This window comes from Opisthocomus hoazin, chromosome 22, assembly GCF_030867145.1.
Source record: "Opisthocomus hoazin isolate bOpiHoa1 chromosome 22, bOpiHoa1.hap1, whole genome shotgun sequence".
NCBI lineage: Eukaryota > Metazoa > Chordata > Aves > Opisthocomiformes > Opisthocomidae > Opisthocomus > Opisthocomus hoazin.
The window spans coordinates 2,206,977-2,328,872 of record NC_134435.1 but is presented as its reverse complement, the minus strand read 5'-3'; the positions used below and the strand labels follow the sequence as shown (position 1 = coordinate 2,328,872).

General features: G+C 49.4%; 3 protein-coding genes across 9 annotated transcripts; 1 reads left to right on the top strand and 2 right to left on the bottom strand.

The window, feature by feature from the left end:
• Positions 1–258: 258 nt before the first annotated feature.
• MEIKIN (meiotic kinetochore factor) lies at positions 259–11,915 on the bottom strand. Of its 2 annotated transcripts, XM_075441746.1 has the most exons (13): positions 11,750–11,915; positions 10,169–10,256; positions 9,881–9,959; positions 8,795–8,855; positions 7,975–8,118; positions 7,430–7,549; positions 7,150–7,189; positions 5,842–5,903; positions 4,961–5,055; positions 4,441–4,620; positions 3,112–3,261; positions 2,712–2,835; positions 259–1,232 (listed from the first exon to the last, which is right to left on the bottom strand). In XM_075441746.1, the coding sequence occupies exons 1-13, from the start codon at positions 11,913–11,915 to the stop codon at positions 1,186–1,188; spliced, it is 1,356 nt and encodes a 451-aa protein (XP_075297861.1). In that variant the 3' UTR covers positions 259–1,185. The 2 variants fall into 2 exon arrangements, with proteins under 2 accessions (XP_075297861.1, XP_075297862.1); XM_075441747.1 differs by lacking the exon at positions 3,112–3,261.
• A 1,715-nt stretch (positions 11,916–13,630) lies between these two features.
• Positions 13,631–82,252, bottom strand: ACSL6 (acyl-CoA synthetase long chain family member 6). Of its 6 annotated transcripts, none has more exons than XM_075441493.1 (21): positions 82,230–82,252; positions 49,737–49,957; positions 48,439–48,553; positions 41,713–41,777; positions 41,225–41,326; positions 40,981–41,080; positions 40,213–40,391; positions 39,554–39,586; positions 38,522–38,573; positions 33,891–33,964; positions 30,974–31,051; positions 28,595–28,729; positions 27,307–27,441; positions 25,552–25,647; positions 24,682–24,754; positions 23,747–23,835; positions 23,059–23,175; positions 22,667–22,810; positions 21,536–21,637; positions 20,803–20,874; positions 13,631–18,585 (listed from the first exon to the last, which is right to left on the bottom strand). In XM_075441493.1, exons 2-21 carry the CDS (start codon positions 49,929–49,931, stop codon positions 18,445–18,447), a joined length of 2,097 nt encoding a protein of 698 aa, XP_075297608.1. In that variant the 5' UTR covers positions 49,932–49,957; positions 82,230–82,252; the 3' UTR covers positions 13,631–18,444. The 6 variants fall into 6 exon arrangements, with proteins under 6 accessions (XP_075297608.1, XP_075297603.1, XP_075297604.1 ...); XM_075441488.1 differs by lacking the exon at positions 82,230–82,252 and adding an exon at positions 78,864–78,960 and having other exon boundaries at positions 30,839–31,051; XM_075441489.1 differs by lacking the exon at positions 82,230–82,252 and adding an exon at positions 78,864–78,960.
• Positions 82,253–118,402: 36,150 nt separating this feature from the next.
• On the top strand, positions 118,403–121,379 carry LOC104327509 (uncharacterized). Its single transcript, XM_009932417.2, has 4 exons — positions 118,403–118,597; positions 118,684–118,713; positions 119,454–119,582; positions 121,068–121,379. The coding sequence occupies exons 1-4, from the start codon at positions 118,445–118,447 to the stop codon at positions 121,266–121,268; spliced, it is 513 nt and encodes a 170-aa protein (XP_009930719.2). The 5' UTR covers positions 118,403–118,444; the 3' UTR covers positions 121,269–121,379.
• Positions 121,380–121,896: the final 517 nt, after the last annotated feature.

Below are 121,896 nucleotides of genomic sequence, written 5' to 3'. Positions count from 1 at the left end.
CATGCTCTTTTTGGAAATACAGAACTGCTTTCCAGGGCATGAATATTCTGGGGGATAATACTGAGAAAAACTCAAGAGTTTAAGAGGCTTGGAAAGCCATACTATCATTTTAAAACATTGAAAAACTTCCTTTTTGTCTACAGAAGAGTCTGAGTAAGGGGTGCTGTAGTGAGAACACTGTAGGGATCCAAATTACTTTGGCCTGCAGTGAATGCAAGTGCAGAAAAACTGTGCTCCTGTCAGTGTTTTCTGAGGCATTCAACATTTATGGATCAACAACACAAGCAGAACTGGAAGCCCTGCAAATCTAACCAATTTTCCACATAGTAAGAGCAGTAACCTGAAAATCCAGAACACCATTATCCAGCTCTTGAGACAGTTCAGCTATAAAAGAGTCTTTTTCCACCCTTGTACTCATGTCAGGCACCTATGTCCTCTGCACAAGTCTGAAGCCACTAGAAAAAATGACAACTGAGGTGACATTGTAAAATAACTGAGATGAAAGGGAAAGGACTCTGAGGTGACAGTGGCGGTGCAGTGGATGTGCCTAGAATGGTGATAGCGCTGATCATGAAAAGCTAGCTGTCCTGCAGTGATGGCAGGGCGAAGGCCACTTATATTCATGTTTAGAAAACAACTTACAGCAGAACACAGAGTCCTGTACCTCCAAAGTTCCACAGACCCAAGCATTCAGGTAGTTTAATGGTAGCGTACTATTGACTTCTGAGAGTACACGAATGCTTTACCTACCCATTTTCAGGACATGCAGTTACCTTTATAAACAGCATTAACTCAAGCAAAGGTCACATCTTTAGATGCTGGTGCTACTAGAGAAATCTAAAAATCTTTGCACAGCAAGAGCCAAAAGAGCCAAAAGTAATTCCATTAACACGATTTGGTCTGCTGTTCTTTTGAATATCAACATGAACTGGAGAATCATCTTTATGAAGTCCTTGCAGAACAATACCCAGAATAAGATCAAGTTGCTTTCACAAAATAATTTAATATTAAGTACATGAGTAAAGTATTTACAAGCTTAATGCAAAGCATTATACTAAATTTCAAAGAATGTACATGCCAAAAAAATACGGCCATTAATTACTGATTAGTAGTTCTGTTTCATCTCCCTGCCACAGCAGCAAGACAGTTATTTCTTCTGTTGACTCCTGCTGAAACCCAGAAACCTTATCTGCGTTTACAGTAGATCCAGTTTTTGGTACTTGTAATAGTATCTGGGGAAAAAAGGGATAAGTTAAATACTATCAGTAAAGTGGCACATTCTCAAGTGTAAGAGAAAGCTCATTTATCTGACAAGCTGTTTAGATGCTCAGCAGGTATCTATGCTATCAGTTGTTTGGAGAAATCCGAATCTTGTAGGTCAACTGCTAGTGAGAACAGAACAATAGCTTTGCGTGTATGTACATTCCTAAGGAAAAAGAACATCAGTGGAAAGACTACTTGAGCAGAGGTGAAAACATCCAGCATAAACCCCCACCACCACCACCTTTAGGTAGTCTAATTCCTGATTCCCAGGCTCCTCTAGAAGAGCAGTAACAAAACCAAACTGCTGTTCTGACATCACCACGTTCTGATTTCCGAGATCCACTTGCCTACCCAGGACAACCTATGTTCTGTATTGCCACAGTGCTCTTGGGCACGTGACTTAACATCCTTGTCATCCTTGTTCTTTGAGCCGTACAGAAGCATCAGATGATTGTCACACGCACACTTAAAAGCACCTCCCTGCATTCTAGATGCTGTATATACTCATCTGTAATAAGGCAGGAGAGTATTTGGACCTAGGAGACTGCAGTTCTATTGGAAATTTGTATATACTCAGTATCTCTTAAAGTTACTATGCTTATGCAGTACCTTTGTACTAAATTAAAAGAGCATAAATTACAAATATAACTTGCAGACAACTTCCAGACAATGTCTGTAAAGAACCACTTCAAACTTAGGAAGACGTATGCCATCCAGTGGCACACCGAGAAACTTCAACAGATGGGAAAGGGAGGGGGTTTTACCTCTACGGCAGTGATGACAGAGTTTTGTACACAGTTCTCATTTTTGTTTAAAAAAAATCTAGGGAGTTAGAAGAAAGGAGCTTCCCCTATGTTAAGGGTATCAGGAGAAAAGAACTAAAACTTTTAGAGAGAAACTAAAAATCTTTAAAGAAAAAGATACCCTATTACTTGAACTACTTTCAGGGGGAAAAAATATTGGATGCTAAAGAGCTCAGTTTAGCTGAGCAAGATACAAAACACACCAATGGCCAAAAGCTGAAGTCAGACATATTAATCCTAAAATAAGGCACAGGATAATAATTTACTAAAAAAGCTGGTATCTTTTCCAGGGAGTCTCCATACCAGCAGCGAAGCTCAAAGTTGTGTTTAGGCATACTGTGAAGAGGTGCAGGTATTCCCAGAGCTACCTAGTAGCACCTTCTGGCCATAATGATCTAGCCTATGAAATGGCTAGATTGTATTAATTCCTGTCCTACAGGTCCTGGAGGAGAAAACGTTTGTGTAGTTTGTTAGTGAAGTACTGTTGCACAACAATACTGTTAAGTCAGAAATTTGAAGTTTCCAGCGTGTTTTACTCTTTAGCCTTGTGATTTTCCCAAATATTCAGACTTCAAAAAAAAACCCTTTAAACAGTCAAACAGCCAGTTTCCATCCACACAGTGAACCAATTCCATATTCTGTTACCTTCAGGCACTCCTTCGGGAAGGCAGAAGGCTTTTGTGCTAACTGGCACTTGGTGAAGCCTGGCAGGCCTCTGGCAGGGTGAAGTCCTCACAATGGAGCAGATTTCTTGTCTGCCACACAGAGGCTGAAAAGATTAATGACATTTCACTCACACAACTGTTTCCATTAGAGAAATATTCTTCTAGCAAAATTAGAGATGACATGCAGATTTAAAGGGAGATCATTAGAAAACATTTAAGACTACTTGTGTACACTTAATATGCTACCAGAAAGGGTGACAGAAAGCTTTAAAGCTTAAACGTTCTCCTCAGCTGTCTGTAATACTGTAAGGCTTAAATATGTAGGACATTACATACTAGCATGCCAAAACTGGATTTAAAGAGTGCAATAAAATTAGGACCTTAAAAATATTCTTTTCTTCCAGACTTTGAGGAATAATTTCTGAGCTCAGAGATGCAGGAACAATTTCTTCTGAATTTACGTACGGACCTGTGGTATTCAGGAACAGGTCTTCCCCAGGTGAGGCTTTGCACACTGGTGACAAGCTAAGCTACAGCTCCGTCAAAATACAAAACATACAGCAGTAACTGCCCGATTAAATAACAGACAACAATTCAAATTGGCCAACACTTGTTGGCTCATGCAAAAGATGTTCTATTGCTTCAAAAATATGATTTGGGACTCCAGTGATCCCCGTCTTCAGCCCCCAACAAGACACTGATGTTCTCTGTTTGTTAATCTAATACGCATAGACTCAAGTATGCCTGCAACAATATGTTGAGTTTTACAACACTAGGAAAGCCCAGCATGTTTTCCTGCCAAATAATCCGATGCAGAATTAAGGAGTCTTTCTACTGTAACAGTTTTCCTTTTTCTAAAAAAAAAAAAAAAAGTACAGTTTGCCGATTTGGTTGGGAGCTATGACATGGAAGTGACAGAGACGTCACTTCTAGTCCTGCAGAGGGAAGTGGTAGCACTGCATTACCTTCCCTGACAAAGAATTCAAACTGGCATTTAAATATCCTTTGTTTGTACCAGAGGGGTAACGCAACTAAGGCTGCTAGGTGCTAGTTTTACATTAGGAGATCTTGCAAAAACGCAAACCAGATATCTAGGGTTTGTGTTGCAGTTTAACTGTCCAACTGATCGAATTTAACATGCAGTTTGTTGTGCAATTTGTATTGTAGCATAAGTATAGCCAGAACTGGACTGTGCCATGAAGAACGATTTGTTTGGGTTTAATAAGTAAAAAGAAAACGTTATCAGGATAGACATTCACATCTAGCGCTGCAGGCTGAGCGTAACCAGGATTTTTTGGGGCTTTATTTTCCTCCGTGATCAGCATGGTGGAACTCATTTGCTAAACAAAAACAGAGAAGAATTCAGTACCAGCTTCCAATTATTTGCTCTTTATTATCAGTCCTGCAGTATTCCCCTAGTACACAATACTATTTATAACAACTCCTTTTAGAATTACTAATAGTTCTTAGGGTTTAACTACTGAATTCCTGTCATTCACTTTTTTTTTTTTTGGACTTCTGCTCTCCAAAATTAGGAATCAGTTTACTGCAGCACAGAACACCCACGTTTCAGGTGCCCTTCACAACTAGGGGATAAAGCACTTCCTACCACTTCTCGTATTTAATTGTAACTTTTGTCATGATTCAAAGCTCTCGCTTCACTTTTCTGCCATTGCTAATTGCCAGCAGGTCACAATGGGAATACTTACCACCCCAGCATCTGTCCAGCCAGAAGGCAGTACTTCTGCTGTCAGCCCCACTGATGTGGCCGAAGCATTTCCTGGGGCATTAAGCTGACTGAATGATGATGTCCCTTCTTCTGAGTGGTTAGACTTTTTTTCTTTTTTCTTTAACTTCGGCCTTTTGGGTTTAGCAGTCCGACTGGCAGGCTAACGGGTGAAACAGTGACATTTAGCGTTATACAGTGAATCTCTATAGTGTGATAAGCACTAAGAGCCCCACTGTCACACTCCAGCTCTACACAACTGATTTGGTACCACTGACACAGTCAGTCTGAAAAACAGTGAGCTCGGGGGGCACCCGTGACTGTTACTGCTACTCAGAGGCAGAGGGCAAGCCACGTCTTCACACTCTGCCATTGTCTGCAGGCACCCTGAAAGTGTGAACCTGAGAGGGAACTGCCACGCTTCTAGGTGGAGTCTTCCACCTGTACAAGGATGAGCAAGCCATCTATGTTACAACCTAGCTGATTTATTAAGGATCTTTCACCTCTCTTGCCGGTCTTAACGGTGAGGAACAGCGCATACCACTTTTCAGGTCTGGAGTTCTCTCTCTTGCAGCTGTAATTTTACAGACTTTTTTTCCTGTGACAAATTTCCAACAAATTAATTAACTTTGAGACAAAGACCACAGCTACTCTCCAACCCATGTCTTACGGAATGGTTTTTCATTCCAAAGCCACCCATGTAAACACCACTTCCTCCCTTCAGTATAATCCTCATCTCCCTCTCCCCACCAACAGGGCAGCTTTACTCCTCTCCCCTTCCCTGAGGAAACGAGGTTGCTAATTAATCTTATGTTCACCTGGCTATTTACTTCTAGACACACATGCTGTGGCAGCAGAAGAACTGCATAATCACAGCAGTCTTTGCCAGTGGCAACTTCTGCTGCTATTAGAATCCAAACTAAGCAAGGGAAAAACTATGTGGTACCCAGGCCACAGCCAGAATTATAGCAGTCACAGCTCAGAACTGCAGTTATGCGAGGGACTCCTAATAGTATTTGTGAAGCTGATATGACATAAGTTCAAGTAAGGAGCATGACACAAACAGTTCTGCTCCTGGATAAGTTAAATAAGAAATGCTAATTTTCATTGCATCACAGGTGATTAAATGGAAAAATGCAGGGTTTGGGGTTTTGATTTTTTTTTTTTTTTGTTATTCTCCTAACATGTTCATTCAAACCAAGTCTTATTTACAGGGAAGATTTTCAATTCACACTCTCCCTTCTAGACACAACTGAGCTTAGTCCATGCCAGGGGGACAAATGACCCAATAGAAGCCTGGTTCTAATATTTTGCCATTATTTAAGTTTGGGTAGAATATTCTGTTCTCTCACAGCTAGTACAACTGCTTCAGGTCATAATTTACCTGCCAGAGTAGTCGAAACACTTAATGCTGAAGAACTGCAATTGCAATCTGATGGTCTCTTTCTAGGAGAGGAGGAAAAAAAGTGAGCAACTACTCTGAATGAATGTGAACATTCATCAAAAACACCAATGTACATGGAATCAGAGGAAAATATAGACTGAGGGAAAAGAGATAAAGCTTATTTTTAAAAATGTTGCTACTGAATTACTTCATCAGACTTTACAGTTATTTGACAGTTTATCATCAAGTCACAGCTCATTCTGAAGATAGGTGCAATTTAAGACCTACAGAAGACATTCAGTTAGGCACTCAGCACTAAAGCATACTACAACAGAACACATTTAAGGCGAAAGCAGGGAAACATTAGGTTCACAGGAAAATTCAAATTAAATTGTGTAGAGATCTAACACAGCAAGACTGGTATAAATGAGTTATGAATGGAAACGTCTGCACGTAAGCTTGGAAACAGCAGCACGAGGTTAAAAGGAAGGATACTGTTCCTGGGAAAACACTCGTGTTACTCAGATTTTAATGTCAAGACCTGAAGGCAGCACTGTGACAAGGCCAAGTGTAGGAGACCCTTCGTTGTGGTAAAACCACGGCACAGATGACTCGTCAACAGGAAACCTGGCATCCTAACAGCAGGAGGGTGGCAAGAGGGCTGCAGCTATCACATACACCATCCCACTTCCCGGCTGACATGTATTCCAAGTAAGAAAAAACTAACAAGTCCCGGGCCAGGCTGCTGTCCGTTATGAAGGCTGAAGTCAGCAAGATTCTGAAGCAAAGGAGCGCCCCATAACAGCTGATCATTCCTAAAGAACATAGATCTGCCCCAAACCTGATTTTGTCCTAGGCGAGTACAGAATGCCAGAGACTCAACAAGGACTTGACAGCAAGTAGCCTTCACACTCTGCACTGCACGGGCAGTCCTGGCCAGACCACCTGGGCACGCACATCTTGCTGCCCGTGACTGACTGGAATATGACAGAGTAAGTGCAATTGCATAAAAGCAGCTTATTTAGGGATTTTGTAAATAAATGTCATCTTACCCTTCCATGAAATCCTTCACTGAGTTTTCTTACATTGATTTCCCTACAGCTGCAAGACCAAAACAGAAGTCTATAAGGCAAACTCTTACCTGACAATACACCAACTTCAAAGTTAGTGAGGACACAGGTAGTTGAAACTCAACAGAAGTGTTTGCAGGATCAGAGGCTTATTCATACTGGCCTTTCTTTTAAATATCATTCAAAAGAGAAAAACCTGAACATTTAGGTGCATCAAAGAGTCTGCTTTGCAGATTACCTTCCAGTGTATTGGTCTTTAAAATCCTCCAGTACAGGTTCTAAAAAACATAAAAGAAAACTTTGAAAGAAAAAGCTAAGCAGATCAGACAATGTTTTAGTGCACACTAAATTATAAAGTAAAATACTACAAGGAAACACAGACCACTAACAGGGAGCTGTTCGCCATTATGCAGACATGCCTTAAATGAAGTCATCATTACATATCTTACACAGGTTTCCTGCACTAGAGTGAAATCTGTTTATGTGCATGTTCTGAAGTATTGTAGAAAAAGAATTACCTAATATTGCCGAAAGGTTTGAGATCTGTGGTATCTTATCTATGGTCACTGCTTTGCTGGAGTCCAGGAGGGTAGAGTTCTTGTACTTGCCAGAGTCCTCACAGTAAAAGTTACTTCTTCCTGGACATAAAAGATGTAAGCGCAAGCTTCTCATGATGAAATTCATTGAGTTATTAAATTTGTGATCAAACTGAAAGTAATCACATTTTCAAGACAGGAAATTTAAAGCAAAGTGAAAGCATTGTCTTGGCTCAAACAGCTGCAGAAAAGTTTGGGAGAATTTGACTCCAAGCAGATTTGTTGGTCATCCCTAGTAAACAGCTTGTGTCAACAGGGAACACCACAGGATGATTCAAGTTACACCAGGACCTGATTCACACTGGATTCAAGGACCAGATATACAGACCCCACATTAAGCACAGGTTGGCTTACAGCAAAGATCCGACCTGGTGAGTTGCACCAAGAGAGGCCACCAGTCTTTCTACTGTAAACAGTCCCCCCACATTTTCTACATCAAATAAAGCTAAAAAAACCATAAGTCTCACCTGAACAATCATCTCTAAAAGTTTCAGGGGATGGGCAACTGTTCAGGCTTTCACTAGCACCTGTGTTATAATCTGCAGTTGAATCTACATCTAAACACTCCAGAAGAAAGGTTGAAACACCTGTGGGAAGAGTCATTCCTGTACCTAGAGAAAGAGACAAAAAAGGCAGCTACAAAAAAAAGGTATCATCTTGTACAAATCATCTGGATTTCCTTATCTAAGTTTTATTCCTGTGATGGACTAAATATTGTCAAGTCAGTATCTTATACTGATTCATAATACAGTTAAAGAAACAGATATGCAAAGGGCATCCTGAAGCCCACTTCACCCTACCAGAAGCTAACAGAAGACACTTTCCTTGCCCAGGGCTCACTAGAAATACCTGAAGCATTTAGCCTCTTGTAAGGTAATTCTTACACAGGTTTGCTTTCAGAAGGACAAACTATTCAGGCACAAGCTTTTAAAAATGCAGGTTTGAGTAAATTGAAGAACTCACGCCAACAAGTAGTTCTGCCAATGATAAAACCAAGATCATGTAGTTTTTAAACAGGCTGGGCTCAAGACTGCATCAGGTCTTGTAGGTCTCCTGTCCTGTCTGTGGTGCCTACAATCAATTCATGTGAACCAGGCCACAGGCTGGAATAAGAGGCAGCAGTCTCAAAACCTAATATCTGTTCTAATATTCTAATATCACACAGTCAGAACCGGTACAAGAACAGCACACCAGTACTTTTACAGAAATAACTGAAATTATATAATGAATTTTACATTTAGCTTTATACAGATATAAAAATATACTAAGTATTGCTATTATACTCACTCGAAGTCACTTCAGCACTTTTAAAACTTTCTTTACTTTCAAAGTTGATTATCAGGGATTCCTAAAATTAAATGACCAATACAAACAACCTCAGAAAACTGGATGCAGACAAAGAAATGCAATTAAATGTATTCCTATATTATGCTCAGAAACTTACTGTCTGGTACTTCCCCACTTAAACTTGCTATTCACAGTGTAATTTTTACCAGGGGTTTTCATGCATCATTAACACATCTGCAAGCTGAATTATAGTCCTAAAATTCATAATGAATACCCAATCATTTGATCCTACAATGTTTGCCAGACGAGACTTCCACTGAAGTCATACTGACATTAACTGAAGTTATGCATAAGATAGCAGTGGAGTAATGAATTTCCCCATCTTTTGATTTTTTTTTTTGTTTAATTTTTTTTGAGAGGCCCAAATCATGCTGCTCACTTTCAGAATCCTAGACCATTTATATAAATACAAACAACTACATTGTGTACACAACATATTCCATGAAACTAACTCTTTGCAGGAAATGTAAATAAATGGTGGGCTTTAACTAAGAGCTAACATATTTAAGAAAAATAGTTTCACAACAACCGCTTGAGCCCTTTGCTGTAGCAGATTTCAGTTCAAACACACCTGGTGAACTATTTTCTTGCCACTGCAGTACTAGCTGTCCTGCAACACTTCCATCCAGTCATCTCCAAACACTTTGTTCCAGCTTTCCTAACGTGAGGAAGAGCGCAACAGTGACTTGCCAATGGCCCGTGTCTGAACAAGCAGCAAGCACTTGCCTGGAATCATGCTCTAACAAGATATCTTCCACACACCATAATTGCTACGGCCTTTCCTCATTAAGGATAATTAGTATTGATGTTTTCCCATGCTACCAATAGCTCCAACAGCTTTGATTCTGGCCAACAATATGGAAAAACGTCACCAAAATACAGGGCCAAGTTCAGCCTGAAAAATGTGTGCGCACACACACCTCACAGGAAATTCTACTGGATTAGAAAAAGAGTTTAACATGTCACACTTCTTTGATTTATCCTCCATAAATTACTAGTAGATAAAGAGCAAGACAGCATTCTCACCTTCAGCGGCACAGTGCTTTCTTCTATTCTCTCCTCTTCTTTTTCCAGGTCCAATGTTTCTTTGGCATTCACTTGATTGCTGCAGTTGAACAACACAGCCAAGCTCAATACACAGAGCTACACTGTTCTAGAGGAAGGCGACAAAAACTACAAAATGTCTTTATGAGGTGCCAAAAACAGTCTGACAACCATCAGTTTACTGAGAATTCAGACTGTGTATCTCAGAGACAGCTCACGCACGCAAAACAATATAAATGATCAGCCCGCGTTGAACGAGTTCTAACAGACCTTTGGCTGCATGATTGGCTCACTTCGGTAACTTCAAGATTTTCCTTAATTTTTGGTAGGGTTTTCACACTGGACTTTCCCTTCAGGCCTAGAGAATAACAAGTACTTAGTTCAGTAATTTTAGTTTTAATAATAAAATTTAGATTGCTATTCCTAAGAGGGCACCTTTAGCTGTTCCCCCTCTTCCATGCCCATAACCATTTTTTACCCTGCTATCACAAACATGGTGAAGTCTGAATCGGCTTTATTATTTTCACCCAAGCATTTTTTTCAGCAGTGTATCAAGACAAAAAAAAAAGCACACTTCAGGAAGTATTTCAGGTATTTTAGAAACCTGTTGATTAAAAGAAAGAAAAACCCACCTTGGAAGTGGGTGGACCCAGTACGTAGGTAGACCTTTACCTAGGTTCAAAGTAGCTTGACTCCAAATCAGTTTTAAATGGAGTTTATTAGGAGTATCATAAGAATTTCTACATAAACTGGTCCTCAGTGTATATAATCCCAAAGGCCACAATTACTTCAGAACCAGCAAATTTCAGAGACATATTTTCTTCTCCTAAACCCAGCTGTGCAAGGTATTTAGCTTTGTGTTCTGTTTTCAGTCACCAGGAGCTAGAAACACCCGGCCCTTCCAGAAGGACACTTTTCTGACAGCAGGTTCAAACAGGCCCACGCCACGAACTGGGTCTGCAGTACCGCAAGCCCTTCAGCTGGAACTCCCGGGAGCTCAGGACAGGACACCGTCCGAGCAGGACATGTTCCAGGATCATCCCTTTCCCTCTTTCTTCCGAGCACATCAAAGGATGACAAGCAAACAGACCTCAAGGCTGCTAGCAAGCGGTACGCAAGGCTGTCAAACACCGAGGAGAGCGTGAGCCAGCAGAGCCGGATCGAGACAGAAACTAACGTTCCTCGTACCCCGTAACAGCAATTTTAAGTCTCATCCTTAAATTATCAAGACCAGCGTGGGCCCGAGACATCCCACACTGGCCTTCCCCATTCACCTTCCCAAGTCACACTGTCCCTGCCAGCCCTCAGGCGAAACCCACGCCTTCCCCTCAGACCCCACGCTCTCCTTTGCGGTCTCCAATTCGCAGCTCCAGAGCCGCTGCACCGTGTTCAGCAGAGGGGCTGCTCCTTCCGAGGAGCCGTCAGCAGTTCTCTAAAGCATCCTCCCAAAGCTAGGCAAGGGTTTTGCCTTGCCATTTCTGAGGGAAATTATTAGATGGGGGGGGGGGGGGGGGTACCTTACTAAAGGAAAAACCCTTTTTATTCCTAACTACCAGCTAAAGCAGAGGAAGCAGCCCCGTTCCCAGGCCGGCTGCCCGCATCCCCACGCCGTGAGGCACACGGCCGCTCCCCAGCCTCAGAAGGCGAGGAACGCGGCCCGGCTGCGGGGGGGACGGCGAGGCCGCCCCGCGGGGAAGAACCTGCCCCGGCGGGAGGCCTCCCCCGGCCGGTCCCCCCGCCCGCTCCTCAGCCTACACCGACCCGCGGCACAGCCCGCTCTCCCCGCCCGCCTCCGCCGCCACTCGGCCTCCCGCCCGCTCCCGCCGGCCCCGCGGGCGGCCAGGCGCTTACTGGGGCCCGCGCTCCCGAAGAGCCGCCGCCGGCAGGGCTGCGCGGCCCCGGCCCGGCTGCCGGCTCTGCCCGGGGGAGCGGCCGCGCCGGGCAGCGGGGACGGGCAGCGCTTCTTCCGCGGTGCCCTCCCGCCGCGGACAGCGCTCGGCCAGCGGGGCCGCTCCATGGCGGGTCGCCTCCCCTCGGGGCCGGCAGCTGGGCTGGGGCTGCCCGCAGCCAGCATCGCCTCACGCCCGGCCCGCCCGCTCTTAGCCCCAACGGCCGGCCCCGCGCCTCCAGCCCGCATGCGCGGGCGCGCTGAGGCGGGGGTGCGCGCTGCGGGCCCGGCCCTGCCTGAGGGGGGCGCGGCGGGAGAAGTTTGGTTTCACAGAATCGCAGAATCCCAGCATGGCAGGGGTTGGCAGGGACCTCTGTGGGTCACCCAGCCCAACCTCCTGCCCAAGCAGGGTCACCCAGAGCAGGCTGCACAGCACCGTGTCCAGGCGGGGCTGGAATATCTCCAGAGAAGGAGACTCCACAGCCTCCCTGGGCAGCCTGGGCCAGGGCTCCGTCACCCTCAGAGGGAAGAAGTTCTTCCTCGGGTTCAGCTGGAGCTTCCTCTGCTTCAGTTTGTGCCCGTTGCCCCTTGTCCTGTCGCTGGGCACCACTGGAAAGAGCTTGGCCCCGTCCTCCTGACCCCCACCCTGCAGATATTTGTAATCATTTCTAAGGTCCCCTCGCAGCCTAAGGTTTGCTGGGTGCCTTGTCAGTGTGGGTCTGCCCTGAGGCATGTGGAGCTAAATGGAGGTCGAGGGCAGTTGTGGACGCAGTGGGGAGCAACGGGGAGCGAGGAGCGGGCGGCCACGGGCCGAGGAAGCCTGGCAGAAGATGCCTGGCGGCGCCCGCCTCGTCGGACCGAGCCCCGCGCGTCGTTTTCCGATGCAGAATTCGGGTTTATCGTTGCCCCAGAGTTCTGCTGCCTGGTCCCGCTGCTGCTGGCGCCTGCCGGGGTGCACTGGGTGCTGCTGCTCCCGGTGCTGTCCTCGCCCAGAGACGCAGCCTTGGGTTCATAATGGTGCAGTGGAGATGGTGTGGGTTGCGTTGCTTTTGCTGGCCAGGCTGTTACCTGATATGGAAAATAACACCCAGAGCACACGCAGGACGCTTAGAGAGGAGACGTTCTACTCTGCTCGGGGTGCGAGGGGGGACAGCCCCGTAAATCAAGCACGAGCGCATATTTCTACAATTAAAAATGTTAGAAAAATGCCAGTACCACCCACCTAAGTCAGGCTGGCTGGTTCCCTTCTCGCCTCGGGTTGCAGATGCAGTGCTCCTCAGATTCCCCTGGCACGCTGGGTGGGGAAGCGCCTTTCCCCAGGCCGGGGTCTCTGGCTCGGGGGGTGATTTTCAGTATTCCAACCAGGGTAGTTCCACTCGGGATACACGAATGCGCAGTTCTGCTGCCAAGTTCGAGGCGTACGTGGAGCATTCTGATTAACCGCCCTTCCCAAGGTCCAGCTGCGCCAGCACGTCCTTGGTCAAAGCTACCAAGAGTTTGTTCTGATCAGAGATGATTCGGCGTCCTCCGCCATCTCCTCGCTTGAACAAGTCTGTAGCCATCGGGTGTTCCGTGTCTGCAACGCTGGCTGCTGCTGAGATCCTTCTTCATGAGTTAGTAACTATCCCTACATTATAACCTTATTCTTAACGGTTAGTTCGCCTTATTAAAATATATCCAGATGTTAGTCCCCAAGGTAGCAAGGCCCGATGGCTCAGCTTAGGCTCGCAGAGCGGAGGAATCTCGTTGCTTCGTTAACATGAAAAATTTGAGATGATTCTTTGGCGTTACTGGGTTTCGAAGTGAAGGGGGAGATGCAAGTGCACGCAAAAACTGGAATAGACTGAGCGCTTTTAGACTTTATTGTTTTAGACACATAGTCTGAAAAAATACTATGCATTCCCAGCTGTCAATTCATATTAAACAAGCACATACATTTGGTTATATTATTATTGATTTAAAATAAAAAAGGAAACTATTGCAGAAAGACTGCGGCATCTTCAGAGAACTCTGCAACAATTTTTTCATAGAAGAGTGCTAAAATCAGTCTCAGGTTCCAATATTCCTTTGGTCATTATTTTATTTTACGTTTTTGTGGTTTTTTGTACACCACATTTAGTGTAGGCACGCATTCTGAATGACTGCATGCCGATTGTGAGGACAGAGTGCTGGAGTAACAACAGGTTTTATAAAAAAGCTTTTATTGTTTGTCAGTCCACGAGAAAATCTTACGAGCAGTTTCGAGAAATGTGACAATTTAATTCTTTACAAAAAGTTTCCATAGATGACTTTTTGATATACATGCTAATATACCAAAACTGAAAAATTTATAATTACAGTTTAGATTTTTTTTTTACACAAATGTATATGTTACATTGCAACCCCTTCACTGTCAGTTGAAAGCAGAATAGGCAACACTTACGGAAACGCCTCACTTGTTCGCTGCTTGTACTTTGCTAAAATACGTAACAAAAAGCTGAAATGAAGTGCAGGGCTTAAAGGGGCTCTAGATGCCTCGGAAAACATTTTATTGTGGAACAATTGCAGGGATCTAAAACTGTTTCCCTCCTGGACGACAAGCCTCCGAAAAGCGTAGCCTCTGCTTCCTCACTTCACAGGAGTAAAGACGGCGTAGAAACCACCGAATGTGCAAAGTCCCGAAGAATGTTAATGCCAAGAAGAAACAAGGATCTCATTCTGTTACATGTTTTTTTCTCCCCACAGACAAAACCAAAGAGAGCTAAAGATACAAAAAGAATGCAGACAGAATTGCCTCTAAATAAAATGCTTTTCCCATTTTTCTGTAAGGCATCGAGAGGTCTTTAAGTAATCTGTTACCATGCAAAAATAGTATATTCTTTCACAGTTTACATTCATCTTGTAGCAGTTTATTTACATATAGATCACCACTTGTGCTTTTAACACATGGAAAATTAAAAAAAAAAAAAAATCTAAGTTAATTCATTTAATTCCAGAAGATTAAGTCAGGTTATTTTCTGTTATATGCAAGAACTTCGTATTCATGGCAAAAATGACATTGGACTTCACTGATGCTGATCTATACTTACTAACAGTGAGGACAGCTTGCAGAAGAGTACTTTTATCAATAAGCAACTCACCACCTCTCTCACTTGATGTGCCTCAACCACTGTAACCTGTGAACGTGCCCTCCAGGCCAGGCTGATGCTGGGTTCCCTGCCCGCGTGGGGTCAGGGCTGGCTGGTGTGGTGTCTGCTCAGACTGCTGCGTGCCTGTGACCGTTTCCGTTGCAGAACGGTGTTTTCTTTGTGCAATCTATCGAGCCAAGAACGTACGAAACACGTCACTAAGCAACATTCTCTTCTTGAAAAAGATGTGATTTATTCTGGTTTTTCTGTGCGCGCACTGGAGACAGCCTCCCGGTGATTTCAGAGGCGCAGCACCGGGCCCAGGCAGAAGCTCCCGTGCTGAAGAAGTCCGAGAACAGAGCTCAGCCCCGAGCACGCCAGCTGTGGGGTGAGCCTCGGGGGGGAGGGCGCAGAGCTGCTGCTGCGGCACCAAGCACCGGCCCCGTGGCGGGGGCCAGCGCCGAGCAGCACCGGTCCCACGAGCTGCGCTCCTTTCAGTGGGCTTCCCGTGTCGTTTCATTAATTTATGGCAGAATGAACCCCCAGATGACAGCAGTTTGTTAGAGCCAGTCACCCTGAAGCCAGCAAGAATAGAGCGGTTTACAGAGATGGGTAACTTGCATTGCCAGTTACACAATGGCACTTGGCTCTCAACTCTTTCAATATGATGAATATTGGAAATTAATTCTGTAAGTAGTTATCTTGAGGGGGAAAAAAAAAGTGGTTATTGGACAGCCCTGGGGATTTTTCCTTGGTGGTCACAAGAAGCATTTCAGTTTAAGAAAGCTCAAAGCAAAACAGATATTCCTGGAATTTGAAGAGAAGCATGTTTGTGCCTAGCTCATGTCTTACGCATGTGTTCTTTTCCAGCTTTAATCTCTTACAGCATTGTTATGATTATGGCGAGAGAGCGACCTGCAGAGGAAAATCTGATTACACAAGAAAGTATTAAAGAGAGCTCTCAGTTTATTTATACAGTTTTTCACAAGTTCTGAAAGTATCCACCCTTTTGGTGTGACAACACAATATCTCCCAAATTTTGCGTCGTCCTACTGTGGCCAAGTCTGTATTTTTTCATTCTTGTTAGTTTGGTGTTCTTATCTTTGGCTCTAGCGCATCTGAAATTTTGCATCAAATACCAAAAGAAGAATACAGATATATTATTCAGCATTATATACTTGAAAATAACAGCCATCTAAGCCATGAATAAGCTCATACTGGGATCTTCTATACCTATACAAAGTCAGAGTTTAGCTATCTAGAACAGTCTGGTAAGCTGAAATCATCTTAGGAGAAAAGTAAATTAAGTTCATGTGGTAGATAAATGTCAGTGGAAAATAGCTTTTCTGTACTCACTTAGATAACTTAGTTATTTTTTTTTAATTTAAAAGCACGTCGCATTAAAGCAGGGAATTGTACTAGCTCTTCCTTGCTTTGAAGCGTGTGTGTGTAACGACTGTCTTTTGGCTGATACAGAAAGGAGATGAACTAGGCTGTGCAGAGATGAAAATCCTTTATGGCTTGACCTAAAGAGCCGGGTTTTATCCAGTAATTCCTGTCCTCTGCAGAGGTGGCAGGCGCGGGTTCCCCGGGGCAGCTGTTGCTGTGTACGTTGGTGAGAGGGGAACGCGCAATACCACGGATCGCAGCAGCGGTGTTGCTGATTTGGTTCGGACTGATCGGAGTCATTGCACAGGAATCAGATGAGGAACTGGGCGCAAGAGGGGATTCAGACAAATCCTTCCACACTCGATCAATCAAATCGCCATGGTCTTTATGTTAGCTGATACGGTTCCCTTGGTATCGTTTTGTTCTGAAACTTCTGCAATAAATCCATCTTCCTGTAACACGAACTCACTAATTCGGTTTATTCCATTTTGAAGCATTCAGTGGAATTTCAGAAGGAAAAGAAGAGATTACTTAGATCAAAATTTTAAACTCTTAGCTTCAAAAGTCTACAGTGGATTCCAGTTTAAGAGAGAAAGTAAGTGTGCTTTCACCATCCTAGCAAAGACCACCTGGCAGGCACAGCTCCATGCTAGTATGTGCTGGTGCAACAACAGCAGCTAGTAACGTCCACAAATGTGTTTAGGACCCTGTTGAGCAGAAGGAAGCCACCAGCAGTCCAGGAATCCAAGCAACCTGACGTTACAGTTCTCTCATTGTTTCGCACCGTGCTTTGATCGGGAGAGAGCTCTAGAGTCTGTTCCTCTTCCACGTGGGACTTCATCCCCCTGCTAATGGCTGGAGCTGGTTGTGAAATCCCAGGTTTCACCCAGGCACCTCGCTGCTTGCTCCAGAGAGGCCACTGGAAGTGGCGACGGGGGGAGCTGAGCCTCCCAGGCGTCTGCACGCAGAGATGTTTTCTCAGCAGGCCCTTTCTGCAGCCACGTCCGACGTTTTGCCGTACCACGGCACCTTCCAGCAGCACTGGCTAACTCAGCCTCGCGCCCATCCCTGGAGGCCTTTCGGAGCAGCACTTGTTCCTCCTCCACGGCCAGCCGGAGGATGCCCTCCACTCTGCGTCTCAGCCTGGCCTTTCTCCCAGACCCATTCGTTCTGCTAAAATCAAATCGCAGCTTATGCCTGGTGCGCCGTTTCTGTAGCACTGTTTCTGAAAGGGAGTCAGTCCCGCTGGGCTGCGCAGTGTTAGCAGCATGTAAAGTAATCAGTTAGGAGCTGGGAGCATCCGGGTTAACATGAACCCCCCCCGAAAGCCGCCACAGAGCCAGCGATGCTTTTGCAGCCGTCTCAGGGTGAGTAGTTCAGCTGTCCGTCAGCGTGCTGCGCTAATGCAAAAGCAGCAGGCCGTGTATAAATGGAGTTCGGATGAAAAGGAGATGGAGGGAATTCTATCCTATCACTTCCTAACCCGTTCTTTTAATTTCAAGGTAATATTAATCCGCTAGATGTAATATACTAACAGGTCTGTTAAGTACAAATAGCGGGAGATTCGTTCCTACTTCTGTTCTGGTTGTTAGTTAGGTCATTAATGGCTAAATCAGATCGATGTAATTTATGTTCTGGAAAATATAAAAACTATCACTTAATATATAAACCAATATCCAGCTTGAAGTTCCAGGTCAGGGAAGAGAAGACTTTCACCATCAATCACTGATTGTTTGAGGTAGACCACATTACTGAATTATCCACAATTTTAGTTTCTAACGTGTTAGGTTATATACAATCAAATAGCAACAGACATACCTGAAATTTTCCCTATTGTAATTAGAAATGGTTGTAGTTATTAATAAGGTATTTTTCAATAATTTACTTCGTTGTAGATTGGAATTTCTGTATATTTTCTGGTAATTTAGCATATTTCTTAGTAGTACCCTACTGTGTACATAAAGTAAAAAATAAATTGCATCACACCTCATGGAAAAAAGAAGGAAAATTACAGTTAGTGGCGAAATCCTAGAAGAATGAAAGGCTCAGATGTCAGATTCAGATGCTTATCCATTTCAGTTGTGTCACTCTGGCTCTGTACTTTTGAGTATTATTCTAATATTGCTACGAAGTCCGTTATTCAGAAGATTCCTCCCGTGGTTTCAGATGGAGATGCTTGAATATAGCTCTTCTATTTGTTTTTTGAAGTAATCTCTAAGTTCCGGTCTCTTAGCCTTTAACGTTGGTGTCAACAAACCGTTTTGTACTGAGAACATATCAGAGTGAATGTAAATGGCTTTCACCTAAAATAAAAAAAGGGATACATTTGTAGAAAATATCACAGGCATCGCACCGAATAAGCGGAACTTGTTCCGCCAGCCTTGCTGCGGTTACCTCTGGCTGTGCCTGGAGCCCAGGGGACCCTTCTGCCGGGTCGGTCCCCAGGATTTTGCTCACCAAAGGACATTTGGTGTCCTCCAAGGTGACACTAAATCCCTCCACCACCCCTCACCGCTCCCTGCTCTCCTGCTTGTTTTCCCGCGTCCGCGCTGAGCCGGCAGCCAGCCAGCATGGAAGGGAGCTCCCCGAGGGAATGAGCAGATAAACCTTGGTACGGAACCAAGGCCAGGATGCAGCAAGGCAGAGTGCGAGGGACGGCATCGCCATATGGGATGCTGCAACCGCAGAGCTTCACGCGGCTGAACGGCTGCGGAAGAGAGGGGAAGGAGGGAGGGCAGGGAGTCACGCTGAGAAATATCAGCTGAACGGAACTGCAGAAGAAAGCAAGCGGCACCAGTTTGGTCTTGCAAAATTATCGTGGAGCTTTGCGGGCACAGAGAGCGTACATGATGATCGTCTTTAAAGCAGGAGAATTGATGGTGGTTTACTAGCTAATTAAAACGATCTAAAATCATTCATCCTAGGCAAAGGGGATTTCACAAGGCTGCCCTTGTTAGCAGCAGCGTCTCTGAGCACAGCAGGGAGCCTGGCAGCGCAGATGGGAGCGAGCTTTTCCTTCCAGTGCGTTTATGGGAGGGCTGGTGTGGGAGAAAGCAGAAAACGGCTGCGTGACTGGTCATAGTCCCCCGATTTCAGACAAGATTCCCCAGCCATCTGCTGCTTTTGTCATTCCCCAAACCAGAGTGGGTAGCGTTTGGTTAGGCTGGGAGCTGCAGGAATCTAGACTGAGAATCGATGTTTAAATTCCCATTAGGTGTGTGATTCATTTTTCCCCCGTAAGCATTGGGGTCCGGTTCCTCCCCCAGTGATTTCCTTCACAAAATCAGTGGTCGTGCTATTTAATGCTCCCCTGCTCGCTGCACCGGCTTGCAGAGCCAGCACCCGGGGAGCTGTTGGTTAGAGAAGCCGGCGGTGTCATTCCCAAGCCAGAGGGCAAGGACGGGGAGGAGAAAGAGCAGCTCTGCCGCGTGAGGGGGGTCCCAACCCACGAGAGCGGTACCCGGAATATCTGGCTCAAAGTTCGGTTTCAAGATTACGTGTTGCAACAGAAATGTTAATTTTGAAGCCCCTCAGTTTTGAAACATGAAACGTTTCTTTTTAACTGTTAGAAAGACGCCAAGGCTTTCCTCACTACTTTGTTGTTTATTAATTGCAAAATGCTGGTAGAATAGATTGCTTGAGGATATTTCACACCGTGAAGAATACGGCAGGAACAAAACAGACTTATTACCACATACAGTTCTCTGCATTGCAAACCGTGCTTTCTATTGAATTTCATTTTTAAATTAATTTCTTTTTACTATCATTTCATTTGCATATGTAACTGAGAAATGAAGAACAAGAAGTTTATGTTTGATGGTGCTTCAGCTTCACTCCGATATGGTGAATTACTCAGAATTACCACCCAGAAACAGTCTAAACAAAAGCAAAAGGGCCCTTCCTAGTTATATATAATGATTAAGATGCTCATTATTTTAACAGAAATAAGGATTTTAAAATGCAGTGGATTTTTTACTGTGTTTTTAATGCTGTAATCAATGGTTGATTTCAGATCCCTCCTTTTGAAGTGTTTACAGCTCTGTTGCAGAAATATTTACACAAGCTCCAGGAAAGAAATAGTGCACAGGCTGAAAATAAATAAACCCATAGCATTTCCTAGGTCAGTTATAAGAACGGTAATTAGCGACCCAGTTTCCTAACAGTGCTTTCAGTGGCAGAAGCAGCAGAGTCCTGCAGAGTCCTATGGGTATTTATCTTGAGCCCTGGTTGTCAGACTGGAGACATCATCCATGTCCTCGGATTAGATTTTTACCTCTGCACTCAAAATTTTCATTAAATTTAATTCAAATTTCAAGCATGAGTGGAAGGCAGAATCACAGTGTATTTTTCAAAGGAACAAATACAAGTTGCCAGCAGTAAAGCTCGCCCTCAGAAAACATTGTGTGCAGCCGCAGCAAGGGTGTAGTAACAGAACAAACGCTGACACATCCCCGTTCGACACCAATGGACAAACTGCCTGTCTGGCCACACTGAATAGTGTATCAAGTGTTTGATTTTACCTGCTCAAAGGAATGAAGTCCGCTCTCCTTTCCTAACCGCACCATGTCTTCCATTATCGCTTGCTGCAGTTCCTGGGTGAAAACACATAAATCACTCATGAAAGATCAGAGTCAGCCTTCCGTGCAATTCATGTCATTGCTCATCAGGAAAACCTGTTTCTGAGCAAAGCTGAAGTGCCTTACTGATTGATAACACACAATTAGAAAATATTCTATTAAAGGAATGTGCAAACATTAAACCTAAGCACGGTGATGTTAACTCTTTCCTCGGTATGATAAGGACGGACGTATTTTCAAACATCCAGGACATAGATGCGTAACTCTGCAATCCTGCAGCCATCTGCCAGGCTCAGAATCGTTCCCCGTGGACACCAGTGGGATGACTGGGCGGCATCAGCGGTCATTATGTGATCCAACTCAGCTACTCGGAGTTAGAGAGCGTGTGTAAATAAGGCTGGGATCCTTACTGAAGACATCTAAACAAACACAACCTCTCCTACTGCCATGCCGTTGTTCTCTGCAAGACAGACAGCCCCCCCCCCCCCCGCAACCCGCCCCAAGCCGGGGCTTGCAGAGGTCTGTACCATCAGCCAGCACACGCCCCTGTGTCCAGGCCAACCCTGCTTCATTTTCAGTGAGGAAATAATAACTCTTGTCACTGAGATCGTTAATAATAGACACCTACGTTATGCTACAGTGAAAAAGCGTCCGTACTGCAGGTAGAAAGACAAACCTTATTCTTACAGAGCTCTGCATACGTCCCGTCAAACCCTCTTTTCTTCGCCCAGCCTGGCATGACTTCGGAGTCGGGCACCACAATTCCCACCAGAAAGGCCTGCAGGCGAAGGAGAAGGAGAGCTGCAGGCAGAAGCTGAGCAACATTTAAGGCCCAGCGTTGGAGTGGATACGTAAACCGGCTGAATCTGCTACATGTTTGTCACTTCTTGTTTCATTATGTCAAGAATATGCTAGCGTGTCACAGTGACATATATTTTGTTGTCTGTGCCTTCTCCTCAGATAAAAGGAGGCTGTTCCTGCCTCCAACAGCTGTGGCTGTTCCTGCGTTTGCCAGCAATTTTAACACCTTCGGTTGGGTCTGTGGACCCAATTTTAGTGAATTACTATTTAGCTTGTTAGTATTTACAGCGGCGTAGTAAAATAATTTATCAGCAACTCTGACTGTTCTGCAGATCTGCGTGAAAGGACCTTAATTGGTCCTTTGGACATTAATTAAATTACTTGGACATTTTGAAATGGGTATCACATTAATTCAAATGAACACCAGCAGGATGCCTGGACATCAGCTGCCAGTGGGTCCGAGTGGTTCAACATTTCCTTCTTCCCAGTGGAAGGAAGGACATTAATTAAATTACTTAATTGGACATTAATTAAATTACTTAAAATTTTCACAGGCAGAAGTCAGAGCCAAACATAGCTCATATCATGCAAACATCGGTGCCGAGGGAAGCCTCATGACCGATGAATGTAGAGGGATGAATTGCAATTCAGAAGCTCTACGTGTTTGTATAGATAAGGGAATAAACGGGACAAGATTGGTCAAAATGGGTCGTGAAGGAGCGGTGGCTTTGCCTTCGTCTGGCGTGCGGCAGGAAACATGGCAAAGCAGAGCATCAGAGACCCGAAGGGTGACGCTGAAGCAAAACTAAAGGCTTGATCTCTGGCCGCAACATCCTCCAAGGCGCTGAGGGTCCCACCAGCAGCGCAGCTCCGGCGGGGCTGGCAGCCGCCCCAGCAGGGTGGAAACGCGGCGTGACCCACTCACGCCTTCCCCTCGGTCACGCCCAGCCCTCTGTCTGCTGCTTACAAAGAATAAAGCAAGATTTTGTGAATATTTAGTTTTTACCTGCAGGCTGTCTCCATGGACGTAGACCTGGGCAACAGGGTCGCTGCGGATGTAGATATTCTCAATCTTCTCTGGTGCAATATATTCTCCCTGAGCAAGTTTAAATATATGCTTTTTCCGATCAATGATTTTAAGAGTCCCATTCTGTTAGGAGAAACAAAGGAGAGTTCCCAGAGAAGTTATTTCACCATAGAGACTCAGTAAGCAGTCTGCTTTCAACAGAGCTCTTTAAATTGCTAGAAAATGCTTCAAGGACACGTTGATCTTGTTTTGCAACATATAAACTCAATCCCTTCTAAGATAGATCTGCTTGGAAATTTAAGTTCAGTACTTGAAAATTTACATGGGGCAGTACAAGTGATGTGAGAAGCAAGCATCCGACCGGTACGCACAGGTAGCCACTTCCCGATGTCTCCAGTGTGAAGCCAGCCCTCCTGGTCCAGCGCTTCGGTTGTCTTCTCTTCATCTTTCAGATAACCTTTGAAGACGTTTGGTCCTTTCACACAGATCTGCAGAACAGACAGAGTTGCTGATAAATTATTTTACTACGCCGCTGTAAACACTAACAAGCTAAATAGTAATTCACTAGAATTGAAATATTTCAAGCGTTAACTTAATGACTGTGCTCCATGGAACTCAAATATATTGTATTATACAATTACCTATGGAGTTTTTTCAAACTAATGGAAGTATGAAGTAGGGAATGCAAAACTGATTTGTGTGAAGTTATTTTGCATTCAGCTTGCAGTTAAAAAAAGTTATTTCAATAAGTTTAATTTCTGTGCAAGAGAGAAATAACAACTCTGTAGAAATCACAGCAATTCAGCTCTTCTTAGCTAACCTAATTAATTCAGTCTTAGCTTTTAAAGTAATCAGGCATGGCATTGGCTGCAAGTACTGCCACAGCCCCTTTTTAATTAACGCTTTGCTGCTCTACTGCTGAATTGGCGTTTTCCTTTCCCAATTGTGTATGCAGCACATCTGCGGTCATGCGCCTTACAAAGGTAAAATGCTTCTGTAACTACAGCTTAACACAGAGCCAGCTAGTGAGAGTTTGATATAAAAAGTGTGAGTTGCTACCTCTCCCTCTCCTTTGGAAGCAAAATAATTCAGCTCTTCCACATCCTTCAATCTGATTAAGTTACAGGGCAAAGGGGCTCCGACATGACCTGGAAATCAAAGTTATAAAGTCACTCGTCGTCTCTCCTCTGAACAAGAACTTGCATTCAGGGGGCCCTGGGCAGCGAGCCCCAGGACACACCGGCGAGGGGCTGCTCTGGGTTTGAAGGAAACCAACGAGATGGGCACTTGTGCTGGGAGGAGCAAGCAACTGCTCTTCTCCAGCCACAGAAAATCTGCACTGGGAAGAAGGAAATGTTGAACCGCCCGGACCCATTAGCAGCCGATCACCAGGCATCCTGCTGGTGTTCATTTGAATTAATGTGATACCCATTTCAAAACATTTTTATAAATACCGATGAATTATACTGAGAAGAAATTAAACCACAGTACTTGCATGTACTATGTGAATCCCACTTAGTGAGCATTTTTTTATCTTTGTCAAGATTCAAAAATCTTGAAAGCCTGAAAAACATAAAGTATCGAGCATCTTTTTCTCACACGTAGTGATGGGTCTGTCATTGAAGCTTGAGTTTGCTCCCTAAGTACAGGAATGTATTAATCTTTTCTTTGTGCCAGCATTTCATTATAACAAACGTTCTTTTAAATTCACCTCCAGCGCTCTAGAGAGGAGTCCCAGCCCGGGAGCGCGGAGACGAGAGTGTCGCAAATAACAGCTGGAGGGGCAATTCCAGATCTCCCCAGGGAAACGCGCCCAACATCTGATCCCTCTGTATTCATCCTGGACTAGAGGTACGTTCAAGAACATTACAGTCGCGGAAAACTATTCACACAGTGGTGAATGTTGCGTAACAACCTGTGATGGTCCAGTCCAGGATTTTCTAAAGAAATGTGCATTTCTTTTCTTTATGGAAATGGTGGAAGAAAATCGTTACCTGATGTCCAGTCGCCTGGGGTTGTAAAGGTGCATCCAGCTGTGCACTCTGTTTGGCCATAACCTTCGTAGACCTGAGAAAGAAATGGGTGCCTTTAAAGCGGTGTGTAGGATTTCACTGTTACAGAATAAAATCTAAGAATTGCCCGCTGTCGCACAGCCCCGGGAGCTGATCCTGCCAGCTGCGACGCGCCGGCGCACAGGGGACCCTTCTCCTGGCTCGTGCTGGGTACAAAATGTGATTCACACGACTATGAACTACCATGGCTCGGTAGAGCTGGGAATAGCGAGGAGACAGGTTCAGCTCTTAGCTTTTGAGTCAAGAAGTGTGTCACTCACAAGAGGAATTTATTAGTTGGGAAAAAATGTGGGTTTGTGGAATATTTTGAAAATAAACCTTTTAATTTTTTATTTCCCACCTAATTTTAGGCTCTTGAATGAGGCCTTTTGGTTGCCCTGGGCTTCCTAGTCAAAGAGAAATAACACAGTGGAGATCTAAATTGGGTTAGGTGGCCATCTGGAGATTACCGTTGCCCATTTATACATAGACTAAAACTTGTGTAATGAAGTTCCCAGCACATGCACGAGCGCATTTAATTGCACCCACTCAGTTAACTGCTGAGAGACGGGCGGGATGAGCCTATGCTGCTCCCTCCCCAGGTCCCCTGGTCGTCGCCCCACGGCCGTGGACGCAGAGCTCTGGGGACAGCGGGCGCTGCGTCCACCCCGAGCCCTGCAGCGGCTGCTGGGGCGACGCCGGTGACGCTGTCCTGGCTGCAGCTCCGAGCTCCTCGCCCATCTGCGCCCTCAAAAGCAGCGCATTCCCTAGCTGGCAGCGGACGAACCCCTCCGAGCAGCCGCGCGAGCCCACCTGACATCCGAGGGCTGCGCGGAGGAAGCCCAGCACGGTCGGGGACGCAGGCGCGGCGCCCGTTACTATCATCCGAACGCACCCGCCGAGGCTCGCCTGTTCGGGAGCGGGAGGTAGCGAGAGAAAGCAGCACAGATTACTACAGATAGCAAAACCAGCAGCGTCCCTGAGTATCGCTCACACGGAGCTTGCACAAAATGCTCACTCTGGAATAGATGCAGCTGTGCTATGGAAAGATGAGCTGGCGCTGGATCTTTCCTTAGGGCTGAAAAGCCAGCTGAACCTTAAAAGCAGTATCTGTCCCCCAGCAGGCAGATATACAGCCCCGAGAAAAAAGTGCAGGGAGCACATCTGGCTCTGGGGAGCTGCTGGGTAAAAATCAGACTCTTCCCCCCTCCGCTTTTGTTTGCCCCTCGTCGTTTCGAATGAGCTGGCTCCCAAGCCATCTGAAATAACGCTGTCCCTTTTTTAAGGCAGACGACCTCCGAGTATTTCTGGAGGGTATTACATCAATTCCTGTGTCACATTTGACTTCTTTTTCCCCTTCTTCATTTCCTTTTTCTTATTCCAAAAGTGAAAAGGAAACCCAGCACAAAAGAAGACAACTCCTGCCTGAGCCCGCCGGTCTCGCCAGCTCCTGAGTCACCACGCAGCCCGGGTTGTCTCCTGTCTGCGCGCCGTCAGCAGCCTGGAACTCTGCCGCCTTTGCGCGCTGGGGACAGCTAATCCCCAGACGGACAGTACAGTCAGTCTCTTTAGTTAAAAAGAAAGCAGCATGTCTCCAGACAAGTGATCCAATTAAAAAAACGAAGTAATCGGAGCCTCCTGGAGTAGAACATAGCCCAAAAAACCTGCTTGAAAGCCAATTTAATCTTTGTTGTTTTTTTTTTTTTACTGAGATGTGTGGCACACAGCACAGCATTCTGATTTCTTTCGCCTCTTGTTAAACCATGATTTACAGATCCACTTTTCTCTACACCCTTATTTTTGTTTTTCAAGGAAAAAAAAGCGGGTTTGAATATGCCCAACTGAAGCCCGACCCTAAAGCCAATCGTATCCATAGAGAATTTGCAGAAAGCTTTGGAGCAACATCTCTTTGCTCAGCTACTCCTCTCTTCCTGACTTTTCATCCCCAGTGGGAGGAGACAGGAGTGGGTTTGATGCAGTCCTCTCCCCTGCAGGAACCATCTACCCGTGGGACACGTGCCTGGTCCCCATGAGGCAGAGCACCCCGGGACCGGAGGAGGTGGCAGCAGCCCCGGTGTCGGAGGCTGCGATCCTGCTCCTGGGCAGCTTCATCTCCACGCTGCGTCGTGCCCCTCCTTGGTGCCCATCTCACGGCTTGTAGCCGAGAGCCGCGGAAACCAGGTGCCGTTCTGCACAGAGGGGATTTCTCGGTGCTGCGGAAGGAGGGATGTGGCAAAGGCCGTCTCAGTCTGCCTTGTGTTTCTCCCTTCCCCTCTGGGAAACTATCCCTAACAGAACGGGAATTTTGGCATCTTATGCATGGTGTTTAAAAATAAATACATAAATAAAACTAAGCGTGGCAAAAGTTAATGCGAAAGTTAGTGGAACAACAAACTGTGCTCCATGTCCTTTTTCTGTGCGGTTTTTCAGTCTGCCGGTCGCTAGTGAGTAGCAGTCGCCTGCAGTTCAGCACCGGGCAAGCAGACCACACTGACCTCAAGGAAAACCAGGCATTGCTGGGAGACACGACAGTCCTTTGACTTTGGACTCACTTCTGAAGTTGCTTACCTGTATTTTATTAAAGAAAAGTTTATCCCACAAACTGTCATTTCTAATGATCCCGTTTCGAACTTCAGCCTTTTTCCTCTTCGCGGCGAATTCCAGCGCCCAGCGCTTGAGGGACGTGTCTGCCTGGCTGAAGATCTGCGGGAGAGCGGCGTGGCCGGCGGCGCGGCGCCGGGAGGGAGAACACGTCAGCGGCTCTGCTTGCGCTGCCAGCTCTGCAGCTCGGCCCGTGCCGGGCGGCTGGGGTGACGTTAGCAGCACCCTCAAATAAGTCTACACGAGGGCTTTGTTAGTGGGGAGGGGGGGGGAAAGGAGTGGTTTGTTTTACTCCGTTCACTATTGTACCTGCTGTTCCTTTGGGGGAAAAAGAGAGAAAATGATAGGGTAGGCTTTGGCTGGGTTTACATGACTGCTATTTCTCTGTGATCTCTGTGATAGGATTGAGTGAAATCATGCAATCTGAGCAACCAGGAGCAAGCAACTGGAATGCCAGAGCTGGCGTCAGCGCTGGCTGATGAGGAGGGCACGGGGGCTGTGTTTGCCAAAGCTTAATCAGACACCTGCATGAGCTATAGCTCTACCACCGAGAAACTCCCAGTGTCCGCCCCTCTAATGAGGCACCAGAACCCGCGATCCCACAGTCCTGACCTTGGGAAAAATTAAACCGGTAGCTTGTGCTTAAGCCCATCTCTAGAGGATAAGTCTTCTGAGGAAGAAATATTCCCAGCTGGTCAAACAGATTTAACATGATGACCAGACATGCCTGTCGTCAGTCCCTTTCAAGACCATCTCTTAGTTTTAAAGATTTCCAGGTCCAAAAGCCGTTTGGATCTAGAAATCACATTTACACCGCCTGAATCCTTATGGTCTTTTTGCAGCTCCTGATTTTGAGCTGTCATTGCCACCGGAAAGAGAGATTCAAGTTCCAAAACTGGTTGTAGGGCACAAAAAGTCCTAGAGCATCCAGGTTTGACTGGCATTTCTGTGATGAAAAATATCCATCATCTCTGGAAATGTCACTGGTAACCTCAGTGAGAAGAGGGTGGGAGGCTGATACAGAGGGATTCCATGTGAACATGCAACAGCCGTGTCGGCAGTCTGTGTAGGTCAACAGAATACGGACTCACAAATCAGAGCAGCTCTATCAGTTACACAGGGTAAGAAAGTGTTTGCAGGAAGGCAGAAACAGTATAACCTGCTTGGGAAATCGCCGTGACCGGGGGAATGCTTTCACATAAGCACTAAAAGGCCATAAACTTTATCATTACAGAAGGAGCACAGCGGAACTCACCTTGTCGTACATCCTGTTCAGCAGCCGCGGCACGACGGGGAAGATGGTTGGACGCAGGGCTTTCATGTCGTCGGACAAGAGACGGATATCTCCTTGGAAGAACCCGATTCGCCCTCCGTGGCAGTACACGACGGACTGGTGGGAAGGAAAACGAACACGTGTAACCCCTTTGCCTTGAATTCCCATGGCAGAGCATCCCTCCCAAGCGCCAGAGTGCCTTTCCTGAAATTCTACTCTCAGTAAGACAAAAACAGGGCTTTAGAAGTAAATACAAATACAATTTTGTAAATTTTGCACTGAGTAGAAATAACCAGATAGTTCTGGGCACTTTTTCAGTGCTGGCAACGCAGCATCCACCAAATTGGCCCCTGTTTCGGGAAAAGCGAGGAGCCAAAGCTTTTAGCAGGGGTTGCCCTTCGTCCCCTGCGCGCGGGGATGGAGAAGTCTGAGTTACGGTCAGATCCTGGATCTGAACTTCTCCCCTGAAGCCCAGACCTACCATAGCAGCTCACAGCGTGAGGACCTACTGTCGATAAAGAAAGGCGTATTAAGAAACATTGTAAAACATACTGAGCGGCAGCCGACTTTAGGTGTTAATACTTTAGTTTTGTTTAAATACAACAATATAGACTACGTTAGCAGTACAGCGCCTGATCCTGTATCCCAGAAATAGAAGCCCACTTCAGAAAAGGTGCTTTACTTGTATGGAAACTACAGATCCAGAAGTTTTGTGTTTGGAAAGAAAACAGGCCACTTCGATCCGAACAGAGCTGGGCACGCGGGATGGGGCAGGGCAGGCTGCCTGCGGTGAGCCAGCTGACTCTGAGACCGCAGGAATTTTATACGTGCAATGTGGGTTTAACAAACATCACACTGCCAAATCTGTGTTCTACGCTGCACGTGAACACAAATTAAAACAAAAAAAAAGAAAAAAGGAAAATATAATCAGTGTGCTTACTGGGAATTATAAATGACTTCTAGAAATTTTGAGCTTTGAAGCATGTATCTGTTTAATTTTAACTGTAAGTTCCAGGAACTAATAACGTTGGCTAAAACTAGGGAAGCTGACACATTGCTCGCTGTTCAGAATGCTTTTGAAAATGACTTTTTACCCCTTTTGAAAAAAATCTTTATGAGCTTTTTTAGCAGGGAGGATAAACCTGACTCTCCTTGGGAGGCCTGCCCCTTTCAATATGGCAACATCCTGTGAAATCAGGTTGTTTCAAATGTTTCTAATTTTCTTTTCCCCCCATCAGATAGCTTTTTAATAATATATTCTTGCTGGCTGGCAGAGCAGTTTGCCCGAATAGTGGTGGCATACTGCCCAGCTTGCCTTCTAAAATTAGACTTACAGGTGAAGATGGGCTGGGCTGTAATTCTCCAAATCTTTCATGGACTTTCACTTCCAATTTGCAAGTTGTTTTTAACAGGGCAGAACATATTATTTCTGGCACAGATGTTACTAAGAAGTGGGAGGCTTATATTCGGATGCTTGTCTGACTCAAAAAGTATGCTTGCAGCCCGAAACAGTCCTCCCTGAGAAAGTGCAGAGCTGCAGCTGGACCCAGACCCAGCCTGCAGACACTGGAGCAGTTCTTAGTTGGCAGCTTCTCAGGCTGGGAGAAACGATGCGATCGTCCCTTCCGACTCGCCTGCCGCACCGACTGCGGCACAGGTCATCACCCGTCTTTTGCCACAAGGATGGGACAAGTCAGCTCTGCGGGCTGTTGGCCTTTATTGCCAGGGGACACCGGATTCCCGTTGCAGCGCGCCGCGCGCTGCCCTGCCAGGAGGATCACGCGTGTCGCACCGCGGTCTCAGCTTCCTCTTTCTCAGCGTCTGCAAGTTTTTTTGCAGGTCTGGTGATTTACGCCATGAAAAGATTTTAGCTGATGTAGAAATGGCACAAAGTGACTTTTGCTCCCGTGCTGCCTGCCCCGAGAGTGGTTTGAAAAGCTGCCCCCAGAATCGTGCGGGTAGCAGCTTCTGCTCGTTGACGAAGGGCTGTTTTCCAATCTCGAGCCACCGGCGTGAGCTGGAGAGCTTGGGAAGCTCTCCTGGAATCTCAGCCGTGTCTCCGAGGCCAGAGGCCGGGCCCTGGTGTAATGCACGTGGCACTTCTGGAGTACAAGCTTTTTTAGTGCTACAAGGTATCGCTGGTTATTTAGTATTTTATTCATTTTATATATATATATTTTTTTTTGGCGTGGAAAAAGGTGATTTCCACTGACACTAGGACCTTACCTGTACCATTCTCTCAAACATGTGTGCTAAAGGCAAATAGGAAATGTGTACATCCTCACAAGTAGGAGACCACTGACTCTGGAAGAAAGCAGAAGGAGCCCCACGAGGCCTCGTCAGTTCGGGCAGGTTTCTTACCTGTATAACTCTTTCAAACATGTGAGCCAGAGGCAGGAAGGAGATGAGCACATCGTCCTGTCTCGGAAAGATCACTTTCTGCAGGTGAAGGGCATGGGAGACAGAAAGGAAAGAAACACTGACAGGAAGACAACAAGAAAGTCATAAAACGGTAAAAAGAAAAACGGCACCAGAGGAGCAAAGGGGTACAGATTGTCGAGAGAGGGAGGGAGCAGCGTACGAAGGGAAGCGTTAAGCCACAGCGCCAGTGAAGCTCGGTTAGCAGGAGGAGTAAAGAGCACGGAGATGTACACAGAGGGCAACGGAGAGGTCTCCCCACGGCAGAAGGCGTCTCGGACCCACACAGCTCGCGCTGGAAACAGAGGCTCACCCTGACAGAGCACCCGATTTTTATGGACCGCTTTCTACCGTGAGGTGCCGAGCCCACGATTTGCGCTCGCGGCTGCGTGCAGACCCGGAGGATCCTGGTGCAAACCCGCACGCCACGGAGCCCACCAGGGATGCACAGCGTTACTAGAGTCAAAGCTGCAGATTTTCTCCTTTTCCTTAGGTTATTCATTGATTTGAATCAGAATATGTTGGAAAAATCAACGGGTTTTTTCAGCTGCAAAAATTAATGATTTCTGTTAGCGTTTCTCATAATTTTGAAGTGATTAAAATGTGATTTTAGGGGTGTGATCACTGCCCCACAGGCAGACGCAGAGGGGAAAAAGAAGGCTGGTCAAATTAAGCGCAAAAGAAAAATGACCAAAGTCTTCGGTTTGCCAAGGTTTGAACTCTGCCTCGCAGGCTGGAATAAACGAAGGCCCTGAGACCCTCACCCGGCCCATGGCCCAGACGAAAAGTAACCTTGCTACCCCTGCGTTTCCAAGGGCAAGCCTTCCCACAGTATTGAAAGCTGATTACCCAATAACTTGCACCGAAGCCGGTGGTTAGTGGAAAATGGGTATAAAGTCTATTAGCTTGCAGTATTAGCAGTTTATACCCACTTTGCACCTCCACGGCTGTGGCAGAATCGATAGTCCGTGACCTGGGACACGGCGCTGGGTGCAGGCACCGGAGTTTCTTCCTCGGGGAATATTTTATTGGCGTGAACTGCGGGCAAGTCAGACTGGGGTATGCCCTCCCCACCATTACCTAGTGAAGTCAGACACGGTTGACCACGTGGGCGTTTTCAGCATCCCGTTTCGTATTATTTTATGTGTCAGTCTGAATTAAGCTATTCAGGCCTGCAGAGCTATTTATACATTATTTCAAATTGGCTTCATTTTCTGCAAGCGCAGTAACATAAGACCATTAGTGTCGCTAGCTATGCTGCTTTTTGTTTGCACAGCTTTACGTGCCCAAACAGTAAATGATTTGGTTTTAATCGGATCAAAATGATGACATTGAATGGTATTTCACAGTTGGCACACTTGTCCAGTTAAATGTAAAAATGAAAACAGCTTCTTGGCATTTGAGAACACCCTTATAATAAAGCTCTAGGTTCACTTCAAAAAATGTTCCGTTTTTAAAAATCACTGAACTAAGCAAAACTGGCACAAGGGTATATAAACAGCAAATCCACAGTACTTTGCAGCTTTAGGTATTTTCATTTTCTTCATTGATACTACTTTCAAGTATTTTGCACTTTGCTAGATTTCATTACTGTGGTCAGACATCGCCTGGATCGTGTCGGCTGGCTACGGGCATTTACGCTCTCACCACCAGCACTCTGGTGACTGAAGCTATGGAGTTTACACCAGACTTCCTCTCAGTCTGATACCTTCGAGATCAATCAGAGTCCCATTGCCATCAGCGAGCACTAAATCCGTTTCTCTGGGCCACTCCTGGAAGATGCCAAGTTCCCTCCGCTCCCTCTGAATTAGTCCTCTTCCAAAATAAATGTTCCTGCCCTTTGAAACTCCGACCTCGCTACCCATCAGCTTCCCCCTGTGCATCTCGCTGCCTCGGAACCCAGCGACAGCCCCGCGCTGCGCAGCCCGAGGGCAAGCTCCGCATCGACATTTCCTGCTGCCGATTGCTGGAGCCCCAACCCTGCGAACCCTCGAACACGGGGGTTCAGTGGGAGCTCTCACATCACGCACCCAAATTTCTTTACAACGGTGGCCTGGAAATCTCAGAAAGTTCAAGGATTAAGATAAGAAGACTGCAGTATTTTCAGCACCAGCAGTAAGACTGGCAAGGGATAGAAGGTAACAAACTGTCCATCCCGTGTGTACATCGCTACCTTGTAGAACTGCCTGTTTACTACAAAAATATAGACTCTTTATATTTGCAAGGTGCAAGCTGCGTAAAATCCTTACTATGTTGTGCTAAAGCAGTTCTGCTTCCTATATCGTTTCCAAACACAAGTTTACACATTGCATAAAACATCTGATACGAGTACTTGGCCAGTGCTGTGCTTTTTTAAAAATATGTAGAACAGAAACCGAGATATACTTTAATATCAATGAAATTAACTGTTCTAATAAAAAACATTTATGTTCTTATGTATAGATATATAGATATACACACTTCATACGCAGAGATCTTTCAAATAAATGAGGGCCGTGTGTGGGCACAGTGGGACACAAAGAGCGCAAGCGGACCCTGTAGTCTTTTTTCAAGCATCAGTTGCAACTGTGCAGGGCTCGTTTGCTCTCCTAATTCTTCAAAAGGAGTGAACTAACAGGAGCCAACGTTGCTCCTCAGAAGCACTTTGTGCCCTACGGAGCTGGGGAGCCAGTGCTGGGAAGGGGGTTTAATGCCCTCCAGTGCTGGAAGCTCAGACCTGCTCCCATTTCCACCAATTTGGCCCTCTGAGCAAGAGAAACGTCACCTCTTATCTGCAGGAGCACATTTCCAGCCCGTGCAGGGACACAGCTTAACCCACACACTCTGCACATGGCAACATTTTCTAGATCAGGGTATTCACCTCCGTCACTTTCAAAAAGCCTGAAAAATCAGCAACCACGTTCCCGTGAGTCAGCATCGCACCTTTGGGGTTTCCTGAAAGGAAACAAAGAGTGAGATTAAAAGATGAGCCAGTAGGCAATTCCCAAAAGCTTAAGAAAAAAACAAAACAAGAATTGGTTAAAATATTACGTTCTCTTTTTGAATTTTAAAACTTATGTAATTTTTGCAGTCATTTCCATGCAGTAACATGCACCAAGAGCACTTATTGCAATCCTCAAAATTTAATAAAATGATACTGTAAGCATGGTAGAACACACATATTTCTGTTGGAGACTCTAAACAATAGATTTCCAGGAACACTCAGCTGGAGCCACGTGATGAGCACGGCCATCAGACCTGCCTGGCTGTCCCCAGCCTCTCCAGGCAGGGCTGATTTTGTACAGATTTTGGCTAAGAATGATCAAGAACATCAACAAACCCCATTTCAAAGGCTGTTAAGCTCTTCCTTAACCAGCGCACTGGATAACCTGAACAATGCAGAAAACAGCTAATTCCTGGTAAAAATTCGGCTACAAGCAGACCCTACGAGAGCGCAGTTACGGGGAGTGATGAACATGGTGGGCAGCAGAGCGGAGGTGTCCTGGAGCCGGGGAAGCCTCGGTGCATCCCCCGCTGCCAGGCACCGCGCCTGCAGCCTTGCATCCGTGGGCAGCTCCACACCTGCGGTAGCTGCTTTTTCACCCTCTTTTCTTTTTTGTGGTTGGACCTGATGATCTTAGAGATCTTTTCCAACCTTAGGGATTCTATGATTCTCTCCTGAGCTGAGAATCCTCCTTCGCACCGTAACACAGTTGTTGGATTTTGCATCTGTTTGTACACCAAAACAGGGGGTTCATTAAACAGCGGCTGCGTGGGCTGCAACCTCCAGGTGCATAAACCTGAGCTGAGGGCCCCGTCCGAGAGCTCTGCCTGCAGCACACGGGACTCCGCGAGTCCCCCTGCCACAGCACTGTCCCTTTTCATCGCCCTCAAAGGGTTTATTGCCAAAAAGAAGGTGTAGCTCAGCTCAAATAAGGATTACAGGGCCAGCCCCTCTCCCCAGCGTGTTTTTAAGCGGATTGCTTTAATTCGATCGCAGCACCGCAGCGTAGCTCCTGCCTCGCCGTGCGGAAGCAGAGCGGCGCGGGTCCCCTGCGTGGCCCCGGCACGGCGATGCCCCAGGAGCTCTGCAATGCTCTTACAGCTAACAACAGACGCAACAGCCTCGCAAAATTGTCAGATCAGGCAGGATTTCAGTCTGACTTCCTCAGACTGGGAAGCGGCAAAGGCATTGTGCGAATCAGCTTCGGCACAGGAAAATACGCTTAATCCTCTGGGCCTCGTCGCTGGCAGCCCCTCGGTGCGGGCATGCACCCACGTGGCACAGCCCGGCTTCAGGAGCCATGGTGTCAAGCCCTGTGCCCTGCCAGCTTCGCCGACATCGCTTCTACCCAGCCTCTCAAATAATTAAATAAAGGCCCGAACAGAAGTAGTAATTATTGCACATATTTATTGCGCAGAAGCAGGACATTTTGAACACAATGCATTTTACCGAAAATCCATATTTGGTGTTCCAAGTGCCTTTGAGTAATTCAGTCCCAAATACTCGCAGATGAACACGGTGCGCGGGAGGCTGTCTTGGTCTCCCTTACGCTTGTCCTCCTCCGAAGGTCCTCACCTCGGAGGTGAAGCGAGGGCTGACATCTTTGCCAACCACAGCCACTCCTGTCCCGACACGTTGTGCAGACGGGCTCATGGGCACCAGCTCAGCCAGGCAGGTTTCGTTTCGAGGCGCTTATTTTCACAGCTGGGTGCACACGTGGATCCAGACCTCATGAAAACTGGGAGATTCCTGTAAATTTTGACCTTCTTTAGTAGTTCTAAGAGTTAACCCAGCAAAACAGGTGCCCCTTGCTACAAGCCCTTTCCCAGAATTACCACTTCGAGAGAAAGAGGCTGGCAGTCACGCTGCTTTTCTTTCTAAAGAGCAATGCCAGATCTGCACCAGTGCTCTCAAGTTTGAATTTCCTCGTAAAGTCATGCCTTGTGAGTGTCCTGTTAGGAAATGGGTGCACTGCGATCCCAGCCAGTTAATAGCCCGGCTATGGCAACTGCTCCTTCGCTTGGTGCCAGCCTGGTTTAACGGTTCTCATAAGCAACAGAAGAACCTTTTCCAGGTCGCTAAATGGGTCTTTCAAGTAGCAGCTCCAGCACTAACTCGGTGGTGTGGTCCGTCAGCATTTTGGGACTTAAGCGCTCTCCTCCGCCCGGGAGCCTCCGGCAGTCGGGGCTGGGCACCGGCAGGCTGCAAGGAACCACCGGGAAGCGATTTTTATCCAGCTGGTTAGAGGTGGATCCTTGAGGAAATGACAGTCTGCTTCTCTGGAGTAGCCAGCGGGAAGAATTGTATCCAGATGGTCTGGGGACATCTGTGTGCTTTTGGCCCATTGAGCAGTGCTGATGATTGCTTGGTACAGCAATGAAAGTTGGCCTCGTCGTCTGAGCTCAGCAGCCGCCACCTCTCCCTGCAGCCTGCGGAGGCATTTGGACACCTGATCCTATCAAAGAAAAGCACACAGTAAAGTCTGCTTCTGTTTCTTTTTTATAAAGAGCTAAAATTGTTTCCAATTCTACAATTTCCAGGTTACAAACGCTACAGCAAAGATTGGTTTCACGCCATACAAAAATATTTAGAGTCCTTCAGAACTGAAAAAGCACTTGCGAGCATCTCTGTTGGAATAAAATTCTAGATCTGGTCATTAAAAATATCCCAGCATGGGCTATACAAAAAGCTAACACTTTTACATTGAAACACAGCATGGAAAACAGACCAAAGCGTTGATGCAACCCCTGGAGAAGCCAGAAGGTCATGTGCAAAGTCCCCCAGCAGCAGAGGATGGGCTGGTGGGTCACAAAGCACTGCTCAGAGACTGTAGTTGGCAGGTGGTTTGCACAGTTTGAAATCTCTGGTTTGGGTGGGAAAAAGCAAATGGGCTCCCTGGCGGGGCTCCCTGGTTGTCCTGTTTCTGTAACTTCAGGCATGTTCTTAAGAAAAGCGCAAAGTCAGAAACCGGCCCATGGTTGCATTTGCAAATAAAAAAAGAAAAACAAAAAACCCTTCTCAATTCAGAACTTCTTATTTAGAAATAAAAATAGGAACATAAATGTGACTTGAAAAAAATAGTTGCTCTGCACTTTAAAATCCACGCAAACAAATTGCACCCCGCTGTATCTGTAGGCACGGCTCCGTTGGGTTCCTACAGTTCCCATTTGTGCCTGGCCACGTTGCGCTGGCTCAGCCAGTGCTCACAGCAGACACGGCTGTGGTGTCCGTGGCCTGCCCTGGGCTCAACCTTTCGCTTTTAGGATTTCCCACTGCTGCACCAGAGCCGAGCCGCAGGCTCCTTCCGCACAGTGCACTGCCTTGGGTGCTCAGTGCGCTGCCTTGGGTGCTCTGCAGTGCACAGATCTCAAAACTGAGCGCGATCCGTGAAGGTAAAAAAACCCAAAGCCATTTACTACATTTTGAGTTTGTGCTTGGAGCTGATAAAACAGTTGCCTACCTGATCTCCAGGTCTGCTCCAGGAGGTGGAAGATGAAGATGTGCCCTCTCGCTCAGCCCCGTCTGCAGGCTGGGCACTCTGCAGGCGGAGCAGCCCCAGCATCTCCCTGCTTGAGGGCAGCTTGGTGTCCAGCGGCATCTTCTGCTCCCCTAAACGAGTGGAGGCCAAATCGAGGGTGCTTTGGGGGAGGACCAAGCATTAGGGAATCCTGAAAGCATAGGTGAACCTGGAGGAGCTGCTCCAGTGGTCCCTGGAGCGTGGTCCTTCCCTGCAGTATAAAAGTGGTTTCCCAAGCAGTTACGCCTTGTGTGTCTGCGCTCTCTGCCCGCTCGCTTGTCTGCCCGTGCAGCTTTTTGGTAGACGGTACAGAGGTCGAGTTCTTGAGAGCAGGGAAATTCCTGCAAGCTGCACGAAAACCAGGGTCTGGAGAGAGGAGACGGCACTGCTTCTGCCAAGAACAGGCAGGGAAGTGCTGCTGCCTGTCCTCTCTGAGAAGAAGGGCCGGCAGCACGCGGGCACCGGCAGCGTGGGCTGCCCAGGCTCGTCCCGCAGCGGCCCCAGCACGAGGTGCCCCCGACCAGCCCGAGGAGATGGGCAACGCGCGAGCAAGCTGGGGCACCCTGCGGAGGAGACGCTGTGCTGGGGACATCGGTGGCGCTGGGGACATCGGGGGGCTTAGGATACAGAGAATGGAAAGCTGCGGACCTGCATGTCTTTTTTTAAACATCTGCAGAAGATCAATTACACATTAGTCAAGGGCTTCACAACTGCACTGCAGGATGGGAAGCAGAAACGTGGGCAGATTTCCAGACAACTGCAAAATCGCACTGCCAAAGTGTGTGTCAGGGAATTCATATGAAAAATAAATATATCACTATTTTTAATCTGCAATCTACAGAAACGTATGCACATACATATTCTTAAATATTAAAAATGCGTAGAAATCACCATGTCAGTATAACAGCATGCTTGCACATATTGAGGTGATGCGAACAATAATTTGATAATCTGTTGTAACACTTTAAGATTAAAAAGCCTCTTCTTTTACCTGTAGTGCCACTAGTGAAACAGACAATTGACAGATCTTCTGGTCGAGGAGGCTAGAAATGCACAAAGAGAAGAAGAAAATCACATCAGTCAAAGGCAGAAGGGTCAATGGCAGGCTGTTGTCATTGTATAAACTTGAAGATCAAACCAATTATATTTCAGCTTTGCCATAAAAAGCTTCCATTCCCCTTGGTAAATATAAAAGACCATCATAAAACCCTTTTGTCAGGTTTATTCAGTTGATGCAGACTCTATTCCTCTGTTATGTTTTGCTCCAGCTGCATTGAGGGCGTGCTTTGTGTAAGCAGACTGTGATGGAGTATTTGTGCCATGCAGTTAGTATGTTCAAAGCCACCATCTATACCTGTAGGTGAGGGGGAAAACATCAGATAATTTACTGCTTTCCAGATAAATTCTGGAAACGTGTGGTTATCCACAACAGGGGACAACTTTCCGAAGCTGCCGATTGCTCCCATTTCCAGTAGTAGCTCTGCATTCTCAGCACCACTGCACATCCGTGCTGTTTTGGGTCACCGAAGACTAAATAAGCAGCCTGAAAATCAGAGGCTGCGTTTGAAAGTTTCGCAGGAGTATGAGCAGCCAGGGAAAAATACCAAAGCAATTTTCCAAAACCATCCCAGAGAAATACTGCCGAGTGGTGTTTCTGAGCTAGAGAAACCCCACCCGAGAGCCGAGGGTGCAGACACATTCCCCCGGTGCTGCCTCGTAGTGGAATTAGTGTGGCTTAACAATGGTGTTTAATTACTGTCCCATTAAGGCGTTCAGTAAGGACGAAGTATCTCAGTGAAGCGTTCCAGGCGGAGGAGGGTGTGGAGCAGACACTGCCCATCTCCAGTGGTTGGTATCGACAGGCCCTGGGCTCCTCCACGGAGGAGCGGGTCACGGGGCGCTGCCCCGGAAGACACGCGGGCTGCCTGCGACCCGGAGCAGACCCTTCCCTCTGGGTCAGCGAGGAGAGCACAACGCAGCCAGCTGTGATGGAAAGCAGGAAAAGCAGCGCGCCAACACTCACCACCGGCACATGGCGACTCTCCCGGCCACAGTCCTGCAAGAGATTAAACAAACAGAAATGATTTCCACTCCGATTCCTGCGGTGTAACCCACTTGCTAATAATCTGCGAACCACCAAGGCAGAGCGTGAGCTGGAGCAGAAAAATCTGTGGCTGATGCTTAGGACGTCGCTTCTAGCCAAAGTTTCTGGCATGAACTGCAGTGCCATCCCTGGATTTCAAGCAGTGCTTGGGTTGGTTGAGCTGGATCCAGACTGTCTCATGAAAGCGCGAGGCTGTAGGCTTACACGTAGGAGGACAGCGTCTCGCAGAGCAGCCTCCCTTTCCACAGAATCAGAGAATCACAGAATGGTCGGGGTTGGAAGGAACCTCTGTGGGTCGTCTAGTCCAACCCCCCTGCCAAAGCAGGGTCACCCAGAGCAGGCTTAAGCAGCAGCTGATACCTTATTTGAGCAGGAGGGTTTGAACCGTTGGCTCTCCTATCAGCAAGGAATAACCCTGAGAGGCACCTGCACTGAGCGTTGGTATCAACAGCCGCATGCTGCTCTTTCGTGCTCTCCAGGCACTGAACCTGCCACGCGGTCCACGAGTCCCTCGATGTTTGACCGTCTGTTGACAGACACTACACAATGCAGCAACAGGAGAGGGAGAGCAAGCTCACCTCCACCTCCTGCATGGTCTGGATGCGAACCCCGCAGCGTCTCCCTCTCTCCGCCAGCTCCTTCTCGAACGGGTCCATCAGGATGACGGAGCGCAGGCCTGGCGTTTCGCTCCTCTCCACGTGGTCGAGGAGTGTTCTGGCTTTTTCGGGTTTGTCACAAATGACTGTGGAAATGTCAGCTGGAAGAAAAGTAGCCAAATGAGTTGGTGACGGCGAATCTTTTTTAATGCAAGACTGGCTACTGGCTCATGGCTAACGTTGTATGAGTGCTGATACTCACCGAAGGCTAACATCAGAAACAAAGACATATATAACCTGATATTCACTGAAGGCAAACTTCAGAAACATAGACGTGTATAACACACATTCCTCTTAGAAAATTACTGCAATTTTAGCTAACTTAAATCAACACTGAAGCTGTAGCTGACATCTATGATTATTCTGGGATTCAGTTCAAAATACGAAAATTGCTCACCGTGTGGGCTAAAATATCTAGGAGGTAAAATACGAAGCAGCACAGGAGTGGGTGGCCCTGGAGTAATCCCCGCAGCCAGAGCGGCCACATCCACGGCTGGGCACGGCCAGGCACGGGGGAAACGCAGCCAAGGCAGCCCCGACCCAGCACGGGGACACGCAGCTCCCCAGAAACCTCCCTAAGTGACTTCAAGACGCTCCGTGAGAAAAATCACCTGTCTTTTGGCAAGCAGAATGGACCATTCTGAGCAACAGAAGGGATTTCTGAGAAGATTACATCAGTTTTGGTTTTACCAGTGTTGACGATGTAACGGATGGCTCCAGGACCCAAGGTGTCGTAGAGGGGAACCACCACCATGGAGTAGGTGTAGCAAGCCAGCTCGGAAATGATCCACTGCAGGAGGACATCAAAGCATCAAGGTGAGAAGCGGGCCATGGGAGCAGACTTAACACACTTGAGAACAAGCTTCAAGTACAAAGCCAGCTCGTAAGTCAGGAACATTATTAATACAGAGTCAAGCTGAACTCCAAATCTCACCTCTGGACGGTTTTGAGCAAAGACCCCGATGAACTGCTCCGCGGATGGCTTGCAGCCCTGCTGAAGAAGGCCTGAGCCCAGAGCTTCCGCTCTTTCAGCCACCTGGAGTTTAGAGAGAAAAATAATGCATAAAAGAGAGGAATATAAGCAATACCGAAGTAAGCAAAGACTTAGCTTATACAAGGAGGCTCTCAAATTATCCTATTTGTTATCTAAAAGCCCAAATTTTTACGTTATCACGAGCTGGTTGGCAATGCCCCCCGGCTTTGGAGCGTGTCAGTGCCGCGTCGGGAGTGGGCAAATGGCGTCGAGCCGGTCCCCAAGAGCCGACACACGCCTGTATAACGCCGGGACGGGCCCGGCTGGGCGAACCGAGAGCCCTCGCACGGCGCGTCAGCAACCTCCCGGTCACGCATGGGCCTCGACACCCCTCCTTCTGCCCCAACACCCCTCCTTCCACAGGCAAAGGGGCATCTCCCCCAGCTCACCTCCTTGTAGGACAGCCACTGGTAGGGCTGCTTGGGCTTCCTGAACCCCAGGCAGGGGCCGTTTTCTGGAAGACAGAAGGAGAATCACAGAATCACAGAATGGAAGGGCCCTCTGGGGATCATCCAGTCCAACCCCCTGCCCAAGCAGGGTCACCCAGAGCAGGCTGCACAGCACCGCGGCCAGGCAGGTCTTGAACATCTCCAGAGATGGAGACTCCACAACCTCCCTGGGCAGCCTGGGCCAGGGCTCCGTCACCCTCAGAGGGAAGAAGTTCTTCCTCATCTTCAGCTGGAGCTTCCTCTGCTTCAGTTTGTGCCCATTGCCCCTTGTCCTGTCACTGGGCACCACTGGAAAGAGTCTGGCCCCGTCCTCCTGACACCGACCCTGCAGATATTTAGAGGCATTTCTAAGGTCCCCTCTCAGCCTTCTCTTCTCCAGAAGAGCTCCCTCAGCCTCTCCTCGTAGGAGAGATGCTCCAGTCCCTTCATCATACTTGTAGCCCTGCGCTGGACTCTCTCCAGTAGCTCCTCATCTTCCTTGAACTGGGGAGCCCAACACTGGATACAGTACTGCACTGCAGATGGGGCCTCTCCAGGGCAGAGTAGAGGGGGAGGAGAACCTCCCTCGACCTGCTGGCCACACTCCTCTTAATGCACGCCAGGAGACCATTGGCCTTCTTCGCAACCAGGGCACACTGCTGGCTCATGGTCAACCTGTCATCCACCAGGAGAGATGGCGGATTCACTTCTTCACCCACACCTCTTCATCCTCCTACAATATTTTGGCCTCATACAACCTCTTGACCTCTCATACCTCTTCACCCTCACCCTCTGGGCCTCTACAGTCCTTGGTCCTCCTACGAGTTTGGGGACTCTACACTCCTCAGGCCTTTATATTCTCAGTGGTCCTCCCACACCCTTTCAGCCTCCATACCTCTTTGGCAGCTCCACATCAACAGCATCCAACACGTTTTCTCAGCCTCTACACCTCGTCAGCCTCACACACCATTTTAGACTCCCACACCTCATTGCCCTCCCACAACTTTGTCTGCCACTACAACTCAAGGTTTCACACCTTGTTGGCCTCCTACACCTTTCTCTGCCTCTACACCTTATCAGACTTCAAACACCTTTTTGGCTTCTACACCTTTTCAGCTGTCCACACGCTTCCAGCTGCCCATGCTTTTCTCAGCCTCCACACCTTCTTTGAGCCTCTCACACCTTTTAAGCCTCCCACACCTCTGTGGAATCCCACATCTTTTTTGGCCTCTACACCTCATTTTAGCCTACCACACCTTTTTCAGCCTCGATAACTCATTTCAGCCTCTACACCTTTTTGGCCTTCCACAACTTTTTCAACCTCTACACCTCATTTGAGCCTCCCACGTGTTTTAAGCCTCCCACACCCTTTTGCCCTCCAACACCTTTTCAGCCTCCAATAACCTTTCAGCCTCTACACCTAATTTCAGCCTCCCACACCTCATTTCAGCCTCAACAACTGCTTGGCCTCCCACACCATTTCAGCCTCTAAACCTTGTTTCAGCCTCCCACACCTTTTGAGCCTCTCACGTATTTTTTCAGCCTCTACAAATCAGTTGAACCTCCCACACTCTGTCGGCCTCCCACACCCTTTCAGCCTCTAAACCTCATTTCATCCTCAAAAAATGTTTGAGCCCCCCACATTTTTCAGCCTCTACACCTCCTTTGAGCCTCCCACACACTTTCAGCCTCCCACACCTCTATGGCCTCCCACATCTTTTTCAGCCTCTACACCTCATTTTGGCCTCCCACACCCTTTTACGGCCTCCCTAACCTCATTTTGGCCTCCCACAACTTTTTAGACATCTGAATATAATTTCAGCCTCCCACACCTTTTCGGACTGCCGCACCTTTTTGAGCCTCCAAAACTGATGTCAGCCTCTACAACTTCTTGGCCTCCCACAAATTTTTCAGCCTTCAACACCTTTATCGGCCTCCCACACCTTCTGAACCTCTCACGTCTTTTTCAGCCTCTACAACTCTTTAGAGCCTCAAACGTCTTTTGAGCCTCCCACACCTTTTTCAGCCTCTACACATTTTCGGCCTTCAACACCTTTTTCAGCCTCCCACATCTTTTTCAGCCTCTACAACTCTTTATAGCCTCAAAAGGTGTTTGAGGCTTACACCATATTAAGCCTCCACAACGTTTTCGCCTTCAACACCTTTATCGGCTTCCGACACCTTTGGAGCCTCTCACATCTTGTTCAGCCTCTACACCCTTTCGGCCTCCCACAACTTTTTCGGCCTCCAAAATGCACTTCAGCCTCTACACCCTTTCGGCCTCCCACAGGCTTTTGGCCTCCCAAACTCATTTCAGCCTCTACACCTCCCCGGCCTCCCACACCCTATCAGCCTCTAAAATTCACTTCAGACTCTACACATTCTTAGCCTCCTAAACCTTCTCGGCCTCCCATACCTTTTTCAGACACAAAAACTCACTTCAGCCTCTATAACGGTTTGGCCTCCCACATATTTGTCAACCTCTACACCTTTTCCGCCTCCCACACCTTCCCAGCCTCCCACACCTTTCTCGGCCTCCAAAACGCACTTCAGCCTCAACACCTTCCCGGCCTCCAACACCTTCCCCGGCCTCCCACACCCTTTTTGGCCTCCAATATTCACTTCAGCCTCTACACCTTCCTGGCCTCCCACATCCTTTCAGCCTCCCACACCTTTTTCGGCCTCCAAAATGCACTTCAGCCTCTACACCTTCCTGGCCTCCCACACCTTCCCGGCCTCCCACACCTTTTTCGGCCTCCAATATTCACTTCAGCCTCTACACCTTTCCAGCCTCCCACACCCTTTCGGCCTCCCACACCTTTTTTCGGCCTCCAATATTCACTTCAGCCTCTACACCTTCCCGGCCTCCCACACCTTCCCGGCCTCCCACACCTTTTTCGGCCTCTAATATTCACTTCAGCCTCTACACCTTCCCGGCCTCCCACACCCTTTCGGCCTCCCACACCTTTTTTCGGCTTCCAATATTCACTTCAGCCTCTACGCCTTCCCGGCCTCCCACACCTTTTCGGCCTCCCACACCTTCTCGGCCTCCAATATTCACTTCAGCCTCTACACCTTCCTGGCCTCCCACACCCTTTCGGCCTCCCACACCTTTTCGGCCTCCAAAATGCACTTCAGCCTCTACACCTTCCCGGCCTCCCACACTTTCCCGGCCTCCCACACCTTTTTCGGCCTCCAATATTCACTTCAGCCTCTACACCTTCCCGGCCTCCCACACCCTTTCAGCCTCCCACACCTTTTTCGGCCTCCAATATTCACTTCAGCCTCTACACCTTCCTGGCCTCCCACACCCTTTCGGCCTCCCACACCTTTTTCGGCCTCCAATATTCACTTCAGCCTCTACACCTTCCCGGCCTCCCACACCCTTTTGGCCTCCCACACCTTTTTTCGGCCTCCAATATTCACTTCAGCCTCTACACCTTCCCGGCCCCCCACACCTTTTCGGCCTCCCACACCTTTTTCGGCCTCCAATATTCACTTCAGCCTCTACACCTTCCCGGCCTCCCACACCTTTTTCGGCCTCCAATATTCACTTCAGCCTCTACACCTTCCCGGCCTCCCACACTTTCCCGGCCTCCCACACCTTTTTTGGCCTCCAATATTCACTTCAGCCTCTACACCTTCCCGGCCTCCCACACCCTTTCGGCCTCCCACACCTTTTTCGGCCTCCAATATTCACTTCAGCCTCTACACCTTCCCGGCCTCCCACACCCTTTCGGCCTCCCACACCTTTTTCGGCCTCCAATATTCACTTCAGCCTCTACACCTTCCCAGCCTCCCACACCTTCCCGGCCTCCCACACCTTCCTGGCCTCCCACACCTTTTTCGGCCTCCAATATTCACTTCAGCCTCTACACCTTCCTGGCCTCCCACACTTTCCCGGCCTCCCACACATTTTTTGGCCTCCAATATTCACTTCAGCCTCTACACCTTCCCGGCCTCCCACACCCTTTCGGCCTCCCACACCTTTTTCGGCCTCCAATATTCACTTCAGCCTCTACACCTTCCCGGCCTCCCACACCCTTTCGGCCTCCCACACCTTTTTCGGCCTCCAATATTCACTTCAGCCTCTACACCTTCCCGGCCTCCCACACCCTTTTGGCCTCCCACACCTTTTTGGCCTCCAAAATGCACTTCAGCCTCTACACCTTCCCAGCCTCCCACACCTTCCTGGCCTCCCACACCTTTTTCGGCCTCCAAAACTCACTTAAGCCTCTACACCTTCCTGGCCTCCCACACCCTTTCGGCCTCCCACACCTTTTTCAGCCTCCAAAATGCACTTCAGCCTCTACACCTTCCTGGCCTCCCACACCCTTTCGGCCTCCCACACCTTTTTCGGCCTCCAATATTCACTTCAGCCTCTACACCTTCCTGGCCTCCCACACCCTTTCGGCCTCCCACACCTTTTTGGCCTCCAATATTCACTTCAGCCTCTACACCTTCCCGGCCTCCCACACCCTTTTGGCCTCCCACACCTTTTTCGGCCTCCAATATTCACTTCAGCCTCTACACCTTCCCGGCCTCCCACACCTTTTTCGGCCTCCAATATTCACTTCAGCCTCTACACCTTCCTGGCCTCCCACACCCTTTTGGCCTCCCACACCTTTTTGGCCTCCAATATTCACTTCAGCCTCTACACCTTCCCGGCCTCCCACACCCTTTCGGCCTCCCACACCTTTTTCGGCCTCCAATATTCACTTCAGCCTCTACACCTTCCCGGCCTCCCACACCTTTTTCGGCCTCCAATATTCACTTCAGCCTCTACACCTTCCTGGCCTCCCACACCCTTTCGGCCTCCCACACCTTTTTCGGCCTCCAATATTCACTTCAGCCTCTACACCTTCCCGGCCTCCCACACCCTTTCGGCCTCCCACACCTTTTTTCGGCCTCCAATATTCACTTCAGCCTCTACACCTTCCCGGCCTCCCACACCTTTTCGGCCTCCCACACCTTTTTCGGCCTCCAATATTCACTTCAGCCTCTACACCTTCCCGGCCTCCCACACCTTCCTGGCCTCCCACACCTTTTTCGGCCTCCAATATTCACTTCAGCCTCTACACCTTCCCGGCCTCCCACACTTTCCCGGCCTCCCACACCTTTTTTGGCCTCCAATATTCACTTCAGCCTCTACACCTTCCCGGCCTCCCACACCCTTTCGGCCTCCCACACCTTTTTCGGCCTCCAATATTCACTTCAGCCTCTACACCTTCCCGGCCTCCCACACCCTTTCGGCCTCCCACACCTTTTTCGGCCTCCAATATTCACTTCAGCCTCTACACCTTCCCGGCCTCCCACACCCTTTCGGCCTCCCACACCTTTTTCGGCCTCCAATATTCACTTCAGCCTCTACACCTTCCCGGCCTCCCACACCTTCCTGGCCTCCCACACCTTTTTCGGCCTCCAATATTCACTTCAGCCTCTACACCTTCCCGGCCTCCCACACCCTTTCAGCCTCCCACACCTTCTTCGGCCTCCAAATCTCCATTCAGCCTCTGCAGGTTCTCGGCCTCCCACAACTCACTTCAGCCTCCACACCTTTCTCGTCCTGTAAAACTTACTTCGGCCTCACACACCTTCTTGGCCTCCCACACATTTTTTGGCCTCTATTCCTCATTTGAGCCTCCCACACCTCTTTCAGCCTCTAAAACTCACTTGAGCCTCGCACACCTCATTTGAGCCTCTAAAACTGATTTCAGCCTCAAGTTCTTGGCCTCCTACATCTTTTTTTGCCCCTACACATCATTTGAGCCTCCCACACCCTGTCAGCCTCCCACCTTTTCAAGCCTCTGCATCTCATTTGAGCCTCAAATACCTTTTGAGTCTCCCATACCTCATTTGAGCCTCCCCTACCCTTTCGGCCTCTACACCTCATTTCATCCTCAAACACCGTTGGAACCTCCCACCTCTTTCCGCCTCCCCACACCCCTTTTCCACCCTATACCTCCTTGGCCTTCCATGCCCTTTCATCCTCCCACACCTTTTTGAGCCTCCCCACATCGCTGGCCTCCCACACCTCATCAGCCTTCCACACATTTCTCTGCCTCTACACCTTGATGGCCTCGCACACGTTGGCACTCTGTACACTTATGGGCTTCCCACACCTTTGGACCTCAATCCTCAGGTGTTTCAGTCTTTCACCTAAACACTCGTGGGTCTGCCCAGTGATTTTTGACCTCCAAACTCTTTGGGCCTCCCACACGTAGCAGTTGTCTGTAGTTTTTGGGCCCCATGTCATTCTCTACACTTCCTGAGCCTCCGCACTTTTTTGGCCTCCTGTACTGTTTCAGCCTCCCTTCAGCAATTTTATCTCCTTCTGCTTCCCAGACTCTTCACGCTTCTACGCTCTTTGTGCCTCCTGCATTTTTTCTGCCTCACCACTGTTTGTGCCTCCCCCCATGCTTTCAGCCTCTCACTCTCTTCACTTCTGCAGTTTTGTGGCTTCCCACCTTCCGGTGGCCTCCCACTCCTTTTTGGACCTCCCGCGCTTCTTCAGACTTTGGGTCCAAACAGACCTCGACACCATTTGGGCCTCCCACACTTCCATGGGCTCCCGCACTCTTCCAGCCTCTACGCTCTGAGCTTCCCCAGCCGCTGAGCCTCCACATTGTCTGGTCCTCCACCTGTCCCCATCCCTGCTCGCAGGTGTCCCCATTGCCGCGCTCTCACCGGAGATGCTGAATCCCCTCCTGAAGACCTCGTACATGGTCCTGGCGTCATCGTAGTAGTGTGTCAGCAGCTGCGGGCTGTCCCCGATCACCGACCGGCGCGCCCCGTCCAGGCCCTGTGCAACACGACGTCACACGACGTCACTTGATGTCACACGACGTCAGCGCTGCCCGAATGGTGGGAGCCGGGGAGATCCTGAACCATAAAGCAGCACGCTCCCCAAAGCCGGAGGAGCCTCCGCAGCTGCCGCCGTGCTCCTGCCCCAGCCCCCAAAGGGATGGGAGAGGTGGGATGTCCACCTCTGCACCCAGAAAGGTGGAGAACCCCCGGCCCAGGGAGGAGCACTCGACCCCGCTGGCTGCCACGGGAGATGGTTGATGTTTCCCGAGGAGATCTGAGGAGGAATTGTGAATCTGCAAGTAACGGAGTGGGGACGCGCTGGGGGGAGCGACTGCTCCAGGCTCCGCAGGTCCCCGGACTGGCACCACCGGCACCTTCTCATGGACATCCAGCCCAGCAGCGAGGCCAGCCTCCAGCCCCCGGCACGCGGGTTCCGTGGGGGTGTTCGGGAGTGGGCAAGGGGAGGCAGGCAGGGCGAGAGCGACCGAAGCAGGACCGCGCGGCGAGCCAGAAGACAGTCTCACTGAAGCCCTAAGCACAGGGGAAACTGTCTCGGGAGATGTGAATTCCTCCCACCCTTTTAAAATTTGTTGGCATTACAGACAATGAGGTTGTGGAGGGGACATCACGGAAGGCTTTAAAAATTCTCATCGCGCTTTCAGACGTTAAGTGGAACCAATTTTCAGAAATATTTCTGCTCTTTAAAAGAGAGCAGCTTCATTAAACTTTAAAACCTTTTGCAAGCATGAAAATTAATAACTCCTCAGCCCCTAAGCATGGATTCGGGTCTATTTTTTCTTATTATTACAAAGTTTGCAGCAGCAAACTCCGTAACGGGGACGCGCCAGCAGTGCCAGCTGAGTTCATCCTACCAGCGGTTGCCTTGCAGTGGTTTCTCCCGCGCAACGGCAGCTCCTGTAAGTTTTGGTCATGGATGGTTAAGCAAAACTAAGGCAAAAATTTTACTGAAAATCTGAGAGAAGAAATTAGTGAGCTGTATTCTAGTTTTCCAGTTTACAGAAAAAGGTGAGTTAAGGAGTGAAGCGATCCCTGGCACGTGCGTCACCCGGCCGATTTCAGGGTGAGGTTGGGGACCCCTCGAAACAAACCGAAGCACCTCCTGGCATCCCCCGCGGCCATTTCCCGGCACGCAGACCTCGGCTGGAACCCGGCCTCACCTCCACCTCCTCCGACTGCATCCGCAGGTCGCAGGGCGGCTTCACGGCGCGCGGCCGGCTGGCGAACCAGTAAGCGACGACGGCCGCGAAGGCACCGATGCCCACCAGCGCCGTGGCCGGCAGGTTGCGGAAAAATTGGCTGAGGTCGTCGAACTCGGGGAGCCGCAGGCTCCGCAGGATTTCCTGAGCCTGCATCTTCTCCGCCAGCGAAACGGCAAACTCTGCGAGAGGCAGAAGGACGCGGTCAGGCCGCGCTGTGGGACGGGCACGGGCAGCGCGGGGCTCGCGATGGGGAGAACGCGCCTTCCCGCGTCAGCCATTGCGAACACCCTGCTCTGCTGACCCGCGGGGCTGCCGACCAGCAACCGCCCCACCGCGAGAAGAACAGCGGCTACGGAAAAGGTGCAAGGAAGGAGGAAACGTCCCTGCAAGGGCGAGCGGGAGCAGACAGCTCGCTCCTGACGGACGACTGAGTAGATGGCAGAGGCTGTGACAAGCCGTGGGATCCAGCTACAACTGCACCCTCAGGGCTGCCAGGAGCTTGCTCTGCCTTCCCCGAGCAGGACAGGGGATAGGCGGTGGCTGCAGCATGGTGGGGACAGCCAGCGTGGTGGGGACGAGCAGGACAGGGGCTAGGTGGTGGCTGCAGCGTGGTGGGGACAGCCAGCGTGGTGGGGACAGCCAGCGTGGTGGGGACGAGCAGGACAGGGGCTAGGCGGTGGCTGCAGCGTGGTGGGGACAACCAGCGTGACGGGGACAGCCAGCGTGGTGGGGACAGCCAGCCCCATGCCAGCTCCAGCCCCAAGCCCTCAGCTCACGTGGAGCGGCACACGAAACGCTGCGCAGACACGCTCCGAAACGCCGCTTTCTGCCTTTACGCCAGCTGCACGTTCTCAACTTCGAGTTCCTTATGATTTACATCAGGGTAAACTGCAAGCGACTCAAGCCAAGGAAAGTTTCATTTCATCGCTCAGATGTTTCCTGGAAGAAACGAGGGCCTGTGGGGTGGGGATAAGGGAGAGCCGGGGTATCAGGCTGGGAGCACCCCAGCGCAGGGTCCCCACCCCGCGACGGGGCAGGCGGGTGGCTCCCGGGTGGGAGCAGTGCCAGCGCGTTCCCCAACGGACGGGCAGTCCCAGCACGAGAAGGGCTGGAGCCTCGGCTCCTCGGACACACTGGGGCTGCTGGGGACCTCCCTGCCCCCACGCTCCTCCGACAGCACTGAGACTAAAAGCAAAGAGAGAACCTTTTCTCCTTTCCTGTAAAGAGAGCTGTGCACGGAGGGGACAGGCAAGGGGACAAGTTTTATGACGTGGGGTGGTAACGCTCTGCTGTCCCCAGCTCGTTCCCTTGATACCTGCCAGCACCGCTGTGCTGCGAGCGCAGGGAGGACAGCTCTGTGCTGTACGCACGGTCTCACGGAGCGAGAGCTACTCGCTGGGGAGGCCGAGGGCACGCAGCTGGTCGGGCGTCTCTCCAAGCGCAGCCGCTGCCGGTTGCCGTTTCTCTTTTGCATATACAGAAATGGCCACCGGAGAGAGGAGCCGGGCACCCGGCTCGCTGCTCCTGGGCTGCGAGACGAGGCTGTCCTCAGGGGACTTGTGTCTGGGTGTTGAGTACACAAGAGGCATTTTAAATAACTCGCATTCACGGTAACGGCCCCGTATCAACGCCCTGCCGGGGAGACTCCAGTAGCGGCCAGCCCTGCGAGGGACAAGCCAAGCAGACACTGCAGAGGAGGGGATCCAGACAGTTAAGGTTTCCTGTTAAGCCCCACAGCTCTATTTATGACTTTACCAGCAGCCAAATCTTAAAGAAAAAGCTTTTCTGCCACAGAAGCCCGGGCAGCCCCTTTCCCCTCGCCCTCTGGCCGCGCTCCAGCTTGCAGAGCTACGGAGTGATTAACGGGGGAACTTCGCTCCCATGGCGCGGCCAGGGCTTCCCGCACAATGGCACCACTGACGTTACCACAAACCAGCTTTCTTCTTCCTGGGAACAGCATCTGGGTTACACTGGAGGTCAGGGCTACCCTCTCGCAGCTTTTTCCCGTATTTGTGCCGGGTGAGCTGTGGAAGCCGGCGCAGGCCAGCCCGCAAGCCGCGGGGCACCCCTCGCACAAGGCTCTGGAGGAGGTTTTTAAGTGTGCATGAGCAAAAAACCACAGCAAACAATTAACCTCACTCGTTGTCAGACTGCAGCGTGGTGGGGGGGAGCAGGGAGCAGTGGCAGTGATGCAGAGCCCATGTTCAGGCCATCTCAGTCGTCCCTTGGGCTGGATGCTGCACCCCAGTGCCAGCCCAGCATCCCGCAGGGCTGCTCTCCCAAGGGCTCCTGGCCATGCGAACCCTCAGGGACCACAAGCAGCCCCTCCAAGAATGGCTGCGATGATCACAGCAAATAAAACAGCATCCAGATGATGTTACCGGGCGATACCCACCCATGGGGTGATTTTCTCCTGAGCTCTGAGCATCTCTCCAGAGACCTGCTCATCCGATAAAGTATTGACTGCCTGGCCGCCACGATGTTAGGGTGAACTGAGACGGAGCACTGAGTTCTCCCCTCAATATTTCCCCACATCAGGCTATGAAAAGCAGCTTGCCAAACACACTGCTACTAGCAAACTGCAAAAAGTGGGAGAGCTCAGCGAGGGAGCTACTCGTTTACTGATGAATTTGCTATTTGTGCAAAGGCATTTCGGCCAGTCCCACTTCAAACTGTTTGCTCCCAGAAACACAGCCTGTCCCCTCTGAAGGCAGAATCAGAATCACAGAATGGTGGGGGTTGGAAGGGACCTCTGGGGGTCATCTAGTCCAACCCTCCTGCCGAAGCAGGGTCACCTACAGCAGGCTGCACAGGACCTTGTCCAGGTGGGTCTTGAATATCTCCAGAGAAGGAGACTCCACAGCCTCCCTGGGCAGCCTGCTCCAGGGCTCCGTCACCCTCAGAGGGAAGAAGTTCTTCCTCATCTTCAGCTGGAACTTCCTGTGCCTCAGTTTGTGCCCATTGCCCCCCAGTTTGCCCCAGTCACTGGTTACACTGAAATCTGGAGAACAACTCCCTCGACACCAGCCTGGGAGCAGTGTTCTGTATCCACCTGCGGAAAGCTGGGACGGTGCTCGCGGGAGCGGCGTGGGGGGATGCTTGGGCACAGCCGCGTGCTCGTGCCCTGCTCGGCTGCGGGCATCGCTGGGGAGCACCGGGGCCCGGCCGTTCCGCGCGTCTGTCCGGGCGCAGACACCCTGGACCACAGGCACAGGGCACCCGTGGATGCCTGGAGTTGGCAGCACCGGCAAAAGGATCTGAAGAGTCCGGGTTGCAATGGAAAGAACATGAGTTGGAAGCCAGCCTCGACACAATATGGGAATAAAAGTACTTCTGCTGTAATGCGGATAAAGAAGAAAGCGCGATTACACCTTTACTGACTGCGTCCCTCTGACGTGTGTCAGGTGTCATTTATATCAGTACCTGGCTTTTGGAAAATTTCTTCTAGAGACATCAAAATCATGCTTTTAATCTGCCAAAAAAATTATGAATCTTTAACACAGAGTTAAGGATCATAGATTATGACTGGGAGGTGTTTGGCTTGAGCAAAGTGACGGGCTCGGTGCTCCCTGGGTTTGCAGGGAGCAGATTGCCCTCACTGGGTGGTGGCAGGGCCGCCGGGGACCGTCCGGTGCCGCGAGCAGGGTGCTGTTGGCAGCGCCCGCCTCTGCAGCGAGGCAAAACGCGCTGCAGCAGCCAGCGTTACGCCAGACCTACGGGGAAACTACTTCACTTGCACCCATTCCATCCGCTCCTGGGGAAAAATCGGAACGTCTGTCTCAGTCGAACGCTTGTGGCACATCTATTGTTTCTGACCACTTGTGCCACATTCTGCTGCCTTCTGCTAAATTCCTGCTTGGGACGTTATTTCCCACCAACCTGCAGTGTTTGTCGTGCAGCAGATCATATCCCTGCAGCGGGTGCCTGAATCCTTCACTCGTAACCACTTCAGCTGGGTTAAGTAAATAAGTATGCCTGGAAGACAGAAATCCACTCTTCCCTGCCCAAGGGAAGCTGCTGGCCCATTTCCATGGTGAACTTAAAATCCTCGCAGACTTCGCGGTTGCAGGAATGTCTTAGATCCTTTGTGATAAAATTAAAAATACGCAAGTACTTCTCGTTAGTGACTCCTTTTAAGTACACTGCAGGGCATCTCAGAGGATGCCACAGTGATGGAGATGCCAGTAATGGCAATTAATATTAGAAAATACACTTGGTAGCAGAAATCCATTTAGTTTTCTGCCCAAATGCAGTGACAAGCGTGCTAGGATCCCTGGGAGAGCTAAGTAGAAGTGCTAGTGGTAAGGGGAAGGTTCACAAACTCATCTGCTTATGTTTTCCCACTTTCACTTAATAATCTAAGTTCAGCGAAGACTGAACATATACATTAAGAACAAGATCTTGTTCTCAAGTGTGAACTTACCCAGTCAAGGGAAGTTCCAAGCACCTTTGAATCCTCTTATTCAACCTGAGACCTGTCACGTCAGTCACCAACCCCTGTTTCTGATCACATTTGATTTTTGCACTACAAAGCTCATCGAGCTTGCCTTTTGCAACAGTTAATCTTTTGCAACAGTTAATCTTGATTTTTTGCATCCCAAAGTGATCTGTGATGAGCCCGTACTTGACCTGCCTGGGGAAGGTGGCCAGGAGAGGGGCCCAGGTGTGTTTGGGAGGAGCAGCAGGTCCAGAGGGGAGAAATGCCCCGGCACCCTCCTGCCCCAGGCCGGCTGCTTCTCCCTCGCCTGTGGAACAGGGCTCGGGCTGCCCGGATCACAGCCTGCCCCGACACGTCGAGCTGAGCAGGCGAGCGCCTCGCAGCCACGCGCTCCATGAATATATTTCTCATGTGATCAGGAAAATAAACAATAATAATAAAAAGTCACCATGGTTGGGCAGGGTTTCCCATCAGCAAGGCAGCATCACAGCCCAGAGCGCACGGCGAGCAGCCGCTGCCGTCACCTTGGCCTCGGGAGCAGCGGCAGGACACCCTCCACACCCCTTCTCCGGTGGTTTTGCCCCATTTCTGTTACTGGTGGCAAATCCACTGCCCTGCCGTGGCGCGTGCACCCCACGAGCGAGCAGCCCTGGGCGCAAGCAAGCGGAGCCGTGCACGCAGCACGTGGAAACACCGACATTTCCCTTTATTCCAAATGGGACTTCACAATCCCACTGGGTTTATAAAGTGCTCCCGTGGCAGAGAAAAGAGAAGCAAACAGGCAAGGCGGGGACAGAAGAAAGCACTTTTGAGAAAGGAAGAGGTGCTGGTTAGTTGGTGGGAGGGAAGAGCCATGGGCGAGAGCCTGGGGGGCCCAAGGTGGACGTCACGCCTGGCCCTCCCACGGCCAGACTTTGGGGCGATCAGGGCTCCTGCAGCCGGTCTCTGGGCAGCCAGGAGCGGTGCTGGGCTTTGAATCACCCACCAGCCTTTGTCAACAGGCCAGCACCTCAGGGACAACGCGTAGTTACTGATTTTTTTAGTTACAAATGGCACTATTGTGCGATTCGGTTTTGATCTTTTCCTGCTGGAAGTGATTCTGTAACTCCAGTGCAGTCAATGGAGTTTCAGTGACATAAACCAGTGTGGGAGCAGCCTCAAACTACTGGTGTATGCATAATGCAATTAAAATTTTACCCATCCTGTGCAGCCGTGCAGTCACATCCTTCCTACCATTACATCAGCACTCGGGCGTCTGCTTGGAAGGAGAACTCCTTTCCAGACGCCTTTATCTTCCTGCCCACCACGCATTCACAGCCGGGTGGGGGAGAGGCGGGTGATTCATTTTATGTTGGAAAGTGGCAAAAACGTCTAATACTATCCCTATATTCAAGCACAAAAAAGACTATTTACATTTGACTTTACAGCACTAAACCAAAAGCAAATAAGCAGCTTCTCAGTACGTCTGAGAGAATTGACTGTTTGCAGTGCGGAATGAGGAACGGCAGCCAGCGGACGTGGGACTCGGAGCCTGCAGACCCACAGCTTCTCTCCGTGGGAGCTGCAGGGAGAGGAATATCCCCGTCAGCCAGCGCCCGCCACAGATCCGTGACCTTGGCTACGGCACCAGCTGCCCACTCATTTCGCTGAAGAAACAGAATTTGCAGGATCTAAAACATCTCAGTCCAGAGAGGGAGATTTAGAGGGATTTCACTCAATGAAACAGTGTGAGCTTTTTGAACTCTGAAAGCTGTGTTTTCTCACAGTCAGCTCCGCAGACCCCAGACTCGGACGTTTGTAATTGCTTTCCTGAAACGGGGTTGGTGACAGAAGATTTGCACAAGGAACTACCCAGCAAAATTTGGACCATTCTCCCTAACCTTCGCCTGCAGAAGGAAAACACGCTCGCAGTGCTCTGCACACAAGGTTCAGACGACCGAGACGAGGATTCAAATCATCTTGTGAACATGTCACTACGTGTGAGTCCCCATTTACGGAGGGTAAGGGAGCATCAGAATTCGCAGGGACACATAAAACTGGCAAGCGGTAGCTGGACTGCATCACCGAACCCATCTGCTAATTTAAGCAAAAGCTAACGCAACGATTAACACGCTTCTGAAAACGCGTGCGCAGAGGCTGCTGTAGCCGTGCAGGCAGGGGTCATCTGAGGATTTTGTGTGTTGCTTGCAGAGTACAATTCTACTTCCCCTCCCCCTTTTTCCATGGTTCTTGCAAGCACGCAGCGGGACAGCAATCCTGGAAGGAGCCGCTGCTATTAAATGCGGCTCTGGTACCACCGACTTTCTCCAGCTTGGCCAGGGCAGCAGCACTTGGGAGACCACAGACTGAATCCCTAATCACTGCTGTAATTAAAACCGGAGACGATGCCAAGCCAGCCCCTGCCGTGCACCTCCGCACATTTCGCGTGTACGGGCACAGGAGAGGAGGAGCTGGGTGAACCTTCGGCTCCCAGCCTTCGGCCCGTCGGGGCTGCGGTCGGGCCGAGCTGAGGAGGGAGGACACCGGGCGTTCTGCGGCAGGCTGGTCTCACGCGCGCCCAGACAGAGAGGTGAAAGGTTTTATGAGAACAAATGAGCTAATGAGGTCTCCAGCCACAAAAACCGAAGTCCAGCCTTCGTCGTGCTTCAGCCACGAATGCACTACCCAGTTTATTCTGAACCTGCAGACTTTTTCTGGTTTGTTTCAATTAAAGAGGAGAAAATGTGGGGAGCTTGGGGTGCTTGGCCACCTCTCTGTTTTCAGCCAGTTTGAGATTAGGTCAAATTTATTCTCTGTTTGAGTAGTTTCACACGGTAGTGTTTATGGAAATGGTAATGCCACACTTCCTAGCAGGCACAAAGCCAGCTGCACGGTGCTGACCAGAGAGAGGAAATGCTATTATACACTTCTTGATCATTATAGAAAGTTACTGAAAACCATATCGAAGAGTTGCACTGCCGTGAGATGGGAAGCCAGACAACCTGCAAGCCGTACAAACTGCTTGGGAAAGAGTGAAGAGGGGGGTAAACATAAAGGGGAAAATACGAGCACCAAAAGTACCTCAAACTATGAATCAACGTGCAGAAATCCAGTACAGAGCCCCGAGACGAAGCCCGGGGCAAGCGATACCTGGCTCACATCCTTTCGCAGGACTCCTGCCCGCTTCCCGGCCTCCACGTGTCATTGTGGTGAAGCGCGTCGGTGCGTGGCCTGCATCCCTCCGCGAGCGGCTCGGGCGCCGGCGGCCCTGACCCTGCTCACGCTTAGGTGGGCAGACAGGGACCCTCTGTGCTCTGCAGGGATTAATCGGCTGCGACTGCTGGGGATTCAGCAATTATTGGGATTATCGGCCAAGCCGAGGCTAATAGTCTTTAAAACTTTCTTAAACTTTACGTGCTTTTGCTCCGCTAAAGGGACAGGTTTCACCATAGCCCTTTTCCCCATTCAAGGGCTCTCACCTTCAGTCAGATCACACCGAAGCAAACTCACGGCTTCCACGTAATATATCGCTGCTTTGATTGTCAGGCAGTGTATTTTCATCAAAACTGTGTTTTCCATTAAGAAAAAAAATGCCCCCTACCCAGCAAAATCAACTCTGGCAGGTGCTTAATTTTACCCACTGTGAGTGAAATAATTGACTCTCAAGTGCAACAATATAATAAAACACAGTAACTGTGGTTTCTTCAATTACACATCCCATTGCAGGGTCAAATCATAATCTTATATTTAATCTAAGAATCAAAGCAAAAGCTCTAGTCCTCACTGACTACGGTTCCACTATAGCTCAGTGAGTCATAATTGGGAATTTGAAAAAAAAAAAAAAGGAAAAAAGTAAAAGGAACTAGGTTAGAGATAAAATTGCTTTTTTTTTGGATCATGGTGCCAGGACTCAGACAGCATAAGCAGGCGTGAGGGGCAGCAGATGCAGAATGTGGATTTGCTCGTGGACAGCTATTCGCAGGGACAGCGAGCAAGGGAGGAAAGGCATCCAGCACCCGCGAGGCTGCGGCATCTCTCCGGGGAGCAGGGGCTGGAGAAGCACCCAGTGAGCAAGAAACGTAATAAAATATAAAAATGATAAATCGCTTTTATTTTTACAAATGAAAAACATCCTTCTCCCGTTCCTTTGGGAATCAGGCCCATCCAGTCTGTTACGCTGGCTGCTTGCCAGCAGGACTATTACAGACCGGGGTTTCAGTGGGACGTAAGCCTCTTTCGCTCCAATTGCTTTCGTGCCAGCGGAGCTGGCCGGGGGCTCGGTGCCCCCCGAACTGGGTGTCTGGGGTGCAGGAGGCAGCCGTGGGGCTGCGGCGAGGCCATCGGGGACCGTCCCCGTGCCACTGCCCCCGGGCTGGCCCTCCCCGCTCAGCCAGGCAGCGTTATCCGCCGCGGAAAAAGGCTTTACGTCCGGGTCAAGCCTCTCTGATCTGCTGGAGGGGAATGAAGCAAATAAAGTTCACGGCTAGGAAGCCGGCAGTGCTTCCGCGTGACCTCTGGTTACCGCGCGGAGAGGACAGGGATGAATGGAAGGGACCCATTCAGCATGTGGCTGGGGCTGTGCTGTAAACTTGGCCCAGTGATGTAAGCTGGATTTTTTTTTTTTTTTTTTTTTAGGAGAAGCAGGCAGTTTCACTGTGGGTGCAGAAAAACTGGCAGCCTTTTCTCTGAAACAAAGGACTGGGTACCCTTTCACGTACATGTATATACACACATATAATTATATATCTGCAAAGATGGATTTATAGCCTTGTGTGTGTGTGCATATATATAAAATACATATCTATAAAAAAAAAAATAGAATTTTCCCCTGCTCTGGGTGACTGATGATTAGCCCTTGTGCCATTAGCGTCATTGCAGAGACATCTCACGCTCCTCAAAAAAGTCCTGCTCACCAAGTGTCTGGTGCATGAACAGCACAGGGGACTGAGCTGGTGGCAGAGCCCAGCGTGGGGTACAGGGACCCCGGTGACCCTCCAGCCTCGTCCAGCCTCCCTCCGCCAGCCTCCCGGGCGAAGGCAGGGTGCAGACAAAGGATGGGAATCTCCAAGCAACCCGGAGGAGCGGCACTGGCCTCCGCTCCCTCCTGCTCCAGGCCCTGCCGAGAAACGCATTTGCAAGACACAAGATCTTTGCAAGCATCCGCTAAAAAGGGAAAAATGCTAACAAGGAGCTCAATGTCCTGAAAGTCCAATTTTACAGAAAGAGCACAGTAATCGCACATAAACAGTGGTATTTAAAGTATCCAAAATATCTACAGCATACCAGTCCCATGCCAAGGGAAATTCATTCAATAAATAATTCAGTGGCTGTGCGGAGATCTTACTTTAAACACTTGCAACGTTTCAGAGAGCAAAATCCACCGCCCGGCTGGCTGGGGAGCCCTGTGCTTGCAGCCACGCCGCCGGCTCGTCCTCGTCCCTCTGCGTCGGGTCCACCCAGCCAGCCGCTGATGCCGAGCCCCCCTGGAAAGCTTCAGCCTCCAGTCCCACTCCTCCTCACCGCGCTCAGGTGCGGCTCACAGATGTGAACCAACCTAAAAATACCTTTCGCACGCCCGAGCAGATCGGCGTGGCAGCAGGCACCGTGACTCACGCGGACGGGGAAGCTGAGACTGGGATCCTGGTCCGAATCTGCCACTCGCCTGGATAATGAACCATTAGGAACCCATGCAAGTATTTTGTTTCCTACCAGAAGGTGAAAACTCGACAGCTCAGAGCTCTCTTGTCTACAGCACGGCGACAAAAAACCTCCTCTAACTGCTGAAATGTCCTTAAATCATTACCCAGTGCCAGCATGTGATGGACCAGAGGCACAAGGTTTCATCGACCAGGCTAAAAACCTCAGCCTGTGGTGGCAGAGGATGAAGTTCAGATGGCAAAACCCACCTGGGCCATTTCTGTGCCTGCTGTCACGCTCATCGTGTCTCTCGAGCCAGCGTGGCTGCTGCGTGCTTGCCCGGAGCGGGCTCAGGCGACTCCTCCAAGCCAAGCCGTAACCCAGCCAGACGAAAACGCAAACCCCCAAAGCTGTGTGGTTTCCTGGTTCTCTGGTCTTATGCTGGCAGCTCTATGGGGACCGCTCACGCAGCTGCGCCAAAACCAGCTCAGGGGCTGCAAAATTTCGTCTGGGGAAACCACAGCCTGACCCTTCCCTGCCCGCATCCCCCCTGCCTCCTCGCAGGCAGAGAGCACGGCTCCTGCGAGCAGCCCACGGAGGTGACTGGAGCAGGGGAGAATGTGCCCCTCCGCCTTATGGAAGAGAGTTTATGGGTGCCGGTGAACCTTACGCCTCTTTGCCGGGGCTCGTGGTTAAGCGCCGAGCCCTGCAGGCATCATTAAAGTGCGGTGTTGCACCACGGCGTGGCTCTTGCCAGGGCTTGGGTTCCGTTCTGGAAGCTGCTTCCAGCGCGTCTCCGAAGCTCCCCCACTTCCCAGTGGTACCCAGCACCATCTGTAAATCTCAGCTCTCGTGAAGGAGGAGTTTTCTTGGGTTTGGAGGGTTTTTTCATTGCGGGTTTTCTTTTGAGTGACTTTGATGGTTGATTGTCCCATATGCTATGTGGTTCTTGAACGCCTTGTGACAGGCGGCAAACAAACAGCTCAAATAATTGCATAAAAATAGTTATCTGGGGCAGAGTACAAAGAGAAGCACTGAATGGAGAGGGAAGAGGCAGCTGCACCCGTGACAGCCAGCTGTACAGAGCAGGGAAGACGAAGGTGCCCTGCAAAGAGCCTGATGGCTTGTTGCCAGGCAAATTTTTACATTTGCCTCCAGATCCTGACTGGATTTAAACAAACCTTAGTACTGCCTGTAGAGACCACGGTCCGGCTACGAGCCCCAGCGACCTGAAACATTTCACAGAATCACAGAATGGTAGGGGTTGGAAGGGACCTCTGTGGGTCATCTAGTGCTGCTGTGGGTCATCTAGTCCAACCCTCAAAGGTTTTGCAGCGGTGTCAGTGCAGAGGCGTGGGGACGACCAGCCAGCCATGGGGAGGGGGAAGGACGCAGCACCCCGCGGGCTGGGGAAGCTCAGCTCCAGACCTTGCTAATTCCCATTTCATTGTTCTGGTTTCTTTTTTTTTTTTCCCTTCCTTTCTTCTACAAAAAGTAAAATTTTCCGTGCTCAGCGGAGGCTGCACCTTGCAATAGGGCTGTGTGCCTCAGCCTGGACTGCACCCGCACTCCCAGCGCTGACCCGCAGGCCACCCGCCAGGGATCACTTTCTGCACCCCTGCAGACCACCCACCGCACCCGGGTGGGATGTCACCCCCCTCCGCGGGCTCATTTTCAGTCTCGCTGTCTGAACACACCAGAGCCAGGCCCTCTGTGGCCATCCAGTCTGCAAAGCCTCCAGCCCACGGCTGGGTTGATGGTTGGACTTGATGATCTTAGAGGTCTTTTCCAACCTACGATGCTGTGATCTACGATAGGAGATTGTGGGTGAAATTTTTCACTCTTGCCTGCCCTGGCTGCTGTGGGCTGGCTCTGCGCTGTCCCTGCAGCAGGTCACTGCTGGGCAAGGACAGGCAGGCTGGTCCCTGAGCTGCCAGTTCCCAGCCCGGCTCAGCTCTCCATGACCCCTCACACCCTGCCCTTGGCCGCGTCTGCATGGTCCGTAGGTGTGAGACCAGTTGCAGTGACACAGGGGGGCTGAAGGGACACCAGAAGGCAGGAGCTGGCCCTGGCTGTCCTCCTGCTGCGTGCAGACACTGTGCGAGGTGCCATTTCTGCTTGCTGTTTGCACAGCGGGACGGGGTGACCCAAACCCACACCGCTGCTGGATGGGGCCGTGGGGCTCCCCCCGCCTTATGCCCACCCTGGGGAGCACGGCTGGTGGCCGGAGCAGGCGGCTGAGCTGGCACAAAACTAACTGGTCCGCAAAAATAACAGAGGAAATTATTAGTTTCCAACCCAATCCCTGCCTGGGGTGTGCAGCAGTTTCTTGCTGCTGTTTCTTTTGGCGGCAGTACCAGCACAGGGCGGCTGAACACCACCGGGATACCGCTCCGAGCATCCTGCGCGGCCGTCGCGTTCCATCAGGGCAAGGCCTGGGAACGCATCACCCAAAGTGACTCAGAAACCTAAACAAGCTTGTAACGGCAGGCCTTCCATAACGCCCGAGAGACGACACGGTGGCACGCTCAGAGCTAGTCCTGCAGACGACAGGGAAGAAGAGGGACACTTTGTGCGCCACTTCCCAGCCACGCGTTCGCCTGTGTTGTTTTGCCAACAGATCAGACTGGACTGAAACTCTTACTCGGTCAAATTTCTTGATATTACAGAAGGCAACACGAAATTGAAATTGTCTGCAGCAGGGCTAAGTGGGCCAGACTGCAGCGGGCATCGCGCCCAGCCATGAAGATTCTGGAAGTCGGGCCCGTTGCTGCCCGCAGGATGCTGCCCGTGCAGTGTCCCACTGCGGGTTTTCATCTGCCAGGAGACATAGAGCGAGGCTGAGACCTGCTGGCTTGTACCATACGACAGCTACGCGCTGTCTATTACACGGAGCAAATCTCTCTAAGGCAATACTACAGCTTGAGGAGCTCTGAAACTTGCTGACCTGCCACCACGGTAAAAGCAGAGCCCTACAAACAACGAGCAGACCGAAAGGCCCTCTGCCAGTCCCGGGTCAAACGTGCGCCCGTGAGGACGGCATTATGGCTGGCACACTGGAATCTGAAACTAGAAAATGGTATCGAAAATGGGAGCTTAAAAAAAAGTAACAGTCCTGGCATGATCTAACTGTAATAAATACAGTTGTATCCCTCACTTACAGTAAGCTGTCTATAATTAGACCAGGTTAATTACCAATCAAGTGGTTGTAGCACTTTTCTGAAGGGCCCTGTCCACGCGGATGGGAAGGAGGGAGGGGACCCTAAAGGTGTAGGTGCGGTGGAGAGAGCGGGGTTTTACGCAGACCCCGTGCACGCAGAAGGTGACTGCCTGAACCGGGCCAGGCTTCATCCCAAAACAGACTGGCAGCTGGAGAAGGTTTTGAACGTTGCTGCAGGCTCATTTGGCAACCTTGCGGCGGGTAAGAAATTAAGGGTTAAGAAAGATGCAGGTCATGGGCCAAAAGACCCGAAGGGAAGCAACTCCCTCGTCCCGCTGCATGTCGATGGGGAAGGGGGGGACAGGCAGCCTTGCCCGCTCCTGCCCGTGCCCCCCGCCTGCCTGGGCCCCGCGCCAGCAGCCTGCGGTCCTCCCCAAAACACGGTGCCCGCAAACAGCCAGAGCTTCTCAAAATAACCTCCGCATGTTTTCTGTGCGCGAGAACGTCATCGTGGTTTTAAAGGAACACAACTTTACAATTCTCTCTGGCATGAGAAGCCAGTGCAAACAGACTGATCACTGCAGAAACGGTCACGGCGTGAGGGACAGCGCTCACTGCACCGGTAAACAGCAAATAGCCACGTTTTGTTGGTGCAGAAGATTTTCCAAGGAGGCCCCACAGCTGCACACAGCCACCATGCCTGACCCACCATGCTGGACCCTCCAAGAGCCTCTCTGCAATCCCTGAAACCATCCTCTTCACATCCCCAACCCACCCTGTCCCAATCATGCCAAAGAATGGGACGCACACCAGTGCAATGGGGTCTGAGACCCCCTGGGAGTCCTGCGTCCAGCTCTGGAGCCCTCAGCACAGGACAGACCTGGAGCTATGGGAGCGGGGCCAGAGGAGGCCCCAGCAATGATCCGAGGGCTGGAACCCCTCTGCTGGGAGGAGAGGCTGGGAAAGCTGGGGCTGCTCAGCCTGGAGAGGAGAAGGCTCTGGGGAGACGTCATTGCAGCCTGCCAGTGCCTGAAAGGGCTTATAAGAAGGATGGGGACAGGCTTTTCAGCAGGGCCTGCTGTGCTAGGACAAGGGGTAATGGCTTTAAACCAAAACAGGGTAGCTTCAGACTGGGTGCACAGAAGAAATTTTTTACAATAAGGGTGGTGAAACCCTGGCACGGCTTGCCCAGAGAGGTGGCAGATACCCCATCCCTGAGAACATTCCAGGCCAGGTTGGACGGGGCTCTGAGCAGCCTGGTCTGGTTGAAGATGTCCCTGCTCACTGCAGGGGGGTTGGACCAGATGGCCTTGAAAGGTGCCTTCCAACCCAAACCATTCTATGATTCTATGAAATACAGCAAGCAAGAAACCACACTCGACATGCAGAGAAGGTATTCCATGCCTAAGGTTTCCACGTTCTGTGCCTAACACCCGCGCACAGCCCCATCAGCGTTTGCACCCAGCGCAGGGGCAGGCTCTTCCCACGTGGTTACGTGCTGGAAGGAGGTGTGAATCCACAGCATTCCGTTAGGAACCAGACCACACAGCACATTTAACACTTGTATCCTGCCACCGCTGCGCAGCTTTGGCAAAGGCACGTGTCCGTCACCGGCGTTTGGAGATCCCAGCCGGCTCGGACAGACACACAGACAGCAACATCCATCACAAAGAGCCAGCCTTGAAGTCCAGATGGTTAAAACACACATACAGAAAGCTTGGAAACCCACAGGGTGTCAACCACAACTCATCGAGTTTGCCAGTCTGCAGGGCTCCTGCTCTTGGGAACAAGCCCTGATGCTTGGGGCCAGGAGTTTTGGGGGATGAAACCCAAACTGGCAGAGCCCTCCCGGGGCAGCCCCAGAAACCAGGCTCCATTCCACACCAAGCGGCCTTGTCCGCGGCACGTGGCCGGGGTGCAGGCAGAGCTGCCACCACCCGTGAGCCCACGGAGGGGTTGGGGGGTCCTTGAGCCCCAGGCTGGAGGGAGCAGCCACCCATGTCCCTGTGGCCGGGGGGTCCCCAGCCCACACAGGACCAGCTGCCCCCAGCGCTGCCACCTCCAGCCAGAGCCAGCCTGGAACTCTTCCCCCCTCGAAGGCCGTTAGAAACTTCTGAAACAACAGGAAACTGCAAACCCCGCAAACGCTTTCTGGTGCTGGTGTTCCGTCCCCATCCTGCCAGCCACGCATCGCAGCACCGAGAGACGCAGCCGAGACCCCCTTTTCCCGCAGCAGCAGCGCCCGTGGGGTCCCGCTCCCCACAGATGGGTCTCCCACACCCCTTTTTCTTTTTTGCAGGGGGTTTGTTTTGCTCCACATCCTGGAGCCCAATGTGCCCCAGAGCCTGGGCAAAGCCCTGATGGGTCACACCTGGAGCCACCTGGGTTCCTCACCGAGATCTCAATAATAATAATGATAATAATGATAATAATGATAATAATGATAATAATGATAATAATGATAATAATGATAATAATGATACAGCCATGGACTTACCAGCGTCCAGGGCAACCCTCCGCTCTCCTCGCACGCATCAGCTCATGGCTGGGTCTCACGGAGCTGCCGTTCATGCACTTGCTGAAGAACTGCTGACTCCAGGACGTCCCTCCCACCCCCCTCCCGCCTGCACGCTGCTGAAAGAAGTTAAGCTTGGCTAATATCAGCTTAGGCTGCATTAGCAGTGGCCCGGTGTAACCCTTGAGGCTCCACAGCCCGGCGCTGGGAGCCTTCTTGCAGCTCCTCGCGGGTGGGCACAACTCCCCCCCCATACACTCCCGAATATTGCGTGGTTCCGACACATCTGCTCGTCGTGCTGGAAGCTTTACGGCTCCTGGCAGTGGGAAGCTGCAAAGCCTTCCTGCAAATGCTCCGTTTAAAATGAAAGACAGCATCATTGTTTTTTTTTTTTTCCCTTTGGGAAAAGTTATCGTCAAATGAGATTTCTGACACTGGGAAAGCCTGCATTGCCAGTCCTAGCCTGCTAAATTAGAAACTTCATAGCTTGAGTAGAGTAAATGTAAATAATCTGAATAAAATAGAAGAGAATAACTTCTGCCAACATCATCCTTACACTGTTATATGTATTAAAAGCAAAGGAAAAAATGGGCATTTGAGCCAAAACCTGTTTTTGTTAATTTACACTGATAATACTGACAAACAGAAATAATGATAAAACAACTAAAACTGACAAAAGAAAAAATGTGCAATTCATTTGTGGTGGTAAAATTGTTAATATCTCAGAGCTGAGAGGTCTGGCTAAGATGCTTCTCCTCACTGCAAGAGCATTCTGTTCAGCTAACAGCTCACAGCTGCTGACTGCTTCCAGCTCCCCACCTGGGAGCAAAGGTACCCCCACCCCCCCCGGGGTGGGCCACTCCTCTGGGCCCCAGCAGCTGCTCTCCACGTCCCCACCTTATTTACTGTCCTTTACCTTATTCCTTCTTCAAATTAGTTAGCAAGGGAGGGATGCCCGGCTGCATTAACCTTGAAACTGCTGTTTTCCTCGCCTCTTCCTTCTGCTCTGACGCAGCACACTGGGTCCCCGCAATCCCTTGGCAGAAGAGGGGAGCAGAGAGGGAGCTGCCCTCCAACCGCCCTCCCGCTGCTCTCATAGTTCATGAGGTTCCTGTCTCCTCGTCCCAAATCGTACTTGCACTGTTAGGCACTTGGAGCCCCCGGGTTCTCCAACACGTTACACGGCCTCTGGAGAGAATATTCAAAGAACATCTAACACTCATGAACGAAGAGGGACAGATATTTAATGAGATCTCAGGCAAGCTTGTCAAACATGGCTCCTTTGGCTCAGATGTGAGCGTTCTGCAATCAGGCTGAACTCAGAGATTTGCCGGGGTGGGGCAGGGAGTGCTGGTCTAAACGCTCTGCAGGTGTAAATCAGCATCACAGTGCTGGCTTAATGGGAGCCCGGCAATATTCACCAGCTCACATTCTTGCCCCTGTGTTCCTGATGAGGCACAGCTTGACAGAAACTTTGTAGTCAGGAGAATATTTCAGGTGTGTGAGCAGCCCCGGGCTGGCTGGGCGCTTGGGTGCCCGCAGCCCACAGAGACAGCACAGTCATGTTTGTGATGGAGAGCACCAGATGGGATGTGAGAATACTGGTTTTAAATCAATCTGGGATTAAAACCAAGTAACTGTGTTGCATTTATTTATGAGAGGTCTTCTCTCAAGGACCAGTTGGTAGGTGATGCTTTTGCCTACCTCTGTGGAGATGGCAGTGGGAGATAGACCCTCAGCATAGCTGGAGGGCTTCAGTAAAACCAGTGTTTCAGGGCAGCTTCAGACCCTTCCACCTCCCCGGTAAACACCCTGAGCAGTTATTTGCTGTCTCTTCCTTGCTTTCGTTGCACAGACAGACAGCAGAAGGACTCACTTGCTGAGCAATCATAGGAGAAACACGAGACAGGGCAAAGGAAGAAAACTAGATTTAGGCTTCCTACCGTAAGGGAAGGTGGGTGTAAGCACACTGAGTAATATGCAGAGTAAAAGCTTCCCCGATGCCCCAGCGTTTTCTGCCAGGTGATCTGCAGAGCGGAGCAATGGGGAGAGCGTTCTATGGGAAGACAACCTCCTCCTTCGGACGCGCAGCCGAGGGAAAGCACGCAGCTCACCATAAGCAGGGGTTTGCTCGAAGAGCCCTTCATGCTGGGACTCGGAGTTCGGTTTGGGCACGTGTGCGATGCCCCGGCAGCTGTACGAGCTGTGCCCTGCAGAACGCGAGGCTGGGGGCTGGCGGGGCTGAGCCCGGAGCTGCTGAGCACCCGGGAGCCGGCCGAGGCGAGAGGAGCTACCAAGCCCTTTGTGCCTCAGACCAGGACTCGGGCAACTTCTGCTGCTGCTGACAGCTACCCCAAAGCCACCCTCAGCTCCGCGCGTTGAGTAGCGGGGATGGTTCTACTCTACAAGTACAAAGGAGGTTAAGACTTCACCTTCTGTGCTGATTCCTGCTCAGTCTAAAGTCCAGTGCGATCCAACTGTCAGCAAAATCAATGCAAAGACTGCAAAGGACTTTTATGGGCTTTGGCTGAGACCCCCCCACCCCGTCCAGGGGAAAAAAAGAGAAGTTTTATCAGTAAGTCACAGTGCTTTTAACTCTCACAGTCAAACAACTTGAAAGAAGAGTACTGTAAGACAAAGTAACTTATTGAATTTGTCAAAATTACTAAGAAACACGGATTAAGGCTGAATTTTAAACAGTGATGCCCATGACCAGGAGGATGCAGAGCCACTGGAGCAGTGAGCCGAGGCTGCACCACCAGGAAACCACACCGGGCTCAGAGCCGGCCCGTGAGCTCCTGGGCTTTCATCGCTCCACGGCCCGGAGTCGCACACAGCGCTTCAGAGCTCAGGGGGTAACTCAGTAAAAACTGCTGCTTCGTCTTTCAGGGCATTCCCGTAACCCAGGGCAACAGCTTCAGTTACAGAACAGAAATCTGCCTCCGGTTCCTTAAGGCCCATCGTGGAAAATCCTGCCCTGACTCGGAGGAATTGCAGAAAACAGCTGCTTATTAAAATAAAGTCATGTAAAAGATGGGGGAACTTTACCGCCTTGTGTTTCTTTTTTGCAGTCTCTTTTTGCTTTCTGCGTCTTTGGTCAGATATTACGCTTGTATGGATTATACAGTGTGTATTTTTGACCACTTACAAAGAGCAGCAGGAAGGAAGCACACAGTATGAAGAGATGATTAACGCAGTAATTAGGAACAGCAACGTGAAGCTACCAGGCAGGTGTTTCTGCCTCCTCTCCCTCTAGCTCTCCGCTTCCCTACACCACAAGGGTGCCAATGGGTGGTAAGGGACCAAAAATAAACCCACGCTGATGATTTTATTGCTTACACATCTCCTCCCGGCTGCCATCCTCAAAGGAGTTCACAGGCCCCCAGGAGCATGGCCTCTGTTTTGTGGCTGAGCGCAGGGCGCAGCAGCAGCGAGGTGCCGGGGCCGCATCCTGCCCCGGTCTGAGGGGCTCCCTTCCCCGTCCCGGCACCCACCAGCCGCAGACCCCAACCTCAGCCCACGCCCAGCTCCAGCACCCCCGGCAGTGAGGGCCTGGCACCACGCTGGAAAATGAGGGAAAAGGGGGGACTGGCGTCATCTCGGGGAAGGGGTTTGAGAAATCTGAGGCTGGGCTGTGGCAGGAGCTGTCCTTACTTATCCAACACTAAATACTGAAACTTTCTCTTCCTCCGACAGTAATTAACAAGCGGTTACAATGTTTGTCTGTTTTTAAACACTTGGTTTATGTTACAAGATGTTTGCTTTAGTTTGTTTGGGTGCCTTTTTTTTTTTTCTGTTGCTAACTTCAGCAGCAATTGGGCAGTTTGTGTTTTTGTCCCGAGTCAGCTCCGCTTGCTGACTGCCCACCCTGCGGCAGGCAGGACGTTTCTGCGCCGGGCACCACCGTCGCTCGCTTCTGCTCTCCTATTTTCACGGATATTTTCAAATCCTCGTGACGGCATTTCTGTCTGCGCTAAATTTTACCGACTCTCCCCAAGTCTGTCTGCAGCGGCACAGAAGGGAGTTGTGCAGCTCAGAGGTCTACGGCACCTTCTGCTGTCCGGCTTTTCCCCGTCTCCAGCCGCCTCCTCTGCTGCAAAAGTAGCCTTGAAATCCCCCTTTCTGGGTATTTTTAAGACTTGTCTCTCGCTAAGACACCGGAGCAAGGTTTCAAAGAGTTAAGGTGGGGGGAGGCCCTCAGACAGCCCGTTCTTCAGTCTCAGTGACCCAGAGCTTTTGCCTTTTCAAATGTCTTTAAGCAAATAAAGCGAATAGAGGATATGCAAATGCCTTTTCCGAAAGGGAACACAGCCCTGGATTGTTGTTGGCAGGTCAGAGCATCACACCACCCTCCGCAGCCTCTCAGCTGCCGGCACAAAAAAACTCTTTTTCAGGCAGAATAAAACCAGGGCTGGGGCATTCCGCGGGGTCAGAGGGGGGGGATCCCTGGGGACCACTCCCCCAGCATCCCCCCCGAAGCCCACTGGCTCACAGCAGAGGCTTCGTGCTCCCCGCGTGGGCTGTGCGGGGGACCAGTCTTGTTCAACTTCTTCGTCAATGACCTGGATGAGGAGTTAGAGCGTTCCCTCAGCCAGTTTCCTGGTGACACAGAACTGGGAGGAGTGGTGGATGCACCAGCAGGCTGTGCTGCCATCCAGCGAGACCTGGACAGGCTGGAGAGTTGGGCAGAGAGGAACCTGATGAGGTTCAACAAGGGCAAGGGCAGGGTCCTGCACCCAGGGAGGAACAACCCCAGGCACCAGTACAGGCTGGGGTGGACCTGCTGGAGAGCAGCTCTGCGGAGAGGGACTGGGAGTGCTGGTGGACAACAGGTTAACCATGAGCCAGCAGTGTGCCCTGGTTGCCAAGAAGGCCAGTGGTCTCCTGGGGTGCATTCAGAGGAGTGTGGCCAGCAGGTCGAGGGAGGTTCTCCTTTCCCTCTACTCTTCCTGAGTGAGCCCCCATCTGGAGTACTGTGTCCAGTGCTGGGCTCCCCAGTTCAAGAAAGATGAGGAGCTACTGGAGAGAGTCCAGCGGAGGGCTATGAGGATGGTGAGGGGACTGGAGCATCTCCCCTACGAGGAGAGGCTGAAGGAGCTGGGCTTGTTCAGCCTGGAGAAGAGAAGGCTGAGAGGGGACCTTAGAAATGCCTCTAAATATCTGCAGGGTGGGTGTCAGGAGGATGGGGCCAGACTCTTCCCAGTGGTGCCCAGTGACAGGACAAGGGGCAACGGGCACAAACTGAAGCAGAGGAAGCTCCAGCTGAACCCGAGGAAGAACTTCTTCCCTCTGAGGGTGATGGAGCCCTAGCCCAGGCTGCCCAGAGGGGTTGTGGAGTCTCCTTCTCTGGAGATATTCCAGCCCCGCCTGGCCGCGGTGCTGTGCAGCCTGCTCTGGGTGACCCTGCTTCGGCAGGGGGTTGGGCTGGGTGACCCACAGAGGGCCCTGCCAACCCCTGCCATGCTGGGATTCTGTGACTCTGTGATTCTGTGACCTGAGAGGAACCCGGCACTGAGGGCATCAGTCCCTGCCCACAGGTTCCTTGGGCACGCTGGGGTGCTCTCGGCTGGGCTGCTCGAAGGAGTCACCAGAACCATTTGCAGGAGGAGCAATAATTCTGTGTGAGGTCCCCTGGAGCAACGGGGAGCCGTTCTGTCGAAGGCGGAACTGCACTGGAGATACCGAGTAATGTACATTTAACATTTCAACAGGGATTCTAATACATTTTCTTATATCTTTTTTCTCCACCATTTGAAACAGTCTTGCAACAAGCTCTACTAAATGATGTTCATTCCACTTTTTATACCTAAGTACCGTCCTCTGCAGAAATCTGCAGAAAAGACATTTAAATCTGCGTCATTCACATCTTTCATAATTTCAGTGCAAGTTTGGCTTAGATCAGTTCCAACTCATTTAAATCAACAGCAGAATGATTTACTCTTTTTCTAGACGCTTTTTCAAAGTGAAAAAAAAAAGTTAAATCACCCTAGCAATTTCAGGGCTTGCGCCTGTGCTGACCAGTTCACACTGGCCCTTGGAGAAAAACCCCAAACGAATCCCAGTTCAGCCAGCACCTCGGTGCTTCACCGGGCTGTGGCTCTCAGCTGGTGCCATCTAGCAGCGACTGGGACAGCCCGGCGATCACAGCAACCGCGGCATCGCTCGTCGAGCCGATTTTAGGGACTTGGTAGCCCTGGGAAAGGAGCACCTTGTCGCTCTGATGGTGGAGGGGACGTGGCTCCGACCCTCGGCGTGCGTAGACACGTCCTTCCCCACGGAGGCTGTTCCTGAGCCTCCGTCTCTGCCCAGGCACCATCACCAGCCCACATTGGTCGGCACAGCCCGGGGGCTGCTCCAGCTTCGGCACGGGGGCAACACAACCTCAGTTTCTCAGTGGCTGGTGGGAGAAGGAAGGGTCATTTTAATGCTTTCATTTCTTGGCCATGACAAACTCAGCAGCTCGGCTTGCCTAGCCCAGGAAAGGAAGGCTGTGCAGCTTTCCATCCAACAACAGGTCCAGCAGTGGCCCAAAGAGAGCCTTGGTGCCCTCTGCACCCAGCCCTGCGCTGCCTGTGCTCTCCACAGCAGGAGAAACCCATCCTTTCCAAAGGCAAAAGCTGCCAGGCTGAAGAGGGGACCTGGCCCTGGGAGCAGGCAGGACAGGGGCAACTGTCTCAGAGAGGAGGCTGGGCTGGGGGTCGGGAAGGAAACACCGGAAGAGGACAAATGGCTTGGCTGAGACATCACACTGGCATCTAAACCAGGAGAATCTCCGTTAGTTATAAGGAAATCTGAGATGAAACTGGGAAGATTCTGGAGCAAAAGTTTCTAGAATAACTTCCCAAAATGAAAATGTATTCACAGCAGGGAGGGTCACACTTCTGCGGAAGGGCAAACAGAGGTGGCACCCCACACCAGGTCCCTGTCACCCCAGCACTTGTGCTTCAGGACCCAAAGACACATCTCAGAAATGAAGGCTTTGTGCTGGTCAGACTGATGGCCTCGAAGCGCCTGGCGTTCCTCTGTGGCCAGACCTCAACCCCCTGTGTCCGGATGGAGTATCCAGGTGTCCGTCCCCAGGTGTGCAACTGGTGCTCTCCTCCTTCCTACCATCCCCAAAGCCCCCAACAGTGAGAGCAGTGAAGGCTATCTTGGAGTTCGGCCACTAGATGATGGGCTCATACAGGCAATCACCTCTGCAGCAGGCAGCAGAGCATGAAAGTCCCTTCCCCGGGGTTATAATTTTTCTGAGTCACCCGGCCTCCAACCGCTCATGAAGGATTCCTGTCGGACAGGAACTGCTGCTCCTTGGGCCAAGGTTGACCTCAGTGAGCAAAGCCGCGTAACAAAACCCAGGTACCTCTGGAGCCCGTTGGCCTCACCGAGGCTGACCCATCCGACACTGATTTCGCAGCGTTATCTGGCAGTAACGAAGTGGAAACTGCTCACTGCAGCTTACACGTGGTGCTCCCGAGATTGTATCTACACCACAGCTGCCACATCGTTGAGCGAATGGAAATGTGAGCTGCAGTCTTGCAACACCATAGCACACAGTTCTAAATATAAAGACTTTTCCTCCCTTAATAGGGGGTTTCCTAATGAGACAGTGATTTCCACTGAATGATACTTTATTTTTTTTTTGACAAGTGATGCTTTCTTCCTGTGGCGCAAAAGAAGATGACTTGGACCAGGTGGTTGGATTTATTTTCTTTCCACATTTTTGAGAGTGGTGTACCACACAGCACGGAAGATGGAAAAGCACCTTGCGTGGCTCTCAGGGGAGCTTCTGAGACAGCAAGCGCAATAGTTGGGGTTTGTGGGAGAATCACTGCAGGGTCTTGCCAAACCCTGCTGTGAATTCAGCCCACACCAAGCAGGGATGCATTTTCAGCCCTCCTTTTCCAAAGCATCTTCTCCACGTTGTAGCTACACCACTGCTTGTGAAAGGCCAAGCACTGAGTGAAGAGCGGGTGACGTGCGGCAGCAGCGGGGAGCATGGGGACCAGCGGGATGGGGTGGCCCAGGGGCTGAACAACCCCTGCAGCTTCGCAGCTCTTCCTGGCTGATCCCTGCTCATCGCAGTGCCTGACCCTTCCTCACCGCCAGTCACCAAGTTTACCATAGCACAGTCTCCAGTACAACGGTGGAATATTTATAGTTTTATCTATATATGGAGCATAAGGAAGAAGCAAAATCAGGCAAAGTCATCCTCCTCCGGTCCCTTCCCTCCCTTGGCCTCGCCTGCCACTCCACTGGTCATCTTGGAGGCTCCGTGACAATGTTTATGGTGGAAGGAGGATTTGACACAGTAAATGGTTCAGCATCAATAAGCGCTAATAGCACGCTGTAGCAATCAATCCGAGCCCAGCAAAACATTTACCCATATGGTGGTGTACGGTATCAGCACCGAGTTCCTCGGAGCCTCCGAAAAAGGATTTGCAAAGACTCTGAATCAGCGCATCTGGGAAGAAAATCCCCTGGAGAGCCAGGCACAGCTCACAGCAAACTACAGGAACACGCAGAGAGGAACGTGAGGGCTCCTGATGGCATTTAATGAATTTTACAGATATATTTTGAGCATATTTATCCATATTTTAAAGCCACGCGCTCTCCAGTACACCTTACTCCACTGTGTTTGACTAGTTTCCAGGGTAAGAGGGTATCTGGGTTCCTGAGCACTGTAAGCTCCCCTGTTCGGAGGGAGAGGAGGAGAGAGGCTGAAAGAGTTTGGACACCAGTACCTTCTCCAGAGGGGACAAGGCTGGAGAGCTGCAGGGCTGGAGCACTGCGGGTGGCCCTCGGCAGAGTCACCCACCCATGCTCTGGGCACCCACAGCCCTGTGGGGATGGCAGCAGGGACAGACCGGACCCCAGCGCCAAGGACCCGCAGGGCTCTGGCTTCGCGCGGCAGCACAAGAGACAGAAATAGTAGTGGTGGCAGAAACTCATTACTCGTATTGATCCGCCACCAAAGAACACATGCAGAGCACTTAAAAATAGAAAACAGTATTAATAGATGTTCTTCTTCCCTGTTCCTTTCTGATCAGAAAGAGAGTGATGAAGTCGATAATTTTGTTTGGGTCTGTGTGAAGAAATAATCTAGCAAAGCCAAGAAAAAAGCCACGGGAAAAGAGCTGCCCTGGATGCCTGTGGATCTATCAGGAGGTAAATGCCCGAGCCACGTTACCTACCATCGCTGCTTCGGTCTCGCCCAGACCTGCCTCTGGTTAGCTACAAGTCATTCAGGCGCCGGCTGCGACTCCGCAGTGATACAGAAGGAAGATCCTAGTATTTCTCTCCAAGAGCTCTCAGAAATGTAATAACAAGGAAAGGTTCAAACCCTGTGGTGCTCTGCAGTGCTTGGTGACGTCAAAACAATGGCAATTATGCTCTTACTGGTGTAATGTTGTATTTCTTTGTTCCTGGCTTGCTCCTAAGTCAGCTTCCCCCCTTCTGTGGGTATTCAGTGAATTCAGTTTACCATCTGTCTTCAAAGCTTTTCTCCCCTTTTCATTACTTGAATGTATTTGTAATATCCACAGCAGCATGGAGACAAGAATCAAACAAATGTCTAGATTAGTCCAGAGAAAGATTGCTTCGGGCTGCCTTTCCCTGCCATCAAGCAGGGAAATCCAAATACACTGACTCTTTCCTGCTGATGGTATCTAGCAACTGCTCAAACGGAGCAGTAATGGAGGGATGGAGAATAAGAGCACCTGGATATACCTCCTCAGATAACACAGGCTTTGCCCCTTGCGCAGCAGCCAGCGCTCCATGGGCTGGGCTCAGCAGCCTTGGGCATCTGCTCTGCTTCATGCACAAAGCGGGAAACATTTCTTATCCAGTGACCTGAATTTCAGGGCATCAGCAAGGGCTCCTGTGTCACAGCGCGAGAGCCGGGTCGAGGTGTGGGACTGAGAAGTCCATTGCAACGCCAGATGAACCTCCCACTTCCTTTGCAAACGTGCACTGAGAAACATTTGGAGATCAGTGCCGACAGGGAGAAGGGAGCCCGCGACGGATCCCAGCAGGGACCTCTGTGGGTCACCCAGCCCAACCCCCTGCCCAAGCAGGGTCACCCAGAGCAGGCTGCACAGCACCGCGTCCAGGCGGGGCTGGAATATCTCCAGAGAAGGAGACTCCACAGCCTCCCTGGGCAGCCTGGGCCAGGGCTCCGTCACCCTCAGAGGGAAGACGTTCTTCCTCATCTTCAGCTGGAGCTTCCTCTGCTTCAGTTTGTGCCCGTTGCCCCTTGTCCTGTCGCTGGGCACCACTGAACAGAGTCTGGCCCCGTCCTCCTGACACCGACCCTGCAGATATTTAGAGGCATTTCTAAGGTCCCCTCTCAGCCTTCTCTTCTCCAGGCTGAACAAGCCCACCTCTCCTCGTAGGAGAGATGCTCCAGTCCCCTCCTCATCCTCGTAGTCCTCCTCTGGACTCTCTCCAGTAGCTCCTCATCTTTCTTGAACTGGGGAGCCCAGAACTGGACACAGCACTGCAGATGGGGCCTCACTAGGGCAGAGCAGAGGGGAAGGAGAACCTCCCTTGACCTGCTGGCCACGCTCCTCTGAATGCACCCCAGGATCCCACTGGCCTTCTTGGCAAGTCCCCGGGGGCGTTTGTTGTTGGCTTTGTTTGGTTGATGTTGGTACACCGCTCTGTGCCTCCACCAGACCGTCTGAGCCTGCACATCAGGAAATAATCAGTTTTGTCTTTCTCCGATTTCTACCATTATTTCACTGAGGTGAGCATTATAGACCTGTTCTTGACTAGCCAAAACCCTTGTAATGATGCCAGAAATTACAGAATCACAGAATCACAGAATAGCAGGGGTTGGAAGGGACCTCTGTGGGTCATCTAGTCCAACCCCCCTGCCGAAGCAGGGTCACCTACAGCAGGCTGCACAGGATCTTGTCCAGGCGGGGCTGGAATATCTCCAGAGAAGGAGACTCCACAGCCTCCCTGGGCAGCCTGCTCCAGGGCTCCGTCACCCTCAGAGGGAAGCAGTTCTTCCTCATGTTCAGACGGAACTTCCTGTGCCTCAGTTTGTGCCCATTGCCCCTTGTCCTGTCACTGGGCACCACTGAAAAGAGCTTGGCCCCATCCTCCTGACACCCACCCTGCAGATATTTGTAGGCATTTATAAGGTCGCCTCGCAGCCTTCTCTTCTTCAGGCTGAACAAGCCCAGTTCCCTCAACCTCTTCTCGTAGTGGAGATGCTCCAGTCCCCTCCTCATCCTCGTAGCCCTAAATTGATTTAGAATAAACCAGAGTGCCGCACTGGGCTGTGACGGCAAAGGACCCCCCTGTCCAGGAAATCAGCACAGCCACTGTGACACCTCCGCAGCACGGCGCGGTGTCTGACGGGACGGGGCCACCTGAAAACCAAGCCCACGCACGAGAGCAGCAACCGCTGAGCGAGGGCCAGGCTGCCGGGTCGGGCAGAGCCTCGCCTCTCCAGCGGGATCCGTGCCCCGTGATGCCCGGTGTTGGTGCACATCTCGGCTGCTGCTGAGAGCACCGCTGCAAACGGCAATAACCGCACTTGTCTTCCAAGGGCACCTGTTCTGTGGGTCAAAACGTGAGGCTAAAGTCACGGTCCACACTCCGATAAGACGAGCACGGCGTTAAGGGAGGCCACGACTCAGCAGCACACCTGGACAGACATAGCCTGGGGGACAGCTGGGCACACAGGGGAGACACGTTTGGACACAGCAGAGTAAACACCGAGATGGGAGGCATGGGGATCAATACCGCAGGGTGGACACGGAGGCCTGAGAGCAGGAGCTCGCACGGGAGACGCGTTCCCAGCGGGCCCGGTTCTCCTCCCGTTGCCATAAACAAGCCCGGTGCATCCAGTGCGGTGGCTCAGAGCAGCCCCTGGGGCCTCGGGGCCCCGAACGCTGTAACGAACGCCCGCCTGCAGCCTCCGAGCCCAGCCCTGCTGTCCGATTCACCCATGTAATTCCCTCTGGGCCGTATTTGCACTGCACGAGTTTTGCCACCGTTTGAAAGCAGCTGACGGGAGCTGCTGATGTCAGCGGCTGTAACCCCCAGGCTTTGATGGGAGCCACCAGGATATTTTCAGAGATAAACTTCAAGCCGGTGATATCAGGTTCCCACTTTTTCAGTGTGAAACATCCCTTTTCATAAACAAAATTAGCAACTAGGTATGAACATAAATAATTAAGGTATGTTTTCCTTTCTCAGCACTCCCCCCCCCAATATTTGCCTAATGATGCGAGGATGCTGTCTTTTAAAATCATTTCCCCCTGTCAGTTCTTCGCCTTGGAAGTCTGCTTGCCTAGAGGAAAGCTGTTTGATAGATAAGGGGGGAAATAACACAGATGTTGAATGTCACCTTTCCCTCGAAAAGATGCTGCACACAGACTCAAAGGACTCGATTTGGAATCGGTGCAGCAGATCATTCCAAGCTGAACCATTAAATATCCTACAGAGAACCTCCTATTTCAGACTCCCAATAATTTTCTGGTCCAGCCACACTTCGAGACGTTACCGCCTGCCCACAAAACAACGGGGATGCACAGCCCCCCTGTCCGGTAGCTCCAACCCACAAGCACACCCCGCACGCACGCGAGCGCGCTGCCCGATTTCCCACGCCCCGACAGCTGAAAGTGCCCTCACAAATCTGCCAGAGACCGACCCACCATAACCCAGCCAGGTGATTTGAGAGAAATTATGGTGCCCTGCGTTCGCAGGTGAGCCCTCCACACACTGCAGCAACACCTCATCGTGCCCGCTGCCCAGCCCCAGCCCTGCAGCAGAGCATCCCAGTGCCACCCCTGCCTAGTTGCAGGGCATGCAGTGAAGCATCCCAGTGCCACCCCTGCCCAGTCCCAGCCCTGCAGCAGAGCATCCCAGTGCCATCCCTGCCCAGTCCCAGCCCTGCAGCAGAGCATCCCAGTGCCACCCCTGCCCAGTCCCAGCCCTGCAGCAGAGCATCCCAGTGCCACCCTTGCCCAGTCCCAGCCCTGCAGCAGAGCATCCCAGTGCCATCCCTGCCCAGTCCCAGCCCTGCAGCAGCGCATCCCAGTGCCATCTTTGCTGTGGAGTGCGCGCTCCCGCCTGCCTTTTCCCTACAAAGCGCCGGGAACACGCGTTACTGGGAGGCAGGGGAGGGGAGGGGGAGGCGGGGAGGGGGCCGCGGGCCGAGGGCAGCGCTCGGAGACCGTTTCGGAGGGGTCCGGGCCGGCGGCGGGGGGGGGGAGGGGGGTTGGTACGCGACCCCCGCACGCTGCGGGGAAAGGAGCCGGGAGACGCCGGGCCGGGTGCGGGGAAGGAGGAAGGGGGGGTGGGCAAACCCCGGCGGCCGAGGGGGTTTCGGGGAGCACTCACCCAGCAGCAGCCAGCCCGAGCCCGCGGAGCCCAGGAGCGGGGCCAGCATCCCTGCGGGCCGCCCGCTGCGCGCTCCCGGCGCCCCGATGCGCGCTCCCCCAGCACAGGGCGGTATTTCCAGCAGCCCTCCTCCTCCTCCTCCTCTCCCCACCCTGCCGAGCCCTCCAGCTCCCTCTTAAAAGGGGCGATGCCGGCGGGCGGCGCGGAGCCCCCCGAGGGCTGCAGGGGAGGGCGCAGGGGCCAAGCTGCGCTCCGCACCGCGCGGGTTTTCACCTCCGGGCGATGAAATTGCCGCTGGCCGGTGACCCGCGCAGGAGGGGCCCGACCAGCCCCGACCATCGGAGATGCTGAAACAGCTACAGCTCCGTCAGCAGAGCCTGCGAGGGAGACCGGCCTTGCTCATGGGTATGAGAGCATCTGAAAATACACTTACTGGCTGCTTAAAAGGGACCAACTCTGTGTGTGACACTAAACCCACAGAGGGGACAGCAGATTGGCGTTCTTAGTGATGCCGTCTTTCCCCAAACAAGCTGGCTGCAGCAAAATTAATCTCCAAGCTCCATGGTACAACAGGGGCTTTGCAGAAAAACAGCTTTAGAACCCCCTAAGAAGGGCTGCACTGGTGGCGAGGCCGCATCTCGCATCCCTCTGGCAATCAGGGTGGCCGGGGTAGGAGACACACTGAGTGTTTCTGCCCAGCCTTTGGAGAGAAGGACAGGGCAGACCTGCAAAGCAGGTGGAGCTGCTTGCTCTGAGCTGTGATACACAGAGGTTTAACTCCTCCTGAGCATGGGCCAAGATACACCACAAACATTTCCCTGCCTGTACCGGGAATGCACACCACTTCATGTGTGATCACAGCTGTCCAGGGCACACGTTTCCTTCAAAGGTAAAGGCTTTTGGTTCTCTCAGCAGTGAGAATGAAGTTAATGTAAATGAAAAATTTCCATTTCATTGCAAACAATTTTTTCACCATGTGGTTTCCTTCTGATTCACTATGAAAAGGACTTTAAAAGATGTCCTGTATACAGAGTTCCAGCAGCTGACTAAAACTGATGTCACTCGTATTAGTGTCACCACTGCCCACTCCTGAAAGCTGTTAAAAAATTGCTACATCCATTTTGCTCAAGGGCTGTTGGGCTTCCAACATCCATGGTCTCGAAGCAGAAAACCATCATCAAGCATGCCAGCAAGTGAGCTGGGAACCAAAGGCAACGCTATCTGGTTCCTCAGACTACAGTTCTCACAGTAAATGCTGCTACAGGCCACAGCAGTTGTGCCTTCAGCTACACCTGATGTCATAAAATCAAACAAAACCAGCTATAAAATGGGGCTTGGCAAAATCATCTCTACTGCCATCTATTTCACTAGATTATAGATCAGATACTGCGCAATCTATTTTACTTCAACCTGTTCCTACAACCTTCTCTTTCTTGATAATAAAGAACAGTTTCAACCCCACTTTTTAACCTTCCTCCCTGCAGCAAATTTTGTGTTGGAAGCCTGTTAGAATGTCTCATCTTCTGCAGGCTACCCAGATCCCACAGTCCCTGTGTCTATGAAAGCCCAGTTTCTCCCTGAAGCACCGGTATCATTTGCTGACCCCTGCTTCTGAGCTCCTGGAAACCTCCATTAGCTGAAAATGGCAATACCGAAGCTCATTGATAGGATAAATTAAGTTGTCCTAGCAACATGGGATCTCTTGGTCTTTCAGGAGATGGAACTTTTAAAATAATACTTCCTTAGGGAAGCTGAGGGACCAGTAGAAACAGGTTGAAGTGCACCAGCTCCCAAAAACTCCACTGAATAGGTTTACGGCAAACAGACTTGCACATACAGTTACACAATGAGTCCTGAAAACAGCTTTCCTCCATCTAACATAGGAGTGAGGACCATTGACACCACAAACACCACCTGGACCTCCATGTCCTTGCTTTGGGAAGCCACAAGGTGTCTGCAAAGACAGGTTTTCCTGACCTCATCTCCCACAGCAGCTCCTCCAATCTCAATGCAGATTAAAAAAAGACAAGCGACTTCCTGTGTTTCACCACACTTCCTGCCTCTGTGAAGTTCTCATGAACCTTTTTCTAATTCTTGACTTTAAAACTTTTGATAGCTTTCTGCTTCTCTGTACACTAGAGCCTGAGGCAAACTTGGCCCAGTTGGTTATCAAAAGGCCCAGCTACTCCATTTTCTGAACTTGTTCACACCTCAACAGCAGCAGTTTATTAAATGCTCTTACTTAGGGTCCATCATCTGGGATGATAGTAACAGAGATCTTGTCTTCAGAGTCATGGTAACCATCCCCTGTTACAATGATGCTGAAATTTTCCACAGTAAGAAACCACCCAGAATCTTATGAGTCACAGAAGTGCCCCAAATTGCAACCACGCCACAGAGCTGTCGCTCCTGCAGAGGACGCACCTTCAGCCGTCAAGAAATTTAAGTCACAGACCAACAGCCATCTTCCTAATAGCCAGAGCAGAGGACAACCACAGAAAAAGATCAGCCAAGGAACCTGAGCTTATACCCCTCACCAAACTGTTAAGCTTTCCAATTCACTCCAAAACCTGTTCTGTGAGAATCACCCCCTACTCTGTGTTCCTCCACAGCCTGGGCTGAGTTCTAGAGACCATGAGCTATACCACATCCCTGCAAATAAACAAATCCAAAGTGGCTTCTACTTGTTCTCACAAATACGCACAATAACATTAGTCTTGCAGAGAAAAAATATCAGCTTCTTATTTCTTGCTCGAATAGTTTTTATGTGTCTATTCAATAGTCCAATGTAATCTGTTTGCCCCAAGCAACACTAATATAGAAAACCTTAGAAAGTGTTCCATTCTGTTAAATCTTTTTTTAAAAGGTATGCAATATATTTTAAGCTGCAACTGATCTGATCTTTATTTCAGGGTTTTCAGTCTCCTCTCATTCCCAACCAGCTGGTAAATAGTTACTATGGCAGCATTTAATACAGAGTGACTCAGCACTCCCCTACATTCCTGTAGCAGTGCTGTCTGCCCTTTTTTAAAACATAATTCTTCCATCATGGAATTCAGCATTTACTGAGAGAATCAATGCAAAGGATCTGCTAGGCAAAGATCATACCTATTCAGGATGCTATTTCAGCTTCCCTTTGTGTTGATCGCAAAGACATTTGAACTGTTTCCATCATCTCTCCGTGTGTCTTGGGAGCTTCATATTGCCCACCACCAAGTGAGCTAGTCTAGTATCAAACCACAACATGCCTAGCTCCAAAATGTCCCAGTCCGGCTGATTGTGGCAGAAACCCCCCTCCCCTTTGTTATTGTTCAAAGCTCCTTGCTTTTTTTGTTCCTGGGCAGAAATTCTTACACTCTTATTTACCTTGCTTTGAAGGTTGTATTTACACCTGGAGTTTTCTCCTTGATCCATTCTTTAGTCTTTAGAGGGGAACTGGCCCACCAGTTTGCATTCTTAGTAGCAGCACTGCTGTTCAGGTGCAGAGAGAAGCCACATTCCTTTTCATCTGTACCTTAAAGCAAATTGTGGAGAAGAGGAATCCAATTTGCCATGTCTAGCAGCATGAGAAGGCTTTGGTGAGTCATCGATTTCAAAATAATTAATTTTGATGACAGTGAAACCTGCAAAGCTTGTGGCTTTCCCTGTCATGGTTGGATTGCCCCAGGGACAGAAGGGTGTGAACTCTCTCATCATGGCTTTTCCTGCAGTTGAAGTATTTGTTTTACCCGCTTTCGGCATGTGATAATACAGGTGAGTCTAGATTGGCTGGGGATCTCATCTGAGTTCATTTCACAACTTTCACTTTCTAGAACTGCAGGTGACACGCTTACGAGAAACAATGTCAGATACCTGTGGGGTTACGGCACTTTTCCAGTACACTCGATGAAAGGTAGGATAGGTTTTCAGATCCGCAGTGCAAAAGCGTGCCTGGGGAAGAACCACTGATTTCCCGTTGAAGCTCCTCAGGTGTCTCCCACTCTTCCCTCAACCAGTCCCGAGCACTCACGGCTCTGACGTCACGCAGGAAGGGCGTGTCCCTTCCCGCTGCGTCAGCACCTGCTCTCGGGCCGTTCCATGGGCAAGCGAGCGGGGCTTCCGCCTCCAGCACCACGGACAGCGGCGGCCCCGTCATCGCCCTCGTCATTAATTAAAGAGCCCATCCTCTGCCCTTGTTATTAATTAAAGAACCCATCCTCTGCCCCATTGCATCGCTGGCATTTGTGACAGGCTCCCAGCTCTGTTCCCTACTACTTGCCCATATCATAGAGAGCAACACTGATTAACGTCTTACCCTAGAAGTTGCATTTGTTTCTTCCTCATCTTCTGCACCGGTCTCTTCTTCAGCCATTTCTTTTCTACCTGTTGAAGAGAAAAGAATTAAGTCCATGCTGTACTTCCCACTGCTCATGTCATACAGATGAATGTGGGCTTCTGAGGGAGGGCCAGAGGGCAGTGTGTGTTTTCAGGGTGAGCTGAGGACATATTTACCAGAGGAATAACGCACAGATCGGTGCTATTGGGCAGCCCAGATCATGATGAAGTGATAGGATTGACATTACAATAAATGTGTTTTGCATCTCATAGCCGAGAGAACAGTACAAATTGCTGCTGAAAACTACACAAACATGCTGTATGCTGCCAACTCTCCCTACCTGCCTGACCTTGAAGATTTATAGAAAGACATTTTGGCTAAATATCTTTTAGCCAAAAGGGTAGAAGTCCCTTTTATCCAGAAAGGTCAAGGTCAAACATTTGAAGTCAAAGGTAAATCTTTCCTCAAGACAATAGAAACAGTTACTTCCTCTGACCACTACATAGGCGCCTAAAGCATTTTCAACTTTTGCATTATTCATATTAGCTTGCAGAGCATTTTGATTTGTTAGCAGCTCTTATCTAAATCATGTTTCTGTCAGAGTGTATCTTACCTTGCTGGCAAGTGTAGAGTTACAGACAGAGCACAGTGAGGGCTGACTGCTCCCTAAGATACAGGGGCCAAGCACAATAACTCATCTGACCTCGCCAGCCAGACTGCAGTCCCATGGTATCCAAGCACAGCAAGCAGGACAGGTCTCAGGGCAGCAACTGGACGTCAGCTGAGAGCCCACACCATTAGGTAAATGTGTGGTGATGAGGTAGGTCCAAGGTCAGGAAGTCAATCCACAGGTTGGGTTCCAAATCAGCAGGTCCCATGGCCAAGCACACGCATGGCTGTGACTGAGCTGGAGATCAGTATGCCTGCAAAACAGAAATTGTGCCTCAGACTGAGCTTAAGTAGGGTCCCAGGCCCAGGGGAAGGGTGTGGGCAGGAGCACAGGTGAGGCTGGTCAGGGCCGTCAAAGCCTGTTAGTGCCTTCAGGCCTGTGACAGCTGAAAACTTTCTGCAGCAAGAGCCCTCTCTTAATGTTTGACTCTAGGTACTCGGCGTAAGAGGGCCCCACATGACACTTCAATAACACTAATTAACTGTCTTTTATCTGTTAAACTTTCACAGTAAAAACTTTTAATTTGGTAAATATATACACATACACACACACACAAATTATAATTCTTGAAGCAGCTTTTAAATATGTCAGATTAATTTCATCAGATTTAACCTATGCATGATGGTTAGCTGAGATGAATGGCCTTAGTGCCAAAAATCTTCCTGGATAAGAGGAACAGGCTGGAGATAAAACCTCTACTTAACTATTCACAGGAAAAGTCAGTTGACTGCCTATGCAAACTAGGAAAAATAGAATGTTTCATTTTGAGAATACAAAAATACCAGCAGGCATTATATTGGAAATGGTATAATGGCCTAGTTTATTCGTTTGGTTTCTGTTAATATCCATTCATTGTTATGAACTCTCTAAACTCCTTCTGGCCTATGCAAGGAAAGCACAGGTGCCACTGCTGCTCTGCTGCTGCCTGGGTCAGAGGCTCCAGCTGCAAAAACAGAGCAAAAACTTACAAGGTCTTTTTGAGAAAAAACAAATTGTAATCCTGCTCTTCCTCCGTTACAGTGAGAAATGAGAAAACACGTCATTCTATTATGGTTGTTATGGAACTAATTAAAATGTCCATGTTGGACAGAACTTGTTTTATCTCGTAACCCTTTGTGCCAGCTATGCTGAAATCATTTAAGGCAAACGAGGTAGCTTGACCTCCTCTGGCTTAGAGGACATACAACATCTTGAATCCAATAGACTCCTGTCAACAAACAGGAGTGAGCTACAATCACACTTATGCTGTGGTCAGTAAGGATTAATTATGTTGAAGCAAATTATGTTACACTCCCATCAGACTGGCAGTAAAGCATCAAGCCCTTTATATAAATACAAATGTACATTGTAATGAGCTTTGTACTTTCATTAAACAAAAGCTCTTCTCTTTGGATCTGGGTAATGGAGAAGCAGAGATATTGTGATTCGGCTTGTGGCTGATGAGCCATGCTTCTAAAGCAAATAAATGACAAAGGCAATACCACAGCACATATGAAAGTGCCATCTTTTCACAGTATTTTGAGAGGAATTTCTCAACTTTAAGTGGAGTTTTAAAGGATAATTTGCATATATTAAATAATTTTGATACAGATTTGGGTAGAGGATTCACCAGAGTGCAATGGGTTTATACTAACTGTTAAACTACCTGCGCCTCACCTTCCCTTCATCCCCAGGGCATGGCTGGATGGAGTGCAGCTCTGCGGAGAGGGACCTGGGTGTCCTGGTGGATGACAGGTTAACCATGAGCCAGCAGTGTGCCCTGGCTGCCAAGAAAGCCAATGGAATCCTGGGGTGCATCAAGAAGAGTGTGGCCAGCAGGACGAGGGAGGTTCTCCTTCCCCTCTACACTGCCCTGGTGAGGCCCCATCTGGAGTACTGTGTCCAGTTCTGGGCTCCCCAGTTCAAGAAAGATGAAGAGCTACTGGAGAGAGTCCAGCGGAGGGCTACAAGGATGATGAGGGGACTGGAACATCTCCCCTACGAGGAGAGGCTGAGGGAGCTGGGCTTGTTCAGCCTGGAGAAGAGAAGGCTGCGAGGGGACCTAATAAATGCTTATAAATATCTGAAGGGTGGGTGTCAGGAGGACGGGGCCAAGCTCTTTCCAGTGGTGCTCAGTGACAGGACAAGGGGCAATGGGCACAAACTGAGGCACAGGAAGTTCCATCTGAACATGAGGAAGAACTTCTTCCCTCTGAGGGTGACGGAGCCCTGGCCCAGGCTGCCCAGGGAGGCTGTGGAGTCTCCTTCTCTGGAGATATTCCAGCCCCGCCTGGACAAGGTCCTGTGCAGCCTGCTGTAGGTGACCCTGCTTCAGCAGGGGGGTTGGACTAGATGACCCACAGAGCTCCCTTCCAGCCCCTACTATTCTGTGATTCTGTGATTCTGTGGGTGGCTGGGAAGCCGGTGCAGACCTGCTAACAGCAGTGTTGCAGCGAGGTTGTGCAGGGACTGTAAAGCGACAGACTGTCCACGCCAGTGATTCAGTGAAATGTTGATCCAATTATTTAAAAAGCAACCAGGCTCCTTTTGAGCTGCAAATGCTGCACAAGGAAACAAAGCACTCTGCTTGCCCAACATAGGCAAAGAGAGGGATGGCCGAATTTTGCCGCTGATCAGCGGTGTGACCTTGTCCACAGCAGCAGACTGGCAGGGCGGTGAGCTTTCTCCTTTTTTTCCCTCCGTAGCAATCCCTTTGGCCCCTCTGTTTTTGAGGAAGCTGCCATCTGCTGTCAGAAGCTCATGCAGACACAGCGCTGGGGACGGAGCCAACGTCAGCAAAAGCAACAGAAGTCAAAAAGAGCTGCAGAAATAGCCCATTGAGAGCACGGCCTGAAATGCCTTTTAGATGACTTCTTATTACCATTTCTCACACATTTATTTGTTATTATATACACTTAGCTTGTACTGAAAGGGAGCATCTTTTAAACAAGCATTTGCGTTGCAGACAACGAGCTATTCGAGCTAGTCCGTAAGGGCTGTTGGTGTCATTTGCCTTCTTGCCATGATCTACTGCCCACTGCCTATCTGTGTCAGTTTAATTAAAAGATAGAACGGATAGGTCACGTAATTTTTTGTATAGGAAAGTTAAGAATTTAGAAAACTGTTCAAAAGGAAAGATAAAAGAGGCAGAGGTATGAATATCAGATCTGAACCTGAACATGGCAGGCACTTCAGAAGGACTGTGGGAGCATCAGCACCGAGTCCATTTGTGTCACATGGAAAGAGCAGATCACACTGTTTATCACGGTAGCAGCAAAAAGTGGCTGTGAAATAGAATATCTTTCATTAATATTTTTAATCAAATAAGATGTCTTGCAAGGGAGTAAAATACACTGGATGGTCTAATAAAATGGATGTGATATACATGAATCCTAATCTGAATGTATGGATGCAGAACTGAATGTGCAAAGAGGGGACATAAATAAAATCAAAGCGATAAGGGGTTTGGGTCACTTCAGTCAAAGGGAAAATGCCATTGCATGAAACAATTAATGTAGAGGAATTAGTCACAAGATCATGTGTCATCAGCAGGGTTTCAAGCCAGAATGGACCGTACAAAAGACCTGCATTGCTCAATGTCCTCTGGAAAAGGAGCTGGATGTAACGTGAGAAAGCCTGGAGCGATGCCAAGCACACTCTGAAGCTGAGTAAGAGGCGTCCTAGTAGGATCTCACAATGGTGAGTGACCGGGCAAGAAAACAGCACAGGAATGTCAGTTTTGGTAAGCACAGGCATGCGCATGGCAAACATAACATCACTAAAAATAGCGAAGGGCTCTGTGTGAGTCTTACGCAGCCCAATGTCACTGTGGACCATCCTCATCAGCATCAGCTCAGTCATGGGAAAGGCTGTGGGAAAGGCTAAGAAGATATTCTAAATTGTTTGGAAGTGATTGGAGCATAAAAAAGAAAAAAAAAGGCATTGTGTGTGGCGGCCGTATCTTAAATATTGTTTACAGGTCTGATCGCTCCACCTCCGAAAGGGCCCCGCAGAGTCCAAGGGGATGCAGGGGAGACGGGGGCACCGGGGGGCTGTCGGAGCAGGAGGCACTAGGAAGAGAAGTGGCGGAGAGGGAGACCCGGGGCTTTGCAATCAGGAGAGGCAAGAAGAAGGTGAACTGCAGGTGACAATCCGTTACTTCTTAAACTAGAACAAACCGAAAGGCGTTCAATGAAATGTTCAGGCAGCAGCTTGGAAGAAAAGAAAAAAAAATAACCACATTCTTACTTAAAACTTAGTTAAGCCACAAGGTTAATTGCTGTTGGTTATAATGGAAAGAAATTCTATATGTAAGTTCAAAAAACTGTTACACAAGTTCACACATCTTGTAGCATGAAATTCAACAACGGGAATATAATGTTTGTCTCAGAGATTTCCTGCATTGCCAAGAGCCAGTGGTAGGGACAGACCTTTCTACACAGTCTCAAACCCATTCCTGAAGTATCCACTTGCTGCTCATAGGACACCGGGCAACGACAGACCAGCACATCAAGACTTACATTCTTCAGCAATGTTGGTATGTTCTAATGTACACACTCAGACAGCCGAGCGCCGTCGCATACTCAGTAATTACAGGTAGACGTTTACATTGAAGTACACGTAAAAAGCTAATCAGAAGCAGTGGGAATCATTTCTGCAAACACTGGGCTCAGGGAGCTGAAGCATCAGCAGACTTTGACAGCTAAGGAGACACTGGAAGTGACTGTGGAGTTGTGAGAAAGCTTAACATTATGCTCATATCTCCTCCTATTTCTCGGTCTTCAGCAGTTACCTATATCATTCCATAGGATGGTGCTTATTCACACATCTTTTAGTGACAATCTCCTTTTAAAAGAGGAACTAGCAGTAGACTGACTTGAGCAGGCTTTGAAATAGTGGCTGTGGGACCGAAAGGAGGAAGTTGGTTAGCGAAATGAAAAATGGATAAAATTAGCAGGAAATCCCATGAATCATTTTGGCATACTTTCTATGAGAGAAAGGCAGAAACACATACAGGTAAATTCTGGCTTTAGGTCTTTCCCCCCTGTGGTGCTGAGAGTTTCAGGCAGTATTTCTCTTTTCCTGTGCCTATGGGAATAGCTGTCAACACCACGATGTAGCTGTTGACGCAGACGTTTCAGATTGTCCTGGCCAAGCAGCAGAAAGACGCCCCAGCTGAGCTGCTTTGATGGCTGGGCACAGGAGAAGTGTTACAGCGCTGGGGACAGATGATCCAGGTGCGCAAATCAGAAGGTCGAAGGAATCCATGGAAGGCTTCAGCTTTCCATTTACATCAGTATTTCGAAAACACCTCTTGAATGCTTAAGCGGTTGCCTCTAAGCGCACCAGAGGCCTCAAGATCTCCTCCTGAGCCAGGACAAGCTGTTCCCTGGGCAGCAAGGTTTCCCTCTCCTGCACAGAGGAGGAGAGCGGGAGCAGCTGGAGCTGCCAGCCAGCAGCACCGAAGCAAAAAGGATGCTGTGCTGCCTGTGACACTTCTGGCTAACGGTGACAAAGGCACTGTCTGCTGGTTGCTTTAAAATAACGTGCTTACTCCCAGAACCTACTTTTCCCAAGGGGGAGAAGTACTGGAATGCAGTACTTTATATTAGACGGTCAAATAAGATTTAGAATTCTATTTCTCAGCACCCAGGTAGGGAAAAACCAACAGAAATCCTCAGAGCAATCTGAAATCTCCCCTTTGTTTCCCCTCTGTGTAGCCTGACTCTGATGTCTGTTTGATTTCTCAGCCCTGCGCTCTTGCTGTCCGTCTGCTCGCAGCCGCGGGGATGCTGCCGCGCACCCTGGCCTGTTCGTCACACTCCGATGGACCCAGGCTGCGCACCACCGTCTCCGCCATCTGGGAGGCGTAGGGAAAAAATTGTCCTGGTTGAGATGGGGGAGAGATAAACAGTCTTTTTGTTTGTTTAAAAATAGCATAGCAATTCTAAACATGGATATTCCTCTCAGCTGATGTCAGAACCTTGCAAAGGATGCGATTAGATTTCCAGGCAGCGTCTCTTGCAGCTGCTGGGGAACCACAGAGTGCTCTGAGACGCTTTGCTCCACAAACTTCATCCAGGGCTCTTTAACCTCTGACTCTCGGCATTTTTGTCATTAAGACATTGCTGATCATGGAAAACCTTCCACTTGAGAGAGTCCTGCCTGCAGCCGTGCAGTAGCCGCAGCACGGCCGGTCACCGCCTCGCTCGGATGGGAAGATGAAACACGTCCTGAGGTGTAAGGGTAGGTTTTGGTGTCTCACAGGATCTTCTGCTTTCAGTTTCACCCATGGTTTTGGCCAGATACAAAACAAAGCAGTGGTGGAACCATGGTGATTTCTCCAATATTACTCACACTGCTTTTCAATTAGTCACCTGAAACAGAAAAAATGTAATTTCTTTTTCTTAGCTGCGAGGAAAAAGAAGCTGTTAAAGCACAAGGGACATTTATCACCTACTGACCAGTGGACAAAGCTGGAATTGATAGCTAAGTGCATGTAACTAGAATAAACCCTGGGAAAAACAGATTGGAAGATCTTTGTCTGTCTCTGAAGACTGACCATAAGCGAGAAGACAACCTGTAAGAGAGTTATTTTGATTTTTCTAGGGATTTCCATGAAAAAGATGGATAAAGAGTCAGTATAGTTAGCGATACAGAAAATGGTGAAAAGCAGGGAGGGGTGGGGAGCCGGCACCAAGGCAGCGCTGGTTGTCCTGGGGTGCTGGGTGTCCTGGGGTGTGCTCTGCTTTCCACTTGGAGTTAATTTTCAGAGGAAGCTGGGAGGGGACACAGCAGGGAGGGCTGACCCAAACCGGCCACACAAATGGGAATTTCGATACTGTCTGACGTCACGCTCACGATACAGCTGGGGGAGCTGGCTGGGGAGGGAGATCGCTGCTCGGGAGCTGGCTGAGCATCGGGCGGTGAGCAAAACTGCACTGTGTATCCCTCATTGTGTATATTCATTGTAACAGCATTATTGCTGTTCTTTTTCTCTTCCTTTGCTGTTCTGTTAAACTGTCTTTCTCCCAACTCACAAGTTTTGCCTTTTTTCTTCCCATTCTCCCCCCTATCCCACCGGAGAGGAGGACCGAGCGAGCGGCCGCATGGCTCTTGGTTACCAGCTGGGGCTAAACCCGGGCAGGTGCGTCAGCAGCTCCCACACAGCCACAGGTATTTTTTCCACTGCGCTGAATCCCACTGGTTTTACCAAGTGGGATGTGATGCTCTCTCATAACGCACTTTCGAAAGATGCACTCTCTCCCTTTTACCGGGGAGCCTCACGCACTGCCTGTCGTTTCTTTTGCCAGCAGACTTGCCAGTGTTTCATCACCAGGTCAACATTTTCCACGCTGACTGGGTGCTGATCTTGAAGATGTCAGTTCAGTAGTTTCTAAAAATAAGACGAAGTGAAAAAAGTTGCTTAGTAAGACTGAAAACATAAAAGTGACCTTTTTGTTTGAAATCTCTATGGCCTTATATAGTGCAGTTCATTGAGTTTCTAACCATGCTGGTGTCACTGTGACTCCACAAGGTACCTTGCCTGGGATTTTTGTTTTCGTTTTACTTGATAAAAAGCCCTCAAAATTAGGTAGGAAAAAACTGCCTGAAAGGATTATTATGATTGCAAAGCAACCACTTAAAAGTCAGAAAATGCTAGAACAAGACAACTGCTGCCATCCAAGAAAGGTCCACCCTGAGCAAAGTAGGGGCTGAACAAATTTTTCGTACGAAAAAGTATAAGAAATATAACTGAAGAAAGTTTGAAAGCAGAACATAAGGAGACCAATCTATGGCCACATCAGCAAGCTTCATTTGAGGATTTCCTTGCTTCTGAGCATTCAACTTTGGTCTTATTAGCAATAAGGTATAAACAGTAGTAGAAGGATGAATTACACGGACAAGAGAAGAAGACAAGGTCAGATTTGTGTAGTCTGCTATCAGGTCACTTGTGTTCCAGACTGCTATGAACCTGTAAAACATGCCCAGGTAAAGCCCTTGGCTACAAGGACCCCATCAACACCCATGGCTTTATGCTGAGCATTCCTTTCTTGGAGTTTAAAGGTTCATTTCACAGAAGATATTCATATATAAATCCACAAGTACCTGTAAAATCTAAATTTCCATTCCCTCTGCAGTTACTGTGCACAGGTAACAGCCTTTATGCGAAACGGAAACCACCAGCTGCCATTTGATGTCTGCTCAGCACCACCAGCTCACCACCACTGGGAATGAGGAGTTTCCAGTCCCTTCCCACCGCTGCCTGTGTCCCAGCATCCCTAACGCTGCCTTCCAAATCACAGCGGATTTGGAAGAAAAAAGACTGATTTCTGCACTCGTCATTGACAGTGGTCTGATGGTCATCAGACCGTTATCAATAATTTGAGATCTGTTTTGCATTTGTTATGTAAAATGTCCCAAACTATTTGCCATGCTTATATCATTCTTGTCTGCCAGGTGTAGTTCATGGCTTTTCCCTGATTTGTGTTTGTGGACTCACCATGATTATGGGCTTATTTTCCCGCCCCAGTGCTATTGATACTGTCTCTCACTCACGTATTGGCAATAAAGCCATCTCAGGGTCATGTCAAGAAAGTATTTATAAACATAAGCCCTCACTGCACTTCCCTTTCTGTGTACAGCCACCACCAAATGCACCAAAGTCATCGTGCATTGGAAAATAAGAAAAAATCAAGAAAGGCAGACGTAATAAATGATTTGTTCTAGTCACTGCACAGATTATCACAAAATATCTTCAGGTACTTCTTGGCCATGTGGAAGCAAATCACACAAGAACGAAGCCTTCCTGGCCTGGACTCAACTCCAGAGCAATGGGATCCCAACAGGATGCAAGGTTATGGGCATGGGAGGACAGACCTCAGGCTCGGCAGAGGACTCGATCTTTACATTTTCACGACAGGCTGACAAAACCCGTGACGTTACATCTGCTAAAACCTGGAAACCTTCACATGACTAGGAGCAACTTTTTCAGAGGTCCATTTCACAGCGACAGGAATTTGGATGCACACCAGAGTCAGTGGCCACAGCACTCCTTGACTCATTGCATTCTTCATGTCTTGATTAGACCTTCACAAAGGATTTACTATGAGTACAGAAAAGCACTTGCTGGGTGTACTTGTGGTTTTTATGACAAAGCATCTGTAAAGCTTCCGCATGTGGCTGGAAATAAAACCTACATAAGATAAATTAACTTTATGACACAAATATTTTCATTACTTTCTTATTCCCTCAGGAGTTTGGTTAATTAAACATAATTAACAGGATTATTAACAGGATTATTTAATCAAGATCACCCAATAGTAAGTCTTGATAGTTCCAGGAGAAAACACTGTGTGTTTGTAAACATATACACATTTCGAAACAAGTCATTCGAAGAAGAGTAAATATAGAAAGATTACTGAGCATGGAAGAAATCTACCATCTTGCAGAAGCTCACTCCAGAGAGCGGGCACCCCAAAAATCAATTAAATCTTCAGCTCAGCTTAATGGGAAGCTGAGTGTAAGAGCAAGTCAGTGCCTTGCAGTTGAAGAGCAGACCGCTGATTCAGCTGTGTTTCGCCATCTAGTCTCCAGCCACCCCATCGCTAGCGAACAGCAATGACAGCTGTGCAGGTGGGCTCACCTGCAACCTGGGTTACGTACTGAAACATCTGGACTTTGTCAGTATTTGTTTTACTAACAGCACAAGGTTAGTACAGTATGCTACATTCAGAGAATTTAATTTCATCTTTTTAACATGAGATGCTCTTTGGAGTCGGAATAGAGGGCATCCTTCCTTCCCCCGTCACTTCTGGCACTGTTCTGCATGCCCAGAAGATGCTCTCTGACTTTGCACACCTCCACTCACCTCTGACTGAGAGCACAGAAAAAGCATCTGGACTGACGTAATTGCCACCGATGACTGTGCACAAACCTTCCTCTACACAACTCTCCAATATAGGTCAATACCAAAAATTTGCCACAGGTACGCTGTTTCCTAGAAAGAGTTTTTGCAGGTTTCTTAGAACAGACTTGTACACTATTTTGTAAGGAATCTGCAGTTTCATACATTGCGAAAGTTGGCACAGCAGTAGCAGGCTCACGGTTTTGCTATTGCAATTTGAAGTTCAAGGCTTTGGGGAGATTTTCTTTAACTACAGATGCTAAATGTTGAATGGGCCAAACTCTGAGATGTATTAGTGGAGGATAACCTATATGCTGACCAAGTAACCCTCTGCAACTGGGTCATCTTTTTGAGGCTCTTCCTTTGCCACCAACACACAGTCGTTCTTACTCATCTGTTGCAGAAATTTGGAGCAAAGATTCTGTAAGCCAGGATGTACGTAGGAGATTTGGTCCACAAAACAAACGAGCTGTCTTCATAAAAAAAAGCATGAAAGAATATTTAAATAAAACAGGCACAGCTGAGTCTGCAGGACATGATGCAATTAATTTTCAAGCTCCTAGGGCTCTCTGCAGCATGACCACAGCTGACTGCCAACAAACCTGGAAAAACCAGAGGACTTTGGGAATTTCTGGGAGTGGAGAAAGGTAAACACAGGATGGGGCCAGAAGAAAGCCGAGGAACTTATAAAGCAGTCAGCTCAGCTTGAGCTGCGGGGCAATCTGGGAACCAATTCTGTTATCAGTCTCCTCTATGACCAAATAAGGTGATTAATGACTTTTAAAATAGTCAGTATGGATTTGGGGTGACACACTCCACTCTTCACAGTCAAAGTCTTCTCTGACAGACCGACTGCCCTTGCGGGCGAGGGGGAAGGTGTTGCTGGGCTCCTGGCAGTGCCTGGAATGCCAGGCTGAAGACCGAAAGGTTGAGGTGTCTGAAGACCTTTTCTGCAGAAGATGAAGCATGTCGTCATCGCGGACCGCTTCCGATCAAACGGGGGGAGCACACTGTGGCTGTCACAGGCAGATTTCTTGGCCCAGATGTAATAAAAAAAAGTAATAACGAACTATTTGAATCACAAAACAGGAACGATCCTTATCAGATTTGAGTGCACTGTGCTCTTGGGAAGACAAGGCAGAAAGTGCAACACTTATGGAGGCAAATGGCCAGAACACACCGACACAAAACGGCCAAGCAGTACTGCAGGATCACAAACAGCAGCAACGTTTGCCTGGTGCAGATTCTTTTTTCTCTTTTCTTTTCTTTTCTTTTCTTTTCTTTTCTTTTCTTTTCTTTTCTTTTCTTTTCTTTTCTTTTCTTTTCTTTTCTTTTCTTTTCTTTTCTTTTCTTTTCTTTTCTTTTCTTTTCTTTTCTTTTCTTTTCTTTTCTTTTCTTTTCTTTTCTCTTTTCTTTTCCTTTTCTCCTCTTTTCTTTTCTTCTCTTTTCTTTTCTTCTCTTTTCTTTTCTTCTCTTTTCTTTTTTTTTTTCTTCCTGCTTCACATTTTATAAATGTGCAAACCTCCCTTTGGGACATGCCAGCAGGCAGTGGCAATGTAAGACATGACAGATACTTACTCTGTCCTGCACATCCCTGGAAACATCTGTAAGCGTCTCGGTCCTGTAATGCAAAAACCTTTCCCCGATGAAGCACTTCCCTGGGGGGATGATGCTGACGCCAGACGGCGACACTGTTTTTCCATAATCTCCTCAGCGCAGCTATTCGCTCACTCTAACAATCTAGATTGAATCCAATAAAGTAATCATAAAAGTCATAGTCCTGGCATTTATCTCAGATTATCATGCCAGAGTTGAACACTGGCTTAAGTTTTTTCTGGCAAGTGTCTTGATTGCAGGACAGCGTGAGTAACTGCTTTATGCTGGCCTGTCATAAATCACTTGCTGTATTTGAAGTATTCTTACTAATATGTTTTACACCTGTTGGTTTTCCTCCTGGACCACTCCTGTCTCTGCACCGTCTCTCCCTCCTGCCTAAGCCTGCAGCCAGTCTTCAGCCCTCGCTTGCACACCAGCTCCCCTGCCTTGGTGTGAAAATATGTCCAGAATGCTAAAAAGTTTATCCTGAAATATGCATGACCCTGACAACTGCACTAAAAATGTAGGGAATTACCAGAGAAGTGTCATAGATTATTGCAGGAATGTGGAAGGAATTATTAAGCACGGCTGAAATATTAGCGAAATGATGAGGAAACTATAGCTCACTGCTGGAAACTACCCCTTAGATGAAACATATAGATACGAGGGAACACTGAGGTGACTGGAGGAAAGCTTACTGATGATGTGATTTGATAACACGTTAACTTCGGAGATATGCTTTCTCCTCTCCCCTCCAACTTTAAGTTTTTTAAAGGCTGTGCAAACTCTACAAACTGTCATCTACAAAGTGCCTGTCACGGTGCCATCTCTTTCACATTACAACAGGAGAACAGCAGGTTGTTATGGTAGGGTCAACATTTCAGGAGATGAATGCGTTCAGTGAGTTTAACAAAATATATCAAATACGTAGAAAAATGCAAAAATACATGTGACTCGAACCTATCTGGTAACGCAGGAGCTAAAGCGAGGGGGAGCCTCCAGCTCCCTGACGTGTAGGGGAACGCAGCACCTGCACACAGGCTGAGGGAGTGATGTCTCCTGCAGAGCCCCTTGACTGCGGCCCAGGGTATCACCACAGCCTGCTCTAGAGACACCCTGACTTTAGAACCTCTGTTCCAGAGTGTGAGAACAAAGAAACACGGAGCAAAGCTGGTCAAGTCAAACATACTGTTTGGAAAAATAGTTTGCTCTTTGGATTTCTACTTGGGTTAGTAGAAAAACATTTATTGAAATTTTTGCCCAAGGCTACAGCATGTTTTCATAAGCAAACTAGGGGGAAAATAATCAAAATTACTGTACTAGGTGTATCACTGCTCAAAGGAGCAGGTAAGCAACAATCCACCATCCGCTTGCAAAGCTGAACCTAGCCCTGGCTGTAAGGATCTAGTCTGGGTCTAGTACTAGTCAGGATTTTCATTAGGAGTATTGGATTACAGAGCAAAGCAGACCCTAACAGAAATTCTGGATGACAGAGTGTGTACTGCTACTCCTTGCTCTGCCAGTGGGCAAGGCACGGGGAAAATACTGAGGAGAGGATTCCTTTGCCTTCCCAGGAGACGGCCGTACCCTCACCCAGCACCTGCAGCTGCATTCCCAGTAGCTCAGGAGGAAATAAATACCCTGATAATTCCAATACTGAAAGTACATTTTCAGACTTTAAATGAAACATGGAAAACTAGTGCTTGGTTCCCCCCTTCGCTTGTAGCCCAAGACCAAATCAGTGCCAGAGGACACAGCCGTCCTGTCCAGGGTCAAGCTGATCCCACACCTCTTTGCCAGGACTCCGGCATCCCTGGCTGATCTTCCTCTCGTGCCAACCCAGGGGACAGCTGTTCTGAGGAGATCTGGTTTTTTTATATTCAAAGCCCAGCAGGGTTCCGAGGAGTTCTTTACCAATTTGTCTACTTGATATTCATAATTAGCTTGTCCTGGGCATTGGCAGCTCTACCCATATTAATGAAATCTAACTGAAGACTTTCTCGGTTGCTATTCAAGTTGTGTTTTTGTCCTTAGACAGCTGGGAAACCTACCCTGAGGCTACGGTGCCTTTCCTAAGAATCGCAACAGCTCGGCACTCCGGTCTGACTCACAGTTGAATTGCAGTGTACATTGTCACAAAATTCCCTGTAGGAATTGTACAGAATAGCTATGGTAGTTTTAATACAAATCTTAAAAAAAAGGGGAATATTATAGTGTTGAACACTATAACTCTGTTTTCTGTGCCAGTCTGTATATTTTCTTTAAACGACCTCCAAATTTTTGGAAGTGCCAAAGAATTAATATAAACCAAGTTTTAGTTCTCCAGCATATACATTTGTATGTATATTTGTCTATCTGTGTCTATGCATAGTCTATCAACACATACGCTGATCTCGTCACACATGGCTACAGATATCCAGATCCACTTCCTCCACTCTGAAGATTTGTACAGCTGATCTTGGAAATACGTACTGTAAAGGGGTCCAGGTACAGAGTCTATACAGTTACTCTTGATGTAGAAAGTACGTAGATTCACTAATTTGAATAACCAGCAGATTCCATTCTTCAGGTAAATCTTCCCCGCCTCCCCTTCAGCAAGAGCATGTCTGTGGTGAGATATTAATCATTTCCTCCAGCACTGTGTATATAAGAGGAACCCAAGGCAGAGCCACACACAGTTCACCCGGCTGAAGTGCAGAGCTGACTTCGCAATGCTGGTCCAGGTCGTGGCTTTGCTGAGCCTCGGGGTGCTCTGCAGCTCGGTGCCAATGCGGACAGCCAGAGTCACCAGCACCGGGAGGCTCTCACTGGAGGAGGAGCGCTCCAGGGCTTTGGTGGGATGGATCATTCGAGAAGTTCTCCAAGACATGCAGAAACTAAATTTAAATGCAGTAAGTTCCTTTATTTTGAATTGCTTTCACCTGGCTGCCTTTCTCTCCCAAGTTTTGGGTTGAAGTTGCTAACTTCATTTTCTCTCCGGCAGGCTCACAGCGTTGTAACTGTGAACGCTACGGTAAGAAACTACATACTTTTCTTCTATTTACAATTACTGTCTCAAACCCCCAAATTTCTTTTCCACTTCAGAACTTCGATAGCACTAAGATAGCTCTAGAAACCCAGGGAAATGCAAAGGTATTGCAAGAACCTACAGAAAGCTGCTGCTAATGCTAATGTCCTCCACATGGCTCTCTCCGGAGGTATAGGTCTTACCTGTGCACTGGCATCTTCTCGATAGCCTCAACAATTCACTCTGAACCCTTAGTTTTAGAACAATCCAAAACGACTATTTGGTCTATAACCCACACAGAACCATTAATTTCACGGAGCTGTATTTTCCCTCAATCCAGTGAAATAAATGACGTTTTTATGGAGGAGATGAGCAGTACAAGTGAGAAGTAGGAGCCCATCTCCTATTCAAAGCGAATGGCAGACGAACAGCACCAGCTGAAGATTCACACCAGTAGCAATAATTACTTGTATTTCATTAAGACAATTCTGATCTAGTTTCAGCAGAGACACGATAGCAAGAAACGGAGCCCTAAAGCACCGTTGACCTTCCTTTCCCTCAAGGAACAAAAACCTCCAGTGTTGGACACCTCTAAATTTTACACGTCCAGTTTATGCTGGCACCTGCAACTTCCACCGAAGGCAGTGGGGGGGGGTTTGCCCCTGGCACGTTTCGAAATTAAAATTATAGATTTCAGTAGGTTGTCTAAATTTGGTGTCTGGTAAATTGCTGAATACAAAATTAGGGGGTCTTGTTTGAAAATGCAGCTCGTAATTCCTGTAGGTTATTATTTTTGATGAGTATCTAAATTCCAGGGATACGATGCGTTATTTATGTGGTACCAATGTATCCCACAGCTGTTGACATAACTATTGCTGTCCTTGCAGGTGGAAAGATGTATGCGCAGCCACCTGAAAGCCTTTGTTGCCACCTTGGAAGGTCTTGATACGCCAAGCAAAGTCATTGCCAGAAAACTGAGCATAGTTAACACCCACAGAAACCTCCTCCCCCAGGTAAGTTGGACTCTGTGGTATTTGACAGCACAATATTCCACGGAGGCTGTTCAACAACGGGACACGGCAGCGACGGGTCTCAGGGCATCCTCTGCGTGCCGCCGGGCTGATCAGCTATCACCCGCCCGTCGTCACGCTGCCTCGGAGTTTCCAGAGGCCAGCTCACCCAGCTCCCCAAGACACGTTGTGGAAAACTGTAGCCCATGTTGTCAGTATTCTTTAGAAAATGGATGTATCATATAACACGTAAATATGATATAGACGTAAATATGATATTTAAGTTACATGGTTGAATTATGCTCTCTTTTTCTTTTAAGGATCTCGATGAGGAATGTAAGACTGTACAAGTGACGAGTGATGTGTTCCTGGAGACACTGGACAATTTCTTGAGATTGCTCTCAGAGAAAATTTAAAAGGCCTAAACAGAACAACTACCCGGAACTCAAGGAGAAATGAAGAACCTGAACTCTACTCCAACCAAAATGTGACTTGATTATTAACTTATTCTCAGGAATGTGGTCATAGAATATTTCTAGAGAGAGATATATGTTGTGTGTGTATGTATATAGTTTTTAAATATAAATATATATGTACAAAAAAGTGATGTTATGACAGCAGCCATGTTGTCTATAATGATTGAAACATGCTGCTCTGTCAAAAGACAAGTATTTAAAATAATATTTAAATATTTTATATAGTTTTAATATTTTAACTTATGTCATACTGATTCATGAGAAAGAGTAATTTATTTATTTATTATTCTATTTATTTACTTTGTTTATGGATACTCTGAGATATTTATGATGATGATGCTGTATTTAAGTATTTACTTTAGGGAACTGCTGTTTAACGGGGTGTGAGGAGGAGCTCTGTGGGTCCAGCTTGGGGGCTGCTGTCACACTATTTCTCTCGCACACTACCCCAAGCCACAGCCCCAGGGCTCAGCTTCGCAGCGCCCAAGTGCTCTCAAAGCCGGGGCAAAGCCACCCCGCGGGACAGGGATGGGGACCACCAGTGCCGTCCAGCACCTTCACCTCCCTCTCGGGCCGCAGGACCAGCCCTGGGGCTGGAGAAGGTTCTCTTCAGTTGTGAGCTCCCATCTCTTCTAGCTCCCTGGGCATTTGAATCCAGCAGAAAACTTCAACCACTACGTGTTTTGTTATTGAGTAAGCAGAGCCATGTCACTCAAATCCAGCCAAATTCTGGATAAAATAAAAGTAAACAAGGTTCTGACAATCTTGTTTGATTTTCCTCAAGGTTTATTCAGCCGATACGAGGAGTTTCCCACATCTCGTGAACTGAGTTTTACTGAGCTGAATCAGTTTTGTCAAATTGTTTAAGTATCCATAGCTATGGGAGGTACTCAGAAAGTGTGTACCCATGTAGAATGACTGGTTTAGGTTCCAAAAGTTAATATTTAATAAAACAATATTCAAGAGGAATGTTACTGCTCAGGCGGTTTTGAAGAACCAATGCCATGTGTCACCGATGCTGATGTATACGTTACTAAATGTTTGTAACCTTCCACAAACGCAAATGGACCTTTACAAAAATAAACACGTTTTCTTCCAGAATTAAGTGACCATTATTTGTGAAGGGTGAGCAGTTTAAGAGCTGGTCAAGGGAGCTGGGGGCGATTTGCAAGTGGGGCAGACACATGGATGCTGCCAGGGATGGGGAGATCCATGGTGAGCACCCAACATCTGCCCTCACCCATCCAGGCACCTTCCCCAGGACCCACAGCTTGGCCCCAAGCTCAGCTTTACCGAATCGTGCTGTGCTTCAGCTTTCAGGAGAAGCTGCCCTCTCGCCGGCGGGGGTGACTCATTCCTGGCTGCACCGCGTCCCTGCTGCTTTCGCAGCACAGCGAAAGCAGAAGAGCTTTCACTTGCTGCAGCAGAAGCATCTCCTCGCCTTCCCCAGCATGGGAACCTCCCAGAACAGAAAACTTGAGAAGCTTCTGTGGTCTCCGAGAGGATGGGGATGGAGGGGACAGCCCAGCTGGGGCAGGAATGAGCCCCCAAAGAGGCAGAGACATGCAGCTGCCTTGGCAAGCACCGATGGGGCACAGCCCAGTTTCCAGAGACGCACACTTCCAATGGTCACACCGAAAGCAGCCGCGCTTCCAGTTCAGACAGCATCTCCCCCGTGCAAGCGGTGTGCATGGGGGAGCCCAGCTGGGTCGGACAGACGGACATCCCGCAGTGGGGATGCAGCCGCCAGCCCGGGAAGGGGCGAGTGCCCCGACCATCTCCACGGACCACAAACCGCCCAGGCTCTGTGGGTGAGGCTATCGGTTTATACTGAATTCTCACAGGGATCAGGAAATCTGTCAATAAAACCAGACTGTGAATCTGAGAAATGGAGAGCAAACTGCCAGGTGGACCCCCTCAGATTAGACAGAGTCAAGAAAATCTCTGGTGCAGAGCACAGTCTCGGTCAGCGCTGCAACAGTTCAAGCAGCAATAAGAACCACCCCGAAGAGACTCTTACTGCCACTGTATTAAAGTTTTTGTTAGCAATGAGGTGTTTAATTTTTCACACACGTTATTTTAAATTACATTTAAATATTTTACATTAAATTTTAAATTCATCCTTCAGATAAATGGGAAGCCGTGGAATCACTGTTATATGAAAAAAAGACGAAAATGTCAGAGGTTTAAGTAGAAAACATTAATCAGGCTCAGCCTTCTGGGCACGGCAGTCCAGGAAACTCTGACAAACAGACAGGAGGGAAAAGTGAAGCGTTAATAACTCCAAGTCAACCCTGGGCTGGCTGCAGGCAAATGCAGACGGAGCGGTTGCCCGGGGCAGCAGACTGCTGGGGGAAGTGCTGCAGTGGCGGGCGGGCGGGCAGCTCCGGTGCCTTGCGGGGTGTGGGCAGCGGGGTGCGGGCAGCGGGGTGCGGGCAGCGGGGTCCCAGCTCTGGATGGAGCCTCCCAGCCCCGGTGCCGGCAGCTGCTTGCAAAGCTCTCCGGCACGGCACAGCCTTTCCTCCCCACCGCCCTGCCCGCGCGAGGGGAAAAGTCCATTTTGCTGGGGTTTCCAAGAGCCCTACCGTCATCTCTGACCCCACGCGGGCTCCTACATAATCCGAATACCATCAAGCCGACCAGAAAACTGCAGTGCAAATAGGAGTGAGGAGAACGGCCGGTTTCAAGCAGGCGGCACAGTCTTCTCACCGGCATGACTGCACTGGCGCGCCGAGCACGGTTGCCTGAGCATGATAACCACAGCTGCTTCATCACTGCTTTAACAGCGCTGATAAGAATCTTGCATCATCATAACACAATAAAACACACATGCCTTAAAATCTTAGTTCAGCCATGACTTTGACTCCTGAGAGCTGCTGCAGACTTGTCTGCATAGGAAGTAGATATTTTTTATGAACCGATTGTTGCGTTTCTTACCTCACCGGCAGGAAAAGCAAGAGCCCCACGCAGCTCCGCGAGTCCCAGGTGGGGACGAGACATGTGAGACGGTGGCACAGTGGGGGAAGGTCTGTTTGACAGAGGCACGCTCTACTTTTAGAACTTGTAGGTGTGAGTTATATTTAGCGCTCCCCATTTGATAAGGAAGAAATTATTCTCAGTAAAACCCATCTCCCCACCGTGGTGGCAAGAGAGCAGATTCCCCAGCCTGTCCAACCTCTTTGAGGTGCATAACCCATGCCTAGACCTGCCCATGCCCATCGGCTCCATGACGAGCCCTCCAAGGGTGGGAGAAGCCCATCCACCCCATGTAGGACCAGACAGTCTTCTGGCTGCCCTCCAAAGCCTTAACAGTGTCAGTTGTCCTCTGCCACCATCATGTGCAGGACTTGAAGAAGGTTGGCCAAGAGGCATCGGGCTCTGGGAGCACGTGGGACACACAACACACCCTGTTTTCACATAGACACCAGCATCTCAAGGCCACGTTTTGCAGCTCGGTCCAGGGATGCCTCTTCCAGACCCCCGCTTTCCAGGATGCGGGTGGTTCTGGAAGAGCTACTTCTGCATGGGAGCACGTGGTGGGACAGCTCTGAGGGAGCCAGATCGCCCAGCATCACCTGAAGAAGGGCTGCCCCAGCCCGCAGGCGAGCTCCCTGCCAGAGGCTCTCCAGCTTTTATGCCAGGACAGAGCCGACAGAAAGCAGCTCGGACATAGAAATGCTGCTGCTGTGCTCCATCCTTCCCCTCCTGCTCGAGCACCGCTTCGGTTGCCATCATTTCTTAGCCCCAAGGATGACAGGGATGGAGACCAGCCGTGGCATCGCCCTCCCGACCAGCCGTGTGCGGGGAACGGTGCTCCCGTCACGGCCAGGTGAAGGCAGCCTCAACTCCAGCAAGCTGCAATCAGCACCTAATGTGGGTTAATACTCCACAAGGGTAATTCCCCTGTTTTCTTTTTTGAAATACTCGATTACTCATTTTCTGTTGTTATTTTACTTCCTTTTTCACCTTCAGTTCTCATTAGTCACTTGTCAGGATTCACAGACTGTTTCTATTTTCTGCAGAACATGATCCGACTTTTACAGGCTTTGGATCACTTTTCTTTTTTTTCCTCATTCGTACACGGTGTCTTTGCAATCGACAAATTAAGTGTTTCTTTCTGGCCACCCCCTCTCTGGAGACAAATTTCAGCTGGTCAGTGGGTGAGGCTTGAAAACTCCCATTACAGATTGTTTGGATTATCATCTGTGTTTCTCCCAGACTCACTTGGTTCCAGACGGGTGACTGAGAAGGTGATGAATCACCGTTAAATATTGCCACCCTTCTTTGGATGCTCACCAGCAACTGCCAAAGCCACCGCACACGTGTGATAGGCACCAGCTCAACGATACCAGAGCTGTGGGGCCATGGCTGCTCCCAGGGTGCACCCAGGGTCCTTGAGCAGCTTGAACGCGATTTACACCATAAACTCCAGCCCAGAGATGTCTTGCAATTACTCTCCATGAATGGGAAGATAAAAGAAACTGTAGACATAATTTCTTTCAAAAAATCAGGAAGACTGTTTTACGTTCCCTGCTGTCAGGGCTGGAGGGTGGATGTGCACACGCGATAGTGTGTGTTGGCCCATGCGCACCAACCTGCCGTGCCATCACTGGGGCTGGGGAGGAGCAGAGGCTGCCTGGGAAATCACTTTGGACAAAACAGGCAGCTCATTTCTTAGAATTTATCACCAAAATCCAGAAGTTCTCTCTAATTTTGCCTGAAAGGTGAGGAATCTGTCGTGGATCTCCAGTACAACATCTCTCTGAGCAAGCAGGGAGATTTTCCTTGCTTTCAACAAGTTGGGTAGCTACAAAAAAGTCTAGGAGTCCTAAAGCATCCAGACCCTGCTCAGCCCCATCAGATGGAGAGACCCTGGCAGGACCTCAAAAGAGAAAGGCACTGCAACAGAGGGCAGGGGGTCAGGAGGTTGAGATGTGCAGAATGAGTTGGGTTTGGACTCGTTTCTCATTTGACTAGTCTGTACAATTTTCCCCTGGTCCTGCAGAGGAAGGGCATGCCTCTGTGACTCACGGGCTTTTTTTTTTTTCGAGTAGCTACAGAAGAAGTCATACAAACCATGGGGAATACCTTTTGATTAAATCAAAGATCTTTCTGTGCCCAGAGCCTGTTCCAAAACGCGCAGCCTCTGCTCTTCCATTAGCCTGACTTGGACCCATGCTCCGAGGGCCACTTTCCAAAGATGACAGCCCTCTGTCCAGACGGCTGGCCACGGACCAGTGACCACAGCCAGAGCACGACACACGAAAGGAATGTCCTGGGGCTGGGGAGCAGGGCTGCACATCTGCTGCAGATGCCCCGGCCGAGCACAGTCACCAGAAGCTGTTCGTTTCTCCTGCTTCTGACCAGCATCTCAAATCACCCTGCACCCCGTAGAGCAGTATGGTTTCCTTCCTTCTGCAGAGGCAGACCACAGAGGTACAACACTCTTTAACTCCTTCCAGGACCGAGACAAGCAGGGATTGATGCCGCTGTACAAAGCACATTGTAAAGCACTTCAGCCTCCCACGCTCAAGATTAATTCAAGCTGGAAGAGAGAAGGGCCGAGGCGGGGAAGAGGGAGCCCGTCGTGTCTGAGGAGCCCGATGGTTTGGTCTGCTCGGAGGTGTACGAGCGCAGCTGCCGGCTGGAAATGTGGCAGGGGCAGATGTTTGGGGAGAAATAAAGACTTTTCAGCATTGCACAAAAATGCGTACATAAGAACTGGACACAAGAGTGAAGAGGATATTCCGAGGAGTGAAAGGGGGCCATGATCAATCTTTTAGTAGAGGAATGAGAGCAAGAAGACAATTTTAATCAGTAAAACTACTTCCAAAAATGTTTGCTTTCCCTCTAATATGGCAGAAAGCCTCACAAGAGATGCTCCAGCTGGCTGAACTCCCATTCAAGTGGTTTCTATGTGGTGATGATCATATATTGATCACATATGTGGTGGTGACCCAGAAGTTCTCCAGCAAGTCCATCACAGGGAGTGAAATTTGCTCAGAAGGAAGGGTCTCTGTACCGTTGCTATACTGGGACTTCTCACCAGGATTTCTACTCTAGTTATACAGAGCACAGTTCATAAAAATGAGTACCTCATCCCTCCAATTTAGAAAAATGAAAATTTCTGTTAGTTTTCAGTTAATTTTCTGTTCTCTTTTCAGTTTCTCGGTTAATTTTCTGTTAAGCTTTCAGTTAATTCCCAATGGGTTAGGCCATTTTCTGCTCATTAATTTAATTTCGTGTCTGACTAGGATATGGGTATTTCAGTTGGCTCTGCCTAGCAGTGAAATCATATCAGCAATTTATATCTCATTAGCGCAAATCCTCCTCGGATTTTTTGGCGGAGGTGGAGTTGGACAGAGGTGCTGCTGCGTGAGCCCTCGCTGGAAACTCCCTCCTGCCATCTCAGCATCCCGCAGAAGCTATCCCCCGAGTGCAGAAAAGGAAAGAAAGGTCAGCGCTGATCCTACCATAGGAGGAGCAGAGTGGTCACAGCGGTTTCATTTCTGAGTGAATATTTGCAAATGAGTCAGTGAGTGAGAGACCAACTGATCAGTGTACGTACACGAGTATACCGCAAGTTCCATCTTCCTTTCTGATTTTATCAGCTCTTTTTTTTCCACCCTGGCTGCAATCTAAGAATGTATTTGCATGTCACTAGTGGCTATAACAAGAATAAAGAGAACAAGGTGGAGTCCCAGCTTCACAGTTCTGTTTTTTTCCAGCAGTAAAAGTCCATCCTGCCCACACCTTCCCTTCTGCCCTCTCTGCTGGTTCTCTCCCTTCTTTAACCAGTTTTGAGAGAAAAGAAAAATCCCTGATGCTCACCAATAAGTTTAGCTGCAGCCCTAATTCCTACTGCTTTTTCCAAGGGAAGAAATTCTTCCCTTGATTTGAACCTGGCTGCAATACGTGGTACCAGAACGTACATTCATCCATACGATACATACGAACCACCGCTTCCCTTTAAATCATTCTGTATTCCGTTTTCTCTCCAGCAGCCCCAGCGGTGCCAGGGATGCCCTGAATCACCCGTTCCCTGTGAAGGCAGCAGAGATGGGGGCAAGCATCCCAGTCTCAAGTGCGACTCTGCTTCCTGGGGTGTGCAATGCACGTTGTCACTGGGAGGGCCCCCGCTATTCCTGAACTCATGAAAATCAGAAGAACACGGTTTTCTTAAAAGAGGCCAGCTGTGCACCATGGTGACTGGTATTCACCACAGCTCACCTGCCATCAGGCTGAATTGGTCCAAATCCCTTGATGGCACAAGGCAAAGATGGCATCCCAATGGACACTGCCCCACCAAGGTAACACGCCATGGTTTAACCTCAACTATGGAGTAAAACCGATCTGCTGACTACTGGAAAACATTAGGAATATCAGGGTGACTCCAGAAAGGCAAAAGAACTATCCCAGTTCCTGCACCAGCAGAGTCGGGGGCACACGGGCAAGTGAGCACGATCTGCTCGGCACCTGGTTTCTGCTGCCCGGGCGATTCATCCAGCTCACACCACAAAGCCTCCTAAACGCGGAGCTGTGGGGAGCAGCAGCGAAGATGCCTTACCAAACAACTACCAAAAAGGTTGAAAGTAAAGAACTGAGGAGGAACTTCTCCCTGAGGAGAAGGACTTGGGGCTGCTGGGGGGTGAAAAGCTGGCCATGACCCAGCAGTGTGCGCTGGCAGCCCAGCAGGCCAGCCGTGCCCCGGGCTGCATCCCCAGCAGCATGGGCACAGGGCGAGGGGGGGGATTCTGCCCCTCTGTCCCGCTCTGATGAGACCCCCTCGGGAGTCCTGCGTCCAGCTCTGGAGCCCTCAGCACAGGACAGAGCTGGAGCTGTGGGAGCGGGGCCAGAGGAGGCCCCAGCAATGATGCAAGGGCTGGAACCCTTCTGCTGGGAGGAGAGGCTGGGAGAGCTGGGGCTGGGCAGCCTGGGGAGGAGAAGGCTGCAGGGAGACCTTAGAGCAGCTGCCAGTGCCTGGAGGGTCTGCAAGAAAGCTGGAGAGGGACTTTTTACAAGGGCATGGAGTGACAGAACAAAGGGTGATGGCTTCAGACTGAAAGAGGGTGGGTTTAGATTAGACATAAGAAAAAAACTCTTTACGATGAGGGTGGCGAGGCCCTGGCCCAGGCTGCCCAGAGGAGCTGTGGCTGCCCCCTCCCTGGCAGGGCTCAAGGCCAGGTTGGACAGGGCTGGGAGCACCCTGGGCTGGTGGAAGGGGTCCCTGCCCATGGCAGAGGGGTGGAACTGGAAGATCTACATGGTCCCTTCCAACCCAAACCATTCCATGATTCTATGAACTGAATAAGATGGCTCCATAGGTGAGGGTGGTGCTTGGCAACATCGTCAAGATCTGGTTTGTAGCTAACACACTGGTGGCTTCCGATGTAATTAATGTCGTTCAAGGAAAGTGCTGGAGTTTAATATGTGTTCTGTGAAACATCAGCTCAGGGACAAATAGGAAAATGCAACATGAGTGTAGGAAAAGCAGCATCTGGGCTTTCACCACCTTGGATGCCACATGTGTGTGTGGCTCCCCTGCCTTCGCCTTACGGGAGGACAAACACCTCAGACAAAAAGGTCACTACAGCCATATACCACCTGATTTTTTTTAAGGGTAAGAAAACCTAATGCATGTTCAAGAATGTTAATTAGATAGTCAAACTCCTGTAGTACTGAAATAGCAAAATTTAAGTTACACCAAAACCATGAAAACCAAAAATGCTGAATTTTTGGACAGTGAAGAATAAACGTCCTGCAGATGTAATCACAGAATCACAGAATGTTCAGAGTTGGCAGGGCCCTCTGTGGGTCACCCAGCCCAACCCCCTGCCCAAGCAGGGTCACCCAGAGAAGGCTGCACAGGACCTTGTCCAGGCGGGGCTGGAATATCTCCAGAGAAGGAGAATCCACAACCCCGCTGGGCAGCCTGGGCCAGGGCTCCGTCACCCTCACAGGGAAGAAGTTCTTCCTCATGTTCAGCTGGAGCTTCCTCTGCTTCAGTTTGTGCCTGTTGCCCCTTGTCCTGTCGCTGGGCACCACTGGAAAGAGTTTGGCCCCATCCTCCTGACACCCGCCCTTGAGATATTTGTAATCCTGGCATGGTTTTCATTCCTCTTGTTGCGAGCACAGAGGAGCTGTGCAGCAGGGACAGAGGCCAAGGGCAGCCCCACTCTCCTCCCCAGCAGGCTCTGCAAGGCTGGGTAGCAGGAGAGGACTCTGCATGCCCAGGACCCGCCGTGGCCACCCCAGAGCCCACCCTGAGCTTGAGGAGCAACTCTGCCAGTATCATCATCAATGGGATGCACCCCCATCACCCTAGCTTCCTGCAGATGAAGTATATGGAGATATTGGCCAAGTGGTTTCAGCCTCCTCAGAAGAGCACAGAAGCCAGGCCAATGCTCCTTGAATAGGAGCGAAGGAGCAGCTTTTCTGTCCCACCGAGATGCTGAGCTGCCCCAGCAGCCCTTGGCTGGTCCCTGTCCCAGCACTTTGCCAGGCTCACACAGGCACCACAAGGTCTCAGGAGACCTCTCAAATTTGCCATCTATATGTGAGCATGGTACCACAGAGTTATTCATGGAGTGCCATACGACAGCCACACAGAACAAGGCAGGAGCATTAATTAGTAAAGAGGAGAGTATTATTCACTGTAATTGCACTACTAAGTAGGGGGAAATATGAATGTAAAGATCTGAGAGACAATTAGGAAGCCCTGGTTCATCTTGCACCAAACTTTAGATGATCTCAGTTCATAAAATGCTTCAGCATCTAAAATCAGAATAGGCTCAAACATCTCGATTACGTAGCTCCTACTGAACTTATGGGGGAACCCTTATTTTAGAAACATGTAGTTTCCTCAATCAGATAAGAAACTAACAACTTCCATTCTACAGGTGACTGCTCGCCTTCGGTTTGGGCATACTTGTGGTGAGTTATTAATCATTTCCTTGCAACTGAGCAGATATAAGAGGAAGCTGGGAGCTAGCCGTACCCAGACCAAAGAGGGGAGCCCAGTGCCTTCGCCACGATGCTGTGCCTGGTCGGGGTTCTGCTGTCCTGTGGAGCACTGTGCCTCGCGTCCCCCGTGCCGCCCGCCGCGGGACCGGGCTGCGCTGCCAGCTCCCTCATCCGGGAAACCCTCAGTGACGTCCAGGCACTGAAGTCTAAGGTTGTTCCATTTTCTTTGTGCCCCACATCTGACTTTTTGCGCTTGTGGAGAACCTGCTAATGTGATTTTTATCAATCTCTTTCAGGGCAGCAGTGAAATCACGGCTCTGGTAAGATCACTTTCTGGCTCACATTGCAATGTTGTGCGCTCATGGGGTGGCTGGTGTGCTTTTTGAGGTGGAAGGGGAAAGCAGCTACTGCCAAAGTCTGCTCAGAACGTCTGCAAGCTCCTATGTTCTTAAGATGGGTCTTGGTAACCAAGTCATTCACGGGCTTTGCGGGAGGGAGCTGTGCTCATGTGTGCTGAGAGATGATGTGCAGGGCTCGGCTCCCCCGAGACGGCAGCGAGACGAGTCCTCCTCCGTGCATAGTTATCAGCGCAGAGTTATCTCCCTGAAACACCGGCACGTGGGGCTCCTGCCTTCAGTAGAGCAGAGCGTAACGGCTCGCTTCCAGCCAGCCTTGGTTAGCTTCCTTTGCACGGGGTAGACACTCAGAACTGACCATCATCCGAACGGCCTTCCTGCCACTGGAAAGTGGGGGACAGGCTGTTCCTCCTGCCTTTTCTGGAAGGAAACACCCGTGTTGTTAAAGACCAATGCCAGCACGCTTCACTGGGGAAGCTCAGGAGAGGCCAAGAGCAGGTAGCAGGGTTGGAGGTTGGAGGTGCTCCTCAGCATCACCGCCTTCCTGCATGTGAGCGCTGCTATGGAGGCAATCAGAAAGCAAAAGGTGTCTGATCCTGCCCGGTTCCACCTCCACAGTCTCACTCTGCAGCTGTTGAAGCTAACGTCAGCCTTCAGCAGGAGGAAAGCACTGGGCTGCACAGTTGGTTCCCTAGTCTAAGGTGTCCAAAGTCACTACGAAACGTTGGCCTCAGATTGTTGCGCAACATTATTTCTTGTAGTAGGCATTTTAATGGCATTAACATGATATGAACTGTGCCAGTAATACAGTACAGAAAAGAGAAATGACTAAACTTTGTTACTCCAGAACAACATGATGGAGACAGAAGAGAACGTAACAACCTATCTGGAAAGATTTATTGAAGCCCTAAAAAGCAGCGAAAAGAGGTCGGAGAGACGAATCGCTTGGAACCTGCAGAAAATCCAAGATATCAGAAAGTCATGCCTCGGGTGGATGGTACGTTCGGTTTGTGCTTTCTGCTCACTGTTTTATGCTGCTTCGATGACTACAAAAGATACGGTGGGGTTGTGCTGATGGCACTGAGAAGAAGCGCCGGACTGAAGCAGGCGGCTGCCTCCTGGTTGGGTCGCTGATGGGGACTGGTTTCCAGACAGCAGCTCTTGCTTGGCCATGGCCCTGGTGCCTCCTCTGCTCTGCCCAATGTCTCCTCGCCAAGAGAAAGCCCACCATGTGGTGGAGGTGCAGATGGGGACCGAGCGCCCGGCTGCCGCCCAGCCCCAGGGGCAGAGGCTGCTCTCGCTGCGGGACGGCTGTGCTAGATGCAGCTTGCTGTCCTACCCCACTATCTTCCTCAGAGCATTTGTGGTCTTAAAATTATTAAGACAAAAACTACAGTCAGGGAACAGAATGCAACTTATGTGTCCAGGTTCTGTTCTTTTAACTCTTCTCCTTTCTGTCTGCTCCCAAGGAACAGGACTGGGAGCCGATGGAAGAGGCGGATTTCTTCAGCAATTTGGAATATTTATTAAGGTTCCTGAATCACAACGCCCCTTCGGAGGAAACGGCGTAGTCTGCAAAGAAGTCTGAAGCACCCCTGCTCCAGTCTGCTGGGAGACCTGAGCTTTGCATATCCTCATTTGTGTACTCGTGCTCCAACAAGCAAGGCCATTGGGATCTATTATTTATTCATATACCTATTGATATTTATTAATGCTATTTATTTGTAGAAACTTCAGTTTATTTATTTTTGCATTGAAGAAATGCAATAATTATTTACTTTAGGAAACAACTGTTTAACGGGGTGTGAGGAGGAGCTCTGTGGGTCCAGCTTGGGGGCTGCTGTCACACTATTTCTCTCGCACACTACCCCAAGCCACAGCCCCAGGGCTCAGCTCCGCAGCGCCCGAGTGCTCTCAAAGCTGGGGCAAAGCCACCCTGTGGGACAGGGATGGGGACCACCGGTGGCACCCACCTTCACCTCCCTCTCGGGGCCCCAGGACCAGCCCCGGGGCCGGGATGTGTCCTCGGCACGGCCGCACGGCTGCTGGCCTCGGCTCCCCGAGCCGCCACCGAACACAACCATCGGTGGCTCTCGGGGACGTCAGCCTCAGCAAACCCTTGGCAAGGCTGCTTGCAAACTTACGGCGTAGCCCGTACCCACTTTGAGCGTGCGAATGTAAAAATGACTTTCCCTGAGGCTTATGAGTGCCCCATGGGGATTAACTACCTAAATAAATCCTGGTGACTAAGAGCCCAGTACACATGATATTCCTTTTCTTTTCCACCAAATGAAGTCCCCGCACAATTTGCTTCAATGCTGTTGCGCTCCGGCAATTTCAGCGTTTTGTTCCTGCAGCTGAAGTTTCCAGATGCCTCCAGGGCAGTTTCCCATCTCTTTAGGAGGTCTGGGCCGTTTTCAGAGGAGAGGCTTGTAAAAGGATGCAACGGTTCTTTTTTAAATAATGCTTAAGTACTTACATTAACTGAATAACGTTACTATGCTATGAATGCGGTGGCAATAATTTTAAAATGTAAAAAACGTGAAGGGCAAATTGTGGAAAGAGGACTGTTCTTACAGCTGCGTGCTGCCGACACATCGCATAGACATCTTTACAGTTAAATATTTGGGAAATTTGTATGCAGAACTCTATGAAATGTAACCAAACTCTAACAGAATCTATGCAAAATAAATTTCTTGCACAGAGGTGTAACTATTATTTTTTTTTTTTTCAATCTGGTGATGGTTTATGGTGATTTTAGGGATATGTTATCTAAAAAAGTTAGACTGATTGAATCAGGGTCTTCTACTGGTGAGATACGGACAGTTTTGGGCGGGGGGTTCTATTCAGAAATATATCCGTTGATTATATACTCTATGGATGACTGATACCTCTGTGCAGAGGATCATCATGAGATCCAGAACCACCTAAGACCACTCATGTTTTCAAACTTGGGTAAAAGCACACTTCAGTAGTGAGGAAGGATTTTGGTGTGTTCTTTGCTCTCACTTCATGGCAAACATCTCACTGCAGCATCTCCCCTTTCCCACCTGGTAATATCCAACCTGGTTGGATATTCTGATTTCAGGAAGAATCACCCATAGAAAAGAAAGCAAATATTTAGCAAACAGCCATAAAAGTCCTAATTTGGGGCTGGGATGGGGGAGCAGCGCTTGCCCGCAGCTGCACCTGCGTCCCTGTGGACCATCGGGGCAGTTGGGCACACAGCTTCCCCTCCAAGGGGATTCTCCCACCGGAATTTCACCTTCAGGAAGCAATCCTAGCCCAACCTATCGTCTTTACCTACTTTTTCAGGCATCACTGAACACCTGGAGGAAATTTCCCTGCATACCATGATTCATGGAGAATTTAGCAGAGAGCAGAGCTTGTGCAAGCCGTGGTGTGCCTGTGGGATCCCCCGGACACCACAGTGCCTGCAGCAAAGGGCAGGTTGCAGAGGTAGGGAAATCCATGCCAGAATCTGCAGGGATTACTTAAGGCAACTAACATGTTTGAAGAATTCGCTAATACTTTTAATAACAGCTGAAGAAGAGTTTCTTGAGGGCGGGGGAAGGCAGACAGTAGTCATCGTATGATGGGGAAAAAAACCGCAGCTGCAGGCTCAGTCATCATCACCCTGCCTCCCCCAAACAAGAATAAGGCACTAACCAACATCTACTAAAATACAAAGTGCATGGAAAAGGAGGTTCAATATTTTTAGTGGCTTTAGGTCAAAGCAGCTCATCCTGTGAGCGGGTGAGAGGGCAGGAGGGTGACACCGGGTACATCTGCGCCTGAGGACGGTGCCCGCGTTGCCCGTCAGGACAGCCTTGTGAGAGACCCCCGGGATGTTCTAGTCCCGTCTCCACCAGGCTGGCTCACAGCCTGTGAAAAACTGGTCTTAAAGGGTAGTTGCTGCCCTCCAGCTCAAAGGCTGAAAGCTCTTTGGAGAGCTGGTTCGCAATCCAACACATCGCATCCAAAGCCGCTCTCTTGTTGGGTGTCAGGAGGATGGGGCCAGACTCTGTTCAGTGGTGCCCAGCGACAGGACAAGGGGCAACGGGCACAAACTGAGGCACAGGAAGCTCCAGCTGAACCCGAGGAAGAACTTCTTCCCTCTGAGGGTGACGGAGCCCTGGCCCAGGCTGCCCAGGGAGGCTGTGGAGTCTCCTTCTCTGGAGATATTCAAGCCCCGGCTGGACGCGGTGCTGTGCAGCCTGCTCTGGGTGACCCTGCTTCGGCAGGGGGTTGGGCTGGGTGACCCACAGAGGTCCCTTCCAACCCCGACCATTCTGTGATTCTGTGATTCTGTTTGGAATTGGGTGCAAAGGAGAGGAGCAGTTACAACCTTCCAAGGATCGAAGGGGCCACAACACCGTGGGAGGTGAGGGGAAAGCACAGCAAGAGGCTCAGTTTGCTTCCAAAGCAAGTTTTACACTTCTCAGCCCAAATATTCTGAGAGGGAGACAGAGCAGTGAGCCAGAAGTACCGGGAGATGCTGTGGACCATTGCTCATGGTGGGAAAGGAAGGTGGGAAAATAGTTCCCTTCGAGCAGGCTGAGCCCACCGTCATCACTGCCAGGCGCTTGGGGAATGGCACACACGTACCCCCAGACACTACCTTCCCTATCACTTGTTAAAATGCAAATACAGATTAAATTGCTATAATTCTAAGCCAGGCCATCTCAGCCAGGCAGCTCTCCGGGCTCTTAGGGGCCGGGGTACATCGCAGCGCAGGCAGCTCCCCCTGCCCCAGCGACCGCACACCCCCAGGCTGCGCTGAGGTTTGGCGAGCGTTTCTGCCCCGCAACCGAGAAGCAGCGGATCTGCCCGCACGTAGCGGTGGCTGTTCTCTAGGTGGCAGCTCCTGCCTGCCGCACGCCCGAGGAGACGGAGCAGAAGGAGGGCTGCCCGCTTTGCTGATCGCTCGGGCTTCTCCTCAGCTTCTGCTCAGTGTTACTCCAAAGGGCTCAGAAGCATCACAGAAAGGCGAGGGCAGATTTCAGACCAGCTGTTTCCTGAAACAGCCTGAAAAAGGGGTCGCATTCCTCAGGTTCACCTGCAGCACCCAGGTATTCCACCTGCTAAAGGTGTCTTTGTACAAACTCCAAGCCTTTAATGTTCATTATTTTTCTATATTTTGGGGAATTCTGTGTGCTTGCTTGCTTATCCCAGCTTCTCAAAACTCCCTCAGTCAACACCTTTGGAAACTCCTCAGCTGATTGCAAATGTGAGCAGCCCTGTTTATAATATCTTCTGTTACAGAACATCTTTTTGTTACCAAAAGATTACAGATCGAAAGGGTTTAATAACGTACAGCAGATCCTTGCCCCTCACTACAGAAAAAGTTAAAAGCAAAGCGGCTGCAGCTGCCTCAGGCCTAAAGCCCCCGAAAGCAGCTGCCGGCTGTGAGCAGGAGTCAGTGCACGGGCGCGAGGACTCGGTCCCTGCCCCGGCAGCATCGCTGAGAGACGCATCCTGAGCACAGCACCGGGAGCTGCTTGCTTTCAGCTTCAGCCTATTGATAACATCTTGCTGCTTCTCTCCAGCAGCTTTAAAGCTATTTGACATTAAGCCAGGGGATGTTTTCCAGGTGGGTGAGTGTTAAAAGGAGCAACGTTTTTCCAAATGGTATCTGGTGTGAAAATCATTCAATAAATGGATTTAGTAGGCATCAGTATTTGCATAATGGCTTGGAGGAACATACAGCCTATGCAGCGGTTTGCATCTCGTGGATCTGGTTATTAAATCCTTGTGCAGAATAAGATGGTGGTTGAACCTCTTGTCAGCAGCTTCCCCTGGGGCCAGTGATCCAGACAGAGGTGGGAGCAGGTAAGGTGGACAGAGCCTGTCCTGCCCTCTCCTCTCCCACCTCCCGAGCCGAGGAGCGGAACAGACTCCCTGGCGTTACCAAGAGATAGTGAAGGTTACACAGGAGAAAGTACAGAGGCAGCTTTGTTGGTTTTTCTTATCTTTCAGTGTGCCCGTTTAGCATATTTAAACACTCATTTTAGCGACTCATTTTAATCAACGCTACCTCAGGTTGTTGTTTGAAAAGAGCTTGCAGATGCCAAATGCTATTTGGTCTCCTAGCAGCTTGGTTGGGAAATGAGGGGGCCTGGACACCAGAGAACCGAGAGCAGTTTGGTACGAAAATCCTGCCCTTTGAGAGCATGATTCAGGAGCTTCATCAGAGAGGTGAACCGAAGCAGGGCTGGAAAGTGCAGCCACGACAATCACCTCCCATGTGGTTGTGGCTACGAGAACCTTTCACACAGCACTGGAAAAGGTAAATACCTGCTCTGGAAACTGGAGAAGTTACACAAACAGAGGATAACGTGGCCATAGTTACCATGCAGACTTGTATTTTCTAGTGGGGACCACCCGAAACATACCCAGGCAAAGAGCTTAAAGCATCACCCAGTCTCACATTTTCATATTACACTTACAAGACTGTTCAAAGTGAAATGTATCCCTGACTCAACAGCAAAGATTTCCCTGATCAAATCTGGTAAAACCCACCTGCCACTTCTGCACTTCGTCAGACATTTTCTATGAAACACCGTATCTAAAAATCAGGTATAGATTTAGAATAGAAACTGGACCATGTAGGAAATATTTAGGGCAGGCCCTCAGCTGGCATAGGCTGATGGGGATATTTGCACAGCTCTGCGCTGACGTGCTCCAGCTGAGACTCTGGCTCTCCCCTGACCCCTTCCAAACAGTCCTTGCCGAGCATATGTCTTCTGGCCCGGTACGGGGACTTCCTTGCAGCTCGCTGCCTGAGGCAGAGCTGTTGGCCAGCAGACAGCAAGGTGAGGCTGCACGGGCACGGGCTGCACGGGCGCTCCCGGGGCAGGGTACAGAACCTCCTACGCCGCTGCTGGGTGCGGCTGGCACTAACGCTGACGATCAGTGATTTCCCTTTTCTTGGTGGCCAGAAATAATTCCTTACTGTGAGCTCCCTTGATGATGCTTCTTTTATTAACTGAAATATTAATTGTCACCTATCATGGAACAAATTAGACTATTTTTCTTTAGAGCTGCATTATCTTAAAGTTGTCTAAGCCCTGCCTCTGCAATAAAATAAAACAATCAAAGCTGAGCAAAGTTTTTAACAATAAAGACTCTGACACGTTATACTTAATGTCAATGCTTCTATGGAAAAAGGAAGAGATATAATTTAGGATGATTACTGATACCATTCAGTACTCTGAAATAGCTCGTCGAAGCCCTCCTGCTCTGGCAATGTTGCTCTTCATCTACAGAGTTACCTAGCAGGGAACTCCCTCGTGTGTTTACTCTGCTCTTCGCTGATCGTGCTGGGGAGAGCCACAGCCCTCCGAAAGCCGGGGAAAATCTGGCTCCCCTCCCTACGGCACCGGCACCCCTGAGGCACCCCTGACCATGCTGCTGCACACTGCTCCGCTGTCCTTCCCGCTCCTTCTCCCCACTCACTCACACGTTCCCATCTGCACATAACACAAGGCACCTAATCACCTCTGTGAAGGGCTACATAAGGGCCCAAGGATCGTTAATGAAGCGATGGACGTTTGCCCCGAGAACAAAAAGCTGCAGTTGCCAGCTAAGATTGAAGGTTTGTGCAGCACTGTCATAAAAATTCATTACATCAGGGCAAGATCCAGCCCTCACACTTAGAAATTATGATGAATCAACAACTTTCTGTTTTCTTTTCAGGCCACAGAAAAGCAGTCAATCTTGCCAGGCCGCTATAGGTGCCTGTGCACCCCTCTGCTCCCCCATGCCTGCCTAAGTCACACTGCAGAGATGCAGACGATCGATGAGGTGCTACGGGCTCCACCTTCAGCTGGTATTCGCTCCAGAGGCGCTCGCACCTTTAAACTGCAATAATTCACAGCAATATAGGACGTCGTCTCATCTGCCGGGAAACAATCAGCTTCATGGCTGGGTTACTACAAGTAGAACAATTTCTTCAGATATTAATATGTTCTTTTTTTACAATACCTTGTACATTGTCAGTGCCCTTGCACATTGTTCTTGCTTGCATTGAGGCGTTGCTCTGAGGTTAGAGGCTTTAGGAAGTTTACCAGAACACTAATCATAAATGTTTCTCGAATCAGATATGTCACTAATTTGACTGCTCAAGTTGCTGTCGCTTTCCTATTTTAATGATTTATGAACGAGATAAGATAGTAATCACATCCTGCAGCTACTCAGCTTCTCTATATAAGCAGCTTAGCATCTGCCAAGAGAGAAGAGCTTGAACTCCAAGCCCATTTCAGATAAAAAGGGCTGAGCTCACAAATACACCACCTTTAAAATGAATCTTCACTTGTTCTTGTTACTATTCAGCTCTGGGGCGTCCAGCTACTTTCTTCCTCTGAAGCCACTGCTGCATCTGCAGAACACGACTAAACATGCCATAATCGACGAAATGCTTTGCTTACTCGAAGCTGAAAATGAGTCCATCAACGTAAATCATTTTCCACTTCCCCCCCCCCAGCTTTGCTCTTTGAGATGATTTCCAATTGGTAACTAACAGATTTCTACCGTTTTCAGGTGCAGTTCTCCAAACCGCTTCACGTTAAGGTAAGAAGCTGTTGTTCACTATTCTGTTATCAGTCAGGGTCTCCAAAGGGAACTAAAGTGTCACCTCTGGTGCAGCGCTCTGAGGACACGTAAAGGCAAGGTGCAAAATGCTGCCTGAGACGGGACTGCCGGCCGGGGAGGGAGCTCCTGGGCTCAGCCCCATTCCTGTCCACGTCGAGGTACTTCTTGCTGTCCTGAAATACCAACCCGATGTGGTATTTTTAAAAGATTACGTGAATGTGGCTAATAACCTATTCTAATTGTGAACAAAGATCAATAGTATGCCCTACCTCAGTTTTCGTTAGTTCTTTTTAATGCTTTTCCAGAGAAATTTCTGTTAGCGATTGTAAAGCCTGGTCTCCAAACAACTGGCAATGTAAAGAGAAATGGTTAGAGCAGCTCTCTGTAAGCGCCCTACTTCCAAGGCAAAGACACAAAAAAAACCCACGCTGTGATTTAGATGGAATTAAATCTAATTCCCAGTGTTGTCACATTCACCATTGACAGAACCAGGACCAGTTTTATTGCGAAGTTTCTAATCATAATCGTTATGAAGACTGTACTTAATAACATGACTTCTTAAAAGAAGGTATAAAAAGGAAATCAGATAAAAGAAGTTAAGATTTCCAGGGAAAAATAACAGTTGGCATATTCAATATGATTTATCAACAGTTCTTTTAAGAAAGAAAAGCCTTTTGCTTGTAAACTAGAATATTATTTACTTTCCCTTTTCCTCCTAGAACCAAAACTGTGCACATACAAACACCGAAAAATTTATTCACGAACTAAAAAAGATATCCTCATGCAAGTGTATGAAGACCGTTGAAAGAGACATGAGAAAACTACAAGAAAAGTGTTCCATTTTGAAGGTAAGCTTTTACTATTTATTTGATTTGAGTTCCAAACATCTTCTTGCCGTTCTGTTTATCCCGGTTTTTCACACCAGCTGATTTTGTTCACCCCCTGGCAGCTCGCTCGGCCCCACGCCGAGCAGCCCAGCAGCAGGAAAGCCTCAGCCGCTTCTCCAGCTGGGCGACGCTGCTGCAGCTCCTGCCTGCACCGCTGCCTTCACCTCCACTTCTGCCCGGGCTGGAGGATAAGGCGTGATTCTCTAACTGAATCTACAGATATGCTGATAAAATATCAGGAACTGTCCTCTTGATTTAACAGAAACTACCAAGCTTCCCTGACAGTTAATTTCCCCAAAGGAATTAAGAAACATAGTGGAAGTTGTTCAGGAAGACTTCACCTGTCACTTAACTTCTTGCTCACTTTTTGGTAAATTCTAATTCAAAGTTTTGAGATTTGATAGCTAACAAATTGTTCCTCCTTTTTAATTTTGGACCTGCTTCTTCCCTCTGAGGGTGACGGAGCCCTGGCCCAGGCTGCCCAGAGGGGCTGTGGAGTCTCCTTCTCTGGAGATATTCCAGCCCCGCCTGGCCGCGGTGCTGTGCAGCCTGCTCTGGGTGACCCTGCTTGGGCAGGGGGTTGGGCTGGGGGACCCACAGAGGTCCCTGCCAACCCCGACCATTCTGTGATTCTGTGATTCTGTTTGTCTATCATGCACAAATTCATTCTTATACTGACTATATTACTATTGTTCATTTAGATCAGCAGTAATGAAGATTATTTATTAGGTGCAATTAATAATGGCCTGTACAGCTTGTCCTTCCAAATAATAGCAGAAAAGATACAGACCAGGAATACTACAGAGATAGGAATCTGCCTTTTGAATACAAAAGTGAGAAAGACAGAGAAAATAAAGGAATAGAAAATAGGGTGTGCATGTGTTCCACCAGTGGCTGTACTTGCAGCAATGACTGTGCTTAGACATTTCCCTGGAACAGAGAAGCAGGCTTTAGGAACAAAACCAGATTTGTATTGATTCGCTAATTACTGTGGGTTGCAGAGGAAACCATGTCTAAATCTGTCACCTACCCAGATGTGTGCTGAGCTCCGCACTGCTGCAGCTGGATCCTCTCCTGCTCAGCACCTGGAACGAGAGCGGTGTGATGCTGCCCTGCGTCCCGCACTCCCTCTCTGTCCCCAGGGTTTGGATATGATGAAAGAAACGTTTTGACCTGACTTCCCTGCTTCCAGTTTGGCAGATAACCAAAAAACAACCAAGCAAACAAAAAACAACCCAGAACAATCTGCAGTACCATGAAAGTCAAAGACAAATAGCAAGGTCTTATCTGACTAACGATTTATAAGAATTGTGTGAAATGGTTTGGGGCTGGTGAAGGGCACCTTCACCGTCCACCCCAGTGAGGTGAGGAAGCCACAGAGAATGTGCAGCATTTGGGTGGAATTCCCCCGTAACTTGTGCATCAGTATCTACTCTTTTTCCTTAGAAATCTTCATCCAATGATGAAAGATGCTCAGAGACAACAAAAACAAATTTCTCGCGATTTAAAGAGAGTCTGGAAGAATTCCTGAAATGGGTCAACGAGAAGCAGAACTGCAGCAACATCACGAGAGGCGAGTCAGGTTTGTATCCGGACAGCAAATGCAGCTGCCCTGACCCATGGAAGTACAGCAAAGGCTTGCTCTAGGGACGAGCTGCCCGGGCAGCACGGAGGCTGGCTGGGAAGAGGGGGAAGGAATGGCTGTTACAAATCTAAGTCTTTGCTAAGTGTTAGTGCAAGTAGGTGAATTAAAACTGTTAAAAGCAACTAAAACTGTACACAGCAATTAAAACTTTATATAACAAACACACCCAAGTATCGTCATTTATATCATGCACGGTTACCGAATGTGAAATGTCGTTCAGTCACCAGAGATATGTAGCAAGGCTTGAAGTTTGTGGGTATTTTGCACAAAAGGCCAGAAAACCCAAGCCTGACCCACAAGCCGTCAGACCATTCAAACGCTTCAGGGAGCGGGGCCAGGAAAGGTTCGAGGGTGGCTTGAGGGTCGGGGGGTTCAGCAGGGATTTAGGGGACTCAGCACAACCCCGCAGAGCAGCTCCCAGGGAGGGAAGAGACCTGACACCCACCATCCGCACCATCTGCTTTAACCTCCCAGCACTAAAATCCTTGCTTTTGGTTTCTGGTGGTTTACGATGAGCTTTAACTCGAACCTGACCAAATAAAACTTCAGGTTTCATGTGCCTGCCACTTTGGCCGCAGTATCTTGCCCCAGTGTACTGAACAGCTTTGGGTTTGAATTTTTCAGATCTTT

Excerpts from the sequence above, each read along its gene's own strand:
- ACSL6 (XM_075441488.1), bottom strand. The coding sequence starts at position 78,912 with ATGCTGGCCCCGCTCCTGGGCTCCGCGGGCTCGGGCTGGCTGCTGCTG. Across the intron at positions 41,778-48,438 it reads GAGGGGATTCAGCATCTCCG|AAAACGGCCCCTGCCTGGGG; the intron begins GTGAGAGCGCGG and ends TCTGTCTTCCAG. Across the intron at positions 20,875-21,535 it reads CAGAGCTCTGTAAGAATAAG|GAACTGCAGCAAGCGATAAT; the intron begins GTTTGTCTTTCT and ends GTTTTCACCCAG.
- MEIKIN (XM_075441746.1), bottom strand. The coding sequence starts at position 11,915 with ATGGAGCGGCCCCGCTGGCCGAGCGCTGTCCGCGGCGGGAGGGCACCG. Across the intron at positions 7,190-7,429 it reads AAACCTTTCGGCAATATTAG|AACCTGTACTGGAGGATTTT; the intron begins GTAATTCTTTTT and ends TATGTTTTTTAG. Across the intron at positions 5,904-7,149 it reads AAAGACCAATACACTGGAAG|AAAGAGACCATCAGATTGCA; the intron begins GTAATCTGCAAA and ends CTCCTCTCCTAG.
- LOC104327509 (XM_009932417.2), top strand. The coding sequence starts at position 118,445 with ATGAATCTTCACTTGTTCTTGTTACTATTCAGCTCTGGGGCGTCCAGC. Across the intron at positions 118,598-118,683 it reads CTGAAAATGAGTCCATCAAC|GTGCAGTTCTCCAAACCGCT; the intron begins GTAAATCATTTT and ends TACCGTTTTCAG. Across the intron at positions 119,583-121,067 it reads AAAAGTGTTCCATTTTGAAG|AAATCTTCATCCAATGATGA; the intron begins GTAAGCTTTTAC and ends CTTTTTCCTTAG.